The sequence below is a fragment of the Callospermophilus lateralis genome, chromosome 14 (genome assembly GCF_048772815.1).
Source record: "Callospermophilus lateralis isolate mCalLat2 chromosome 14, mCalLat2.hap1, whole genome shotgun sequence".
In the NCBI taxonomy this organism is placed as follows: domain Eukaryota; kingdom Metazoa; phylum Chordata; class Mammalia; order Rodentia; family Sciuridae; genus Callospermophilus; species Callospermophilus lateralis.
Window position 1 is genome coordinate 14,526,731 of NC_135318.1, and position 144,179 is coordinate 14,670,909.

Below are 144,179 nucleotides of genomic sequence, written 5' to 3' on the forward strand. Positions count from 1 at the left end.
ACAGTCTTTGGGGATAAAGATATAAACAATCCTTATAAAACAAAGAAGTGTGTATAATACTAGCTTGTTTACCAGCAGATGGAGGAAACAATGGATTCCACATGCAGGGACAAGGTTCCAAAAGGTTTCACAGATGAGGTCAGGGGCAGGGGTGGGTGGAAGCCATTAGCCCCTGATCTTGGATGAAAGCAGAGGTTTGGGTAGTATATTAACTTCCTGTGGCTGCTGTAACAAATTACTACAGATTTGGTGGTTTAAAATAACACACAGTTACTCTCTTACAGTTCTGGAAGCCAGAAGTCCAAAATTGGTCTCACTGGGCTGCAATTAAGATGTCAGCAGGCTGATGCTCCACCCTCAGCTCTAGGGGCGACTCCTGGCCTCTTCAGCCTCTGGCAGCTGCCAACATTCCCCAACTAGTGGCAGCGTCTCTGGTTCCCTCGGCTCTGTCTTCACGTTGCCTTCTCTGTGTGCCTCCTTCTCTTACATGAATAGAGGCTGCTGGGCTCCGTGGTGCAGCCCTGTAATCCCAGGGAATGGGAAGGCTGAGGTAGAGGGATCGCATGTTCAAGACTGGCCTGGGCAATTTAGCAAGACCAGGTCTCAAAATAAAAAGGGCTGGGGATGTGGCTCAGTGGTACCATACCCTTGAGTTCAATCCCCAGGAGGAGAACTGGTGGGCAAAAAACCCCCCAAAAACAAAAAACACCCAGGTGATTGCATTTAGGTCACACCCAAATAATCCAGGATAACTGTCCCATCTCAAAATGCTTAACGTAAACCAGGCACAGTGATTTGTAATCCCAGTGGCTTGGGAAACTGAGGCAGGAGAATCCCAGATTCAAGTTCAGTTTGGGCAATTAAAAATGAAATAAAATGTACAACCAGAGATATGAAAAATTGTGCTCTATATGTGTAATATGAGTTGTAATGCATTTTGTTGTCATATATAACAAATTGAAATTAAGAACAATTTGAAAAATGAAATAAAATAAGGGCTGGGGAATGTAGTTCAGTGGTAGGGTACCCTGGGGTCAATTTCCGGTAAAAATAACACACACATACGCGTGCGCGCGCGCACACACACACACACACACACACACACTTAATCACATCTGACAATTTTGTAAAAATACCCTTCTCCTCGCTCTTTTTACTTTCTTTCTCTTTTCTTTTTGTCCTATTTGGTAACACACACCCAGGTTATAGAATCATGATGTAGCTACCTTCTAAGGGCTGAGATGCAGTCTACCTTAGGCAGGTAGAGCAGGCATAGGCCATGCCTGCGGGTAACAGAGCAAAAGGTAGGCAGGAAAGCAAGGCACAGCTTCAGACCTGGAGGGAGTCTGCGGTGGCCTGGACCCAGGCTCAGGTTACCCGGCAAGAGCGGTGCTGCTGACACTAATGACCACTAACAGGCCATGCCCAGGCAAGAAGAGCCACTAACCTCTCCAGTGACGGAGAGACAGGCCCAGGTGGCATTTTGGAAAGATCCTCTGGCCACTGTGTAGAGCTCTGCAGGGTGGGAGACTGGAGGAGGGAGCTCAGGAAGACCAGAGGGACACAGGTGGTGGCAATGGAGTGGAGCAGGAGAGTCAGAATAAAGTAAAGGACGCTGTGCGTCTCGGAGGTGCTGGGCATCCTCTGTGTTTGCATCTGGCTTGTGCAACTGGCTAGCTCCAGAGGGGCCTAGCGAGCATGTGAAGAGGCCTCCAGGCTGATGCAGCGCTGGGTACTGAAGTCAGGCGGTGGACACCACCCAAGGCTCGTGACTCAGTCTAGGTTGCCTCAAGGAGTCGCTTTCGTTGGAGGCGTGGACGGAAACTCTCTGAAAGGTAGGTGTGCCAGGGCGGCCACACCCTCCCAGGTGCACCAGGCCCCGTCACCCTGAGCCACTTCCTGAGGTAAGGCCCCCACCCCCCACCAGGCCTCCCCACAAGGCTGAGGTGTCATCAGTGACGGGTGTGTGAGAGGCCCAGGGCTCCCTCTGACTCAGCACCCTGGTGGGAAGATGCCAGGGGAGGAGAGAGGGGTGCAGGGTATCTGTCCCGCCCACCCTCAGAGCTAGGGGTGAGCTTTACGAAGTCCCTGCATGTATGTAATTTCCTTTGGGTAAGTACAACTTCTTTGCAATTTAATTTGACCCTCTGAATAGGGGAAGGGTTAGTACCACCCTCAGAGATTTGAGGAGTGGGTGAGGCACACCTGTGGATGTTCCCTGCCTGCTAAGGATGTGGTAGCTGTGGGAGGTGGGGGGGGCGTGCATCTCAGCCACACTGCCCTTTCTCCCTGTGACCTTGAGCAAGTTCCTGAAGCATCTGAATGCATTCTGCATCATGCATGGAAATTGCTTTGCATTGTACCCCACATAAGGTGGGACCCTAGAAATAACAGAAGTGTTCTAAAGCCCGTCAGGGGTCGGGGGATACGAGGTGAGTTCTAAAAGGATTCCTGGGCTCACCAGCTGGATTGTATAAGTTCTAGTGGTTTTTTGGTGCATGTACCTGTTTGTAGCACAAGTGTGCACATCTTTACTTATACATCAGGTGTGCCTCACCTCCAGCCCCAGGATGCACATACAAATTTACGTAACAGATAAGTGACTGAGATCCTCCAACCTATGGTGACTGTATATTTCATTGATGAGACCTTATGGGGCAGAGGTTTCAAAATGACAACTCTCAAAGCTACATTTGTCCTATAGAAGTGTTTTGCCCTTACAGTGTTAAAAAAAACAGAAGGTGGCAGGGGGTATTTCCATATAGGAATTGCACATGAAAATCCAGACTTCTGCTAGTCATGGGGGTGCAGGCCTATAATTCCAGTTACTAAGAAGTTGAAGCAGAACATCACAAGATAAAGGTTTGTGAGACAATTTAAAGAGACCTTGTGGTTTGGGGATGTGGCTCAAGCAGTAGCGCGCTCGCCTGGCATGCGTGCGGCCTGGGTTCGATCCTCAGCACCACGTACAGAGATGTTGTGTCCGCCGAATACTAGAAAATAAATGTTAAAAAATTCTCTCTCTCTCTCACTCTTTCTTTAAAATAAATAAATAAATAAATAAAGAGACCTTGTCTCAAAATAAAATGTAAAAGGGGATGTAGCTCAGTGATAGAGTGCTTGCCTAGCATGTATGAGGCCCTGGGTTCAATCCCCAGTGCAAAAAAAAAAAAAAAAGAATCCAGACTTCTAACTTTGTCTGGCAGAATCAGGAGAACTAGCACACTGGGCCACATCTTGCCATGGCAAGGATGAGCTGAAGTCAGGAGTCATTAGCTCATCACTACTTCCGGGCCCCTCAGGGATGAGTCCCAGAGCCTGGAGCCACAGTTAAGTGTGCTGGCTCTGGCCGCCGACTGTCTGTCACACAACCTTGTTAGAGCTCAGTCTCTTCTTCTGTAAAATGGGCATAATAATATCACATGACTCACAGAGTTGTAATAGGAGTGGTCTGAGTCCATTTTTTTGCTACTATGACAGAATACCACAGGCTCAATAATTTATAAAGAACAGAAATGTATTTGGCTCATGGTTCTGGAGGCTGGAAAGTCCAAGATGGAGAGGCAACATCTAGTAAGCATCTTGCTGTGTCCTCCATATTAGAAGGCAAGAGGGGAGAGAGAGAAGAGAGGACCCAGCTTGTCCTTTTATAAAGAGATAAAAGACTTTATCCCATGCGTGAGTGCGGTGCCCCGATGACCTTAGCACCTACAAAGGTCGCACCTCCCAATGCCTTCACGCCATGGATCAAGTCTCCAGCATAAGAACCGTGGGGACACAGTCAAAGCACAGCCCGGGTGAACAGGATTGCATAGCAACAGTACTCAGTGTCTGCACTTAAGACGTATTCTATATTTCCATTCTATCTGAATTTATTATTATTTTATCGTGTTTATTTTTGCTCTTATATTGAAGGGTGCAAGGAACCTTCCTCAGCTGGCTCAGCTTGCCCTCCTCAGGTCTTCCTCTGTTGGCTGATAATCCCTGAAGACCACAGTGGGTGCTGGAAGTCTCTCCTGGGTCCTGATGTCTCCCCTTGGCTGGATGCTGACCACCAACGCACCCATGCTCGCAGGCCCGATGGGGAGCAGTGCCATCGCTGACACAGAGTTCTTATGGGCACCAGACTTGGTCATCTTCCCATCCTCCTTTTGGAACCCTGTGGCATGGAGTGTTGGTGAAGCTGGAAGGGAATTGCTTTGGGTGTGATGACTCAGCTGCAGGGATGCTGGACCAGGAGATAGTCTCTGCCCTCCACCTTCTATGTGAGACACGCTGCTTAGGCAGACAGAACATCACTCAAGATACTGGGCCCAATTGGTGCCAGCAATCAGGCCAGGTGAGTTCAGAGGGGGCCTTCAAGAAGTGGGGAGACTCCGATGACTTGTCCAGTAGAGCAGAGAAGGAAGGGCACTCTGGGCAGAGGGCACAGCATGCGCGGCACAGGGGAGGCTGGCAGCAGGCATGCTTCACTGGCCACCAGTTGTTGGACCCCTGCTGGGAAGGTGGCGTGAGCTGGGGTCACACAGGGCTGTAAAGGCCATCTCTGGGTAGTGACCACTCCCATAGGCAGTAGGGAGAAGGGCAGTGATGGTCTCCTGACTCAGCTGGGGTGGCCCCGCCACCTTCCACTCCTCCAGACAAACTCTCCTGTCTGGGGAGACAGGCCAGGGGGAGAGCCGGAGCCCCTGCAGAAAGGTCTCCTTATCTCCATCTCATTCATCCGCCCATTCACTCACTCAAAACTTTCTTTAGAAAATAGGCCCATTGTTTTAAGAACAAGATTACTATTTGCTTATCATAAATCCAAACAGTACCAAAGCATATAAAATAAAACTTGAAAGTTCCTTTCCCCCAAGTTCACTCCTCAGGATGACCACTGCTGTCAGGTTATTTGAGGCCTTCCAAATTGCTTTCTTCTTTTTTCTTTTCCTCTTCCTTTTCTTCTCCTTCTCCTTCCTCTTCCTCTCCTTCCTCCTCCTCCTTTTTTTTTTTTTTTTTTTTTTTTTTTGGGTACTGGGATTGAACCCAGAGATACTTAATCACTGAGCCACACCCCCAGCCTTTTTTTTTTTTTAATATGTATTTTTAGAGACAAGTCCTTTCTAAGTTGCTTAGGGCCTCACTAAGTTTCTGAGTCTGGCTCTGAATTTGCAATCCTCCTGCCTCAGCCTCCCGAGTCACTGGAATTACAGGCATATGCCACTGTGTCCTATTGGTGGGGGCTTATTTAGACTTTTTTCTATGCATTTATATATATCAATGGTACCAATGTGAATGTACTATTGTGTGTGTTTTAATGTCTTCTGCAATTTGTGTTTTTGACTTAGTAATATGTCTTAGAAACATCTGTCATCTATAAGCCAGAGCTAAATATGTTAATGGCTGCTTGGGAGTTTGGGCTATTTGGGCTGTTTCTTGATTTATTTAGCCTTTCCCTTCTGATGGAAGTCTCTGTGTGTGTGTGTGTGTGTGTGTGTGTGTGTGTGTGTGTGTATGTGTGTGTGTGAACTTTTTATTTCAATGCACCTAGGAATACACAAAAGTAGATGATATGATGATCCTCCATGTATCCAACACTCACATCAACAATTATTCATGGTCAACCTTATCTATATATAGTTTTTACTCTTCCCCATCATATTTTGGAGTGAATCCCCTTGACTGTATGGTTTTATCCATAAAATAGGTCACTAAGTATTATCTCATTAACAAGAATAAAATGCCCAGTAGGTGTTTAAATTTCCAGTTGCTTCATACTGTCACACTTTTAAAATTATAACCATCCACACATGGAAACCAGTTGACATTTTTCTTGTCTCTTAATCTGTAGTCTTTTTGAGTCTTTTTCCCCCCATGTAATTTATTTGCTGGACACAATGGGTTGTTTGTCCTGTACAGTTTTCCACGCCTTGGATCTTGCTGAGCGTATCTCTAACATGATCTAGCATGTTCCTTTTTCTCGGCATTTCCTGTATTAAATCTAGGCATGTGATCAATTCAACTTCATTTTTTTTTTTTTTTTTTTTTTTGTGGGAAGCACTGTTTCCTGGATGATTCCTGGTGTTTTTCTATCAGGAGGTACATGCCTCCATTATCCATTGATTTATTAAGGATTACAAACTAATGCTTTTATAATTATGCTATATTTTCAGTATCAACTTCATAGAAATCTAACTTCCTTTCACCTATTACTTAACCACTCAGTGATACAATTTGTATAGAAATGAGGATAAACATGATTCTTTTTCTTTATTCACTCATTTACAAAATAACAAACTGTCTTATTTGTATCTTCTAATGGTAACTAATCACTGTGGTTCCCCTCCCCCCTTTAAGTTTCATTCTGATCTCATGCCTTTAAACATATTTGATGTGTTTCATCCTCTGCAGTTATTATCCTTATGAATGCTGGGATTGTTTCATCTTGGGCCTCTGGGGGCATCCACAGGGTGGTTTTTACATGACCCAGGTCCTCTGAAAGCTTCCTTGCTTTCTGTAATGACCAGATGTTCATTACCCATCTTGTAGGTTTTCTACTCAAGATCTGCCATCAGCCATTTCTCCCAGACTATCTTTTAAATAGGAAATTGTTTATCAAGATCATAATCTGGTACTAGAGGCGCTAGTTGCTCCTGGCTTTGATTCTAGGCCTCTTCTGGGATGAAATCTCATATTTGGAGGATTTTGAACCTCCTCTTTTCTTACACGTGTATCTGCTTACTTACTCCCACACAGGGTGTCCAGTTGTTAATGACCCCCTAGGCCAGCTTCCCTGCCTCCTCCTTATATCCAGAATGGACCCAACCCTCCCAGCACTGCCGCCATCTTCCCACCCCTGCCCCATCATTTTAAAATGTTTTGGTATCAAAACAATGCTGCAAAACATTCTCATGTGAACTCCTGCCTACGGCATACAAAACGTTTTAGGGCAAAATAGACAGGTTGCATTGGAGGAGATTCTGAGAACTCTGCTAATGCTCTCTCAAAAGGCTGTGCTTTTAAATTGTTCCAAGTGCCTGTTCTGAGCCAGGTCCCGGAGGTGCACCATGACTCAAGCAGAGCCCTGCCTGGAAGGGCTCGTGGCTGAAAAGAGAGGTCACCAGGTGATGTAGGGGGATTCAGGAGGTGGGGCCCAACACTGGGGGAGGAGGGAGCTCAGGGAAGGTTTCTGGGAGGAACCAATATCCAGGTAGAAACCTGACTGCAGAGGAGCAACTGGCCAGGCAGAGGAGCAAGTGGGAAAGGATGTGCCAGGTGGACGAGGGTCAGCTCTCCAGGGCCCTTCAAGGGCCAGGACCATCCACTCATTGCTGAGTCACAGTGTCCCCCTAATGCTTAAGGCCAGGGAGAGTGGCACAGAAGAGAGTGAGATTGATACAAAGATGTCCCTGAATGGTAAAGGGTCTTCAATGCCAAGCTAAGGCATTGTCACCTGTGAATGTCACTGTAGCGGGCTGTTAGAGACAATGGCTGCTCATATTCAGTTGAGGAAGTCTGAACCAGGAGTGGGGTGGAGAGAGGGTAGGTGCTGGTGGGTGGTGTCAGGCACTCATACCGGGCAAGTGCCCACCAGGAACTTGGCCCTGTTTGAGGAGGGGTGCTCCACCCTTTCTCTCTTCCTTCCTTTCTTCCTTCCTTAATTAATAGGCTAATTTTTTAAAGAACACTTTTAAGTTTTTAGAAATATTGAACTGAAGGTACAGTGAGTGTCCCCTAACCTCTCCCCCAACACAGTTTCTCCTTTTTGGGGGGGATAGGATCTTGCTGTGTTGCCTGGACTGTTTGAGGGTATGGTCAAACTATGGCAGCTGCTATAAACAGTATATGTCATTTTTAAGTGGCTACAAATTTTCAGTTTATTTGGATGAATACCAAGAAGCAGAATTATGGGGTCACATGGTAAGATCCCCTTTTCATTTCATAATATGTGAATGCATTTGCATTGTAAAAGGTCCAACAGTGGAACTACGTATAACACGGAGAAACTGCCTTGGCCCCACCCCCAATCTCATACTGACCATATTTTACAAGGAAAATGTGTGACCTGGAAATATAAGTTACTTCCTTCAGGCTCCACACCAGGAAGATGTGGAACAACTACCCGCCTTCCAAGTCCTTGGAAGGGAGATTCAAAATGCTTACCTGACCACAGGTGTGTGGGGGGGACCAGGTGAGACAGAGGAAGTACATAGACAGGAAACCTCAGCTTTGGGGTTGCATTGACTTCTGGAAATAACACCTCACTCTGAGACATGTCTGTGGGTAAGGTCTGTGCTCTCGGCAGAGAGCACTGGATAGGAGATTCAGGTTTGAGGGGACCTTGCCTGGTGGCCTCAGGAGTGGAACCCCCAGGCAGAGGAGATGGAGGAGACACAGCTCAAGGGTATGCAGGACATAGGCTGAGTGCAGAGCTGAGCATATTGGGGACACAGGGAGAGGCTGAGGGCAGAGGGCTCAGGAGAGCCAGCCCTGGCCTAAAGTAACATCCTACCTGGGGCATGACTGTCCCACGATGGTGGTCCAGGCGCTGGTCAGTATATCTTTCCCACATGATCTAAGTCAATAAATTGAGAGGTGAAATGACCTATTTAAATGAAGCCTGTGGATGCCAGGCCAGTAAGTTTAAAATCCAGTTAGAATGGTGGTCAGTGGTCAGAGTTGGGGAGATGTAAAACAAGTCTCACTACAAAAATTCTCCTTTTTAACTTGTACCCTGTTGTTGGGATGAGTTAGGAGCCTGACCTGCTGTCACCTGTGGCTGAGAGGGATGCCTTTTAGTCTGACATCTCTCCAACGCAACCCAGGAATGCCGACCCCTCAGAAGACCCCGGGAGACATCAGGGAAAAGTAATAGCCTGAAAGGAGGGTGAGAGGTTTTTCCTCACTCCTCAAGCTGTGCTGGCCAGAACCCAGGCCTGACCCTGGGCCCCCATACCATGCAGGGAGGGCACTGACGAACGAATAGAGACAATGAAGGAATGGACTGAGAGGAGCCCGTCACTTATTAGGTGATAACGTACATTTGTCCTTTGACCAATAACTGGAAATTAAGGACAAGGTTTATCTCATCCAGACCACTCATTCATTCACTCACTCACTCAACAAATATTTATTAATATTTAGCCATGTCTTCACATGGCTTTCTGTGCATGTTTGTCTTTGTGTTCAAATTTCCTCTTATAAGAACATTAGTTGTATTGGATTTAAGGACCACCCTAATACAGTGTGATCTCACTACAAAAATCCTGCTTCCAAAGGGCTGGGCACTGTGGCACATGCATGCAATCCCAGTGGCTCCGGAGGCTGAGGCAGGAGGATCTTGAGTTCAAAGCCAGCCTCAGCAACAGTGAAGCTCTAAGCAACTCAGTGAGACCCTGTCTCTAAATAAAATATAAAATAGGGCTGGGGATGTGGCTCAGTGGTCAAGTGCCCCTGAGTTCAACCCCCGGTCCAAAAAAAAAAAAAAAATCCTACTTCTAAATAAGATATGATTTACAGGTTCAAAGTGAACATCAGTTGCAGGGCAGAGGCACCCAAAATTCAACCCAACACACCATGAATCACATTTACTATTATCATGAGAGGATACTATTATTCCTTCTTCACTCATTATTTGGAATACTTCTATAAAGAGAACTTATCAACTCTTTGGTTTCTTTGAGTTACAGTCTATACTAGAAAGTCTGGTCTAAATGTTTGCTCTTTTCCTTTTTTAATTATTTTTCAAGTAATTAATTGGTTCTCCAGCATCTCTAAAAATTATCCATTAAAACAAAAATCTTGATGAACTCATGGACTTTTGATGTGTTTCAATCTATTTGCAGTGATTATTTGGTGAGTATTAGTCTTAACAGTGGCCAAAAGTTCCTAGTTTTGGCCAGTGGTACTCCTTCAGTTTATATTCTGGGTTCTTTCGACATGACCCACAGAGTTCTTAATAGTTGAAATTTTCCAAAGTTGGATATACGAATATATCCTATTCCACTTGCTTTTCTAACAACATGTAATTGCCAACCCTCCATCCAGAGGTGCAGTCTATATTCCCTTCCCTTTTAGTGCACTTTAGTGACTCTCCCTACTGAGACTATGTGACTTTGGAGATTAAGCCAAAACAGGCAATTCAGTTTCTGCTTAGTCTTTGCCCCCTCCACCTATCTTGTTCCCTCCGCCTTTAGAACCTAGGTCCCATGAATTGGGAAACCCCAGGTTACATAGAGAGGCCATTCTGACTGACAGCTCTCACTTAAGTCCCACCTGATGGTCAACATCAAATACTGGACATATGATGGTGAGCTGTCAGATGATTCTAGCCACTTTGTGTGTGAGTGTATTCATTTGTTCCGATGGTCCTAGGGATTGAACCCAGGGACACTCTACCACTGAGCTACACCCCCCAGCTCTTTTTCTTTTGAGGCAGGATCTGGGTAAGTTGTCCAGGCTGGCTTTGAAAACTTGTCATCGTCCTGCTTTAGTTTCTCCAGTTGCTGGGATTACAGGTATGTGCCACGGCGCTTGGCTCTAGTAGTTTCTTGAGTTCACTTATCTTCATTTCTTCAGACTTCCTTGGCTAAACGTTTTTCTCTGAATAGCTTTTGGTCTGAATGCTTCAGGTTTTGATATATAAGACTCTCACTGTTATTAATTTTGAAATTATATTTATTCCAGATTAGATGAGTTCTTTAATTTATGAGTTATTAAGAAGGCTATTTTAAAAATTTCTAAGCTATTTTTCTAATTCATTCTAAAATATAGACTTTTCTAATAGATACAGTTCTCTCTCTAGAATATAGTTCGATCCCCTTAATTCTACTGTATTCTACTCAGTGATTTTGTTCTGTATGATTTCAGCTTTTTGGAATTTATTAGCCTTTTCATTATGGCCTAATAAATACACTGAAAAAACACTTGGAAGTTACATTGTTAGCAGCTGTAAGCAGTGAGTGGAGGAGTGGAACTAAAGGGTAGTGGAGGTAAGGGGAGGGTTTTTTGTACTTTGTGTGGTTTTGATTGAATTTTTTTTTTAACCATAAGAATTCATTCAAGCATAACACATTTTTTTTTTTTTTTTTTTTTTTTTTTTTAGTGCCGGGGATCAAGCCTAGGGCCTTATGTATGCTAGGCAAATGCTCTACCATTGAGTCACACCCCCAGCCCAGTGTAGACCATTGAGCAGAGCAGCTGATGAATCCCATAATGGCCCTTGATTGAGACAGACCACTTAAACCTGGCATTCTTGACTTTGGCTCTTTCTTTTGGGAGCATTTCCTAAGTACCTAACATCAGGGTTCAGGCAGAGAGAAAAACATCTAGTCTGGATTTCCAGAGGTTCAATCTGGCTGGAGAAACCCACGAAAACAAGGGATTGCAGTATTTAGCCATCAGAGAATCAACACATTTTACCTGAAGTCATGATCCCCTGTATCTGTCTAAAGAAGTCTCCAGGGACTTCCAGGGATGATCTAGAAGAGTGGGGCAAATTGGTTCATCAGAGAGAGAGAGGCAGTAGGGTTCCAGATTAGCAAATGAAGGCATAGACACACAGTTAAATTACAGGTACATTTTTTAGTATTACTATATCCCATGTAATATTGGGGAGATACTTATAATAATAATAAAATTAGTTGTCCACCTATGGCTTCGGGTGCCAATTAATCCAGGAAGGAAAGAGGAAGAGGAAAAGAGGGTTACGAAGATGGGTTCAGTTTGGGACATATTTGGGGAAGATGCAGTTGGAGATGCTGGATTTTTAAGACTTCAGGGTCTGGGTCCTAGGAAAGAGATTTGGGTTGGCTAAGGTATGACTCCTTGGATATAAGATGGAGTTGGGGCAGATTCTTTCCTTGTGCAGGGAGGTAGGGCATGTGTGTGTAATGCCCAGGAGTGATCGGCTACAAGTAATTAAAGGAAGAACACTTCTGGAGCTTGAGACTCCCCAAGGTGCAGGGTAACTCGACTTTGGGAAGGACCCCCAACCCGCAGTAGGACGGTGGGAGGGCAACGCACGCAGCTCAGGCCTGACCGGCAGGGGGCGCCTCCGCTCGGGTTGACTTGCCGAGTCAAGCCTGATGAGCAAGCCGAAATCCCAAGGGTTGAGGGTGTCTAAGGCGACTTGCGCCCGGCTGTGGGGGAGCGGGATTCTGGGTCACCTGGAGACAGCCCTTTCCTGACAGCTTGGACTTCCAGGTCCCTTCTTTGTTCTGCACCCTACCTGGAAAGGGAGTGGAATTGGCATATAAAGTCATCCAGGTGGCGACCCTCTCCCTCCTCAGATCTCAGGTACCCTCCACACCCCACTCGAAAACCCAGACCAGAACCGTTTTGAAAGGCGTGGAACAGAGCCGCTCTCAAACATCCCTTCCTTCTCCAGGAGGACCCCATCCCTGGTGTAGGAGAGGCCCAGCAGGTGCTTTTCAAGGCTTCCTCCCCTAAGAGGCCTGCACGGGTGATTCACAGTGCCAACTATTCTGTCATCCCCTTCTTCCAAATTCTGTTGCTTTGTCCACCCTGTTGGTGGGTTCTTTGCAGCACTGCACCCTTCACTCCCCTGCTCAAGAACCTGGGATGCCTCCCTATTGCCAACTACAGACTTGCTTATATTCCAGAACTTCATTCTGTTTCTTCTGCAGAGCTGCATGCTCTGGAGCTATACCAAAGCATCTAGAATACCACCTGACACAAAGTAGGTGCTCAATAAACCTACCCCAGCCTCCCAGTTGTCTCATCCTAGTTGATTTCTATAGCTCCACCTAGCTTTCACCCTGAGCTGCACTGCCTACAGAGAAGGCTAGGCCCTACCCCGATTTTCAGCAGCTTTCCAGTCACTGCTAGGGACCCAGGCCACTCCTGTAACATGTGTGAGCAAATCACCTCAAGCAGCCCTTGACTTGCCATAAGTCATTGATGGTTGGGCCCTAAGGAATTAGTAGGAATTGGTAGGCAACATTCTTTAATATCTTCTGACTCAGAAGGTGACACCTGTGATTTTTAAGTACATCTTCACTTTGTTCAGGCAGATGCTGAGAAGGAATGGTTTAGGCAGATCTTTCTCAATTCAGTGCTTTCTTTGCCTAGAAGTCAAATTAACATAACTTTTCTGAGCAGTGTTATTGTGGTTTACTTCAGGTGGATGGACACACACTGAAGGTTGTTCTTCACTTAGCTATAAACCTGTGGCTCAACTCTGCAAACACATTAATGAATCATCAGAGATAGCTCTTCACACTCAGGAAACCCTGATTTGAATGAAAGGCTTCCTTGGTGAACATAAAATTTATATTGCAATGTTAACCAAGGAACTGGAGAAACACCCTATGGAGGTACTCAAGTTTACTACCACACACCAGCATTGGGTTCCCCAGGGTCGAGTCCTCTCCAGCTCTGAGGTTCTGTACACAGCAGTCAGGCTCCAGGCTCTTCCTCAGCATGACAGAAAACGTCCTGACACAACTACCTAGGACACTAGGAAAGTGGACAGTTATCTTTCTTAGGTTGGTAAGCTAGGGTAGAAAGAAGGGGTAGCTAAGAATAAACCCCAATCAAGATAAAACTAAACTTGGGAAGAACCCAACTTGTATTTCCTCTGCCCCAGGTTCATGGGGAAAGGAAGCACATACCTGTGTGTAAAGGTATGGGATTTAATTTTCAAAATAGGCTTTAAGATACATCATTTCCCTAATTAGGAAACAGGCTCTGTTTCATCCTATGAAGAATGTAACTAATTATTGCATGCAATTATAGTTAGGTCCAATATATTAATCAAAAGATGGGATTAACACCACCAGAAGGATGTGACCCCAGAACACCATCTACTGGATAAAAATATTGTTTTAAGTCGGAATAAACTTGAATGGGCAATCTTAATTATAATTGAGATGCAGAGGGTTATTTTATCTAGAGAAAAACACAAGACCAGGTTTATTTCATACAATGTTATTCACACATTTTTCATTTTCTAATTTATACATAATATACAAAGAAGTGAAGATAACATTTCAAATGAACCAATAAGAGCCAGGACTTAGACAAACTGGTCCAGAAACAACCTATATCAAAAGGAGACACTCAAAAGAGTTGAGCCTAAGTGGTTCTGCCCAGTTAATTTCTTTATTTTGAAATGTCAGACTTTACTAAAATTCCATGCCAACATACTAAAAGGTAGAACAGGGAATTGGGGTGGGCAGCAAAAATGGCAGACCATAAAATTTCCACAAGAACAGGAACTTTTCTAGAATATACTTAAGTATTGGGAGGGTTGTTTCCCAATGTAACATTCTCTAGGACTTGGAAATTTTTAAAACTGCAGTGATAACTGCCTGTGCCAACAGAGTATGGTAAAGATAAAGGCAAACGAGGAATAACTGTATTAATACAGGAAAGTCAGTACCAATCTCCAACAAGGAAAGCTTTGATCCTGAGACCAGGGACTGAAAGTGAAAAGAAAGGTTTGACATAGGGTTGAGACTCTTGAGGCTGGAAAAACAAAATTAGGAAACGATGAAGACAGCAGCTTTTTAAGGGACTGAAGAATACTGATAACTATGAAAAGGACATGCTGATGAGCCAGTGTGACTGAGAAGGAACAGTGAATGACAATTGGTTGGATTTAATGGCCTCACCAAGGAATGTCGGGTTACAAAACTAGAATAACAACATCCAACATAAAAGGTATTCCTGGCACCCCAATGTTTATGCTATTATTTTAAGGTTCAAGATATGAATGGCTAAGTGATAAAATCTTTAAATTCAATAATATTGTGCTCAGAAGACTGCTTTTCTTCTGCAGACCTCTAGTAAAAAAAATCCTTTCCATGTTCAACTCATGACAGAGATAGCATGTTCATTTTAGTTTTCAGCATTAAACATAAATGGGTCAACATAAATGTTTATACAAAATACTGACTTCAACAAAATACAAAGCACTTTCTTTATCTTTCAGAAACTGAATATACAAAGCAAGTTTTTTTTCCAAAATATTTTCATAGGCAAAGGATTAAAAACGATTTTAATTATACACATATGGTCACAATTTTGCCTTAAAAAGATTGTTGGGAAATGTACATAAGGCCGCTTGTAAATGTACATCATGTTACTGTTATAATGTCTTATGTCCAGAGAAAAAAACGTTATCATACAGATTTGCTCTTACTTGGGAGTAGGCTATTCAAAAATACAGTACTCTTCTGTACAAAGAAAAAAATCACATCACATTTTAATAAGATGGAAAAAGCATTGGCCTCCTTGGTAAGCAAATATCTCAGTCCAATACTTTCTATTATGCACAATACCCTGACTTCAATTGAAAATGATCCAAATCCTAGCATGTCCATATTAACAGAGTCAACAACTATGTTATAAAACAAAATGTTTCTCACAATAATAAAAAGAAAGCTGGTTCATACATCTGAAACCATATAAAGATAAAAAATTTTTAAAAAATCACTCTCAATTTGGAGAAATAAATTTACATTATACAACACTATATTGCCAGGTCAAATAGGGCAGGGACATAAATGTACACTAAAATGCAAATGTTTCCCAAAGAGATAAAACAAATTCCATTTACAGCATGAAGGTTTACAAATGTACACCTGTACAACCAAGGAAAGAGTCACTACTAAATTAGCAAGGCTTTTATAATAAACATTGAAACAAGATTTGCTTTTAAAGTGTAAACTTACATCTATTACTACACACACAATGCATATATTTATAGGAAGCAAAAAAAGCTATCTGAATATGTAATCATGCTTAAATGTTGAGCTATCAAATTCACTTTTCAGTGGCCCCTTTTCACCTCTGTTTCCTACTTTCTGCATCTACTAGGAAAAAGCAAAATAAAGCTCAACATGTCCTCAACATGTAATTCTATAAGCAAAACAAAATACAAATTTCCACTCTTTCTCAATGCAAACCAAACTGAAAAGTTAATGTGAAACTTCTCATTTAGTGCACTTAACTGGATGGAAGTGTCACCATGATTTTTTTTTTTTTTTCCTGTTTCCTAACTCTTACAACAATTACATATGTAAGTATATACAATACTTCTGTACATTGCCAGAGACATTATAGGGCAGTATTTGTATTAAAAACCACATCAACCGTAAATAATGTTAAGTTCCTTTTATCTCAAATCATTTTATTCTTGTCTTACTTGCTGAGTTTTTATTTGCATGATAGTTTGTGAATTATCAAAATACAACTTAACTTTCTCTTTTTAAAATATTAATAATATTTATGCAGTTGATTGTTAAATCTGTTATAAAAGGCTTCACACGCAAAGGAAAAAAAAAATAAGGACTACTATATACATCTCTATAAACCTGTTGTGCTATGGGGTTGTAGACCTACCAGACTGCAAGCCAGTTTTTTAAAAGAATACTGTACTTTTTCCTTTAAAAACTATTTTTGTGACTTTACAAGGTAAAAATTTACAAAATATGTGACAACTTTTTTTTTTTTTTTTGATACAGTTACATCATATACAGGCATTCTGTGCTTTGCCAGCAATCCAATCTGATAGGTCTCCATTCAGGGCTGAATATAATTTATAATTCACCACCCCCACCCCCCAAATATACACAAGAACCTTAAAAAATTTACAAATGGATGAATAAAGTCAATAAATAGTTTTGCATTAAAAAAAATTGAAGATTCATAGTTGAGTTGTGTTTTGATAATTCACAAAAGAAATAATCTTCTCACATAGTTAAATCATCTTCTTTCTTTTTTCCTTTACAGCATTCCATTTGGTGGTCCTCCAATAGGCCCTAGATCTGGGCTATTTTTCAAATAATATTTTTCCAACTTGGCCAGTATATGCTTCCCATATGTGTATTTGCGCAAAGTAGTAATGTGAGGTCGAATCTGAAAAACAAAATATCTGCTTAGGAAATCTAAGTAATTTTAGGTTCTTAGTTGTTGTTGCTGTTCTTTAAAAAAAATTATATATATATATATATATAGTTGTAGTTGCACACATAATATCTTTATTTATTTGTTTTTATGTGGTGCTGAGGATTGAAACCCAGTGACTCGCATGTGGTAGGCGAGTGCTCTACCACCGAGCCACAACCTCAAATTTGGGTAATTCAGAGAAATAATCACAATTTATAATTTTAAATTCAAAGCAGTTCTGATCCATTCAATTTCTCCAAATATCTGCTCTCAAAATTGTTAAATGAATAAACAAACCACTACTTTTTAAAACGATGTCACATGCAAATAGAGAAATACACAATACAGTGGGAAAGTATCGTGAGGGAGTAATAACATACTTTAAAAACCCCATCTCTATCTTTCCTTCCAGATTGGCAAGGCTAAAAATAAATATAATACCTGGTTTAATGAGCATAGTATAGTAAAATAGACACTCTACTCACATACTATATAGGCAGACACATAACTTGCATGAGATTTTTTGAGTGCAACTTGGCAGTATCTATTAAAATGTAAAATGTTTACATGCTTTGACCCAATCACTCCATATCCAGAAATCTACAATACCCAAACATTTAATTATCCAAGTTTTTTATATAAATACTTATAATTTGAGTTTTTAAACATGATGTTGGCTTATAAAGCACCAATAAAAATTATGGAAAAAAGAGACAAAAATAAATACATACTTATAATAAATAATCTGAGTTTTTAAATACGATGTTGGCTCAATAAATTATGCAGCTGTTAAAAATAAGATCAAAAAGAAATGCAGGAAAAAGAAAAAAAAATCAAAATTTTATGTGTATAATTTTAAGCGGAAACACTGAAGTAAAAAAAACAGGAACTTTAGTACAAGTTAAAGGATAGTTTTTAAAAATCGGCACTATGATTAATAGTAATTAATTATTGTATATTAGCTACTAATTGATCCCCAAACACTTTTATGGCAGGAAGGGATCTAAAGCCTTTAAGTCCCAAGTTTTCAATTCCATGAACATAATAATCATTTCAATGTTATCACGGCAGTATGTTTGTTGCTCAATTAAGGTTTTTATAGGTGCTCTGCATCTGAGATAATGGAACAAAATGGGTTAAGAGATCATTTCCCCTCTATATGATGAAATCCAAAGAGGATATAAAATTTGCTTCTGTTTCCTAAAGAAATAAATTTAGAAAAAGTTCCAGAGCATTAAAATATTATTTCTTCTTCTTCTTTTTTTAAAAGTTAAGTTTTCCTATAGCCATTAACAATTTCTTAAACAGTCCTTAGATTCTAGGGAGAAAACAACCTCAGAAAGTATTAGGAGGTATTACTACATGAGGTGAAAAATCATATTAACCCAAAATTCTCTTTGAAAAAACTTGACCAGTTAGTGGGAAAACCTAATTACATTTTTAAAGATCAATGTTCAGTTCATGATTATGAACTAAATAAGAAAGGAGAGGAAAAGAATAATGTTAAACATAGGTAACAGCATTCATGTGGATTTTACTGAACAGTTTACCTTAAGAATTTAATAAAAAGCAAATCATCTGTGGAAGGTTATCCATGTTTTTTTTTTTCCCTCTCCAGTTATAGCACATACAAAGAAATTATACCTAGGCAAGTTTAAACATGTAGCCAAAGTCACACAAACTATGTATTACCTTGTGCATGATTATCTTTCTCTGAGCAGGTTCAGCCATGTCAATCATCTTCTGAACCACATAATTGGCATACTGATCCTTCATCATGGTGTATAAGGCACTGTGAGGACCATCGTTCTGGCAGCAAACTTCATCAATCAGTAAAGCTCTCTCAGCACGGGAGGCGTGAGTAACACACTTTTCTACCACATTGCTAGAAACACAACGACCTTGTTATTTTTTTTTTCTTTATAGACAGATGTCTATGACTTTTCAAAGAATTTGCTCCAACATATTAGAAAACAGAAGAGGCATTAAGATGGGGTTTTCTTGTTTTACAGTTACTTTAAAAACAGGAATTTGGGCTGGGCCATGTGGTGCACACCTATTTTAGGCTGAAGCAGGGCCACAAGCTCCAGGCCAGCCTGGGCAACACAGCAAGACCCTCCTAAAACAAAATAAAGTACAAACTAGCACACGTGAGGAAATGGGTTTGATCCTCAGCACCAAGTAAAAATAAGTAAATAAAATATAGGTATTGTCTCCATCTACAACTAAAAATATTTTTAAAAACATAAAAAAAAAAAAAAAAAAAAAAAAGGCTGAAAAGTAGCTCAGAGTAGAGCACTTGCCTGACATCATGAGGTCCTGGGTTTTATCCTGGACACCAAAATCCAAAACACCCCCCACCCCTTGCTACCATCAAGAAAATGGCACCATAGAATAACCCACCTTTTGACATTTGCAAATTTAATTATGGGTGCTAAAATTATAATCCAAAAAAGAAAACCACATTGATAATAAAGTCTGACTTTCAAAAACATGCACTGAATACATCTGCATTTTCTTACTGGTCTTGGGGATCAATTTCTAAATACAGATTCAAAAGTGGAATAAATGTGGATATAGTTATGTGTGTTTAAGAAGGGGAGAGAGAGAGAAAAAAAAAGAATGTTCTGTATGCAATTTTTCTCTTGCTATGTTGCCAAGGCTAGTTTCAAGCTTATGAGAGCTCTATCCACTGTCCTGTTCCAACATTCTGAGTAACTTTGTCTATAGGTATATGTCACTTTGTCTATAGGTATATAACTTTGTCTATAGGTATATGCCACCATGCCTGCCTTTATGTTCTTTCAAAAGTCACCAAGAGATGATCCTTCAATGATATATGCTTTATGCATTCCTGTTAAAAAAACTGAAATTAGAAAATATTACAATACCTGGCAAATTTGTGTTGACTCAGAGCTAACACCTTTCCTCTGATTTCAGAAACAATTTTGCTCTTGTCTTCAGGCCGACCATGTTCTAGTACATGCTGAATAACATAATTGCCATACTGATCCTACAGACAGATATTTAAAAATTATTTCCTATTAGCTGTTTCTTTAGAATAATTGTGATTCCTTAAAAAGATGTTAAACATTTGAACACAATAAATTCATTTTACTATTTAATAATAAATTATATTTCTTAAAAAAATTTTCCAAGAACATATATACACTTCAAATTTTTACAGAATTCATACCTGTACTAACTGCTCTGTATGTTGGTGAAGTTCTTCCAAGATGGGTAAGGTCTGTTCTGCAGTACAATGCTCTAGAATACGTTGAATTACTCTGCAGCCATAAGGATGGGTTGAAAGCACAAATACCTTAAAACCAAATAATTAAAAATTAAACTTCTGATATTTTTAAAAGGTAGACAGATTTCTGATTCATGTTTACTACAACCCCTACGATGACAGCAAAGACTGGGAGGTTGTGGGAGAGTACTGAATTTACAGATAAAGATATTCTGACTGAAAGGAACTTAACCAGAAGATTGAGGGTATTTGATATTGTTGAAGAATGGAGGAAGGGTAGTTTAGAGCTGAGTGTGTACCTTCTTTTTAAAACCATTGAGACTTCTCCTTAACTCCCTCTCCCCAGGAAATTTGGAAAACATTGTGCTTTATAATTTTAATAGTGATTATCTTAACTTCTTAAAATAATACTACCAAACTACTAAGTTTTTCAACTTGTGTGTGGGGGGGCAGCGAGAAACGCTATCTAATAACTACAAAAGAGGCAGAAATTAATGTACATCTACTGTCTTGTCTCTTTATTTTTATATGCACATGCTGGTATTATCTTGAGACTCAAGAAAAAAAATGTTAATATTCAAAATCTAAAATAATGCCCCACTAACAAATTAAAAGCCAAAAGCAATCTTACTTGTCCTTTGAAAGCATCAATGATGAACTGCAGTGACTGTGGCTGAACACATTCAATACATTTCTGTACAACGTGGTTTCCATTCTGATCTTTCACACATTTGAGTACATGACCATCTAGCTCCTTTACCATTTCACTCTGCAAAGATGATGCCATTTAAAATTAACTAATCAAACAACATAACAAAATTAGAAATACTTAGGTGAGTAAAACATTATACTCAAAAATATTTCCTGTTTGTAATTTTTTTAATATCTGAAAATTAAAAAATATTCCCAGAAGTATAATTAGAAGAAACCATTGAAACTGAGAATTATTAAAACATACTGGAGGACTGTAATGCTAATGATACATGTTGAAATATAACCTAATGATGCTGAATTTGCATGGTAGACAAACTACTATCTTCACTGTATACACCTTGCACTAATCTTTCTTAGCTGGTAAAAACACATTTTTAATGTGTTTTAGAATTCTAAAATTCTGTCCTACTTAGCCTCTCTGCAGTCCTCAAAAAGGAATTATTATTATTATTATTTGTGGTGGTACTGGAGATGAACCCAGGGACACTTTACATGGAGCTACATTCTCAGTCCTTTTTGAGACAGGTCTTGCCTTAGCAACTTATTGCCCAGGCTAGTCTTGAACTTTATATCCCCTTGTCTCATTCTCCCAAGTAACTGGGATTACAGGTGTGATCCACCAAACCTGACTTTCTTATATATTTTCAATGTTGGTATTTGTGTACACATACCCACACACACCCATTTATCCATATAATTTTTGATTCTAAAATTTATTTTTATTACATGACACAAAAATTATTTTCTAAACTTACTAACATTACCTTCTTTTTATTTATTTATTTATTTATTTTTTACATTGCCTTCTAAGGAAAAAATTTCCTTAACTATGTTTTCATTTTAATATAGAAATCATTTATACACAAAAGTGTTTGTAGCACTTAATGTCATAGTAAAAGTATGTTTAATCTCATATAAGAATCCCCCTCAGGGTCACTTCATAGGGTACACATGCATATATGTACAAATACACACATACTTAAAATTTTGTTACTGGTGCATCATAATTATACATAATAGTGGGATTCACTTACATATTCCTGTACATGCACATAACAATATAATTTGGTCAGTTTTGTCCCCCAGTACTCGCCTTTCACTTTCCTCCTCCTTTCATAGTACGTATTTTAAAATTCGGAGAATCAACATTTATCCTTATTCCCTACTTTCAATATTCTTGTCTATTTCAAATAATTTTTAAACATTATTTTCATGTTTACAATAAAAGTACCAGGAGTATGTGACTAGACTTGATTAACACTTATTTACATTTTCCACCCATTTCCTCATTTAATTTATATGTGTTTTCTTTAACATATCATGGGCTGGCACTGTAGTTTAGTGATAGAGTGTTTGCCTAGAACACGGAAGGCCCTGGGTTCAATCGTAAGTAGCAACTATGACAAGCAAAAAAACATGCGTCATTTAACATTATTCTAGTACATAGTAGGAACTCAAATACCTTCAATGAAAGATGAAAAGATATAGAAGAGAATGGATGGAGAGATCAAAGATTTGCTCTGTTACTTTTTAGAGAGTAAGGAGTTATTTTAGACTTATCAAAAAAAATTTAGTCTAATTTTAGAAATATCTAAAAATTGAATAAAATATTACAAAATTTTTTTCTTAACTTACAATTACCTGCTGGTCAGAAGAAATAGACTCTAATGCTTTTTGAATAACACGGCAGCCATACATCTGTAAGGCTAAAGGCAGAACATGACCACGAATACGAGTAGCCAAGGCTAGTTTTTGATCCAAACTTCCAAACTGACAGAAAAGAAAGTATCATTAATATAAAGTGAGCATATTAATTTATTTAACCTGAATAAGATGCTTTGAAATCTGCTCAATCTGTTTTTAAAATATACCTCCCTGTTTTTTATTAAGTTGCATTATCTACAATTTTCTTGTTACTATACATTAACTACTGTTTGAAGTCTTTATTAAAGTTAAGCATCTTCATTTCTAACAAACCCTCAACATCTTTAATACATGAACTTTGGAGCCATTCATTCAGACCACTAAAATATTCTTATCCAAGTAATTTTCAAATAGTATTCTGATACAATTGAAGAGAAAAACCTGTTAAGCTATTCTACAACAGATGTTTTAGGTAAATTACCAAACAGAACACACAAATTCAAATAAAGAATACAGTGGTTCACCTAAGACTTATTCCTAAGATTTTACAATCCTAGGAATTAACAAACTTTAAAGTAGGTCCACATGTATAAAATTTAAAAAACTAACACATACACACACATCTACACCCAGCCCATAAAGTACACCATTTTAATGTGTATAATTCAGTGGTATTAATTATACTCACTCTGTTGTACAACCATCATCAATCATTCTGTCCAAATCTTTTGAATATCTTCAAATGGAACTGCCTTACCCATTCAACAATAACTTTCCATATTTCCCTTTCCTCCCAGCCCTCATCTGCTTTATGTTCCTATGAATGTGCTTTTGTAGATTTTCATGTAGGTGGAACTCTATGTTTGTCCTTTTGTGTCTGGTTTATTTTTAGCTTAACGCTTTCAAGGTTCTTCCATGCTGTACCATGTACCAGAAGTTCATTCCTTTTTATGGATAAATAATATTCTGTTGTTTTGTATATAACATTTTGTTTATCCATTTATCTTGCTGATGGATAGTGGATCATTTCCTAACTTTGGGCTACTGTAAATAATGGTACAGCGAACACTACTGTTCAAGTTCCTGTTTTTAATTTATTGCATCATTTTATATTCCTATCAACAATGTATGAGTGTTACTTCTCTGTATTCTTACCCATACTTGATATTTTCCTTTCTTTTTAAAAAAATTATAGCCATTTTAGTAGGTATAAAGTAGCATCACGTTGTGGTTTTGATGGACATATCCCTAGTAATTAAGAATGTTTACGCATCTTTTCATGGGTTAATGGCTATTTGTATTTTCTGTGGAGAAATGTCTATTCAAGTCCTTTATTCATTTTTCAACTGGGTTGTCCTTTTTGTAGGACTTCTTTATATTATATTTAGATATAAAATCATTATTAAATATTTGACTTGCAAATATTATTGTATTAAAAAAGTGACTGTTATCTATGTTCAGAGCTTTTCTCAGCTTTAAGTATGTGGATTATAATTGAATACAAATATGTATGTAGGCTTACCTCAAAAAATTTCTGTATAACATAGTTGCCAAAAACATCTGTCATTAATTGATAGGCTGCTTGTAAAATTTCATTAAATACCATCTGTCGCTCAGCTGGAGTAGCTCTCTCTAACTTCTGCTGTATGAACCTAAGTTGGGAAAAATTTTAAACATCACGACAATGAATTGAAAATAAGCTCAGCAAAATCTATTTCTTGAGTATTATACTCCCCTCCAATCATTTTCAGAAATATCAACACACTTTATATGTATATAGCTAGCTTGTAACAAAATATAAATATTATGAAGTGTTTTTTTATAACATCTTAAAAAACTATTAGATTAATAACTTGAAATAATCTTTCTTTGTTTAGTTCTTTTATGATAACATCTATTTTAGAATATAAAGAAAACCTTAGAAATAAAATTCAAACACAAATGAATTACTAAGTTAGTCACTGTAGGTGAACCTTGTAACTGAAGAACTTTCAGTTATAGGGAGATAAAATTCGTATGCAACTATCTAAAATTACTTGTTTAAGGGCTGGGGCAGTGGCTCAGCAGCAGAATGTTTGCCTGGCATGCCTGAGGCACTGGGTTCAATCTTCAGCACCACATAAAAATAAAATAAAGGCATTCTGTCCATCTACAATTACAAAAAAATTAACAAAAAATGTTTAAAAAGTTCTTATAAAACAAAATAAAATTATTTGTTTAAAATTACAAGTTCATCATAAACTAAAAGATACAAAAAGAGAAAACTTCTCAAATTTAATGTTCAATTCCGTTTTTTGATATCTTCAGAATGTTACTCAACACATAATACTCAACATACTTGCATTTTAATGAGGTCACACTGAATACCAACTAATAAAGCAACATTCATGTGTAACTAAAAAGAACAAACAAAAAGCAACAAAAGTATTTAACTACATATATATTTTTATAGTTTATCCTAATGTGAAAAGAAAAAATATAATCCATGTTGGTTTTAAGAGCTCCCATTGTCAATGCAGGTTAGCTAAGCCAAGACAAGAAAAATTTATACTTTTATAAGATAGTAATTTTCAAAGCAAAAATAAAGCAGGAAGTATCACGAATTATAAATACCTACCTAGAACCATGCTGGTCTTGAGAAAACTCAACTATATGTCCAATCAAGTCTCTAAGTTGAAGGTTTGGGAAGCGGTTGTTTCTGAAATCTTCCAATAATCTACTGCGGCCAGAAGGCATAATATCAGACCTATTATACCGAAGCCGAGAAGGAGGAAAGAGCTGGCTGCTGGAGCTAAATAGACTGGAAGTGCTTGAAGCACTTCGATATTTTGCTTCTGCTCCAGGTGCCGCAGAGATATACCGTCCACTACCATTTGTCAGTCCTCCTACAACAAAGCAGCTGGTCAGCAGATATTTTTGACAAAGTTATTTCTCAAATAAAAGTTACTTTTGTAATTAGCTAGCAAACAGATTAAAATCTATTTGAAGTATTAACAGAATAACACTGAGTGTTAAGTCTGTACTCTTTGAGAAAACATTAAAAAATACATTGTCATATATACTTCTAGTAAAGACAAAACACCTTTTGTAAACTCAATGTTTGGAGTTTTTTTTAAAAAAAAGCCACACAATATTAAGTAATGATTCAAAGTTTACACAATTTTAAGAGATTATATTACATTTTAATTTAAATATACTCTCCATAAAATACTATTCTTTTGCAGACAAATAGTAGTAAAAAACAGCAGTTATTCCCAGAGCTTTAATCACTTATGATGAATAAAAAAGCTGGTAACTGATGTCCTAGTCAACATAAGAAAATTAAAAGGCAGTCAATAGAAACAAAAACAAATACAAGAAGGAAATTGTTTTTATTATAAACAATAAGTACTTGACAGTGTCCTTTTAAAAATGAAAATGCAAAGACCATTGCAAAATGCAGATTTTAGTAGTTCAGAAAAATCAAATCCACCATCACCTGTTATTATATACCAACTCTGTTTAGAGTAGAGCGATATAGTCAGTCAGTTGGAACCATGGGGAAAAGATGTTCCTAAGGACACACTGTCAGTGCAAAGCCATACAGAAACATTAAAGGCCAAAGGAATTATGAAGGTAGGGAGCAAATAGGAGTTTAAATTCTTGAGAACAAATAGGGTTAGAGCACTCTTATTTGACTCTCTGTTCTTACTGCCCTAGCTTTATTTTTTTCTACAGCATATTATACATTTGTTTATTAGAATCAACTCCTCCAATGTTAAGTGGTGTCAAATTACATTGATCAACAGGTTATATAACCTGGCACGTAGAACAATGTCTAACATATAGCAAGTGGGTGCAAAATATTTCCTGAATGACAACTAGAAGCATAAATATTTTATGTAGCATGGACTGCCTAAGGTTTCACTGTAGCATATCTTGTTTAAAATGTGTGTAATGAACAGTTCATCTTATACAACATCACTAATAACAAATTCTTGTTTTTTCTTTCTTCTACATGTTAGCCTCAGTAACCAGATGAAATATGCAACTAAGAGTTCAGTGTTTGAATATTATCAATTTTATTACTACTTCCGACTCTTCTAGTCCCCAATACTTGCTTACATAATTTCATGAAATGTTCATAACAATAAATAATAACTATCCCACCTGATCCTTTAACAATATATTAGCATGACATTTAAAAACCCTACTTTAATCTGGTCTTTATCACATCCCATGTCACCGGGTTTGCTCTAGCATCCTGGTCCTTTTTGTAGGGTAGAGTAGTTTACTTTCCAATGTTTTTACACACATCAATTTTATTTCTCTTTCAAAGGCTATTTTGAAGATATGGTAAAAAATCTACAGCATCCTGTTGAATATATCCTCAAATCAAGTTTTCAAATCTATTTCAAACCTATTTCTCATACAAATTTCCTTGTAATACACTATTTCTTTGTTGTATACTAACTGTTCACTTTCACCCCCCCCCAACCCCACTAGGTATTGAACTCAGAGGCACTTAACTGCCCGAGCCACTTCCTCAGCCCTTTTTGTACTTTTTTTAGAGACAAGGTCTCACTGGGTTGCTTAGGGCTTTGTTAAGTTGCTGAGGCTGCCTTTGAACTCACAATCCTCCTGCCTCAGCCTCCTGAGCCATTAGGATTACAGGTGTGTGCCTGGCATACCTTATTCTTTACTAAGATTTTCAATACCAAATTAAGAAATGCATACTTACCCCAGGAAATGACCAAACCAACTTTATTTGGTATCTTTCAAATATCTACCAGGAATGTCTCCCACATCTATATTTCTTTAATTCTGTTCTATCAGCTCCTAACACCTAACTCCTGATGTAATCTTTACAAGGCGATACTTTAATAAAGCTAAAGCTGCCTTGAGTTTTAAAAATCTTAGATTTTCAGGTCTAGAAAAATTAGCCTCAATTTTAAATTAAAAAAAAAATTATTTTACCCAGTAGGATACCTGCCTTATGTTAATTTTTACTCAGCATTTAAAACCCAATTTATAATATTCATTAAACATTTTAAATATGGTAGTTTAAGCATTGAAAAAAGATCATCTAAAGCCTTGGGGTTAAGGGACATTCTAACAAAACAATGGACTATACTCATGTTCTTCAAAAAAAGGGAAGGTATAAAAGACTAAAACAGTTCAAGATTGGAGAACCATGGAAAATAAATGTAATACAAAATCACTTAGGGATTTTGGTTGATTGGATAACAGGCTCCCAAATCAATCTCCCTCCCTCTCTCTCTTTATAACAGACATTGGTAATGCACTGGCAACACTGCATTAAAACTGGCTGATTTGATAGTAGTACTGTTCACATCAATCTCCAGACTGTGATAACTGTGGTTACAAGAAAGACTATCCTCATTTTCAGGAAATATATACTGATGAATTTATAAGTACAGAACTTTATGTCTGCATCTTCAAAGAATCAGAAAAATAAAATTTGTGTTTTGTGTGGAGGGGATAGGGAGATGATGATAAAATGAACGTGGTAACATGGTAACTTTTGGAGAATATGAATGAAGGATATCCTGGGATTTTTAAAACACAAGTTGTATACTTTTCCCATGATGCTGTAATTATCCCCAAATTAAAAACACACAAACCGGTCACCCATATTTATACTTCTGATGTTCGTAGTCTAAAAGAAGGTGATGTTCTGTACCAGATGTGCTAGAGGACTAACAGGTCCTTTCATCATTTAGTCTTTGCCACTACTTACTACTTCTTGATCACTATGTGAATAAGAGTGTACAGGACACAAAGAACAGTACTACAAAGATGAGATCACTAGGGTCCAAAAGTAACAAGACATGTAGCTAGTCAGCTAAGACTTTCAGGTGAGCACTCATCGCACAATAGTGTGCTGCCCCTCACATACCATTTACATAGGTATCTTTCAAGTTCACTCATGATAATTTGTTGATAGTAAACACTTTACATTTTTACTAGTAGAAATAATAAGACTTTACAAGTTTTTCATTAATTTGAGAAATCTACTGTTTTAGAATCTTTCCCTATTAAACACCAGAAGCCAAAAATATTTAAAAATATAGGGAAAAACATGGGAGAAAAGCAATGCAACAACTGGGAAACAAAAAGAATCTGATTAGCCTTTGTTTTGTAACCTCTTGGGATTGCAAAGGGAGGTCCTCAATCTGTGCGACAAATCATTATATTCTTTTTAACAACCAATTGATGATAAATAGGAAAACAGACTTCTGAGTCTTAGAATTACCTTTCTTAGTTAAAAAAAAATCTACCTGATGGCTATTCTGATAGAAGAATCTGAAGAACAACGAATTAGATCAAAATAATTTATTTAAAGGCTAATTTTACAACATGTTTTACTACTAATTTGAAATAAAAATGGCTATTCAAGTAGATTTGGAGTCCTGCACAAGGCACAACTCTATATAGGCCAAAAGGGAGAGTATGTTTCATAAAGCAAGGCTCTGGAATTCTTCATAAATAAAAAGATAATAATACAACATAACTAGTTTAGTTGCAATAAGAAAAGAATCAATGACACAAAATGGATAGCTGGGGAAAAAAACCCTAAAAGTAGTCTACTTTATGGCATTAACTTCATGCCTAGCCTGTAGAGGTCCAGTCCATTTAGTGCTTTTAGTTCAGTATTTTTTCTCTAATCAATTTTCAAAAGAAGTATTTGAAACATTTAAAGTAGACTTCAACAACCATGGATAATCTTTCTGCTACATCTGTCTGAATGTTGCTTGGTTTTAGTGGTAAAACTCAGAGGAGTGGGGGAAAAAAAGACTCCATAGCAGCATTTCTCAATATGCACACAAATGACTTTGGGATCATGGTAAGATATTTTTAAATACTCATAGTTTATAGTATAAAGTAGACCTTGGGCCGAAAGCATATAGTAATTTATTACTTTGTTGAGAAAGAAAAAACTATTACTTTGTTGTGAAAAAAGACCTATTTAGAGTATAATTCAATATACTCTCTGGACATTATATACATGGCCTTTTTATCCTTCTGTACATAATTGTTTTAAAGAGGCAGCTACCACTTACTTAATATTCTCTAAGACTGTGATAAACAAATTTGGAATAAAACGCTATACTGTGTTGTGTCCTCCAAAGTCATTTTAAAAAATGTTTAAGCCACTCAGTTGTGACAATTTGTTCTACAGTAAACTTCCAAGTTCTTCTACCTTCTATCCATTACCCAGTTGGCTAAGAGTTTGTTGGTGGACCAGAGGGCCAACTCCATAGTGTTGTTTTGTCCCTCCTCTCAAATATGTTTGTTTAAGTTCGAATCCCTTATACCTGTAAATATGATATTATTTGGAAACAAGGTCTTTGCAGGTGTTACCAAGTTAAAATGAGGTTATACTTGATTAGTATGGGTTCTATCCAATGACTGGTGTTCTTACAAAACAGAGACATAGAGAGAGAATACTATGTGCTAATGGAGGGGAAGTGATTTATCTACAAACCATAGAAAAGAGAATTGCCAGTAACCACCAAAAGCTGAAAAAAGGCAAGAAAAGATTTATTCTCCAGAGCCCTTTTAGAGCATGGTTATACCTATGCATTGATTTTAGATTTCTAGACTTCGGAATTGTGAAATAAATTTCTGCTGTTTGAAGCCACCCAATTATAGTAATTTGTCACAGTAGCCCTATAAAAGTGATACAAATGCCATTCTTTTTTCAATTAAAAAAAATCATGTATTTGCTTGAATACTTAATGTTAAGAATATTTATAATACAATAAAAATCCTTAAATGAAGATATTGAAGTCATTATGATTGATTAAAGTTAAAACAAAGACAGTATTTCTTTCCAGATTAATATACAAATGACTCAAGCGTATGGTTCCCCCCCATTTTTCAACACTCAAAAAAATTTTATGTATTGCATTTAAAGTATAAAATTATTTTTATGTTTCTCTAAACTGACAAGTATTGGTAATATTATTTTATGATGCTTTAAGGTAACACTGCTATACAAGAATGTCATTCTCCTAATAAACCTGAGACAAATGTATCTCCATTTTACATGTGTGACAACATACTTAAGCTGAATAACTCATTCAAGGAAGCATTATGTAGTAGACTGAAAATTGTTTACTTTTCTTTTTTGCAGTACTGGGGATTGAACCCAAGGGTTCTCCATCACTGAGCTAAAATTCCAGCCCTTTTCATTTTGAGACAGGTTCTTATTAAAGTCACCCAGGTTGGCCTTGAACATGTGTAATCCTCCTACCTCTGCCTCCCAAATAGCTGGGATTTCAGGCAGGCCCTATCATACCTGGACTACACTGACAATTTTTAAATGTCTGAATGATTCACTCTGCTGTATTTAATGAAAAATATTTAATGTCATATGCCACCCCTGGAAAATGCTTAGAGATGTATTCTAAATATTGTTACCTAGATATTTTCCACATAGAAACCAAAAATTTTTTTTTTTGTTTTTGGTACTGCAGATTGAACTTAGGTGTTTAACCACTGAGTTATATATAACCTTAGCCCTTTCTATTTACTTTTATTTTGAGAAGAGTCTCCTAAGTTGCTTAGGGCCTTGATAAATTGTTGAGGCTGGCCTCAAATTTGTGATCCTCCTGCCTCAGCCTCTTGAGTTGTAGGTAGTATAGGTATGCACCACTGGTCCGGTCAAGAAACCAAAATTTTATTCAGGGAAAGGCTGAGGGTACAGCCTTCAAAAAACAAAGTAATCCCTTTTCAAAGTATAATCTTTCATATCATTTTAATAGGCTACTATTAAAAGCATAAACATGTCATTAAGATATAATCTTAATGACAATATATAAGCAAACATAAGATATAAACTATAAACCAGAGTTCAAAATAAAAATCTATTGCTTCTATTCTTATTATGATTCTCTTCTAAAAGCAATTAAGAAACCTTACCTTACAGTCTCAAATAGTTGAACTTAAGCACAAAAACAAAGGTAAAGGGTGATTGTCATCACAGAAGATACTTAATATACTCTTCCCTCATTCATCAAAGATCATGTTTAACAGATCCAGTTTTAATATAAAAACAATATAGTCTTCAGTCTAGTACTATATCATTTCCATGAATAACTTTCCTTGCCAATTTCCATTATTCTGTCAAAAGGGGTAGAGTTTTTTTGTTTTTTTTTTTTAAACTTACTTTTTAGTTCTCGGCGGACACAACATCTTTGTATGTGGTGCTGAGGATCGAACCCGGGCCGCACGCATGCCAGGCGAGCGCGTTACCGCTTGAGCCACATCCCCAGCCCCAGGGGGAGAGTTTTCTATGGTTTTAAAAATTGTCTGGATTTTATAACTTTTGTGACTGATGAACATGAGAACACTTTAAAAACCTAACCTTCACCACTTGACAAAAGAGTAAGTACTGGGTAAGCTTCTACTAGCTGCCTAATATGGGCACATGGATAAAAGTTATTTCAGCATTTCAGACTCACTGGACTTTTCTTTGGTTAAAACACTGGGTAATAGTTAATAGACCATTAAATTTTATCTGTATTTTCTTTTAAATACTGCTACTGAGACTGCCTCTCCTGGTTGGGGAATAAGAAAATTGTAAAAGCTGGGAGTTTTCTCTTAAATCATGATTAATAAGGATTTCAGCCATTTTAATTAAAGTTCCCTTCATAAATTAGGACTACTGGGAAGAATAATTTAGATCCTAGACAAACACTGGCACATTTATTTCTTGATAGGGTTGTTATGATGGGAAGAGGATTGAACTGGTAAGATACTATGAAAACTCTTAAAAACCAAAACACACACACACACACACACACACACACACACACACAGTTCCACCACTGTCACAAAACGTCATTTTTGTAAGTGCAACAGTTCAATATCCCTAATAAAAAACCAGAAATCTGAAGTCCAAAACAGTGCCAAAATCATGCCACAAGTGGAAAATTTTTGAATTTCCACTTGGGACTGCATATGAAGGGTCTCAGTTAAAATGCAGACACTAAAAATAATATATAAAAGTATCGTCAAAAAGCATGCAAAAGGTACATAGGTTCCATACCCAAGATCTTTCACTATGTCTATGTAAATATGCTAAAATCTGAAAGAAAAAAAAAAATCAAGAATGTTATCTGAAGAATATGGTCTGACATACTTTGAGAGAAAGTATATTGATTGAGAACCAATAATCCATTAATGTAAAAACAAAAGTAGCCATTGTTTTTGATAAAAAAAATAGATGTTGTTAATAAAACAATGAAACAAAACCACCTGAATTCAACTACCTGAATATTCATTAAGATCTGACTACTCTTGAAGTTGCAGAGAAAGGTCTGGGACTTCTGGTTTCTAACCTGGCAGGAAAAATACATCTAGAACAATTCTAATGTAATTTAACTGGCAGTAAATTTGCTACAAAAACCATGAAAGACAATAATTTTGTGGAAAGAATTACTGATATTAAAGTATACTTTATATACTATACTGTAGCTGTTGCTTTTATATATGATACCAAATTACAAACTTTATACATAGAGTCTCAGTAATTATGAATAAAACTTGCTATTTAGATTCTATTTAACAATATTTAAAAAAAATCACAAAGGTCATCATCTTTAAGAAAAATTTGAAATCTGAAATCCAAAATAATTTAAAAATTATACTTAAAAAGTATTTTAAGACCTCTTTAAGGTTAAAAAAACATTTATTCTGGTTTAAGGGTTAATTATTAGCAAGTAAAAAAACAAGAAGATAACACACCATCATTCAAACTCACTTCTTGCATCAGGTCACAAGAGGTTAAATTATATTTTACTACAATGTTATAAAAAGTTCAGAAAGATTCTAAAATTAGGAAATAAGATTATTTTAATTCATTCAGACTGAAACAAAACCATCCTTCAAGAAACAGAAAGGCACCTGGAATAAGCAAGATTGGCCTGGGCTTACAATTTTTGTTTTGCCTCTCAATAATTTCATGATCATAATAAGCAAGTCACTTCCTTTAAGAATGAACTTTGTGTATGTATGTGATGGTTTGTAGTGAGAAATAGAAGTCAAGGTTCATTTCCTCTCATCTGGACACCAACTGCTCCAGCCCAACGTGCTTTTTAGACCACATTTTTCATATACACTGGAGTGGGACCTGGGTTACAAAACAGGTAATTAAATAAGTAGATCTATTTCTAGATCCTCTTTTTGTTCCTCTGGTCTATTTATCTATCCTTGAATCAATACCATATTCTTAGTTACCATAGTTTCACAGGCTTTGGTATTTGGCAATACTAACTTCCCTAAGTCGAACATTCAAGATTTTCTTGATTATTCTTGGTTTAGCTTTTCCATTTACATCTTTTAATTATTTTTGTTAAATGGTATTAGGGATTGAACCCTGGTGTGATCAAACTCTCAGCCACAATCCCTGCAATCCCCAGCCCATTAAATTTTTATTTTGAGACAGGGTCTTCGATAACTTGTCAAGGCTATTCTTGAGCTTGCATTCCTCCTGCCTTAGTCTCTGAAGTAGCTGGGATTACAGGCGTATGTTAGTTACAACGCCCAACTTCCACTTATATTTTTAAAAATCAGCTTGTTAGTTTTTTTTTTTAATATCTGAAAAAATTTTGAGGCAGAACTAAATATATATATATATATATAGAGAGAGACTAGAAGAAATCTGGAATCTTTATAACACTAGTCTTTAAACCCATATATATGGCGAGGCCTTCCATTTAAATCTTCTTAAAGTTTACAGTGTAAAGAATTTGCCCTTCTTCAGCTGGTTGTATTCCTAGGTACATCACAAAGAAACAATCTTATGTGAATATATTCTCTACAAATAAGATACAATTTTCAATGTCATCTCAGGACACATGCTGTTTTCATTTTAAAAAGTTACTTGCTGAGGCTACAAATCCCTTATGAAGCAAATCCACTTTTTTTTTTTTTTTTAAATGGAGTTACTTTTTGGTCCTGTGTTTGCTTGGTGTACATTAAGCACAGAGCAATGATATAAACTGGTCTGTGAATTGTTGGTAGACTAAAAAAAAACAAAAACAAAAAAACAAAACATCAGTTCTTAGAAGTCAAAAATTTTTAACGTAAACCTGTATGTAAGAATCACATTTTTGAAAAGACTCATATAATCAAATTTACAGTTTGTACCTAAGGTATTTGTTATAAAATGTAAAATTTTGCAAAACTTGATAAAAAATGGTAAATCACAAAGTTAAAATTTTCCATGTAAGATATAAAAGGAGGTTGCACTTTTTAAATTTTCTACCTTTCATCACATAAGCTATACCCTGTCCCTATTTAAAATATGCAGTGGTACACAGAGTTCATGTTAATGGAAGGCAGGAAGGAAGAAAGAAAAAACATTAGGGAGATGTTGGAGAACAAAGTCAGAGACTCATACAAAATACATGGGATTCTGAACTTTCAGGCTAAATAGCAAGTCAGACACTGGAGTCAAGTTGTATGTAAATTATGATTTTTTTTTCATTTGGTGTCTTTTCATGTGACAATCCTTTTTTTCCCCCCTGTATTATGAAAAGTGTACCTTTAGGTGGGCATTTCATTCCAACAAAATGCACAAAATCACTATGACAAGCAAAAGCTATTGCTACAATTACAAACTGTTCACTTCCTTTTGATATCTATATAAAAAAATATCCCCTCACCCTAAATGCCTAGGACTAGAAATGTTTCAGATTTCTGAGTTTTTATATTTTGGAATATTTGTATGGAATTTACTGTTTGATCATCCTATATCTGAAAACTTGAATGAAATACTCCAATATTAGAAAATTTTTGAGTGTCACTTCCGTGCTCAAAACATGACTCTGATGCCAAACCACAGGGTTAGTCCAAGTATTTACTTTATTTATTACTTTATTTATTTATTTTTAATTTGTGGTTACTGATGACAACATTCTTAGATATTGAACCACAGAGTCAGATAATGAGATTAAAGGGCAACAACAACAACAAAAAACCCACAAGGGTAAAAAGTAATCACTTTTAACCACTGCAGAAAACCAATCATCAAAAATTCCTCCATTCAAGTAATAATTCAATTTCTTCATAACATATTTCCTACTAATCAGTAAATAAATGATTGTTAGATCAAAGAATTGCAGTAGTGTTTTAATTTGTGGAAACCTATAAACAATATTCTGTTAAGATGTAGATGTGCCAATCCCTGAGCTGCCCATTTCAGATGAACAAATATTTGGACTCTAAAGGTGCTCGGATAAGAACTTTTACATAAATCTCTAGAATTAAATTAAAAAATAGACATAGTAGCTTAGCAATTATATATATACTTTAATAAATAAAAGAATAACTTAGGTTATAAGAAGACAAATGGTTTATGAAAGGCTGGTTAGAATATACTACTTGGGCTGGGGATGTGGCTCAAGCGGTAGCGCACTCGCCTGACCTGCGTGCGGCCCGGGTTCGATCCTCAGCGACACATACAAAGATGTTGTGCCCACCGATAACTAAAAAATAAATATTAAAATTCTCTCTCTCTACCTCTACCTCTCTCTCTCTTAAAAAAAAAAAAAAAAGAATATACTACTTATGTGCTTGGTAAAATTATTCAATTCCTTATAGAGTAGCATAATAGAAAAAGTGAAGATAATATCAGGAGCCAGAATTGCAAGCTACCCTCAATTTTGTCTGAGCAAGTCCCTTAGGATCTGATTTTTTAATCACATCACTGAGACAATCTATGTCCACAACTAGGATGAAATGAATACGAAGGTATTTCAGAAAACTACCATGTGCTCAGGAGTTATAGGAAATCTGACCTGAAGAACAACAGCATTTTCAGTGATAACTTCAAAATAATTTATATTGTTCTTTGCTTTCATTAACAAACATACAGAGAACAGAAAAACAGCACATGGCCTTATAACCAAGTTGGTCACAAGGCCAGCATTTTAACAAATAACAAAATTTTTTAACAGAAAAAGTGATACTAAGATTTAACATTCTATTTTTAATATAAAATATTCTGATTAGGATTAAAAACAGGTTACAAAATTTTCCAATCTATAGCAAATTTAAACACACTATTTACTGTATGTATAACATTATCTTCTGAACTGACAGTGACCTTTCAATAAATGAATCTCATTGAGTTCAAAACTCACATTACACTTTTATACATCTTTTTCTTAAGAAAAAAAGCCAGTTGAAAAATGTGTATAAGAAGAAAAAGCCAAAACCTAAGTTCAGAATGCTACTTTGTATCTAAAAAGTTCCATATCAATCTAATTACTATGAGAACAAAAATCAGGGCAAATCAGAAATCATCAATTACATAAAGAAGAAAAAGCTGGCTAGTTACAGATAGAATTTTTAAAAAATACTGGAAATACTCAATATTCTTCATAAAAAGTACAGATGTTCCTTGACTTATAATATGGTTACATCCCAACAAACCGATCATAAGCTGAAAATAAGTCCATAATGCATTTGAACACACAGAATATGCGAACACCTAGCTTAGCCTCACTCATGCTAAATGTACTCAGAACACTTACACTGGCCTACATTTGGGCAATATCAACTAACATAAAGCTGACTTCATAATAAAGTATTGAATATCTCATGTATATACTGAAAGCAAAAAACAGAATCGAAGTATAGGTAGGCATACTTTTATACCGCTAGAAGATGACTAATAAAACAACTTCAGGCAGAATATTTCTCAATCTCTTGTGTTCAATATAACACGAGAAGAAAACAATTCATTTAATGTTGAATGTTAAAACTAAAGCCCAGAATTTTACATTGCCTTGTGCATTTCAGGTTAAATCACTGAAGTTCTCCGTTTCTTTCTGCTTCTTTCCTGACCTCCAGTAACTTAAGTGCTGTTTTTTAAAAAGTAGTCAACATGGGAACCATTCAGAAGGGGCTCAAGTGGTCAAAGATGGTATAATTTTAGGATGTTTCTCAGAACACAATGGACTAAAACAATTTCCTCCAAAACTACTAATCTGTAGGTAACAATAAGGATAAAAACCCATGAGTCATCTTTAGAGACTGCCAGAACATCGACTATTATTCTGAAAGTTAGAAAATAAGGGAAAAGAATCAAACATTATCCTCAGTCCTGTATGAATTGTCTTTCAGGTTAAGCTCATAATTAATAAGAAAATTTTTTAATTTTTCAAAATTTGCAGATACTAAGCGCAAAAGAAATACAAAATTAAGAGTATAACCAATTTGCAAGCTCTGAAGAAATATTTAGGGAATGATCAGAAGTTGCTAAAATGATCAGAAAATTTGGCTGGCAATTTTACAATGGACACAAACGAATGTGTAAGAGAGAACGCACACAAAACCACATCTTGGCAAAATAAACCAACCAACCATGTTACCAAGTCTCTAGATCAAATCTCACTTACAGAAAATATAGACCGACAGGCACATGTTAAACACCACCAGTGGGAAGCAGTCATCAAACTCAAAAATGTGGGAAACTCAACAGGTCAAAGTTTTTAATTTTTTTCCCTAATAAATAAATGGAAAGAAAAAAAGGAGAAACAATTGCAGATTAAAAAAAAATCAAATAAATGTAATGTATATACTTTATTTGGACTCTGATGCAAACAAAACAACTGTAGAAAAAAATACATTTAAGTAAATTAGGAAAATCAGATAGTAAATTAGGAAAATCAGAGAGTTAATGAGAAATTAATTTTAAAAGGTATATATTTTTTAAAGTAGAAGACTAGAATTATTTTTTAATACTTCAATACATTAGAAAACAGGGTTGCCAAATGCTGAATGTTTTCTCTAATATAAGGAGGCTGATTAATAGTGGGGTTGAGAGAAGGAGCATGGGAGGAACTCTAGTTAGGGCAAAGGGGTGGGAGGGAAAGAGAGAAGGCATGGGGTAAAAAAGATGGTGGAGTGCAATATCATTACCCTAAGTACATGTATGAAGACACCAATGGTGTGAATATACTTTATGTATAACCACAGATATAAAATATTGTACTCTGTATGTGTAATATGAATTGTAATGCATTCTGTTGCCATATATAACAAATTAGAATTAAAAAAACAGGGTTGCAAATCTCAACAGAAATGTTCTAGGTTATTATAAAAAATTAACACTCAAAACTTATAAACTGAATAATTGTTCCTCAATCAAAAGTGACTACTAGTCTTCCCGTAAATAACATATGAAAATACCTACTCTTTGGGAAAAAATGAATCATCTATTTTGTAAAGTCAGACAGAATGTTGCTATTAGAAATTTCGATGAATTTCAAAAAACTGACAATCAAAGGGAGGACTGAGTTAAAAAAAAGTTTCATTATATACTTTGGGAATACAGATCTCAAGGCCTACTGATAATTATAATGATTATAATGTTCATCTCATAAGCACTAGAATTCCAATCAATTCTAATGAGACAGAGAACTTACCTATATTGTATGCATGTCATACATATGTAGGCTGAGTAAAATGATTTACAAAAATGAACGTGAATTCATTTCTAGTATAATTTAATGTCTCAGAATTTTTGAAGACTTGACTCAAAAAGAAATCCATTTCAAGGATATAAAATTTAAATATATATTTTTTAGATTAGGGAGTGTGGACGCCTTCTATCATGAACAGTATGAAAAGAAAAAATTTATGAAATCTGAATTATTTTTAAATTGACAAACTATTCTTTGTTAACAATATTGCCGGCTGTATTACAACTAAAGCAAAGGAAAATTAGGGGATTACAAAGGAAAATAAATAATACAGATAATTATTATTTGAATCAGAGCTGTATGTTTGAATACTGAATTTCAAGATGAAGGTAAGCTAAGGAGTTTAACTAGAATTCCTTTCTAGGCAAATAGTAGGCTAGATTCTTTAGAGAAAAGCAGAGAAGCACTTATCTAGATTCAGCTTGATCTAACGAGGTATCTAAAAAAATAATTTATATCCAATTTCCAAGCTCGCCATATAGAACAATGCCATTTACAGAGGCTCTGAAGCACAACACAAGCATTAACAGTCGAATGGGAATCTGATCTGAAACCTATCTATGAAAAGACGACAGGACATGACAAATATAATCTTAACAATAAAACACAAAACTAGTATGAAGATCTATTCTTAGATTTCCTGTGCTCCAAATTTTTGGTCCATTTTAAAGGCATGTATTATGGGATGAGTAGGAGTGTCTCAGTAGTAATAATAGGAGCAGAGACTGAGCAACTCCAGTGACTAAGAAGAACAGATGATAAGAACAAAGATCCAAAATTGGGAAAGCAGAACCATAGCCTAAAAAAAGGAAAAAAGGAAGGAAAAAAGCAAGGAAGAACCGAATGAACCTATCTCACTGTGCAATAACATAAATTTAAATGATGATTATGGTAACATATAACTTTATTATATGGACATTTATTGCATTAAGAGCTTAAGGAAAAAAAAGTTATACCCATATGATTGGGAGTGGTGGGTTCGACTGACTTTCTAACTTAAGATTCTATCTGCTTAAAACAGCAACATTATTTTTGAAACCATAAGCTAATTTAAATCTTTCCAAGCACATAAAACTCAGCAACAGAATCTTTCAGTTTCAGTTGAGGTAATTAGAGTTAAAAAAAAAAAAAAAAAAAGAATTCAAAATCTATTTTTTTTTCATGAGGGAGAGATTCATACAGAGGCGCTAATGACCAAAAACCCTTCAAAATACATTGTTATCTAGACAGATAAACACTTCCCAAAGAGGGATAAAAGGTAACCATAAACTTGATAATCTGGGAGTGGGGACAATTTAAAAATAGAAAGTTCTATATATTTCAGTTTCAGGGGTATAACAAGCCTAAACCATTTTTTTTTTCTTTAACATACTGAAAGTAAGAGAAGTACATGGCCCAGGTCCATCAACTTCTCTAACAAACAAACATACTAAAATCATATCCCTTGATGTAACTCTTTAGAAAAATGGTTGAGCATTTAAGGGACAAAGCAAAAACCACTGCACTAAACTAAATTATTTAAGTTCAATTTCTGTGTGAAGTAGATCAATTACTACTTTTCTTATGGTGTGCAAAACCTTTGATAGTGAAATTTCTCTTTCACTATCATGTAGAAACAACTCCTCAGATGCTCTAAAACACACAAATCAAAAGCACAGACAAGAAATAAAAAAAAAAAACCACACCATTGTACTCTGTAAAAGGAACATAAGATACAACAGGGGGTCTTTACCTTACTGTACATTAGACCCTCATTTTGGATTTTCAGGAAAGTAGAACTTTTTCAAAAGGCTAATATCTAAAAGCAAAAGCAATTTGGCATGTTTTATCCAACATCAAATATTTCACATATATTATAAACACACACACAAACACACATACATGTATACATACAAATAAAAAGGGTTTTGGTTTTTTTTTTACCTAAATGCAAACTGGATGAGGATCCATGTGATGAAAGTGATGGCGGTGGCGTAAGTGAATGTCCTGGAGTTTGGCTTGGCAGAGGCATGCCTATTGGACTTGGAGAGGAGGAAAATCCCAGACTATTGTAAAATGGTTGCCCTATGGGTGCTAGGCTGCTACTAGATCTTTTGTACAAGTCAGAGCTAGTAGATAGAGACTCTCTCCTTGTGGCACTACTACTTGCAGAACTGCCAACTGAAGAAGAAATAAAAAAAACCCTAATTACATACAGTGTTAACTGAATAAAACCTATCCCCAACTCTTGCTGGGCAATAACAGATGTGATCACAATAATTATTTTTAGAAACATTCTGGAAAAGATAATTACTGTGATAACGATATGCTAAGTTATTAATCATAAAAGGGTATAAATGCACCCCAATAAAGTAACCAAATACTTAACAGAGCAGTAATGTTTCATTATTTCACACATTCAGCACTGACATGTACGATTACTGTGCTTTAATACCCTGGTATGATTTATAAACCCTGAAATTGCAAGTTGTTTGCTTTAGGACACGCTAAAGAATAAACTCAAATAAGGTTTAACTTTTGGTATTATCCTAATCTATGGAACCTGGTTCTTACACTTTAACTCAATGCCAAGAAGAGATTATGCTAACAAAAGGAATATTAATACATTTCCTTCACCATTTACATTTGATTTGGCTGCTGTGTTCAAAACATAGCTCTTTATAAGCCCATATTGGCCCGAATATTAGTCAGTGTGTAATACAGATGGGAGCTAACTCCTGAGTACTGTTCATACTATACATTCTCCATATTCTTCAACAACTAATATTACAGTATATATATGAAACTGCTGAACACTCTCTTGGGAAATTAACAATTCTCATGACTGTCACCAAACCAAAGACATGCTTTCACTTCCAGGACTCATCATTCCTAAGGGTCTACCTAGTACTGGCCTCTTTGAGTCCCTTACTCAAAAAATTCTGCTTTTTTTCAAGTTTTTTCTTTTTTTAAAATGAAACACATTTATTGTATCTCATATTCCTCATTACATTACATGCCAAATTCTTTTACTTCTATTAGCCTAATTTTCTTCCTTTTTCCATTCCACCAAAAAAAAAAAAAAAAAAAAAGAAAGAAAGAAAAAAAAAAAAATCACAATAGAACCACAAATCACCCTACCACATAGGTGTTGGTAAGCTATGCACACTCAGAAGATCAACCCAAAATCTGACTGTTAATCAACATATATTTGGATAATCAATTTCTTTAGCAGGTATGTTTGAGGGCTGTTCCAAACTTCCAATTTTCAAGTCCTCTTTAGAGCCCATTATTTAAGTATACCTTCCTTCCTCTTTCTATGCACTCGCTTCTTTTAACTTAATGTCTTTTACATCTAAAGAATTTCTTATTATACTTCTTAACCTGACAAATAAGGTTCTGAAGGACAAGCTCTATATTCGGACCAATATGGCAATTCTTTTCAAGGAATTGTAAGTTTCTATTAAATCTTGGATTTCTAATCACAAGTCATATATGTCATACAGACTATGAATTAAAGAAAACAATTAGCCGAGCACATGATGGGTAAACCAAGTTTATAACATAGATAGGAACCAAAATTACATTGGTTTTGCCAAATTTAAAATTCTACAATGGACAAAGGAAAAAAACAAAACAAAACAAAAAAACAAAACCCAAAAGAACAACAACAAAAAACCAGGCTTGTGCTACCTACCATATTAAATATAATATAATGCTATTCAACCTTTTATATCAGCTAATGCAGTCTCTGCAAAACAGATCGTGCTTTAATATAGCTTTTCTGGAGTTGGTTTTGACAAAATCGGCAATGTATGATATATTAACTATGCTAATTTAAAAGGACACTGTCAAAGCAAATTTTCAAAAACATTTGTATTAAATACTATATTTTAAATTCCTATTTATTTCAAAAAATAATTTAACTGATGAGGAAAAAGACATCAGCTCTCTAATGAGAGCATCAGCATTATCATTCCTCTGGCAACTAACGAAAGAAACCAGTTTGACATGTGCAGTATTTCTTTCTTCCAGAAGGGAAAAGTCAAGCCAAGCATTCAAAAAATAATTTGAAAATTACTTTAAACATTAAAAAACTGGCTCTTCAGGTTTTATTATGTCTAATATCTGCAACTTCATTACATAAGAAACAAAATCTACCTAAAATATCTAAGGTTAGACAGATGATGGAAATTTTATCATTCATTAACTATGTATAAGATATTAAATTACAAACTTTTGATTATTAATAGTAATTTAAAAATAGGTCATAGGATGATGATTTAATTCCTATATTAGAATGGCTAAGCTTCCTGGCCTATTACAAACTTGGGAACACTGTTCAACAATATTTCATCATATAGGTAAAAAAAATGATTGTGTGTGTACATATGCACACAACCCTATTATATTTTAGCTTTCAAAAAATAAATTTACAATTGCTGCAATGTGAAATGGCAGTGGACTTATCATAAGGGGACATATGTGCAGCACTTAAATGAACTCTCAGAAAAAAATCCAAGAGAAAGGAGAAGACAATACACAGCATACTAAGTGACTGTTAGGGGTGGCAACTGCTCAAGCCCTCTTCAAACAAGATACAATGCATCTTTCGGGACCTGGACACTGGAACTGAGTAAGCAATGCTTACAAATAAGGAAGGCATGAAAGTTAAGTTTTTGGAAACGAGGCAACTGAAGGGGACGAAATATTCATGCCAAACAGTTCCAAAACATAGAGGAAAAAAGACTTAACAAATGAGAATATGGAAGAATTGAATAGGGGGACCTTCAAACCTATACCAGACCATCAGTGACATACTAATAAGAAAGGGAACACAGAGCTTTTAACAGCGCTTTACCCCCTGGACTATTTTGGTTCAACAAACTCAAGTTTAGGAAATAGTTATTTCCACAAAGTTTATTTATTTATTTATTTATTGAAGTTATATGTTCTTTCAGTTTTCATCAGAATATTTAGAATTCTTTGGGGAAAACACACCAATTGTGTTACAATGAGTCTTATAGGAATGTTCAAGCTGTACTGCTAAACTCCAAAAGGAACGAAAAAAGTAGAAAAATTAAAAGAACGAAGAGCCTCCAAGTTCACTGGATTTTCCCTCAGAAGTTCTTATGCCCATTCTTTAGAAAATTTTTTGTCAGGCCAAGTATGACCATATTTCCTTAATATGTTTTATTATTAGAGGGTAAGCATTCTGTACCTATAAGTTTACAGATGTTCTAGGCCACCTCTCCTGTAAATATGAAAGATAAAAGAGCTCAGAAGACACTTCCTCAAGCATCTGATGACTGACACTGTATTAGTTTGTCATTTTCCACACCAGAGAAGAATGTAAATTTGATGTGGTAGGAATATAGATAAGAAATAGATATTAAAGATTCTAGGACATGTGGTTGTAGCTCAGCAGTAGAGCGCTTGCCTAGCATAAGTGGGGCACTAGGTTCAATTCTCAGCACCACATAAAAATAAATAAAGGTATTTTAAAAAGGGGAGAGGAGCTTGGAATGTAGCCCAGAGGTAAAGTGCCCCTTTACCTGGGTTCAATCCTCAGTACAAAAAAAAAAAAAAAAAAAGAATTCTACGACATGATGTTACAGAAATAGAAAATCTTTGAAGGTCCAAATTTAATCTCTCTGCCTTGTGAAGGCTGTCAATTTTAAGGGTAAACTGTTTTTTCCTTATGTGAAGACATTTAAAATTATAATTTCTTGAGTGTTATTTAAAGCTAAAAGATAACAGTTTTAAATAAATAAATATTTAGTGACAAATGCTAACTTTTAATTTAAAATAAAGGTAAGTACACTGGTATTTGCTTGATTCTTTTCTTTTGCAGAAGTGGGGCATATATCCCTGAGCTACATCCCCATTCCTTTTGCAAAAATTTGAGACGGGGTCTCCCGAAGTTGCTGAGGCTGGCCTCCGTTTGTGATCCTTCTGCCTCAGTCTCCCAAGTAGCTGGGATTACAAATGTGTACCACCATGCCCAGCTCACTGTTAACTTTCTAGGGGCTTATTTAGAATGTTTCACTATATCAAATATATTTTAGGCATTATGCCAAATAAAGTAAACCACATGAATCTCAAGCATTTAGAAGGAATCATTTCATAAACACATAATTATTATTTTTATAACTCAAATTTTAAGATGGTAAAGTATTTCCTCAAACATTAACATTACATGGAGAATAAGGAAGAGTAATAATTAGCATGTAACACCATTTGAAACAAACCTTACTAAAATGAAAAATACAGTAATAAATTCTTAAAGCTGTGGGAAAAGGAAATGTATTATATTTGAATGACGGATGTGCTGCTAGAAATGAGCTAAACATTCATGGCATTTAAAAGCCGTGCAGCATTTTTCTTTTATAAAATCAAATCAATAATCAAATACTTTGTGTCCTTCCTATACTATATGCTATTATTGCTTATCTTAATATTAAAAACACAAATACCTCATGTCCACTTAGCAGAGCAAACTCAACTTACAAACTTACCTGATGAACCAAATCCACTGAGAGCTGAGCCTATAGCAGCACCCAAAGAACTACCACTTCCAAATCCAAGAGATGTACTTCCAGGTTGACCAGGTCCATGAGAAAACAAAGAACTGCTCTGGGAGCTATTAGTCAAAGAACTGCTCCCGTAAAATGAATTAGACTGCAGATTAGTGCTTGGCTGCTGCTGCTGCTGCTGCTGAGGTGGCTGTGTGCCAATTGGCCGAAACAGACCATTTGTACTGCCTGTAAGACTGTTTGCAGTTCCTCCAGCTGCTGCTGCTGCTGCTGCTGTAAAACAAATTTCCAAAAAACTACTTAGAAAATCATTCTTTATTTTAAAAAATCATATCTCAAACAACCAGAAAACGATTATCCTTCAAGATGTTAGTTATACTTACCAGCCTGTGCTGCTGCTGAACTAATTAAAACAGGTGTTGGAGCCATTAATCGAACTGGAGCTCCAAGGCCAGTTCTTGCTCCAGGGCCAACCACTAAGGCACCGGTCTGATCGTAATAGGCAGTTGGAGCTAGTACTTGATAACCTAGATAACATAAAGTAAATGTTTACTAATAAAAACACTTACTATAGAAAACATACATGTTTATTTTCCCCTGCATTTCTGTTTTTTGTCAACCACAACAGCTATTTTGTATTATCAGTATAAAACCCTTAAATACCTTCCATATGAAAAACAACACATTTAAGAAGGTATTACTAAAGAAAATTACTAGAATGTAATTAAACCTTTCTTCTCTAAATTTTTAAGAGCTACCTTCAGCAAAAATGCTTTTCACTTATGAACCACAAAAAATTATTTTCCTTATTACAGAAACTATAGGCTATCAAGGGTTGACAGTAGAAAAATATAACCATTTAGTCACTTGTGATAGCATAGGTAGGAAGAGTAGAGGAACACTATAAAAATGTTTATTATGAAATTTCAGAAAAGTTCTAAACTAAGTGCCTCACTGCGAACATTCCCTTAGATTTTCATTTGTAAGCATCTCTCCAAAAACCTAAAATACAAACTGACAAGATACATTAAAAATCGTAATTGTTAGCGGGCACAGTGGTGCACACCTGTAATCCCAGCAGCTTGGGAGGCTGAGGCAGGAGGATTGCAACTTCAAGCCAATCTCAGGAAAAAACGAGGCACTAAGCGACTCAGTGAGACCCTGCCTCTAAATAAAACACAAAATAGGGCTGGGGACATGGCTCAGTGGTTGAGTGCCCCAGAGTTCATATCCCCAGTACCCCCCCCCCATCATAAGTCTATATGTAAAGGTTCTCAACTGAAGTTTGAATAAAATCATACATGTATTAGTTCTGTTGTAGGCTTGAGCACAAGGCAGGTAACAATTCTCATTATTCAGAACTACAGGAGAGTCAATTTTACCTCTTAGCAGCCCTTCTCACAGAAATCCCTCCTCTGAACCCAAGATTATTCAAGTAACTATTTTGTAAGTACACTACAAGTAGAGCTCTAGAGGAGCTATAAATAATGATGGCTACTTTATGGGGAATAAAGCTTATTTCTCTCCTGGAATTCGGGTTGAAAAAGGGCGCCTTACACAGTAATAATAATTCACACATGTTTGACAACTATTTGTGAGAATGTATTGGCAATTTCTAATAAAAGTTTTCAAAAACAGAATATACTCAATTATACTCTAACACCAATTCTCAAATTTTATTTTGTGAACACTATGCTGAAGCAAGTCACTGTAAAATTATAGTTATAAGGCAGTATGAAAATGTATTCAAACACAGTGGGATAAATTCAATTCAATAATAATAAACTGTGCTGGGATAAACACTGCACTAAGGTTGACATTTTCATATGCATTTTAAGTAAATACAGCAATTCTGACCAAGTATAAAGCATCAGCACAATGCTAATAAAATATCCACATTACTAGTAATCTCACACTGTAGATGCCAATTGATAGTTTTAAGGGGTACATGTGTCCTAGTCCTAAATTCATGACATAAAGAAAATAACTTTTGTTCAAAAGTTTCATTGTTTATTAAATCCTAATTAAAAAATAAAAGTTAATCCATACGAACATTTGACTGCAAATACTCTACTGAAAAATTAAACAGCATATAAATTCCCAAACAAAGGAATTTGCCTGTAGTCCCTAAGACAGTTTATTTGACTTCCTCAATCTTTCTCAAACCCATTCATTCTCCTGATTGCCACTACCCTATACAACTAGATCTATGTGGTCTATTCATGCTCTTTTGCCCCAATTCTCCAGAGTGATCCCCCCCCCATATTTTTAATTGGTGCTTTAGAGTTGAAAATACAGTGGGATCTGATGTTACGTTATAACAATATAGTCTGGCCAATATCATTCCCTAGTACTTTCCCTCTTCTCCCTCTCCCTGTTCCCTTTCCTCTACTGATTTTCCTTCGATTTTCATGACACCCTGCCCCCACCTTTTTTCTTCCCTATCTAGCTTCCAAATGAGAGAAAATAATATGACCCTCGACCTTCTGAGTCTGGCTTATTTTGCTTAACACAATGTTCTACAGTTGCATCCATTTTCCTGCAAATGAAAATTTCATTTTTCTTTATGGCTGAATAAGACTCCATTGTGTACATATATCGGTAACATTTTCTTTATCCATTCATCTGTTGATTGTGGAGACCTAGGCTGACTCCATAGTTTGGCTACTGTGAACTGTGTGGCTATGATCATGAGTATACAAGTATCGCTATATAATGACTTTAATTTTTTAAGATCAATACCGAGGAGTGGTACAGCTGGGTCATATGATGGTCCATGCCTAGTTTTTTCAGGAACCTCCAGAGCAATCTTTATTTAATATCATACCCTGTTCAAAACCTTTCAATGGGTTTAAAATGAAAATCACAACTCTGAATCCAACTCACAATGCAATTTGTTGGTATGTTGGCCATTTTCTAGTTTCACTTTCATTCCATTTTACACTCTGGGAATAAGGAAGTTTCAAATTTCTCAAGGGCACCTTGGTTTCCTTTCACCACAGGGCTTCAGTGTATTGTTTCCTTCATAAGATGTTGTCTTTCCCTCTCCCATTCCCAACTTAGCTTAATTTATTGTTTATACATCCATTCACTTGCAAAATATTTATCAAGTAGCTACCAAATGCCAGGGAGTCTTCTGAGTATTGGGATATAGCAAGGAACAATAAAAAGAAATGTCTTTACACTTGATATTACTTTCTACCGCAAACAGACCAAAAAAAAAAAAAAAAAAAAAAAAAAGTCAAAAGAGTATGTTAAGTATTACAGAAAATCAGGGAGAGTGGAAACGAAGTACTGAGTAGTCACAGAAGTTCTGGGGGTAAAGAAGAATCTCTATAACAAAATTATTTATGAGGAAAAATTGGAGAAGAGAGAAAATAAGCCAGTATAGCTAAAACAGAGTGATAGAAGACAATTAATCAAAATAACTGATCAGGGGACAATATGAAATAGGAGAACCTGGACAGAAAGCTAATCCAAGTGAGAGATGTAATGGTGACCAGATTAGAGAAGAGGGAAGAGTTAGATTGTGAGACCCATCAGCTAGATATGAGACTAGACTTGCAGTGTTAGGAAAAAAGGAACAAACTGTTCTTCCTATGTTTGGCCTAAGTTTTAAAACAATGGAGTTGCTATTTACTATGCAGTGGATATGGGCAACACAAGGCATTTACCCAGTCTACATTTTTGTAATTTATTAATGAGATTCTGCCTAGTATCTTATGATTATTTAATCTTCTTGACACTAGTTACTTATGGCTTCTGTCATCCCACTGCCCCCTTACCCAAGTACTGAAGACTGAACCCAGCAGCTCCCTGTAAGATATAGCTCAGTCCACAACTGAACTATATCCCCAACCCTTCTTTTTTTGATGAGCTGTTCAGAAGCTTACAACTCTGAGTCTTTTGAAAGAAATAGTTTTGAGATAATTGATCCTTTTGATCGCATGTGTGCTATATCATTCACATCAGCATCTATCTTTATTATGCTCTTCCTTATGTTCTTTGGCTTTATTCTCTTTTTAGTTTTCTAATGGATACATAGTTCACTGATTTCTAGTCTGACATATGCTTTAAATCTAGACATTTCCCTTTTATGTAGTTTTAGTTGCACTCCACAAGTTTAAATTTTAATAATTTACTGTAATTCAGTTCAAAAGTTTCTAATTTCCATTGTATTATCCTTTTGTAACTGTGATTGTATGAGTGGTAAGGAAAGGGAAGAAGAGATCAAAGAGGGATAATACAGATGGCACAAACAATTAAGCAGAAAGATTAAATAGAAGACAATGATCAGAATGTGAAAGATAAATGCAAAAGATAGAAGGTAGAAGAGTTAAAAATAAGACTTAAAGAAATATCAATTTTCTCAAGTGAGCTCTTTTTAATAGCTTTATACTGTGTAGATGAATATGGAAAGCTGGAGATACTTCATGCAGAATGGAAATATAGAAGGCATTAAAGAAAGGCTTTGAGTTTGGGAATCATGTGAACAGCCCACAAGTTACTGAGACATACAAATACTAAATCTAGTAAGGTTTCTCATGATTTTTATATTCTTATTTCTAAAAAGGCTAAATGTGGTAGGCCAAAAGGTTAAGTAAAATAATTTACTGTAAAGACATATCCTACAAGTTTTACCAACTTTTATCACTACTCCAAAAAAGATAACAGTATTAAAAGAATGTTTTCTTCTAGAATTATCAACAGAGTTCACTGTGGAACAAAACAAAACAAAAATTAAAGCACAGGCTGAGAATATAGCTCAGTAGTAGAGCTTTTGTCCAGCATGAATGAAACACTGGGTTTGATCCTCACACTACCAAAAGAAAAGTCAACAATAAAGAGGTTTCTCATAGAATAGAAAGAATAAAAGTAAATATAAAAATAAATTCTAAGATTAAAGTTGATAAAATATAACAGAAATAATAAGTAAGTAAATAATAAATAAATAAATAAATACGAGAAGAAATGAGATTGGAGCTGGGGTTATGGCTCAGGGGTAGAGAGCTTGCCTAGCATGTGAGAGGCACTTGGTTCGATTCTCAGCACCATATGTATACAAATAAAGATCCATCAATAACTAATAAAAATTAAAAAAAAAAAAAAGAAATAAAGACTATCAGCTAGCTGAATACGAAGAAAAAAGAACAAAGACATTTATAAGAAATATAGGACCAGCATCAAGAACCTAGACTGATCAGTAATAGTTTACAGGCAGCAGCAAATATACATAGGACAGAAGCATGTTCTGAATTCCAGGATCCACTGAGAACCTAGTTAGACAGGAAGCTCTACTGTTCTCCATGATTCCCCTTCCTATGGGTAGTTAAAATCTAAGAAGAACCATAGTAGTCTTAGTTTTAATGAGCTTTCAAAAACTCCTGACTCACTTTTTTAAGCCCCGACTCCAGATGCCTATAATAATGTCAGCTTCACAGTCCATTTACCAATAGGTTGCTTGTGCCAAGGTTTCTAATCTACAATGTCTCCACAACAGAAGCTTCCCAGGAAGGAAATATGTACAGCTGTGGTAAAAGAATAAAATTCAAGAATGCCCCCTAGTCTACTATTATTGGTACTTCAGGGATAAAAGTATGAAACTATCTTTTATCCAGAGAACTAGACGAGATGTTAGACTCAGACCTTAGAATTAGAGAACAGAATAAATGCAAATTACTATATACATCCTTAAAATAACACATATAAATATGTGTCTGCATAAAAGAAACTTTTGATGTTATTAAAGATCTTTTCAAACACACTGAACACGTTTTCTAAATGATCTGAATAGAAAATGTCATATTCTTACAATTAATGGAAATTGGAATTCACATTTCATTAATAAGTAATCCCTAACACAGAAGTAACCACTCATATGTCAAAAGTGAAAATTAGCACACTTACTGATATTCAAATGTGGCCTTTAAATTTTACCTTTACAACTAAAAGGGTTGGAGATGTACCTTAATAATAGTGAATGAGCCCCTGACCTGTAGCAACTAAAAAACAAACAACCCCACCCCAAATAAAACAAGGAGTACAATCCCCAGGATTCCCCCCCCCCAAATAACCACAGTATAAACAAAACATCCTGATTATGCATTTTGGTCTAAAGAAAACATTTCCTTCCTCCACTATTACAGTAATCTTCTATCTATCTAGTTTCACCAAAAACAAATCAAAAACAAACTACTCTAATTGCCCTTTTAGAAAAGTTGTACAGTGGCAATAGACAGAAATTTTATACTGTGATTTTCTATACATTAGGTCTTCATAAGCATATTAGAGACAATGTTGCTATCAGATTATAAATAACAATAGTTTAAATGGGTATAAATAGGTTAAACATGATCAGACAATGTTGAAATTAGAAATATTAGTTGCAAACTTTTCAATATTGACTAATTAAATGACTATTCTCACAAGGTAGGAATGGCAAATAGGTTTTTGTCTTATATGCCAACTCTAACCAACTGGTTTTAATTTCTAAGCATTATACCAAAAATTCTGGGCTAGGTTCAGCTGAAAAGGTGCTGTGGTTCATGTTACAGAGAAAAAGAATTTGATATACATATCTGCTATTCAAGTCACTGAGTCTCATGACCTCAGTATTGATTTCAACTATTAGCAAGTGAGTTCTAAATAATCTTTTAGAAGGTAGGCAAGACTTCAAAGACACTTCTGATTTATTCACTCTTCAGGATGGACAGACCACAAATATAATTTTAAATCTATTCAAATATCTACAAATTCCAGCACCCTGCAAAAAACCAAAGAACTACAATTAACCAATTATATACCTGGCATGCCTGTAGCAAGACCCTGACCAAATGCCAAAGCTGGATTTGCAGCTGCTGCAAGTGATTCTGCTTGCTGCCCTTGCTGACCCTGATTGGGAGTAAGAGGACGCTGGCCTGCTCCAGCACGAAGAACCTATAAAGGACAGATGGCTTTCTTAAAAGCATTATCATATAGTAAAAATTTACCATAGACAATTATGTGAACACATTTCATACAATGAAATTTATATTTAGCATGAAAATTACACAATACTTCACATAAAAAATATCACTGGCTCTTGACAACTTTATCAATAAAGCAACATGGAGGTTCTAGAAGGTCTGAGGGTAAAAATTGTTTCTAATATCAATATTCTTAAAAAGGGGGGGGAGATATGAATATTTGAGATTTGAGATCGGGGAGGAATGAAAATGAATGAGTAAGACTAAAAAAATTAAAATTATTTTCTAAGATTGAAACTGAAACACAGGAAGCTTATAGGAAGAAACTCTGATGATCTGTTATGAGATTATGATACAGAGCAAAAAATTCAAATCAAGTTTTCAAAATTCACAAACACAAAACAAAACAAAAAACTAACAGCTGCTTTTTAAACATAAAACTTAAGTGAAAAAAACCACCAAGATAACATCAAAACAAAGTGAAAAGTTCTGGAGGCAGGTCAAGTTTTACAAAGTTGCTGCGCACAGCTGTTTTAGTGCTGATATACAAGCATGATGAGCTTAATCATAAAGTTCACAAACAATTCAGGACAGAGTAGATAAGTAGATTCACTATAAATTTACCACATTCGTCAGCAATACACACAGGTGTGTTAAGTAATGACAGGTTAAAAATAATGTATTAAATAATGTTGTGATATGATGTACAAGGACTAACCCAACAGAGCATCAATACAGTATTAAAATATAGTAAAGAAAATTCCGAATAAAAAATTAACAGTCAAGTAAGCAATGCCATTGTATTAAGTTGCTTCTTCGATATAAATATGATGAATGTTAACAGTCAGAATTGTGATATTTACCAAATAGTTTGTTTGCATTTATCTAAGAAAGGGGTTGATATAAAAAAACCTCATGATAAAAACTTTCTTTCTGTTTTAAGAAATTAAGGATGAGGCAGAAAGATAGCAATTTGAGGCCAGCCAGTGATACTTATTAGCAAAACTATCTCACAATAAAAAGGGATAGGAGGCGCTGGGGCTATAGCTCAGTGGCAAAGGGCTTGCTATTTACAAATAAAATAAAAGGCATTCATTCTGTCCATCTACAACTACAAAAGAAAAAAAAAAAGGGGCTAAGGATATAGTGGTAGAACATCCATGGGTTCAATCCCCAGTATGGGGGGGGGGGGGAGAATAATAATAATGTACCTAATAATCTAATTTTACATTGGAAACATACTAATATTTAAATTTGTAATTTAAATACTTGGATAAAAATGAAGGTGTAATTATTTTGATAGTAACATTACTGCATTTTTAAGTGATGAAACTTAAAAATTGCTAGATATTTTAATAACAAATAAAATATAACCAACTCTTTGAATTCATATAATACTAATCAGAAAAATATGCAATAAATAGTTGTATACCAACTATACGACAGCTACTATGTTTCACAGAGGAAAAAAGAGAGAGGAAAAAACACCTTTAACACCAAAAAATTCTCAGATATTATTTAATGAAGGAAGGCTTACCTGTTGCTGTCCAGGCTGAGCTTGTGAGGCTGCTTGCTGATTGGCTGTATTGTTTGCTGCAGCTGCAGCTTGTTGCTGAAATAAGTTGGCTGGATATACCCCCCATGGAACACCATAATACTGAGGTGGAACCACGGCTGGACCTAAACCCCATCCAAACAAAACAACAACAAAAAAACCCAACAACTAAATTTTATATTACCACTGGATTATAAAAGGGGACAGGTATAAGACTTAAGAGCAGAACATGTCCTTAGACTCTTCTACCCACTTACATGAGCTATATCCTTTCTCCTTTTTCTGATTCTATTAAGAAGCAAATATCATTCAGGTTCGGATTATTAAGAGAGGAAAGTATTCAAGAATGACAGCTATGGTTTTAATGGAGATATGTGAAGCACAGCTAAATACTACCAAAAAACTGATAGGACACTTAGTCCTATATTCAACATATACATCCTGCCAGTTATGGCCTGATACAGATATGATGAACACAGATAACACATTCAGGGAACATTGGACAACAAAACTTGTTAGAATGTCTTATGGTCAATTTGTTACTTCTCTGAAAAAGAATACTTTCTGATAACTGAAATGAATTACATTCCCGCCGGCCTTTTGCTTTTAAAAATATAACATAAAACTAGGGTATATTTGGGTACCAAGCTTGCTACAAAAGTATCTGAATTGCAAGCATTCAATTTAAAAATATTTTCATATTTGAAACAGAATTAGCCACAATTCTCACAAAGCAATAGAAAATTATGTGAAAACAAATAAGACACCCGTGTTTATGTGGTTAGAAAAATGAGACTAGTGAGTCAAGACAAGAACTAGATACAAGCTCAGAGAAAACCTAAGGTAAGAAAGCAAATTAGAAAATACAAAAGAAATTGTTCCTGTTCTATTCTACTTTGTTCAAGATATTTGATTTGTGAAGAGCAAATAGAATTATATGCACAATAAGATGAATTTTTTTGGCTTTTAAAGATATCATTAAAATGAATAAAATATCATGATTTCTAATTTACACAACACTCTAAAATTTTATTAGTCAAAATTTAGAACATTTGCTTTGTATATATTAAAAAGTCAAACTCTCAGTTTCCCTTTGTTATAGAAGAAAATGAAGCCAAATAGTACTGACCAAATAACTAAAATGAAAAATTATGTAAACTTAAATCAAAAAGTATTTCTAAAGAACACAACCTATAGCATGGAGTATTAAAACATTAAAAAAAAAAATCTTTTAAGTTTCAAAATCCTCAAACTCCTAAGAAAAAAAAGCACACATTGTAAAAACAATAGAGTCACATATCTACCTAGATCCTCACTCGCTAACATGGCCAGAAGCCACTTGTGGGTACTGAACGGTTTAAAGACAGAAAAGACCAACTAAGATGAGCTTTAAGAGTATAAACTTACACAGCATTTTGAAGACAGCATGAAAAAAAAATCTATTATTAAAAAATATTCCTTATATGCTCAATTATATCTCAGATCTATTGACCTAAATCAAATGTATTATTGAGATAAATTTCACCTATTCTATACTTTTACAGTGTGGTTACAAGAAAATTTTAAAGTTCCTTTTCTGGCTTACACTGCATTTCATTGTATAGCACTGCTGCCTGAGTCCAGAATGTGTAGTATGCCTATTCCCAAACTAAATGACCTCTTAAAGTTGTTGCTTTCAGTTCCATAAGTAAATGGTTCTCTGTATGGCATTATACCAGCACTTTATGTACTAACATCCAGTTAAACAACACTAGAAAAGCTCACATTATTGAGTTGCGTGATATATATTTCTACACCAAAAGTCACTGACTATGAGAAGTTAGTTTTAGTCTACTAGTTAAGTATCGAGCAAGATTTTGAAAAGTAGACTGTTCAACAGGCATGATAACAAATAAATAAATACCTGGTATAATATTAAAAACATCAGGTTGATAAATGATAATCACTTCAGAGATGATATCTTTGAAAGCCAAAAAAAAAAAAAAAGCCCCAGTCTCAAGTTTTGCAATACAGCCCATCAGCAGACTCACTCCAACATATTCTAAGGCCAACAGCAACCCATTCTTGCCTCTAAAAACAACATAAACCACGCCCAACTCATTTCTGTCTTTGTAGTCATTTTAACCTAAAACAAACATTTCCCAACAACCTTACATAAAATCAGCAAATAGCATTGCTCACTAAGACTGTGTCTTAGCACCTCACAACTCTTCCTCACTGAAATAAGCAACAAATACATTAGGGTGTGTGTGTGTGTGCGCGCGCGCGCGCACACTAAGGATTTAACCCAGGGCCCTTGTGCACGTGAGGCAAGTACTCTACCAATTGTATCCCCATCTTCAATACACTAGTTTTCATGTCAGGTTTTTAAAATTTTTTAAATTTTAATTTGTTATATATGACAACAGAATGCACTACAATTTACATTACGTATACAGCCCAATTTTTCATATGTCTGGTTGTACACAAAGTAGAGCCACATCCTTCGTGTCTTTATACATGTACTTAGGGTAATTAAATTATCTCTCACCATGCATAAAACTTAAGTGGAACAAGGACCTAGAAATTAAACCAGAGACACTGCCGTCTATTAGAAGAAAAAGTAGGCCCAAATCTCCATCATGTCTGATTAGGCCCCAAATTCCTTAATAAGACTTTTATAGCACAAGAATTAATAACAAGAATCAATGAATGGGATGGATTCAAACTAAAAAGCTTCTTCTCAGCAAAAGCAACAATCAGTGAGGTGAATAGAGAGCCTACTAACTGGGAACAAATTCTTATAACACGCATGTCAGATAGAGCACTAATCTCTAGAATAAAGAACTCAAAAATTTTAACACCAAAAATACAAATGACCCAATCAATAAATGGGCCAAGGAACTGAACAGACACTTCTCAGAAGATATATAATCAATCAATAAATTTATGTCAGATTTCAAGTGGTAATCTTGGGCTTTGAAAATTTTCAGGAAGTTCTTTTCAACTACATCCTACCTTTTCCCCTTCCTTCTGGTACTGGGAACTGAACCTAGAGAGGTGCTTTACCATCGAGCTATACCCCCAACCTTTAAAAAAGAGTTTTTTTTTAAATTTTAAGATAGGGTCTTGCCAAGTTGTTGGAATTACAGGTGTGCGCCACAGCGCCCAGCTCTGTCCGACACTTTTTCCCGGCTGGCTTGCACATTTTAACATTACTCAAGAAACATTAAGATCTATATTCTTTCAAGACTTCTAAAGATCTTATACTACCCCTGACTCGGATATTCACACTACACTTACCTCTAATACGTTACTTTCCATTGTCTCTGTAGGTATTAAAATGGAGATGCACAATCAACAATTTCTAAAATTAAAAAATGAAAATGCAAAACAACTACATAAAGGAAAGAAAAATTAAAGGGTTATTACTTAGGACTTTCCATGACATTACAATTGAATAAAAATAAACTCCCAGAGGGGCTGAAGCTGTGGCTCAGTGGTAGAGAGCTCGCCTAGCATGTGAGAGGCACTGGGTTCGATTCTCAGCACAGCATACAAATAAATGAATAAAAAAATAAAGGTCCATCAACATATATATATAAAAAATTAAAAACAAAAACAAAAAACTCCCTGAAAATTTCAATACATTCTGGATGTTTCAGTTTTTCTTAGGAATTGCAAATTGCCCAAACAGATAAAAATAAAGCTTAATCCAAAATTAAAACTAAATTCATAACAAACAACAAAGATGAACAATAAATTACCTGCTAATGTTGCTGCTGCAGCCAATCCTGCTGCAGTATATGGATCAGTCCCCGGAGGAGCAGCACTAATAATATATGGATTTGGCACAAATGCAGCTGGAGCAAGGCCTGCTGAGAACACACCAGCTACATTTAAAAGGAGGAGAAATAATGAATAAAAATGCAAAGTATATTTTCTTCATTAAGTAAAAACATTTCTATTCTGAATCTGGGAGGGGGAAGCAAAGCAGCATTATAACGGTTCAATTTTTTACTAAGTGACCCTGTGTTTGTAACAGTAACTGATTCTAAAGTTTTTTGTTTAAGATGCCGGTATACCTTCAGTTACCCTGTATGATTTTTTTGTGAGAATTAATTCCACTCCTTGGAATACCCAGGAGTACTACAAGTGTATGTTCACATTTTTTTTGTTTGTTTAAAACAAAGTGAACTTAAAAAGTCACTTTTTTTTAAACTCTTCTTTATTTCCCTACTAACTTGAGGACAAAGTCAAAACCACTTAGTATGATTCAGGAAGTTTGGCAGACTTCATTCTGGTTATAACCAGTTTTATTTCATTTTATTCTACAGCTAATTCATCCCATCAACCCTTTCCCAAATTTAATATCCCTCCTCTCTATGTCCATAGGATTTTCTATACTGTTTTCTAATTGGTAATTGACTTTTATTGATGAATAGAGTGCTTTGTCAGGACAGATCTAATCCTCCTTCCTTGTGTTGAATTCCTAAGCCACAGTATAGCTTACTAAAGACTGAATGAGAAACTACTACTGAACAGTAGTAGTTTTAGCTTTAAACACTTATTATGTCCTACTACCCTACAGAACTTTTAAATTCTTTGAAAATGTGTTGTCAGGGTTTCCTCTTCTGGAAAGTAACTGAGATAAGTGAATAGTGAATAAGAATGTATTTAAAGCTTAAGGAGATCAAGTTTGTTCAAGTTTAAAAGATAATGGAGGATTATAGGTATAAGTAGATGAATGTAAAAAAATTTTACCCAAAGGGGAAAAAAATGTAAAAAATGTCTTATCTAGGCCTTAAAAAAAAAAAATCAAGATTCTGAAACTACTTGAAAACCTTATTAGCTTTCAAAGTGTCTGACTATGATCCACAATACAAAATATATTTCAGATCAACTTATACATAGAGAATAATGCCACAAACAAGTCCAGCAGAAAAGATTTTACTGGGACTGAAGATGAGACTCAGTGGTAAAGTGCTTGCTCGCCTAGCACATGGAAGACCAAGGGTTCAATTCCCAACACCCACAAAAATCACCTTTTGCAATTCCAATAAACTCTATATTGTGCAGCTCTTAATTTATTACTTTCCACATTATCTGTTCGATTTTTTAAAAATATAGGCCACAACCCACAATAGTGATTTCATGTACAAGTACAAACAGCCATTTTCAAGATCTGTTTTATAAAGGAATTAAAAATTATAGTGTGGGCTCAGTAAAATCCCCTTCATTTGCTCAGTCATATTCTTAATCTCATCTGTCAGGAATTTCTTTATCATAAGAATAGAGAATTCTATATTAGTAAAAACTAATACTAAAAAAACTCTACAAGCTAGGCCATCCTTGATGGAAAAATATTCTATGGTTTACCATAAAAAACATTATTTTAAAACATTCAAATTACTATTGGAATCTATCAATTAGAAAATAATTGACTTATACCCTTCTCAATTTTTAATATTTGATGTTGTAGTCTGTAATATTTTAATATGCTTTTTCCACTTGCCAAATAATCATAGATCTTTAAATCATAGACCATATCTAGCTCATTTTTTTAATGGCCACAAAGTATTTATGCTACTGTATAGAAGAAACATAAATAGTCTACTACAAAAATACATTTTGATGGTTCATAATGTCTTACTATAATCAGTTTTTTTTTAAACTATGCGGGTCGCTATAGTATCATAGTCTTATGAAAATTCATTTAAATGGACAAAAACACATAAATTCTTAATCCATTTCCAGACTGTCCTCCAGGAAATTGTACCAATTTACATTTCTATTAGAGTATTGGAGGATGCCACTCACACTCTTGCCAGAATAAGACCAAAATAAACTTTTTAAACAATTTCCAACCTGATATGTAAAGTAAAACATTAAAATAAACAAAAGCAACCATTTTGTCTTAATTTGTGGTTCTGATTCTCAATAAAGCAAAATTTATCAATCTTTTTACTTTTTTCTCATTTAAATTTCCAATCCAAAAGGAATGAGGCTCAATTATCCTACCAAGCTATTTTCCAAATAAACATTCTTTATTTATTGATATGAAATGTCAGATTAAAATTCATGCCATCATGATACACTAAACACACAAACACCCACACCCACATATACACATACACACAAAATTAAAATTGTTTTTGTTCACTAAACTACTTGTATATTCCTAGGCTAATACCACATTGTTTTAATCACTGTAAATAACAATAAGCAAGTCCTGATCCTCAATTTTAGCTTTCCATTAATTTTCTAACACAAACATCAAATTTCTAAGTTTCAAACAAACAAACAAAAAATATCCTGTTGGAATTCTGACTAAGCATTCATTAAATGTACAACCAGAGATATGAAAAACTGTGCTCTATTTGTATAATATGAATTGAATTGCATTCTGCTGTCATATATAACAAATTAGAATAAATAAAAATAAGAGTCAATTTTGGGAGAAGTGACATTTTTACAATGATGATGCTGAGTTTTCCCCAAAAAGCCTGTGTCTCCATTTTTTCAAGAGTTCTAGAAAAGTTTGTAGTTTTCCTTATAAATGCCTTATGTATCTTTAGTTATTCCCTATTTCACTCTATAGCTTGTTATTTTCATATCCTTATTACTATGCAATGATTCAGTGTTCTGGAAGATTTTTAAAGTTTCACTTCCTAGTTCATTTTGTCTTAAATAATTTAACAGCCAGGTAGTTATGCAGTCTACATAGAACTATTTTTTTTCAATAGCTTTTACTTCCAAGATCCAGAAATGGTTCATTTTGCATCATTTTCTGATGTGAAGACCTCTAAGGATGTTTGACAGCTTAAGGCTTTTATTTTTTAATGTTCTGAATGTTTTCAAAGTTCTTTTTAAAACTTAAAGTCCCTTTATTTTTATACCTTTGAGTGTGAACTCTGTTACATGACTGTTGTAGCCGACCTTCCTTATTATTTTGTTTGAAACACTATCTTTTGTGAATTTTTCCTGCATTCACCTGTCCACATTTGGTATCAAAAGAGCCTCAACTACATCCTAGAAACTAACCTCCAAATCAAGCATTCTATTAATAGTTTGGGATTCCTAATTTATATAATTAGCATTACTCAAACTCTAATCCTGGTAGTTTATTTCTCTTGTAGGTATTCATAGGCTTTATTGCCAATTACTGCTATCAGTTTTCATTCAATGTCCTATGTTGTAAAAATTCCCAGTTGTCTACAAAACCTTATCTTTTTCTTTGAGCTCACAAGCAGATGAGCAGAGTGTCAATGTCTGTTTTTAAAAATATATTGCATCTATTATCACCTTTTGGCCCATTCTATGGGCTAAGTGCGCCTTGTTAATCCCTTAATTTTTTCCTTCTTTTATAAATTAGCTAAGAACAGTCTGAATATATTTAAATGGTTGAGGGAAAAAATCGCTAAAAGGAAAGTATATGAAATTCGAATTTTAGTGCCAATAAATGATACTCATTCATGAAACATTTATGGCCACTTTCATGCTACAATCACAATGTAGTAGTTGTGACTGAAATCATATTGCCTACAGAGCTAAAAATAGTTACCAACCCCTTACTATATGAAAAAGTTTTATCAACCCCCATCATAGCATAATCTTTACAGTTGCACAGACAAATGTGGCAGTTACTAGCCCATATAATCCCTGGGCATTTCAAGTGTAGTGTAACTTGAAATTAGCTCTAAGTAGGACAATGCATACCTGATTTCAAACACTTAATATGAAGAAAACAAAATTTCTCATTTATAAGTTTTCTACTGATTATTTTTTGAAATGATAATAGATATAATGGGTTAAAATAATCCATTAGTAACAAACAACTCATATTAATTTTATATATTTTTAGATTTTAAAATCTGACTACTAAATAACTTAAAACTACACATTATATTTCTATTGGATAATGCTAAATGAGCCATCAGACAGCTAAGACATGACTGAGCAAACTTTGATAAAATGTATTAATTTTTACAATCAGTCCTTTTTAACAGTGGAACTAAGATGTGGTGGTCATCTTAGATAAGTTATACTTTCTTAGAATAATTCTATCTCAGTCAGGTTTTCAAATTCATTTGAATTATCTACATGGTTTCAGAGTTCTTTTGCCACATCTTTGAAGGTCATGTAAGTCTAATATTAATGTATTACATGATTTAAAAAAATAGAATATTTCTAGAAATTCTTTTTATGAAGCAGTATGTTGATACAAAAACTTAAAAAAACAGCAAAAATAGAGACTAAAGTCACTTTAATAATGATGCAAAAGGGGCTGAGGATGTGGCTCAAGTGGTAATGTGCTCGCCTAGCATGCATGAAGCACTGGGTTCGATTCTCAGCAACACATAAAAATAAAATAAAAAGATATTGTGTCCACCTAAAACTAAAAAAAAAAATAAAACAAATGATGCAAAAATCTTAAATAAAATATTAGAAATTGAAAAAAAGTTAAAACAACAAATGAATGTATACAAGTCATTTTTATTTTAATGAAAGCATGATTTAATTTTAGAAAATACTATTCATTAAATCTAATATATGATATTCAAGATCTTTCATGCATGTTTAATGAATGACAGGAGATTATTTGATGGCAAAATAAAATATTAAGAATAAATATTTAAACTTATATGACAAACTTTAAAGCACTCATGTACAACACGAAAGCAGACCTGAATAATCAAATAAAGAGACATTATGCCCTGGATAAGAATACTTAATATAAGGATACTAATTTTCCATAAGTTAATTAAAAAACTAAATCTGATCTTCTATAAGTAGATAAGTTGATTCTGAAGTTGTTATGGGGGGAAAAAAAAACCCACAATGGTAAATTGGCAAATGATGAAAAAAAGTTTTAAGAATCCAAAGAGCAACATTAAAACACATCATAAAGCCTCAAGTAATATAAACTGTGTGTTGCATGAACATACAGCAATCAGTACATTTTTAACATTATGAGAAGAAAGGATTAAGTACACGGATAAAAGGAATTTAGGAAAAAAGACAAAAGAAAACAAGGCCCGGGTGGATGTTGCTATTAAAGGTCAACTACAAATGTGGACACCTTTGATTAAAAAGGAAAGTGAAATGTGGGACCTACAAAACCTTATTGCACTGATACAAAACAATAAGAAATTAAGGGAAGAGAACAAACTTAGCATTATTTACCCTTCCTCCCACAGATTCTGATAGAGTATTCACAAGTTCTTTAACTAGAAAATAACTGAAGTTTAGTTAAAGTCAGATAAAATAAATAAATATGGTTCCACAACATCTACACATGTAATAAAATGACTAAATTTTATACAGTACCAGTGTTACATTACTGGTTTTGATACTGTGCTGTAATTATAAGATGTAACCATTAAGGGAAACTAAACAAAGGAGTATGGGATCCTTTACATTCTCTTTGTAAATTCCCTGTGAATTTATAACTATTTTAAAATAAAAAGGAAAATCCCCTACTAGCAAGGTTTATATGCATTAACAAGATTTATATGTATTAATAAGCAGTAAAGATTTGTACTTGATGGGGGGATGGAGTAAGGAGAACAACAAAAAACCCAATATAAACAACATAATATGTGCCAAGCTTGAACTCTAGTAGGTTACAAATAAATAATTCACAAATCTAAAGGTCAGAGATCACATAACTTAATGAAAGAAAATATCTTGAGAAATTTTCTTGGAATTCCTATTTCTAAACAATTTTTAAAATGAACACGTTTACATGAAAGTGAATAAAAATAACCACACTCGAATGTCCAGACATTTAACTCTAGCCTTCACATGGGGAGTGGGGGTAGGGGGACAACACAACACTTAAGCACTGATAACTTTTATCAAGTTTGAGATCTTTATTTAACCAATGATGAAAATAATCAGAGTAGGGCTTGGGGATGCACACTGGCAATTCCACATACTTGGGAGTCTAAGGCAGGAAGATCACAAGTTTCAGGCCAGCATGGGTAATTCAGTGAGACCCTGACTCAAAATTTAAAAAAGCCAGGTACAGTGGTATCCACCTATAATTCCAGCAGCTCAAGAGGCTGTTAAGACAGGAGGATCACAAGTTCAAGGCCAGCATCAGCAACTTATTAAGGCTCTATGCAACTTAGTGAGACCCTGTCTCAAAATAAAATAAAAAGGGCTGGGATGTAGCTCAGTGGTAGAGCACCAGGGGTTCAATCCATGGTAATGCCAAACAAAAACAAACTAGAAATAATTCTTCCTCAAATCAATGCTCTTGCCATATAATCTATTACTGTTGATCTCAACAGGATGATGGGATGTTTCAAAAATAAACAAAATAGCACCAATTGTTAAATGGAAAAATAAAGAGCAACAGTCTAATAACTTTAAACAAGATTTTTCTACACTGTAGTCAAAAAAAAGCAATTTACAGACTCACCTATATGTGGCTGCTGAGCTGCTGCTAATGCATATTGCTGCTGTTGAGCTGCAGTTAACTGCTGAACTGTTAGTGCATTAGTTCTCTGAAAGAGCTATTAGGAAAAATAAATTTAATACAAATATTAATTTCAAAATATTTCACATCTAATTAGAATGCTGTGAATAAAATATTTTAAACACATATCAGAAGCACTCAAATGCAAGGACATTTTAATCAATAAAACATTAAATGTTCAAGAAACTCCACCATTCATATCAATGCCTCATACTACATTGGTTATACACCAGTATATAGATATAAGGACTTTCTTAAAGAAGGTGTATGATTTACCTGCTGTTGAGAATTGTACTCAAAGAGGCCTACAGTAGCTCCTGAAGAGTCCATGGGTACCTGGTTACCAGGATAGTCAAACTGTAAGGAATCCAGACCAACTTGTTCCATGGCATCCAGATTCTGAGTTTCAGGATTTGAAAATTCCTCAACAAGTGGCTTATTAGCTGTAGGATTAGGAAGAGGACCCAATCCTTCTGGGGGATTAGTATTGGGGCCGAGGCGCTCAACTACTTCAGTTGGAGAGGCTTGACGACTTCCAGGAGTACGACTGGGAAAAAAAAAAAAAAGAAGAAAAAGAAAAGCATTATGTGTAAATACAAGTCAAAAGGTAAAATGAGAAAGTATGAAAATAATAAAAAACAAAAAGTTATTAAATATGAAAGCAAATAAGGCATTCTGAGTCACTAATCATTTCATATCTCAGGTCCACTTCCTTATCCAGAAAAGATGATAAGGAATGATGATAAATAATGGACCTGGTGGTTCCAACTAACAACTAACATTCTACTCTCTCCCATTTTCCCCCTAATATAACTTGAGAGGTGACATGGTTTCAGCCGGGTATGGTGAGATTTTCTATAATCCCAGCTCTTTGGGAGGCTAAGGCAGGAGAATCACAAATTCAAGGTCAGCATGAGCAAGGTAGTAAGACCTTGTTTCAAAAAATAAAGAGGGCTAGGGATGTTAACTCAGTCATAAGAGCACCCCAAAGTTCTATTCCCACTGCCCGCCACCCAAAAAAAGATGACATGATTTTAGTAGTTTTTATATTATTAATAATCGCTCTCCTCAATTTCAATATTCTAATGACCAACTCAATTTTACTGGTAGGAAAAACTACATAGAATTACGATCTAGGCTAATATAATCTGAAACCTATGCCTCAAATCACAGACAAAATGAATGGTAGGTATGAAAATCAAACTATTATGCAGCAAATGTGGGAAAATTCAAAATCAAAACCCATCCATCATTCTGCTATCCTGCCCACCAGCATGTAATTTTGTAGTAACATCTTGCTTACTATTATTTAGAGGAGAAAAAAAAAATTGGCCATAGATCATTATGGTCTTCCTGACTTAAGAGGGTGAAACTTGCTAGACAACAGAAAATGAAACCAAACGAAGACCAAAAAGGCTGACTCTTGACTCTTTTAAATATGACTTTTGAGTAAATCATTTCATATCTCACGTCCATTTCTCTATCAAAAAAAGATGACGAGAAATGATGATAAATAATGGACCTGGTGGTTCCAAATAACAAGAATAAAAGAAACTGTTTATGAAAGTCCTCTATGACAGGTATCCAGAGACCATCTTTATCATACCAAATTGTTTCAGTCTAAATCACCAGAAAGAAATGTTAATGTATAACATGTATCAAAAATTAAGGCAGGGCACACAGTAGAACATGCCTATAATCCCACAGACTCAGAAGTCTGAGGCAGGAGGATTCCAAGTTCAAGATCAGACCCAGCAACTTATCAAGACACTGTCTCAAAAATTAAAAAAAAAAGACAAAACCAAAAAACTAAAAAACACCACTGGGGCTTTAGCTCAGTGTTGGAGGGCCCCCTGGGTCCAACCCTCATTATCCCCCTACAGACTCTTTTGCTGGGCATGGTGGTACACACCTGTTAACCCCAGCAACTCTGGAGGCTATGGCAGGAGGACTGAAAGTTCAAAGTCAATCTGAGTTTCAAAAAAGGGTTGGATATATAGCTCAATGCTAGAAAACTATGGGTTCAAACCCTATCATACAAAAATATTTTAAAATAAAAATACAAAACTTTCTCTACTATACTATGGCCTCTTTAATTTTCTCCAAGAAATTCAAGTTAGAAACAAATTAAACATCAGTTTCTTTGCAAAAACACTCTTCACAGTCTCAATTCTATTCTTACCTTTTTCTAATCCTCATTTATAGTCTGTATTTTCTTCATAAATATTTATAGAGAACCTTTTCACTTACAAAAAAGAACAGTTTACTGTTCTGAGAACCATGCATTCATGGTATGTTCAAACATAAATATAATTAAGTTAATGGCAATAAGTATTTTACCTGGCTTTTAATGTGAATTGTTATGTCCATCTAACTCTGTCCCTAAATTTAGATGCTCCACAATGATGTAAATATGATAGCATGCAGAGAGCAGTTTGCAAAGCCAATAGCCAACTATAAGAACTCTTCTCCAGATAGTTAACTGAATATACATTTTATTTAATAATCAGGCATTGTCCTTGCAATATTAGATAATTTTAAACTCCTTTGCTCTTTAGCCATATCCACTTGCATGGGAAAATTTCAAAGTTTCGTTTTTTCATTTGGACCATACCAGGAAAAAAAAAAAAAAAAAAAAAAAAAAGAAAGAAAGGATTTTGTTTAAAACCAGCCAATTAAAAAACAAAACAAAACAAGTTTCCTTGGGTCTTTCATTCATTTCAGTTCTACTATAGGAATGTGTACGCTGATATGTCACTTAACATACAGATTCATGACATGCTGACATAGTGATAGTGATGGCCACAGCTATTTTTTGAAACATTTTTTATATTGCCAAGTAATGATTAATATTGTATTTAAATTAATTAATGGTTTTAAACACATATCCAAAATAAAATTTGAATGCTTATAAATTTGGTATTAATATTTTAAGGGGAAAAGTAAAAACTTCCACACAAAATAACTCAAATACCAAAAGCAGAGGGCATTTAAAAAAAAAAAAAATCATTGTACTATCAGTGGTGCTCTTGCTATAGTTAGTGGTGTATTAACACTTCAATTATAAATGTTTAATCTGAAGGGTTTATAATTAACTGAATATTAAGTGCACACTGTTTACTAAAACTTAGGAAAAGAGCAAAATCAGAAAATGAAAAGGTTTTAAACAGCACAAAATTTTGCATTAAAGAGGTTTATAGGTTTTGGATGCTTTTTTGCACTCTGAACAGACAGAAACACTGCTGCTTTTAAGAAGCAATGTTATTCTGCTTTGGTAATTTAAGGTAATAAATGCAACCCACCGTGCACCTAAACTCTTTGTTATCTAGCATTCCATGGTTCACAAGATCTCAAAGGAACTGTTCATTTTCAGGTAAAGTCTTCAAAATATCTGATTACTATAGTGTAAAAGTATATGAAATCAGTATGAAGTAACAATTCCCTAAGATACACTGTCTAATTTAGTGTCAAAGGTTAAAGAAGTACTAAATGCCTAAAGACAACTACAGCTGGATATGGTGGCACATGCCTATAATATCCCAGCTAGTAGGGAAACTGAGGCAGGAGGATCACAAGTTCAAGGCCAATCTTGGCATATATGCTAAATCCTGTCTCAAAAGCAAAATTTTAAAAAGGGGTGGGAATGTAGTTCAGTGATAGAGCACTTGCCTAGCATTTGGCCCTGGGTTCAACCCTTAGTACCATGCACAAGAGAGAGAGAGAGAGAGAGAGAGAGAGAGAGAGAGAGAGAAACTAAAAAAGTGTTAAGAATTCTGAGTTTGAAGCTAACTTTTAAAAAAATATTTTTTAATATTGTAGATAGACATAACTTTATGTGTATATACACACATAAATATATATGCATATACATATATAATTTATATACATAAATATACATTATATATAAATGCAGTGTTGAGGATCAATCCCAGTGCCTCACATGTGCTAGGCAAGCACTCTACCACTGAGACACAACTCCAGCCCAGAGCTCACTAAATTCTAACAGAGGAAAAAGTTCAAATTTAGACTATATCAGCAGAAAATTAACAGCAGCTTCTGATACTAATCCTTCAATAGAATATACTGCTTTAGATCCTGTTTTGAAGATTTATTTTTAATTGTTCATAATCATTAACTATTTTTTCTTATGAAAAAATAAATGTCCAGATTAACACCAGGTACAAAGGAAATAAACAGAAGTTGGAAAAATGTCAAAATCAGTCACATCAACTAATTGTAATAATCCTTAAAAAGAGATAACCTTTTCTTCTCAAAAAAGTTAAAATCTTACTTAAAATCTTTGCAATCGGCATCCATTCCATTTGGCAAACCTCTGCCATTTATTTTAGAATCATCATCATCTCCTTGTTTAAGATCTCTGTTTTGGTCCTCCTCAAACGGAGAAGCCTTGCCTTTTTGATCTCCTTTCTCAGGTCCATCTGTTTCAGCATCTCTAGTGCCCTGAGGAAAAAGAATCTGTTTGATTCTGAATACTTAATAGAACACACAAAAAAAGGCACCATTTGGTGACCTAAAACTACACTATCGTGCATGTAAACAAGAGAAAGCATTGAAACTTATTTTAAGTTCATAGTCAACTATTTTAGCAAATGCAAAAAATTTGAGTACAACTAGTGATTTATAACAGAAGGGCTAAGGCAACCTTAACTATAGCGGTGCTAGAAAAGCAGTAACACCACAAACTAGATTAAAATATTTAATGCATAGGCAATATCATTAGTTACTTCCAGATCAAGAAATAAGTTTTAATTTGTGCAAAATGTTTTAAAATTAATGTGATTTTTGTAAAATGGTTAAGATTCATGAAGTAGACAAGTGAAGAAAACAAGGGTCCAAACAGCTATTAAAATTTCCTTTAACTTTAAGAAGGTAGGGAAAAAGAAACTAACTTAAAAAAAGTTTTTATTCAAAATACTTACAAAAGTTCCTTTCCTGAAACGAGAATCCAATTTATCAGCAGGAGAAGAACTTAGTACATATTCTACCATGCTCACTCCAAGGCCTCCACTTTCTGATCTCGGAGACAATATTGCATTTACTTCACTGTTTCCATGAAAACCCTGTCCAGATCTTCTCTGTACCATAATAGGCTGGGACATTGAATGATCTGTTTTGGAATAAAGATTAGAATTATATATTTGTACTTTCAAGTTAAACAAAACAGAGTTTCACAAGTATACTGAAGTAAGAAAAATCAGAACTTCATTTTATTTTGAAGATTATTATTATTATAATCTTGTAAACAGCTTTTCATTCTGTTAAGAGTCAGTGGCTGGGGCACATCTCTTGAAAATACCAATGAAAAGAACAATTTAGAAAGAAATAGGAAAAGCCTATAGAAAGAATATCAAACCAAAAAGGTTAATAGAAGAGGAAATATTAATCTGAAAGCAAAGTTGCTTATAAGCACTATGTCAAAAAGTTAATATTCTTTTGGTGAGTCCTATGAAATCAGTTTTTTGTTTGTTTGTTTTTAAGGGAAAAAAACAGAAAACACCTTCCAAACTGGCAGCATTTTCATAGTTCATACTGCTGTCACACTAGAAACATGAATGAGTTGGGAAAAACCAATAATACCACAGTATTTCCTTGGTGAAAAGGCTAAATACCACCTTAAGCTTTTATTTAAAAAACACCTCTTTTGACAGTCAGGGCTTGGGGAAGCCTATAATCCCAGCAGCTTGGGAGGCTGAGGCAGGAGAATCAAGAGTTCAAAGTCAGCCTCAGCAACAGCAGGCGCTAAAGCAACTCAGTAAGACCCTGTCTCTAAATAAAATACAAAATAGGGCTGGGGATGTGGCTCAGTGGTTGAGAGCCCCTGAGTTCAAGCTCAGATACCCCCAACTCACCCCCAAAATAAAAAAGACAAAAAATCTTTTCTAGCTGGGCGCAGGGGCAGATGAGTATAATCTCACTGATGCGAGGCAGAGGCAGGAGAATCACTAATTTGAGGCCAGTCCTAGCAACAAAACACTCCTCTTAGTCATTCCCTGGTAATTCTCAAAACAAAATTATTCACCTGATACAAATTCTATTTTTACATGTTTCTATGATGAAAGGAAAAATAATAAAAGCGGAATACAAATAAAATTAACACATGGGAGGCAACATTCAAATAGTTTTTGCTGAAATCTTTTGAAAGGAACCAGTAAGTTACTAGTTACTTCTGGTTCACGCACAAACAGGTACAATACTGGATGTTATGTCTTGCCCTTCAACTATCCAGGTTGAGCATCACTGTGGTATTAAATTTTCATTTCATTTAACTATAATTCATAACTTTGAATGATTGCTACTTTTGTTGAACTATATTAAAACATTTCTATTTCACTATATATATCCAGGAGAGATTAGCCATTATATCCTTTCATTCAAACATTCATCCACAATTTAAAATACTGATTTACTGCCCCTTGTACGCTAAGCATTATGCTACATTCGGAAAATTCAACAAACAAGATAATCTCTGTCCTCAAAGAGCACAGATTTAATAGAAAGCAATCATAATAGGATAAAAGTGCTTCAATAAAAATAATCCAGGATATTATGGCAATAGAAAAGATGGAGCTTTGATTCTTCCCAGTCTTTGAGTGAATCCCAAAGGAAGTTATATTTAAGCCAAATATGAAGGGTAAAGAGTTTAAAGTGTGGGGGAAAGTGAGAGCAATTCAGTTACAGAAATCCACTTTTCAAAGGCCTGAAAGTACCAGGAGAACACACTGAAACTGATAATCACAAGTATAATGATTTAGCTGATCTTATGGTTTGGATGTAAGGCATCCCCCAAAAGTTCACATGTGAGACAATGAAACAAATTTCAAAGGAGAAATGATTGGTCTACAACCTTAACCTAATCAGTAAATTACTCCCTGATGGGATTCACTGAGTGATAACTGGAGGCAGGTGGGTTGTGGTTATGGGGTTTATATTTTTATCTGGAAAGTGGAGACCTCTGCTTTCTGATCACCATGTGATCTGTTTCCCTTGCCACATTCTTCCACCATGATGTTCTACCTCACCTAGAGCCCCAAGGAATGGAGCCTGTGGTCTATGGATTGAAACCTCTATAACTATAAGCCTCCAAATAAACCTTTCCTCCTCTAAAGTTGTTCTGGTCGGGTTCTTTAGTTGCAGCAGAGAATCAGCTGAATAAAATAGCAAACAATGAGTATGGTATACGAGTAGGTCTCCTGCACCCATGGAAAATCTTAGAATGACAAATCCTTTAGAACAAGGAATGTATTATTCATATTTGTATGTGCTTGAAATCTAATAAATGTTTGTTTAGTAAATAAAATTCCATTCATTTCTAGCTTTCTCATGTTTTTTGGTAAAAGACTAATATTCATCATCAAAATTTTAATCTATGCAACTAAAACTTGGGAGAAGTGATAGAAGAACTGACTAAAGTGATAAATTTGGTACTTCTTCTATCTTCCATCCTGAAAAATAATCTTTCATTTCCATGTTCTGCTCAGGATGCTTTGCATGTGAATACTTTATGGGTCTAATATGTTTCTGTTCCCCAAACCTGGCATATTACCTGTTTGTTATCACTAAATTGAAAGAAAATTTCCAATATTTTAAGGAAATACCAGCCTAAATTAGCTATTACCAAAAGTTTTTGATCTATTTGATTGAAAATGAAATTAAAACTTCTTTTAGATCTCCCTAACCTTTGAGTTTTAGCTTTTAGGCAATAGTTTTATTGGGGAATTTGGTTTTTTATTACTTTGGGCATTTTGCATAGGCAAAGCAAGCTGCATTAAACTCAGCAATAAAAAGAGAAAACTTATTTGTAAAATTTATGTTAACAGTTCTGTCTGTACAACTCTCAAATTTTACTAATCAAAAACATTTCCAAAAAATAATGGTTTACAACTATGTTTTTCAATTTACCAATAAATACTGACACTCCTACAAGTTATATTCCTTACATGCCAGTTCCTTTTCTCCTTAAGAGTTTCTTAGATCAAACTGTCTCCTCATTCCTTTTGGAAATCAAAAACATTCATCTGCTCTTTTCTAGGAGCTTTATGTCACTAAGACAATTAACTTCCTTTCTGGATGTGGCCAATGTCTAATAAAGCTTAACTGAGCAACAACTAAATAAATCAGTCATTGGCATACAAGACCATTTAAAAGTAAAACTTCTTATGGTTCAACAAATAGGTCCTCTATTTTAGTGGTAACTCAGAATTTTATAATCAGAGTGAATTAAAAAAAACAAACCAACAAAAACCTTAAGAAGGCCTTAATGTGATAAACACATCTAATCAATTAACTGTACTAATCAAGTAAGTATGCCACAGACAAGGGTAAACTGCCACAAGAAAATAGAATTATAATGACTTACAAGATCCTATTTTTTTCTGAATACTATTTAGGGATAGGCAAGGTTTTAAAAAACAACAAAAAACACTGAGGTGGAGGGCTGTGGGGGAAAGGCAAGTGACACCCTAGGGCCAGGGCCAGGGCCAGGGCCAGGGCCAGGGCCAGGGCCAGGGCGGGGACTGGAAAAACACAAAACAAACATTGAGTTTATTCATAATTCTCATGCATACAACAATAACTTACGAGAAGTTCCCCATGCAGTCTCTCTCCATTCATCATCCCCAAGAAATATGCCTTTTTGTCCATCTTTTGTTGAATCATCAGGTTCCCAAAACTTTTTGGTAGGCAAAAGCTATTTGGGAGGAAAAATTTACATTTAAATTTTATTCTAATTACAAAGAATACAAAGGGAATAACAAACATATCACTAATAGAACACATTAGTTTTGGTGCTAATGAAAATGAGAATGTTTTCTAAATTTTCCATTAACAGTAAAATAACTCCCTGTTTATGTACTGGTTCTAATAATTCTGAATCTAAACAATAAATCAAAGTCCAATTCTGACTACTGTTTTTCAAACATTTTTCTTATGTGGTTTTCTTTATATGTAAATTTCTTCAAAATGCCTATTAAACTTCTTACTCAAAAAGAGATCATTAAAGAATGATTAACATTTTTCTTTTACTTTCAAAAACTGCCTTTGGACAACCTCTTATCCTACAACATCCAGGATAGAAAATATTTTTTCTTTCTTACTTCAGTCATTCAATGACAGTGAATTTCACAATTCTCACTAGCTCCTGAATACTATGAATCCACCAATTCCATATCAGAAAGCTATAGATGATAGAAAACACAGAAAAAAAAAACCCTACAGATACTTTTGAAATAACAATCTTAAGGTCCTATGCTAGATAGTCTACATGGTGACATACACACCATGTAAAAATTGAGTTGATAAACCATTCACTGATTAATCAAAATGTATAATTCCTAGGTATTCTTTAATATCCATTCAGGTCTTTCCTGATGCTCAGGAGACAGCCTTGGCATATCTGTTTGAATATACAATCTTTCTGAGACATACATTTGATATTTTAAATATGCATTCATAAATAAGACACTCTCAGCCCATAATTAGGTGCCCAGTCCTTCAGTGCTAATAATCAAACCTGTATATACTTCTAGTAAAATACATATCATACTAAATTACCTATGTGTGCTTCTTTAAGGGCATGCTCATCTCATCTTCAGAGCTCATAAACATATAGACTATGATAAAATATAACTAATACTTGAATTGAGGTCTGAGAGAGAATATACTGTGGGCGGGGAGTTGCTAGAGATTGAAGGTGGGAAGGCAAGGTAAGGAAAAAAAGCATAAATAAAATACAGTCAAGCACAAACAAAGGCAAAACTTTAGAAAATGTAACATGTGGAGAACAGCATATAAGAGAAACAGATGTTGGAAGGCCAAGACTTGATACTGGTAAAGCTAACCAGGTCAATTATGAGGACTCTTAGGAGACATGTTAAGTAAATTGGATGTTATACTTAAGTAACAAGAGAAATCAAGACAGGTTGGCAAGACAGCTGTTTTGAAAAACAACTCAAGTTGTAAGGAATAAGAGATAGAAGGGGAAAGACTGGAGACAAAGAGACCAGTTTAGGAAAATTACAATAGAGTCAAAGCAGCAAGAACTGAAATAGGGTACTACTAACAGAAAGAACTGAGAAAATAAAATGGATCTGAGAAGCATTCTAGACAGTCAAATTTGGAACTGAACATGGATAATGGGAAAAGGTGGATAAAAGGGATACAACCTTAGTAGTTGGATTAAAAAGATAATGATAGGTGTCACTGACTAAAATTAGGGGGGTGGAGGAGTTTGTGGTGGTGATGTTTGGAGTAGATCAGGAGAAGCAGCTCTGAAGATAGGGGGATAACATCAATTTAGGCTTGTTCCCATTTCACAGATCTTTTGCTAAATAAGCATATTTTTAAAGGAAACAAAATTCTGTTTTTTAAAATAGAAAAGTTTTTGCATCTAGGATCTTCTTGGCTATGAATAAGTATAGATATTTTACACAATCATCTATTCTTATCAAAGTTCACAGTAACTAAACTACAATAGCTCCATTCCTTCAATTAAAAAAAAACTTTAAAAGATTCACATAAATATTCAAACAAAATAAAAAGCTGATAATACTAATATTACAGCATCATTTGATATATTTAAATAAACATTTATTCATAGTAAAATCCAAATTAATCTCTTAAAAACATTGCATAAGCAAGTCATTTCAGAAGGATGAAAACTATCCCTGAAATAAAGAATTGTTTTACCCATACTTCATGAAGAAAAATATTTCAGTGTCAAAACAAGAATAACAAATAAGGAATCCAAAATAGGTATATAAAAAACAGAAAAATGGGGGAAAAATTCTGTTAACACTTACCAAGTGTGAATATTTTTGCAAAGCACTGTACTCTCTTGTTAACACAAGTTATTGTGCATAGGAAACAAATTTAGTAGTTAATACTTCTACCAAAGATCTAAACATTCTAGAACTTGCTTTCTGTGGCAATTTAGACAATGATTCAAATACTTTTCTAGAAACCACTATCTTCTGACCAGGAACAGGTTAAAATGGACTAAATCTAAGAGCAGGCAACAATTCAGAAAAAAAGATCAGTTAAAAAAAAAAAGTTTTTAGAGGTTAAACAATAAATTGATGTAAATTTGCCCCCAGAGATTTTTCTTTACTATAGTAGACATATAGAAAACAAGGCTTAAAATCCTTAAATATCTGTAAAATACATTATTCACTACCACTTTTTATTTATTCCCTAATTCACAGAAACTCTAAATTAAGGTAAGTATACTCAGTATTTCTTGTCAACCTGACCTATCCTTCATCTCAGATACGACTGAGTGTACATACAATGTTCTTTACTTTAAAAGTATTTATGGCTTGCCTTCCCCATTAAAAAACAAAAAAACAAAGAACACCCCAGCATATTGTCTCAAAAATAAAATTAAATCACATTCCCACACTAAAAAGAGAAAAAAATTCCCGCTCTAGCATTTACTGAATTACACTTATACATCAGAGTTCTCTAATATAAACAGTTACATAAAATCCTAAGACAGCCAAATAAAAATAATCCAAGGACTTAGAAGAATTTAAAACTAAATGCCCACATTATTGTTTTAAATTAAGTGCTCATATAACATCATCCAAACTAGGACACTTTTGAAAAAAGGGATGCTATTATAATAATTATATCGTAACAGATATGTAACTGGATTATCCTGGGCAAATCATGATGCAAGGTCTCTCTACTTAAAATACAAGTTCATAAAAGACAAAAACAGATGCTAAAACCCAAGTTGTACAGAGAACAAAAAACAGAAAGCAATTTCCTAAAACCTAAGAATGGTGCTTTTCTGGATTTCATTTTTTTATGGATATAATATTTTAATATTTTTAAATTTTTCAATTCATATCACTTCCCCATCGTCTCCATTTCTAATATCCCTTAATACTAACCAACTAACAACAAATATAGACATTTCCAAAGGAAAATAGCATTATAAATAGTCAAGACAGGCAGGAGTTCAAACTGCATTCAGGTATTATTATGTGGTGTGGCCTTGGGCCAGTTAATTATTCTTTCTGAACTTGTTTCCTTATCTCTAAAGGAAAGATAATAAGCTCTGGTCATAAAAGTTATAAAACTAGAATGAAATAACATAAGTAAACCACTTAACACAACCAACACATAGCAGTTACATAAATATTAGAAGCTTTTACAAACCTCAAAATAGAAATCTTTTAATATTATACATGAGACAATCACTCGTCTGCAACATTAAACTGGCTGATTATTTCAAAGAATTACATCATTCATTACAAAGATTTTGACTAAGAGCTGTATGCCTTCTTTTTTTCTTGAGTCAGTTTGACTATTCTAGGGGGAAGTTAAAACCCTATTATTTAGGAAAGACAGTTGCTATAGTTACATACTGCATAAGAAAAAGAGTCAAAAGTTACATTGATCAAGGTTATACATATAATTAGTAAATGGCAGCAATCGGATTGGAAACCCTGTACTGGAAACCCTGTATCTATTTAATTCTGAGGTCTTTCCCATTACAGTTACAGAGTTCTTTTCAATTTTATAGTCTAATTCATTGATATTTCTGAAAATTTCCACTAGTTAAAAATGAAAGCAGTTTAAGATACTGTGATATTCTTCCTGTTATCATGGACAAACTTTTAATATAGAATTATTGAGACAGGATTTATATAAACTATGATCAACTTTTTAAACACTATCCCTAAAAGCTATCCATAACTGCTCAAAGAGCATTTGAGAGATGTATGTGACTCATACAACACATTATTTCTATTTCTGCTTCAAAATAAGTCAATCTTACCCAAGCTCATAGCACTAGTGAAAGATCTGAGAAAAGAGAAGTTTCATTACTACCCTATCTAATGTTTTCCACTTTACCATACCTAGGATCTTCATGCAAAAATTTACTTTAAAAATTATTGTATCAGAAAAAGGAAAGAGCATTATTTATCGTACTAAGCTATGAAAATATTCTCAAAATTAAACATACTAATTCAATGATTTTAAAGTTAAATTCTGGATTCCCTAAAGAAATTTCAGGCAGGGTCCTTTTTTCCATTATGTAAAAAATAAACAAGTACCCAGCCTAATAGCCTCGAGATGACAATAGGAATGTGCCTCTGAAGTGCACTACGTATATTAACAATGCTGAATATCTCCTATGCATGCTTTGCTCTTTTTAATCCTTGTGACATAATGCAAATCAGCAGAACTTTAGACAAAATTTGCTATTAGGCTTTTAAAAAAGAAAGGGCAAGCATGAATAGATGAATACAAATCTGTTTCTATTTCTGGATGAACAACCAAGAGATCGTCCTTCTGATGATGACTTGTAAAGCTACTGTGATCTACAAAAAACAGTACATTTGAAATGAATCCTATATGTAGATGCAGTGCTCTGTACATTAGAAATTTACAACACTTAAAATATAATAAGCAAAACTTTATCATAAAAAGAATAGAACAATCCATTAAAAAAGGGATTTTGCATTACCATTATAAAAAAAAAAAAAAAAAAAAAAAACAAACAAGCAATTTTAGAAAACACAAGAGCCAGAAACTCAAGGCTGCTTTTATTTATTCCAATGAATGAATTCTGGGATAAAACAAAACCAAAAAACCTCACCTGTCAGGAAAGGAGAAGACTGGTGAGAGAGAGACAGGCAAAGAAGGAAATCCCAGAAGGTTCCCTGCTGCCTGTGAGATGAGGAAAGATAGAAAGTCTTGTGGGAGAAAACCCAGAGACAGAAATCTGAGGTTTCTTAGTTATCTTTTAGAGGTAACAACAGTAATTGGTAAACTATTATGAAAAAAATTCATAAAAACAGCTTATTTAAGAATACATTTTTACTGGCTAAAGGTCACAGATACACTGACTGGTTGCTATCCAACAGGTAGTAAAAGCAATCTACACCTAAGTGACTACACTTTTGTTCTGCATATCTAACATGTCCATTAATAAAGTCTGGATTTAAGTTTATATAACATACATTCAAACTAGCTCCTCTTTTTCTAAAACCTTTTTGCATCCCCAAATACTCTTTTAACTACCGTTTCTAATGATGACACGTTTTGGAATTATAAAGCTCTTTAGATTTATCAAATATTAGTTAGAAAGGGGGAAAAGAATCTATTTGTAAACACAAACAATATACAATTGGTAAGTAAAGTATAAGTATCAGAATTAATGTAGGAATGTGACTTTACTTGCTCTTAAGAAAGAACTTCAAGTCTGTCACAGACTAAAAGGCTGAAACACTGCTCAAACCTTCTTTTAAGATACATCATTCTATTTTTCTAAAGACCACAGAAACAAGTGGCAAAGAAAGAATGTAAGACCTTTCTGCCTCTTTTGTTTCCCACAATGTAAATAATGCCTAAGCAAGTCACTATGCTGCAGTGAAGGTATAGATTTTTTAAACAAACAAACAAACAAAAAAAAAAACTTATTTCCTCTTTCAAATTTATCTTAGGGCCCAGAATTTTACCTTGTGCACTGGACTAACAAATTTATTTTGGTAATACTTAAGCTTAAGCACCTTAACTCACCCTTAAATCAGTCCTCTGAAAATGACAAACTCTTTGGAAAACGCTGTTCTGAAGAAAGGGAGGGTTAGCTAGCTGCAGGGTGCCCTCTTGTGGCCCAAAGGAGTGACTGGACTCTTTTTCTGCATCTGAAGAGCACAGCATTGGATGGAGTGAGTCTCATGGCGGTCTCTAATCTACCAAAGTAAAATAATCTCCAGGTGCAAGCAGTTAATTACACATCTTAGGTCTGTTTACTGTTATTTTCTATTACCAAAGTCCACACTATGTTTGTATAGTATAGAACATGACAAAAATAAAGATGACCACAAGAGTTTCCATAATCAAAATGTTCTAAAATTTCATTAGGTGTTTGGAAAACTAAGTATTTTAGCTGACTTAAAATATGTAATGGTGAGGTTAAATTGATGCCTCAAAGAAAATCACAGATTAACAGGAATGATAAAATTAATTTTAAAATGTGGAGTACCTATTATGCTAGGCATTCAAAGATAGCAATTTACAGGAGAGACAAATATAAAACAAACTGTAACCAGTAATATAAAAAAAGTATTTATAAAGATCTAGGGAAAGTCAGATGAGAAAATAATTCATTCTACTACAGATAGCAACGGGACAATAGGTAAGTCTTTCCAGTAGAGTCCTGTCAAGAATTTAGAAGTTTATTAAGCAAACAGCTTTGGTGAACAAGAGAGATTTTGGGAAGGGAGAATAATGAACAATAAGCAAACACAGCATACATACATAAAACAGCAGAACAAGGATAAAGGAAGTTTTTCTTCTGAGTAAAGCTAATGATGTATGACTCATTACCAAAATATAATACATCTATCCAAGTGAATCAAATCACACTAAATAAATCACTGAAAATTACTTGCTATAGGTTTAAAAACAAAGCAGCTGAAAAATCACAACTACATAATTTCACACAACCAGAGATTTAAAATCATAAAATAAAACCCATATAGTTTAGAAAATATAACCACTATTTTTTCAAGATTACAGTTTAAAAAAAAATGAGTCTTAACAGCTCAAATAATTAAAATGAGGTATAAGTTCTTGGTATTAGTAAATATTTACCTCTCCCATTCCCCGAGATTCTAGTGCAAGAGCTTGAAAATCATGATTCATTTCATCCACAGATCAAACCTGTTGAATAACAAAACCAAAAATTAGAAAATTTTAAACAAAGTATAGTTGTTTTTACATTATATTGCTGCTATTACTAATATTAGCATGTGATGGGCAAGAACAGATTTCTCTGTGACAGGTTTTCCTAAATAGAGTACATGAGAGTAATCTACTTTAAAACTATGAGGTCAAGAGCTCTTGAATTATTCTGCATGCTAACAGAAAACTTTATTCTTGAGCAAGAGATGAAATCTGGGTGTGGTGAAGCACAACTATAATTCCAGCAGCGTGGGAGGCCACGGTAGGAGGATCCTAAATTCAAAGCCAGGCATAGCAATTTAGCAAGAACCGGTCTCAAAAAAAAGGGCGGGGGATATGTGTGGTTCAGTGGTTAAGCATCCCTGAGTTCAATCCCTGAAGAGATGGAAACAAAGAAAAAGCAACCTCAAACATTGAAATTGGTGTATTTTTATGTTTTCCTTTATATTATTATTTTGTATTACTTAATCCTTTTAAGATTTTTCAAAAATTCTCTGCTTTTTATTACTTGTACCAATATTAAAATTAGTGCACTCAATATTTAAGTAGCAAAATACACTCAATCAATAGATTGCTTTAAGTGTTGCTTTTAGATCTAATTCTAAAAGAAACATATAAATTATTATACGAGTAGTTGTAGTATGAGTACTACAACTTAAGAATAATTCTTTCCTGTTCTCTTCAAACTAAAGCCTCTTTCTGTATCTTTCCATTCCTGAGAGTCTGAAAGCACGCCTCCCTTCCATTAGTACTACTGTTCCTACTTTGTCTCTTATGACAATTATTCTTTTTAATTTCCTAGGTCTTCAGTTGCTTCTTATCAAACTCCTACTTGTCTCCTCACTCTTTAAATGCTACTGTTCCTCAGTATTCTGCTTAAGATACTCTCTTCTCTACCCTTTGAGAAATCTCATTTACCACCAATGCTTTGAGAGCTATCTACATGTTAGACCCCAACCATTTGTAATCTATCAAATCTCTCTTCTCTTCAAAATTTCTAATTATCTATTCTCCTTCCGTTCCCTAGATATCACAGGAAATTTTAACTTTATTATTCTTTCTTCCCACTTTTAATTATTTCCTTTCTTACACTTAATGTCCAATCATTTACCAAGTTCTGCTAAGTCAAACTCCTACCTCACTTAAATCTATCCATGAAGTAGATAACAAAACACGTAAAATTTTGACTGGCACCTAAGTATTCAAAAGTCAGCTATTAAAAAGAGCTTTCTTCTATTCATCATACAGTGTTGGAATAGTAAGATATAAACATACAAAACCATTTTTTTACCTTACACCTTAACATAAAAATTAATCAAAATGAATCACATGCCCAAATATAAAGCCTAAAATTACAAAACTTCTAAAACACACAAGAGAAAAAGCTGGGTGACATTATGTTTTGTAATGAATTTAGACCAATATCAAAAGCAAAGTCCATAAATAAAAAACCACATTGGACCATCATTAAAATTAAAACTACTATCTACAAAAGACACTGTTAAAATAAGAAGACAACATCCTAGAAGAAAAATATCTGCAAATTATATATCTAATAAAGGACTTATGTCTAGAACATACAAAGAAATTTTTAAAAAGAGGAAAGAACAGAATCAAAAAATTGACAAAAGATCAGAACTGATACAATAACAAAGTAGATATGTAGATAGAAAGTAAGCTACTCTTTTCTCATGAACTTGCTGGAAAAGCTCTTTAACAGATCTAACAAAGTAAACATTTCATTCATTCTTCCATTATTTAGTAAGCTTTCACCAAGCACTTTCAAGCAAGATCTTAGAGAAGAAAATGAACTCAAACAGGATCACTGTTTGCAAAGAGTTTATGTAGTTTCCTACATTGCCTGGTAATGATAAAGCAGCTTGCATCAGACCAAACTGTCTACTAACTATAAATTTTAGAAACAAAATAAAAACAAACCAATAGAAAGAAATGGAAAACAAGTACTAAAAAACAGAAAATGGAAGATAGTCTACACTTAAAACAAAGAATGGGTACTAAGGTTTTTTTATAGCTTTTTTTTTTTTTTTTTTTTTGGTGGTGGTGCTGGGGATTAAACCCAGGGCCTAATGCATGCAAGGCAAGCACTCTACCAACAGAGCTGTATCCCCAGCTCCAAGGTTTTGTTTGTTTTTTAATGTTTTGTTTTGTTTTGTTTTTGTCTGAGGCCAGGTCTGGGTATGGAGGTGGGCCCTGACTTAGCACAATTGGTTTTACCCATTCAGATGTTAAAGAAAGTGAATAGTAGAGAAAATGTGGGCTGTATTTGATTTTGTTAACCACCAGAAAAACTATATACAGATAAGGAGATAACTTGAACATCTCCATAGTTTTTTACTAGTACTGTCACTGTAATTTACTATCTGACTATTGATAAGAAAGGGTCAGTGAACTTGGACAAGGTTAAAAGATAAAACTTACAAGTAACTGGAATTCTAGAAAGAAAAGAGAATAAGAGAAACAAAACAAAACAAAACAAAAACCCTGAAAAAACAATGACCAGAAATTTCCCCTAAATTTTGTAAGAAGTAAATTTACAGATTCAAGAAACTCAGTGAATTTTGGCAAAATTAAAAAAAAAAAAAGGAAAGAAAAAAAATCGCACATGTATGCCTGTAAAAAGCAAAGAGAACAGAAAATCTTGAAAGCAGTCAGAGGAAAACAACATAATTACATAAAACGGATCAATAATTTGAGCGACAGCTAACTTCACACCAGAAACAATGGGGTCTAGATTATACAGAACAAAACTTTAGAGTGCAAAAAGAAAAAATTTCAAGTCCAGAATTTTCTATCTGGTGAAAATATTCTCCAAGAATAAAGACTGTGATAATCATGTGTCACTTAATGATGGGTATATGTTCTGAAAAAAAAAAAAATAAGTCGCTGAGTGATCTCATCATTGTGGGAAGATCACAGAATATACACAAACCTAAATGGTACAGCCTCCTACTCTTAGGCTACAAACCTGTACAGCATGTAAGTGTACTGAATAATGCAGCCAACTGTCATACCAATGGTAAGTATCTATGTATCAGACATACCAAAATATAATAAAAGTATGGTATCAAAGATAAAAAAAAAAGGATGCATCTATATAAGGTACTTAACTACAAAGAGAGCTTGTGGACTGAAAGATGCCGGGTAAGTGGTGAGTTGATGTGAAAGCCTAAAACATTACTTACAATACTGGAGACATTACAAACAAAATTAACTTGGGCTGCACTAAATGGCCTTTCCTTTCTTCAATAAGAAATTAAACTAAGCTTACTGTAACTAATAAAAGTTTCCTCTTTAAAATTTAGTTTAAAACAAAAATATTATACAGCTGTACAAAAATAATTTATGTCCTATTCTATAAGCTTTCTTCAGTTTTCCTTTCTCTTTTTAACATTTTAAACATTTGATTAAAAACTAAGACATACACACATTACCCTAGGATGATCAATACTGTTAGAGAAGAAAAAATAAAGCTTTGTTTTTAGTTGACTTTAAAAACCACTAATTTTGGAGGTCATGCAGCTGAGTAATATATTATTAGCCTCCCACTAACTTGGCCATAGATGACTGTAAATGACACCTCTGACTGGAGCAGCCTGAAAGGTTAAATCTGTTGCCTTTCGATACCTCCTCCCCAAAACAATTGACTGCAAAATTAGGTATTTCTTTGAAAAACTAAATAACACCAATCATAAAATTTACTTATCTGCAACTTTTCTGTAGATTTATAGAATTTAAAATACCTGGTGCTCTTTAGTTTTGTTTTTGTGGTACTGGGGATTGAACCCAAGGGCACTCTACTATTGAGCTACATACACACCCAAATCCATTTTTTTTTATTTTGAGACAGGGTGTAAATTGCAGAGACTGGCCTCAAAATTGGGATTTTTCCTCCTTCAACCTCCTGAGTCACTATGATTACAGGCATGAGCCATCAAGCTTAGCTGAGGATTTTCAGATTTTAGTATCAAAGTATGAGCCAAGAATTAGCTAATCTTATTTCTTAAATAAAATCATTTTAGTTGGTATGCAGGCGCACACCTATAATTCCAATAGCTCAGGAGGCTGAGACAGGAGGATCTAGAGTTTAAAGCTAGCCTCAGCAAAAGCAAGACACTAAGCAACTCAGTGAGACCCTGTCTATAAATAAAATACAACATAGGGCTGGGGATGCATCTCAGTGGTAGAGTGCCGTGAGTTCAATCCCCAGTATCCCCCTAAAAAGAAAAAAAAAAAAAAATCACTGTATATATAGTGCAACACTACATCGTGTGCCCAGAAATGAAAAGTTGTACTGTAATTGTGTACAATGAATCAAAATGCATTCTGTTATCATATATACCTAATTAAAATATATAAATTTTTAAAAAGAAAAAAAATCATCTTTAACTTTGCAGGACAATCATGTGTACTAAAATATTATAGGAACTGACCTAGGAGACAGAAACTGATCATTATCACAAGAATATTCTAGAAGAGAAAACAAGCCGCCCTGGATGACTTAGACCCTGTACAGTACTTGGCTTTCCTGCCCACTGCCCACCCCCCCGCCAAAAGCCCTTTGTGCCCCCAGAGTTCCCTAAGAAGGCCTTTATTGGTTATAACTTCCCATCTTTGGTTTGCTAGCTTTCTAAAAAGCCTTTTTTCTTGCCCCAACAACTTGTCATCAAGTCACTGGCCTTTTTCAAAGTGGTTAGTAAAAGAACCCAGGTTCAGTTACAATACCAGAGTCTTCCACCTCTTGCCCCATTGGTGTGTCGAAGGGGCAGTAACACTTGCAGAGTTGTTATCTCCTATGGTAAGAATGCTTTCTTCTAGACTAATTCTCAAATAGTGACTGTTGTTTTTCTTTGTTATAACTTCCTCATACCTCTCATCTTCACTTCTCTCAACAATTTTGCATATAGTATCATAGAAGATACATACATACCTAAAATAGCTTGTCTAGGGAAAAAATATACAGAATCCCTTTGGCCAACTGAAAACATAAATCTATTGTTCTGAAATTCTGACTCCTCCTTATACCTTTGGCAAAATCTGGAGGCCCGAATACTATTACAAATGTTAAACAGCAAGGTTTCTCAAAGGTACACCATTGGCACTGCAGAGAGATGAGTCTTTGTTGTGTTTGTGGTGACAATGGTGCTGACCTTTGCACAGTAGGATATTTGGCAGCATCCTTAGCTTCTACCCATTAGATGCCAATCACGCCTTTTCTCTAAGTAAGACAACCAAAAAAAAATGTCACTGCACTTAGCCATATGCTTTAGGGGTATGGTATAGTGGGAGGTAAATCATAGCTGGTTAAAAAAAAAAAATCACTGCCCTTCGGAATTAAACTTCCAGCATTTTTTCATAATATGACCTGTTCTATTTCTTATTCCCAGAACTCTTAACTTTTTTACTTACATTTTTCTCTTCCCTCCAATGAAGAAACACTTCAAAAATTCTTGAAAATATAATAAGCACCCATAGTTCTTTAATACTTAATCTTTGATTTTATGTTCTTGGAATATTTTTTCTCCCTTATGAGACAGTTTTTTTTCTTTCTCCCCATCCTGGTTCTTTTTAGTTATTCATGGCAGAATTCTGTTTGATATAATTATGTAAGCATGGAATCTTACTCTAAGACCCCATTTTTGTTGCTGTACATAACCATGAGATTCACTATTGTGTGTTCATTATGTACAAAGAAAAATTATTTTGGATTAATTCCACTGTCTTTCCTTTTCCTACCCCTCCCCTCCCTTACTTCCCCTTTGTCTAATCTACTGAATATCTATTCGTCCCTTCTCAAGGAGACATCATTGTATATGTGGCTGGTGGCTGACCAAAATGTCATTCCATATGCAGTGCATGACTGGATTGTGAAATATACAGTTTGAGCTTTTTGCTCTGGAAAACTATGATGGGATAAGTGACTGACTAGTAGCTGGATGCCCTTGGCCTCAGGACAGGGACTGGTGGCCAGGGGACCAACATGTGATTAGAGGGTTGGAACTTTCAGTCCTACATACTCCCACTTCTGGGGAACAGAGAGAGGTGCTGAAGGTTGAACTGTCCAATGGCCAATGAGTTAATGCTTACCCAACTGAGTACAATAAACTAAAATGATTGAATTCTGGAGGCTTCCAGATAACTGAATCTTTCAAGGTTCCTTATCCTATGCATCTGTTCCATCTGGTTCACCTGAATCCTTGGTAATATTCTTTATAACAGTTGGGTAATGAAGTATTTTCCACAATTATGTAAGCTGTTCAAGCAAACTGATAAAATCAAAGGAGAGGTTCAAGAAAACCTCTGATATATAGCTGGTTGGTCAGAAGTATATGTGACAACTTCCTTTTTGTGACTAGTATAAGAAGTGGGGGACATTCTTATGGAACTGAGCCATTACCTGTGGGATATGAAGCCATCATTTGGATATAGCATTCAAATTCAGGAGAACACATAGCTGGTAACTACTTAAGAATCCTCTGCAGAACTGATTGCTTTATGTATGGGGAAATGTCCCCCAAATATGTGGAGTCACAGATAATGTTCTGCATTGTATAGTAGGGGAAATTAAATGTGGTTTTTCCACTACAGCTTATACCTTGGTGTTAGAAGTGCAAGTACAACACTGGCTTACAGAAACACATGGTTTGGGAATAGAAAAAGTGAAAGGTTGAGGGGTGAGAAACTTTTGATTTCTAGGTGGCTCCATGTATGGAAGCAACAGCTATTCTGTGGTTACTAAAGGTTGAGTTACCAATGGAATTTAGAGATAGATCAAACTCCCAGGGAGCTGGCTCACTAGAAATGTAAGAAAATGCAAACTAACAGGATAAAAGCAAAAAAAAAAAAAAAATACAAAAATAGAAATATATATAATATATCTCCACAACAGCTAAAATTAAATTAAATGAAGTGCTGGGTCAGACCATGATGCTAGACCAACCTCAGATATCAATGAATCTGAGTTTCAGCCACTAATTCCAAAACTGTCTTTTATTCTATACCTAAGTACCACCAGTTTCCTGAGGAACAATTACTAAAATGAATTCTGAGTAATTAATTTAGGAGCAATAGTTTTTTTTTTAAATAAATATTTGTTTTTAAATGATGCACAACAGGAGAGCATATTAGGACTCACACAGGACCCAAAGCTCACTATGGCATAATCATAGATAGCTGGCTATATGTGATCCAGACATACAGGAGTGCCAAGCCAAAGTTAACCATCAGGGCTTGGTTTTTAACTTTTTCATTTATAAAATACATTTTTTTTTCTTATAATGAATGGGAATTTCAGATTTCATCTAAAGGGAGGTTATTTTATTATTTTTCAATGGCCAGGGTAGTTACAGGGAAATGACTTTAAAATTTTTAAATAAACACCTCTGCCTTCCCTACACAGCAGCTCTTAAGACTTTTCAGTTTAAAGTGTTACTATGTATTTCAATCATGAGGAAGAAAATGTGGGCAAGTCAGTAGGACAAGAATAAAACATTTTTTCAATTCTCCTATAATAATCTTCATATTGACAATAATAAAATTGAAAGGGGAAGGGAATCACACATTTGTTATTAAGTGGTATTCAAAAAAAATTTAATGAAATGTCAATCTTCTGTCTTTTAAGCTATAAATGTTGGTATCATTAAATGACAAAGTTAAAATTTGGACATGAATTTCATGACTTTACAAGTTGAATGACTGATCTTAGGGAGACAATTCTTCTAACAACCAATAGAACCTTTCTAGTAATTGGTTACACAATGTTGAATTAACCATTCATTAGAAGAAAATTTATTCAGGAGTTAAGAGTGTAAATTGTCTTCAACTTATTCTTGTGTCATTAAAGCTTGAAATTCACCAATATTATTTCTTTTAATGAACAACTAGAATTTACCATCATAGAAACTTTTCTATGATCAAGACCCAGCATAATCTGGAGGTAAATTTGAAGAGTTTTTTGAGATTCTAGATTGTTTCTTGACACAAGAAATGGCAATGTCTCATTTCATTCAGTCTAAACATTAGCTAATTTATCTAATTTAGCTCATTTATCTGGAAGATTATTACTGATTATGTAAGAAAAATAAAGCACCTCAAATAACCTGTTTAGGTCCTGTGATGGTTTGCATAGTTACTAAAGCATAATCCAAATGGTTTACAAATAACTTGTCAAGAACCAAGAATGTGCATTAATATTATCATATCACCGAGAAAACTGATCTTTCTGTCAAACTTTTCACCATATGCCTACTATAAAAATAAGCCAGGGGCTGTGGATGTGGCTCAAGCAGTAGCACGCTCGCCTGGCATGCGTGGGGCACTGCGTTCGATCCTCAGCACCACATAAAAAAATAAATAAATAAAGATGCTTGTCCACCAAAACTAAAATAAATAAATAAAATAAGCCGGGAAGTGGTGAAAGCATTTAAAGTCACAATAAAAGGTATTAAAATACATAACACTAATCATATTTTCCTCAGTCTTATATAATTAGTTATACTCAAGATAGAAATTAAACTCTGGAGTCAAAGGGACTTGCCTTCTAAATGGTTCAATATATAAAAAAACTCAAAATGAGCTCTTTATAAAATGTGAATTCAGATCATGAAACCAACTCATATCTGGATAATGACTATATTTAATAGACAATGTTTGCTTTAATAGAAAGACAATAAACAATGTTCTTCCTCAAATCTTTTGCACTGCTAAAGACATTTACTAAAACAAATGACTAAGTACAACTTCCCATTGGCACCACTTTTCAACTGATCCTCTATTCCTAGAGCCTACAGTTACTTTTTTTAGCAATTACAAAAACAACAAAATTACATAAAAACCTAACTGATGAATAAAAATGGAAGTAAACTAAGTGCTTATGCCATATTCCTGGCAGTTATCCTCCTTGGACACTTTTTAATAAACCTAACCATTGAGCATCAGTGGCATCTATTACTAAAATCCTAAAGAAAACTTTCTTCCCAGCATGTTAAATACTTGTCTGTAATCCCAGCTACTTAGGAGGCTGAAACAGGAGGATTGCAAGTTTGAGGCCAGCAACAGCAACTTAGCAAGACCCTGCCTCAAAAAGTAAAAATAAAAATGATTTAACATTCAAAGTTTCTACTCATTATCAACAGCTAGTAATTTGAGATTTTTCTGAGGACAAAAACTGAATCACACTTTCCTAGAGTCACTGAATACCTAGTCACTAATACCTAGCACTTAGTGCTACAATTTGGATATGGAAAATTCCCCCAAAGGCCCATGTGTTAAAGGCCTGATTCCCTAGCCCATGTGGGGTTTTTGGGAGTGATGAGACCTTTAAGGGGTGAAGCCTAATGTGAAGAATTTAGATCCCTGGGGGCATATCCTTGAAGTGTATTCTGGGACTCCCGTACCTTTTCTTCCTTTCTCTTTGCTTCTAGGCTGCCCTAAGGTGAACTTCCTGGCTTGCTATGAGGTGAGCAGCTTCCTCTGCCACACATTGGTACCAAGATGTACTACTGCCTTGCCATATACCCAAATGCAACAGGGCTAACTGACCATACTGAAACCTTTAAAACCATGAGCCAAAACAAAACTTTCCTTTAAGTTGATTATCTTGAGTATTGTGTTAGTTAACACAAAGTTAACTAACATTTAGTTGAAGAATAAAGGAAGAACCCCATCATCAGCTTTTACATTTTCTACTTATCTGTGTACTCCATGGGGAGAGCATATATGCTCATTTCACTAGCAAACCAAAAACACTACAGGGTTGGGGGGACAGTATTATTAGCTCAACTGTATTAAAGAAAAGTCAACTTTTATGTTTTGAACGCAATTTGGCATAAAAGTCAGTGTCGTCAACATACACATTCCTAGAAATCAGAAATCTCTTTCTATGACCAATTTTCTACTTTCTTTTTCCAGCCCAGAGGATTGTATTTTCATAAGTCTCCATTATTAGTAAGAAAACTTAGGTTTTTAAATACTCCTTTAATATGGAAAAATGCATACTCCTTTAAAATATGAATATAAATTTTAAAAATGGAAATAAAAATTTCACACAATGTTGAATATGGATGATATTCAGGGGTTCACTCTATTTTGTCCACTTCTAAATTTGAAAATTTTTACAGCAACAACAAAAGAAAACTACATGTGGCAGAAGTATCATGAAGAACATGTGAATGAAGTATTTACGCTGGGCCTTGAAGAATAGGTACATAATTCAGACAATATTCACTTTTTTATTTTAAATACAAAGCATGGATAACTTCAGCTTGCAGAGGAGACTACTCTCCTCCAGGTTAACTGGCTCAGGTCCACGCTGTTCTAAGAACTTAATTTCACTTATTTCTTCCTCAGTCATATTTCTGACTAGTATGTGAAATTTTCCCCTACAAACTGATTTCCAAATAAGTACAGACTTTTTTTTTTTATGAATTTGTAATCAGGCAATTCCCTCCCCCAAAACAAAATATATGGTGCACTCAATATTAAGCCAAAAGATCACACCAAATACTTTATTACCTAATTCTCATACTATACAGCAAAGTAGGTATTGTATTCCTACTTTACAAATACAGAAACTGTGGTTATTTCCCTACCCTAACAGTCAAAGCTACTAACATGGCAAAGGATTCAGTATTATCAAGACTCCAAAAGGCTCATGCTCTTTCCCATATCAAGCACAAACTGCCACAGGTGGTAAGAACTTTCTCCCTATTTCCCTTTAATTTACACTATACCAATCACCTGGATGGCTCTTTATTATTTATCTCTTTATATGCAAATCCCACAAATTCCTCAAAGTCTGGCTCAAATAGTTATGAGGAAGCAAAAAGAAGGATACTGAGAGTATTATTATTAGGATGGAGGAAAAACGATAAAATATTTCAGGAAGCTGAGCTTGACAGCCTAAGTGTGTAATCTCAGCTACAGGAAGGAGGATCCCAAGTTTAAGGTTAGCCTGGGCAATTTATTAAGACTGTCTTAAAAATAAAATTTAAAAAGGCTAGAGATGTAGCGCAGTAGTAGACTGCTTGACTTTCATGGATGAGGTCCTGGGTTCAATCCACAGTACCAAAGTAAAAAAAAAAAAAAAAAAAAAACTCACCTATCTAAAAACAGGATACAGCACGTACATATGTACACACATAAAAAATAATCAGAGTGATGTTTAAAGATTAACAGAGGTCACATCTGAGAATTAAGACATGATTGTTACATTTGACAGTGTTTTAATCTTAGTCTATTTCCCGCACACTACTTGTGTTCTTGAAAACACTTAAAATATATACCAAACACATTTACACAGTTTCCACTGCAATGTTAACTTGAAAATCAACGACCTCATAGGGTAGTTAGTAAAATGCTACATCTGAACACTAAAAACAAGTTTCTCTCAAAGGAATGTTACTACCATATGCAAACAAGACTATATTTTTCCTAACATAAATACTGCTGTACATATCATGTATCATGACTTATAAAGGACAGAAAAATCTCTCTTCAATAAATAAAGTATCACTTAAAAATATTCTCATTTAGTTTCATTTGTAAGTTTCTAGCAGTTTTAGAGGCAATATAAAAGAATTTACATGTATACTTAGTACCTATTACATCATAAATATCTCTAGCCATACCTTCATGACAATTGGGTTTTAACAAAGCAAAAACCGCACTGTAGATCTAAGTATTCTCCCACCACCTAATTTTAAGGAATAGTTACATTCTAATTAATTCTGCCTTTGTCTTTTGTTACACTCCTCAAACTGAAAATACGGAATCAAATGAATCATATATTTAAACTCAAATATATTTGACAGTATGCCATTATATATGTGATTCATATACTTCTGAAAATATTTTGGTATTGTTCTTTGAAGACACACCAGGAAGAGGCAAATTTTAAAAAAGTTGTCATTACTCCTAGTACGTATGACTATCACTGATGTGAATTTGGAAGATACCAATGGAGGCCAAAATACTCTCAGTTCTGCTGTTCTGTTTCACTTCTCACAGCAATGCACATAAGACAGGATTAATAACTAAAGAAAGGTAACCTTTGGTACCCAGAAAGTTTAAGCATCTGGGGTCAAATATACCACAGTAAATTTGGGCTGGATCAAAATTATGGCTTTCTTAGTACACAAGATGAGGACCTGTAATTGATTCTCAGAAAGCCAAATGCAGACATTTTGAAACTTTTCATGTGCCCCTCAAGAATTACAAACACTACAATTTTAAGATCACTCGTTCTCAAACCCTCACATTACATCAGAATCTAGATTGCTAGGCTTTTAAAAACCAGAGATGCCAGGTGCGGTGGTATATGCATGCCTGTAATTCCAGCAGCTCGGGAGGCTGAGACAGGAGGATCTTGAGTTCAAAGCAACCCTCAGCAATGGAGAGGTGCTATGCAACTCAGTGAGACCCTGTCTCTACACAAAATACAAAATAGGGCTGGGAATGGGGCTCAATGGTTGAGTGTCCATGAGCTCAATTCCTGGTACCAAAAAACAAAACAAAACAAAAAACCCTAGAGATGCTGAAATCCCACCTGCCCAAGGCACATGTATAAATTATTCTGGGTGGGGAGATAGGGAGGCACAGAAATTTTTTTAATCTGCTGGAGTGACTAAGGGATGTAACCTTTACATATCATTATATGGCTAAGGAAAATATACACAACGTTGCAGTTTTTCAACTAAAAAAAAAAAAAAAAAGTTGGTAATTTTCCTCATGGTATAAAAGAAACCAGAATCAAAAGATCTAGATTATAGTTCCAAGGCTGTCCCTGGCAGAAAGAACTGGGATTACTTAAACCCTCTGATCATATTTCCAGATTTGCAATCAGAAAAACCTCCCTCACAGGGTTACCAAAGACCAAGAGAAGTAATATATTGCTTCCTAAAGTATTAATGACTGACCACAATAGATGAACATTTTTTGTTTGTTTAAAATCAATATAAAATCTTTTGACCCAAAAGATTCTCTTCTGGGAGTTTACTTCACACAAACAGCAGTGTCAAAATAACAAAGTTGACTGTTATAAGAATATTTACTACACCACAGCTTACATGGTTTAAAAAACTAAACTCAACAACGGGAAAATGATTTAAAAACAATAAAAGGTCATGCACTAAAAATTATTACTAAAGTTATATGTACAAATACTCAGCCAGGTGCTCTGGCCCAGGCCAGTAATCTCAGGGCTTGGCAGGGAGGCTGAGGCAGAAGGATCACAAGTTCAAAGTCAGCCTCAGAACTTGGTGAGACCCCATCCCTAAATAAAATATTTTTAAAGGGGCACGGTTGGGTGGAGGGAAGAAGCTGTGGATGTGGCTAAGTGGTTAAGTGCCTCTGGGTTCAATCCCTGGTTTTAAAAAAAAAAAAAATTATATGTACTAACATTTTAAAAGTCCATGGTGTTAAGTAAAAATACCATGTTGGCTGATATATATAGAACCCCATTTTTATTCAGGAAAGGGAGGGGGACAATATATGACTCTTGTGGGAAATATGAATAAATACATAATTCAACTTTAGTAAAGGAGAAGACTGCTGGGTCTGTCTTTGTATTTCTTGTGTTGTAAGGCTCATTAATGTTAGGAAAAAAAACAACTTTTTTTTTTTTTGAAAAAGGTCCTATATCAACCACAGCTTAAATGCACTATAGTTTCTGAGCTTTATCACCTAAGAGTGATAGTAGAAATATTACGCTATTTTTAGTTCCTATTAGTACCAGGCTGAATGCTTAACAAGTGAAAACTTGTCTCATATGGCTATCTAGTCATTTGCAACTGTAACATATTATCAATTAAAACATAGAAACAGAAAAATAACTTAAGCAATGTTAATTAGGCTGTTTGAATGGATGGTCAGAGATAACTGGAAAAAAATAAAAACCACTTGAAGCAGCACACTCCACCCCCACCCTAGGGCAATGCTAGGGATCAAACCTAGGATAGTTCTGTGCTAGGTAAATGCTCTACACTGAGCTAAATCTCTAGCACTTTAATACATTTTTAAAAGGATGCTCTCTTTAGAATTTTTCAAAGCATGGTCTTTATTCACTAACTCTGTTTTGTTTTTTGTTGTTTTTTTTTTTTGGTACCAGGGAATTGAGCAGGGGAACTTAACCACTGAACCCCAACTCCAGCCCTTTTAAATTTTTTCGAGACAATACAAGTTGCTGGGGCTGGCTTTGAACTTGAGTTCCTCCTGCCTCAGCCTCCCAAGCAGCTGGGATTACAGATGTATGCCCCGGGACCAGCACCAACTAATTTTTCTGCAATCTGTACATGTGGTAAAAATAAGAATTCATGCCCTATTTGAACCAAATGTATGATATATGATATGTCAAGATCATTGTAATGTTTTTGAGAACCAATAAAAAAAAAATCAGTTTCCTGTCCAATACCTTTAGAATATGCTGTTTCCCTGAATCCCTAACCCTCTGGCAAGCTGAGCACATGCTCAACCTCCCAGTACTGTTAGTATCACAGTAAAGGTTCTAAGAAGGCCTCCAATTAACTTTTTTAACTTTAACCCAGTATCATCTTAACTCTTTATGTAAATACCAACACAAAAAAATAACTTAAGTAGTATTCCCAAAACAACTTACAGAAAAATGAATGTGACCTATAGTAAGTATTTCAACTTTCTTGTGTAGGCTAGGTAGAACAGCGATTCAATTTTTTGTCTATAAAATTCCTAACTTGTGACAGCTAAAGGCTTTAAAATGTTTACTATGACTTATGAATAGTCTAAGAAGTTATACAAATCTTTGAATTAAGAAGAACCTTTTTGATGATGAGTATAAATTAATGTTTTTGTTTTTTTAAACAATACTAGAGAGTGAACACAGGGCCTCACACATGCTAGGCAGATGCTCTGCCACTGAGCTATATGCCCACCCCTTTTTATTCTGAGACAGGGTCTTGCTAAATTGACCATGCTGGCCTCAAAGTCGGAATTCTCTTGCCAAGAATAGCTAGAATCACAGGCATGAGCCACTGCACTGAGCACAAATTTTTATTTTTAAAGTTCCTCACGTATTCAAAGACTAAGTCTTGAGTTTGTGATCATTTTTTATTTTTTTAAGTTATACATGGACACAATATCTATATTTTGTTTATTTATTTAATTATTTTTTAGTGTGGTGCTGAGGATCGAATCCAATGCCTCACTGGGCCACAACCCCAACCCAAGTTTGCAATCCTTTGTTTCCCAATAAATCAAACCAATTTTCTAAAGACACTTAAGTTTAAAAAAGGGAAAGTTGTTGCTTAGAAAACAAAAAGGACCGAGGATATAACTTGGTGGTAAAGCACTTGCCTAGTGCATGTAAGGTCCTGGGTTCAATTCCCAGTACCACAAAATACCAAACAACTAGACAGACTGGCTGAAAAAGAAACCAAATGAATCTAGGTTATTTTCAAGATTAAGTAGCAAACTACATATTCATATATTTTTTAAAGTTTCTGTGGTAGAAAGACTCTTCAGTATAATTTAAGTAAAATTTACTCTCTATTCATTTAAATGGAAAAATGTCAACAACTTACCTCATAAGAAATACACACAATAAAACAAAAACTAAATTCTTGTTTAAAATAACAAAGCAGATACTAAGTTGCTGAGGCTAGTTTTGAACTTGTGATCCTCTGCCTCACCTTCCTGAACTGCTGGAATGATAGGAGTGCACCACCTCATCTGGCACAAAGCAGATACTGAATAACAAAAGTAGTACATAAACTCTAAATTTACTATCTTACTTCTGATGATCCAAGACAAAAGAAGAAAAAAACAGTGTTATATACAACCTCATCCACAAAAAAGAAATGAGACCAATTCCCTAAAGGCAAATTTATTCCTAGCATTAAGCATTAAAACAAAATTTTTATATGGGATATTATAAAATACAGTTGTAAATAGAAAATACCTTCAACAACATTCCCATAACAGATACAAGGTTTCATAATTAACTATTCTTGGTCCCTCCAGAAAGTTATATACCTAATTCCCAACATAATCTAGAAATTCCATAGTTAATTATGTAATGAGTTAAAAGAGAATATGATCTAAATCTTTCTAAATTAAATCCTGATTTCCAAAGTCTTCAGGACTGTTCATATTAGATGAAGCCCTTCATTCTGATGGGCTCCTATCACTCTATACCTTTTGACAATTCTACTTATATATCTATACTTTAAACTCTTGTCAATTTCCCCCATCAAGATCACTTTTATATTTTAGTCTCTCTGGTTGAATACCATCTCATTCATCTTTTGGCTAAAGTAACTTCTCTATACTTTTTTAAAGATTCAGCTTTACCCCTTATCAAAAGCTTTTCCTGATCCAGCATTCTCTACCGAGGTAAGAACAGCACCTTTGGGGCTGGGGATGCCTGGCATGCGTGCAGCCCGGGTTCGATCCTCAGCACCACATACAAAACAAAGATGTTGTGTCCACCGAGAACTAAAAAATAAATATTAAAAAAGAAATTCTCTCTCTCTCACTCTCTCTTTAAAAAAAAAAAAAAAAGAGAGAGAGAACAGCACCTTTGTAACATCACCTCCATGGTAAATTGTTTCAAGGCTACTGTGTTTCAAACATATATTTTATCAAGCAGATGACAATGATTTTCTTTACCCCGTCTTTATTTACATTAAATCAAAACACCGATTTGTCACCTAATCCTCTTTTCCTTTCACATTTTATATTACTTTCTTTTTTTGTATTTGGAGATATAATGTGTAGATATAATGGTAGTATACTGCACTATAATTAAAAGCTTAATTCTTTCTCTACACTTCACTGTGAATTCCTCAAGGTCAAGGACCATATTATCACCAAACCCAAGGACAATTTGGCACAAGATAGGCAATCAGACTAACAAATATACTGAATGCTCTTCAAACAATACTCCATGAATATTTCCTCCGTAAGAATTATAATTTAAAAAATGGCCATGTATCTTTAGTGAGAGCTTACTCTAGTACTTCTATTTTTGCTGATGTAAAAATCATGTAATTTAGAAATTAAAAGAACTGGGCATGGAGGCCCACACCTATAATCCCAGTAACTTGGGAGGTTGAGGCCAGCCTTAGTAACTTAGCAAGGTCCTAAAGCAACCTAGGAATGTGGATTTGTGGATAAGTGCCCCTGGGTTCAATCCCTGGTACAAAAAAAAAAAAAAAAAGAAGATGAAAAAGAAACAGGTAAAACCTGGAGCCATCATCCCTCTCTTAATGTCAAAACTAAACTGGTTCATGTTGAATTGATGTTAAGATTTTTTGAGTTTTATTACAGAAAAATGCTTTCCATTTAATTACACAGACAGTTCTGGTAAAATACTATGGAGATATTCAAGTTATCTCCTTTTCTGTATATAGTTTCTCTGGTGGTTAACAAAATCCAAAACAGACCATATTTTCTCTACCTACAATTTGCTTCATTTGACTGCCTAGTAAAGGTCTCTACTGCTCATTTACTTTCTTTAACATTTAAATGGATAAAAAATTGTGTATAGTTAAAACAATCTCGTTGATCCCTAATAAGTCTTTCGAAATAATGCCTAAAATAAAAAATCAGATTAAAATCTAGAATTCGTATTCTTCAAATGTCTACCACTAAAATAGAAATCACAAAGATCTATTCTCAAACCAAGTCCTCTACATATTTATTGGTGTTTTCAGGAATGAATATATATATATACTCACACACAATCCTTCCTTTCTTTCCCATTCCACCACACATTGTAGATGTTGAGTGTTAACATTCTATTTTCCTAGATATTATTAACTAGATAGTTTTTAGTACCATTGTATAGCCAAGCCCACCAACTCTTTTTTCAAGGCTACCGTGTTTCAAATATATATTCTGTCAAGTAGATAATGATTTTCTCTACCCCCGTCTTATTTGCATTAAATCAAAACATTGACTTGTCAACTATTCCTCTTTTCCTTTATCATTTCATATTACTTTCTTTTTTGTATTTGGAGATATAATGTGTGCATATGTGGATGTTTCACGTCTTATGTCCTTCCAAGAATTTAAGTGAAAACCAGATATGTAACCTGAAAATCAGTAGGATTACAGTAGCTAAATATGCAGAGTGAAAATAATCCTCTTGCCAACATGCTTGAATGACCAATCATTTTAAATTCTTTAAAACACAGCAAAATATAAAAATGAATCCGCCAAGAATCAAAACTTTCCATTAAAAAAAAAAAAGGTCAATGAAAGACAAATGTTATCTACAATTCCACTAAGAATTAAAATCACTCTCTAGGCGATACTTGTTAATTATGCCAAATGTTAATTTTTCACTTATAAAGAAGTTTGATCTTTTGACTTATTGAAAGAGCAAAAAAATCACTTAAAAACTACTGTGTCTCTAAACATAATGCTATCTAAAACTCTTAAGAAAATTCATTTATCATACACCTTCCTCTAGTGCTTCATTTACTGTAAAAGCTTGAAAAATCTCTCTCCATAAATGCACTTTTCAACACACAAAGCACAAAGTTTTTAATGAAAACTGTTTTCTATCTATATACTGTCAGAAATAAAAATCACTATTAAAATATTAGCTTCTGAATAATAGGATTTGAGGAAAATTTTTTCTACCAAACCAGAATTCAGAACTGAGTAAAAGACAAAAAGACTGAGGGTAATGCAAGCATCTCCTTTACTCCAGATAGAGCCACAATGGAAGGCTTAAATTAGGTATACACCAAGTGGGTTTCCTAACATCATGTCCCCTAATTATTCTAATCCAGTCCTGAGTAGCACTGGACAACTACTGTACTCTCCTCTACAAAAAAGGGAGTCTATCCCTTGTGGCTACAGGAAGAGACAAAACAAAGTTTTCTGCAGGGGCAGGCTCCCAAAAAGAAAGGGAGGAAGGGCCTCAGTCATACTGGATCAGTTCACTCTTAAAAATTCACCAATGGAAGAATAAGAAGGAAAGATAATAGGAGGCAAGTCAGACTTGTTATGCCTTTTTATAAACAGCAAGAAACCTATTTAATAGGTCACAAATCAATTTTCCCAGATAGAAGTACAATTTTTATCTTCATCACACCTGTTAGCAAAATGGCCTCAAGCTGTGAATTCAAGTCAAACAAAGCCATGTGAGATTTGAATATTCAGATACTGTAGTTTATTATTTTTTAAAAAAAAATTTGTTTAACTTAGTTGTACTCATTAATTTCAATATGAAAAAATACAGAATATTTTCATATCCTCGAAACTCAACAAAATCTTTAAACCAACCTCCACTTAAAATTATGAAGACTTTGTCAGTGACTTCTTAATTTTAAAAAGGAGGCAGAGTTGAGATGTAGCTCAGTGGAGGAGCTCTGGCCCAGCATGTGCAAGGCCCTGTTTCCTTCTATTTCCAGCACAAGTAAAGCATAAAGGAGGCTGGCTGTCTGATCACAAAGATTGGCTCTGAATGTCACCACCTGGCCCAAATTTCTGCTCACAAATACTTTTGCTAACTTGGATAAGTGCATATTCAGGGAGATAAATTATCTTTAACCATCAGAAAGATTTGTAAACAAGTTTGGAAAATTTAAGAAAAACAAAATTCAAATATCAATATCTGTGTTGACTGAATTGTATACATTTGTAATGCCTAAGAAAATTCAGCCTTGTAAAAATCAATTTAAATGTATTTAATTTTTGGATTCTTTAAAAAGTTACTTTGAAATCTCACTGAACATTGAAACATTTAAGGGAATTGTGAACTCCAGACAAATTAAGGAGACTATGTTAAAACTAAACCACTAAAATTGTTAGGGGAATTAAATTTGTTAATGGCAAATCTACCTGGAAGTTAAAAATAGCTAGACTTATACAGGAACCCAATAATAAGAAAACTTAGAAGGAAAAAAAACCTGAACTTAGTCTATGAAGTTTCTGATATATAACTTTAATTTTAGTGTAACTTTTTTGGTGTATTAAATAACTGCCCTCAAAAACACCAAACCAAAAACAAAACTGGATACAGCTACACAACTCAATTTCATCAAATATTGGAATCTGAAAGACAGTCTTGACCCGAGGGAAATACCATCAATTATTTTATTTACTAATGAAGCAAATCGTTTTAAAAAGCAGAATGGATACTAAGTGAATAAAAACAAAAACTTACTAACCAATTAAAAATATTCATCATTCTATTTTTAACAGGATTCCTGGCCAGAATTTCTTCAACCATACACTAACACTCCTGGTCACATGGTGAAGAGTCACCTAAGCAAGGAACAAGCCCTGAAAATTCTAAGGGTAGTTCTTTATTATTAAAATTGCTTTCGTGACATACAATATCTTTACTGGTATTATATTTCTCTTAAGCATTTTCCTTAAAGTTTTTTAATCAAAAAAATTCCGCCACTAGTTTTCTTAAGTAATAAAGCTCAAAGTACCAAGTCTCGAGGTGATTTGTCTTATTGCACCTAACATGTCGGCGATTCATGCCCTTCCCCCAAAAGTTTAAACATTAGAATGTAAAGCTAAGAAAAGTGGGTTTTCTCCCGCTGTGTTCTCAGAAGTAACACCAACCTGCACGTGTGTGGCCATAACTTTTCACAATGGATTTCCCCCAAATTTGATCCCATTCAGACACAAAACTACTGCTCAAGTACCTGAAGCCGCTTACCTTGCCTTTGGTTTTGATTTACATATTTTTTCTGAGTATGGAAATCTGTTCCTCGAACAAAACAGAACATTCCTTACGAATGGCACCTAAACAACACGAACCCGAGTCACTGTTTCTTTCATACCCACATCGGTCTGCCCCAAGCTCCTCCTGGACGGCGGGGCCCTCGAGGATCCCCACACTTGTTTTCACGAACCCACTTCTTCCTCTTCACTTCCACCTCGCACGCTGCTCGCGATCCACCCAGCCTCCCCCCACTCTCCGAGCCCCGAGCGCCGGGGCGGGCGGCGGGCAGACTCGGGGTCTCCGGCCCCCGACGCGCGGGAGCCGAGCGAGAAGTGGTGGCGGCCCCGGGCCCGGCCGGCGGAGGCGGCGGGAGGGCCGCGCCGCGCACACCCCCTTCCGGATCCCCTCCCCCTGCATTGTGCGAGCGGGCCCAGGCCGCCGTCGGCACGGGCGCCCGCAGGCCCCGTCCGCCCTCCCGCCGGCGGTCTGCTCCCGCCGAGGCCGCCACACAAAGCCCGGAGCCAGCCCCCGCGGCGCCGAAGGACGAGCGAGGAAGCACGCGCGGGCTGACTTACAGGGCTGCTGCGGCCGCGCTGCCTCAGCCGGGAACACCGACCGTTGGGCACCGGCGGCGTCGCTCTTGGCCGTCCTCCCCCTCCTCCGCCTTCGGTGGCGGCAATGTCTTCTTTCTCCTCCTACCTCCCTCCCCCCCACCCCACCTCCTCCTTCTCCTCCCCCTCCTCCTCCTCCGAACCACCGAAGTACCGAGGGTGAGACACAGAGACTCACAACAACATGGCTGCCACCGCCGCCTCCCCTCCCCCCCGCCCACCGGGCGCGCGCAAGGCACTCCGGGAGAAAGGGGAGGGGGAGCACTCACCGAGGCGCGGCTCCTGTCTGAGGTCTGCGTCTCTTCTCCCGCGCTCCGGGCGCGGGCCGACGGCAGCTCTGCGCGTGCGCACGCTCACGCTCGCGCGCTCCCCCGCCCTCCACCTGCAGGCTCGCGGTTAAGTCTGGGCCTTGGCTACTTGCGCTTTCCTGTGCCCAGCCGCGACTCCCAGTGGGGGCACGCGGACGGCGCAGGCGTGGAGTTTCGGAACGCTGTGTTCCGCTGTCTGCCGGCGTGGGGCCTGGATTTCCGAATTCGCTCACCCTCAGATGCCTCCCCTGTAGTTCATTGTTCTCCCCCAACTGCCGTAGGTGTCGGCGCTCACGCCCCCAACTCGGGGTTACTGCGATTTCGCATTGGGGATGCTGGTTCCCACAAAAGCTGGACGTTAATATAAGGCTTTAGTTTTGACCCTTTACCTCTCCCTCCACCCAGATGTTGGAGATGCATGTGGGTTGAAAATTGCACCCGTGTAAGTGAACTCTGTAACTCTCCTGGTGGCTGCTCCCTGAGCAAGCGATCCAGCTCTGAACAAATTGTGGGCCCCATGTGTTTGACCAGTTTAAGTACAAAGGTAACAGAGGTCTCCAGCTTGTTCACTGGTTCTTACTTGAGCTGTATAGTCACCACAGATTGAATGCATTCTCCTTCCCAGTTTACGAGCTAGTTGGAGATTCCAAACCTGCCCTGGTGAGGCGTAGACCTTCTGGCTTAGAATCTGCAGAGAAGTGATTACTTAACGGTTTGGACCCAACTTGTGCTCACTCCTTGTCACAACTGTAGTGTGGGAGATCAGGGGCATGGGCACGCACGTATGGAACTTGTTCTCTACGGTTTGCACAGTTCCCGAGTCTGACATTCTGTACTTCATAAATATCCAGGGCCTTGTAATTACCTTGCTTAATGTACAGTTTTCACCAGGCAACTGTAAGCTCCACCAGGGCAAGCGCCATGTGCATTTTGTTCCATGTTATGTCCCCTAGTGCCGCTTAGATTTTTTTAATAAGAAATGACTGACATCAAAATCCATCTGTCTTCGTTTTGTGTTGCTTTAACAGAATGCCAGACTGACTAATTTGTAAAAAAAAAAAAAAAAATTCTCACAATTCTGAAGGCTAGGAAGTCCAATACTAAGTTGTTGCCATTTGACAAGGGCCTTCCAGCTGTGGCATCCTATGGTAGAATACCAAAGGCCAAGAGAAAATGGGAACTGAACTGCTTTTATAACAACCCGTTCTCTAGATAATACACACTCCCTTGATAATGCCATTAATCCTTTCATGAGGACAGGGCACTTATGACCTGATTACCTCTCATTAGGCCTTCCCCTCCCAACCCTGTAGCTTTGGGGATTAAGTTTCTAACACACGAAATTGGAGACCCATGCAAAGCATAACATCATCTCAAGTCTTCACCTCCAGCCTGAATTTCAGGCTTCTAGATGTTTCCATTTAACCATTTCCTCCTGTCACAAAACACATTAAGAACTAAAGTTACACCCATCCCTTAAACCCAACTCTTGCACTATCTTCACCTACTCATCCCCCAAATCACTCCTCAGAACCTGCCTTATTTCTTCCTCTTATTCCCCCACTCTCCACACAAATAACTTTGCCAAACCTTGCAGATTTTTACTTCCTAAATATTTCTATAGAGACAGTGTCTTCCTCAGTTTCTTTCCCAGGTCTGAATTTCTGTAGCAGGCCTGTAATTAGCCTTCCTGTCTCTGGTCTCACTCCCTCCAATCAGTTCTGCTCACTGCCATGTAAATATGCAAATCCATTTCATGGCACTATCTCCTTCAAGCATTTCATCTCCTAACATCTGCACTAACATTTCCCATGTGTGCTCTGTTCATTGTGATAGATGTTGTTTTAAGAAATGCCCCACAACCAGGCACAATGGCACACTATTGTAACCCTAGTGTCTCGGGAGACTGAGACCAGAGGATCACAAATTCAAAGCCAGCTTCTGCAGCTTAGCAAGACCCTATCAAGAGAAAAAATTAAAAGGGATAGGGGTGTAGCTCCATGATAGAGCACCCCTGAGTTCAATCCCCAATAATGGAAAAGAAAAAGCTGTCTTGTCATCAAATGAGTGTGGGAGGTTCTAGGACATATACATTTTGATTGCCTTCTTCCCTTTCCATTGGGCTGCTAAAGCAGAAGAGTCTACATACAGTTGTTTAGTATGGGTGGAAATACGTAGACCAATCAGAGGCTATCCCTCAGAATATGGAATTGGGACCAAGAGACCCCCAACATCACTTAGGAAGTCACTTGAATCTGGGATCTTTTAGACAAACTTGCCCCACCATATAAGTAGAGAACCTGTAGAGAAGAGTGGAATTGAGAGAGAATAATAGAGTCCTGATAGTGTTTCACTTCTACTTGTTCCTCTGCCTGATTGGCTGCCTCTGTAGTTGGAATCTGAAAACATGACTGGATCCTTATAACAAATTCTGCTTTTTTGCTAAAGCTTGATAAAGTGGGTTTCTGCTACAACCAAGAGTTCTAGCTGAAAGCCATTCTGTGCATCATAGTTATTATTTATTTGATGCTTAGAGCATGCAGGTACTTGTCATTTAATGCCGCCAGTATCCCTAAAAGCAAGGCTGGCTATAGGTATTTGTACAAGGCCTCAATTAGAAGGGTTCCTTCTATAATTGATTTAATGCTCTTGTCACATCCAAAAAGTCTTAATGGTTTTTGGAAAAGCAGCCCTTCATTTTCATTTTGCACTGAAATTTGATAATAGCCTGTTCTGCCAATGAAGTATTGTCTATTTGAGAAAAGGTTTCTTTACCGCAGGTAGACTCTTAGCACCTTTAAAATCAAAATAGGCCTTCTAAATATCCAAGTGAGGGACATAGTATGCAACTTCCCAATCAAATTTGACCCTAGAAGACTCCTTTTCAGAGAATCTCATGGTTTTGTTTTCTGTAGGACACAGATTAAAGCCAGCCCTTTATTGATCTGACTCTGCTTGTCCCTATCTCTGTAGCTCATGATTCCCTCTGCAGTTTTTTGCTTTTGTGCCTTCACATATGCTTTGCAATCTGCCATGCTCATTAAGCACTTCTGATTATAATTGGCTTCTCTTTAGATTTACCTACAAAGAAAGAATGTACTCCTCGGCTAATATTAATATCCTGTGTGCTTGGTAGTTAAGGTGGACATTGTAATTGACACCTCAACAGCCATTCTAATCACCTGGGAGCTTGTTAGAAATGGGAATCTTGGCCCCTTGCCAGACTCACTGAATCAGAATCTGCATTTTAACAAGATTCCTAGGCAATACCTATACACAATAAAGTTTGAGAAGCTTTAGTAAGCCAATTACAATAGTCCCGTCACGCTTGCTAGAAATCAGTTCTGTAATGGGTGTGCCATATCCATTTTGAATCACTGAGGCACAAAGAGGTGCCAACTTGGAGCCTCTGGGGAAAGAAAGCCCATCTTTCTCTCTCTCCTGGATGTAAACATGAACACATGTTGCCTCAGTTCCTGCTGACAGGCATCTTATGCAAGAGATATTAGGTTGTGGCTGAGGCAGAGACTACTAGTAACCTAAGTAGTTATTTGTTCTCTCTTTCTTCCTTACCACTAACTGGTCCTGATGCAGATCCTCCTTTGGGGTGGAGGAGCGACAGAATGGAGTATTCTGGCTTTCCAGTCATAAGCCTTACATCTTGGGAATGTGTCTCTGTGGCCTGTTGAGTCAAGTTATTCTCAGCCAGAGTTGCACATCTAAATCACCTGGGGAACATTTAAGATCTATCAATTCCGAGGCCCAACCCCCTGAGATTTTTGTTTAATGGGTCTGGGCTGAAGCCTAGACATTGGGATTTTTAAAAAGCTCTTCAGTGGTTATAATGTGTAGCCATAATTGAGAACCAGCAATTTAGACAGATCACATCCAAGAGCATAATGCCATTTGAATATTCCTGAAGCAAATGCCTCCTTCCCACTGAGACAGTTTGTGAAACTTCTTATAAACTCATTTTACAACTGTTATCTTTATAAAAACAATATAAATCCTTTATAAAAAGTTCCAGAAATACAGAAAAGTTCAAATTATCTCGATTTTACTATCACAGAAATTAAACTGTCCTTGTTTGGTGAATAGTGTTATTATACAAATACAGATAGAAAGATGGATAAAAAGATACATGAGGTGACATTAGTATTCATAGGCTTCTTCTGCAAATGCTATTTTAAAAATACAGTGTCAAATTTATTTTTACTCGAATTGAGCAAAAAAAAATATTGGAGAAACTGCTCAGATGCATGTTAGTTCACAGGAAAAAGTGATTCATAAAAGACTTTTCAACGATTAAACAAAATTATAAAAACCATTAGTAGGACAGAATACCTTCAAACTATATGTTTCAACATTGGTTAGTACTGAGTTCCCTGCCACTGAAGATAATTAAAACTCTCACTGTCTGCTACCTCTTTCTCAGACTTCTAAGTTTTCCTTATATGATTTTTTTTTTTTTTACTCTGTCAGGCTTTATATATTTATTTTTTATTTTATCCATCATTTCTTTAATGGTTTGCCTTAATTTCAATATTTACTGTATTTGCTCTTCACTGGTTCTTTATTTCTTACTTCATTTTGATTTGGTTATATGGATTTTATTACATATTAGTTAGCCTTTACCTCAACAATCATTTATTAGATCACAATTCTGTGGCTTGGTGAATTGGGCTGAATTCAACTGGGAAGTTCTGTGGATCTCTCCTTGCTCATTTACACAGTTACCATTGGCTAGTGGCTTGGCTGGGCTGGATGGTTGAGGTCTAACTATCTGTGAAGGTGCCTTACACATCCCCAGCCCCCACACCAGCAGATCAGCTTAGGCTTGTTTACATGGGAGCAGAAAGTGAGAATAGAAGTTGTAAGACCTAGGCTTGGAATTCATACAGTGTCCCTTTTGCCACGCCCAGCACGCTAGCTTCATACTAGAGGTTCTAAGCATAGAAGTTAACTAGTGAGATCAAAATAAACACACATAAACTCAAATTACCTTTTTCTTTGACCAGGTCTGAGACGGCTCTCCCTCTGGCTCCTGCCTGGAGCCACCTGGTGGGGCAGCGAGGTTACACAAGAGAGTATCAGGAGAGAGAAAGAGAGCACGTCAGAGGATGGCCTTTTATTGGGGAACAAAAAATTCAGGGAAAAATTCCATCCAATGAAGGTCGAGGGGGACAGCATTCCAAGGTCAGGGTCAGTGATTGGTCTCAGGATCAATGGTCAGTCACATCCCCACACGGATGGGCTTTCGCACCTAGAAAGGGTGGGGATTAGTTCTGACACAGTTTAGCCAGAATGCCTCACACCCAGTCAGGGAGGTGCCCAATCACGTGTGAGAATGGCTTCCCACACCTTTTGCTACAGCTTATTGGTCAAAACAAAGCATAAATCCAGCCCTGATTCAAAAAATAAAGAAACAGACTACTGTTTGATGGAAGAACTACAAAAAAAGTGTCCATGCAATTTTTCATGACAATCTCATACCCACTAACTTATTTCATGTTTGAAAATGCCTTCCTGTTTTATTGAAATAACAAATATTATTTGGTCTTGCTTTAAAAAAATTATCCTCAGAACTTAAACATTTTCTTATGAAAATGTTGAGGCTAGTTTGATTTTAACCTACGTAAGGTTTTTTCCTCTACTTAACCACAATGTGTCTCAATATTCATCATTCTCTAACAGATTTTCCTGGTGTTACAATATAACCCTTATATTTGAAAAAATAACATCATTTTAGGGAAATTTTCCAATAAAATATTTCCAAATATTATTTTCTTTGATCTTTGATAGACTGTCTACTTCAGGGACGACAGTTCTTCTTATTTGAAATATATTCATCCTCCACATAGATCATCATCTAATTGCTTTAGTATCTTTGCTTTTTTTCTTCTGAGATTACAATGATTAAATCAATCTTCTCTCCATGTTATTAATTAAGTTTGTGAATTAATAATGATTCATTGCCAAATTATGCAGTGGTGCAAACTCATAGTAATGTTTTGATTTTAGTGTTATCCTAGTCCTGTAGTCATCCTTTTCATCTCATTCTGAGGTTTTGTCAAGTCATTTGTACTGATTATTATTCTGTTGTGTCTTAGCTCCACACTTGGCAATGTTAAAGCTGGGATTCTGCAAACTACACTTTACCAGCTAGCTCCTTGTCAGTGGACAGCCATAGAGACATTGAAAGGAAGGGAAAAGGTCTCAGAATGACCTCCAAACAGCACATCACCCCCACTGCAGTAGCTGAGTACCATGTCTAACTTTTTTGCACACTCCTAGAACTATTTCATGGTACCCTCTCAGAAGGCTGAGCAGCAGCTGAGAAGTACCCCTCCTGAGAGTCTAGGACCAAATTCCATGAGCTGATTTTCTAAACCCCTGAGCAATCAGGAGCAACAAAATCACCCATTTTTTTTGGCAGTATATGTCCCAGCTGCATGGGGCTCCTCCTCCAAGTTTATAAATTCGGATACCATCCACCTCTTTCCTTTGTCCCCCCAACTCCTGCACTTTGTTTTTCTAGGAGTGGTAGCTCTTACTGCAGTTATCAACTCAGTTACTTCACTGACCCTTTTTGTTTTGTCAGTTCTTGAATGCCCATGTAACCAGTTCCTTGTGTTAAATGCTCTCTGTTAAAATTCTCAGTATGATTTCTGCTTTCTTGGTTGGATCTTAACTAATGCATAATCTTCTCCAACTTTTTCTATTGAAGTCATGTCTTCACATATAATATCATGTGAAGTCATGTTATTAAATTCGTTTCTACAATAAGCATTTACAGAAAATGTGACTTTTTGGTAAAATAGTTGCTCATACACCTTTATTATCAAATTTTCTGCATCTTTTGTTTGTTTAAATGAACCTATTTTAGATGACATTGCTAATGCTTATTTTTGAAACAGATTTATTGATATATATAATTGATATACCATATAATTTATCTATTTAACATGTACTAGTCAGTGGTTTTTAGTATGTCCACAGATAAATGCAACCATCATGAAATATTTTAGAATATTTTTTATCACTTCAAAAACAAATAATAGGGCTGGGTTTGTGGCTCAGTGGTAGAGTGTTCACCTAGCATGTGTGAGGCACAGGGTCTGATCCTCAGCATCTCATTAAAAAAAAATAATAAGCAAATATATTGTATCCATCTAAACTAAAAAATAAATCTAAAAAAGACAACAAATAATATACCTTTAGGCTATTGCTCCCCTATCTCCCCAACCCCCATTTCTAAGCAACCACTAATCTTTTTATCTATATAGATAATTTGCCTATTCCAGACATTTTATATAAATAGAATAATATAAAATGTGATATTATGTGACTGGCTTCTTTCACTTAACATAATCTTTTAAAGGTTTATCCATGTTGGAGGATGTATCAATACTTTATTCTTCTTATGGCCATATAATATTTCATCTCATGGCTATTACACATTTTGCTATTAATTCATCAATTAATGAACATTAGAGTTGTTTCTACCTTTTGCCTATTATAAATCATGCTGCCTTGACTGTTCATGTACAGGTTTTTGTGTGGCATGCCTTTGTTTTTATAGTCTGGTTTCTTTCAGATGCGGTTCTTTCTTTTGTGTGATATGTTCCTCCCACTCTGCTTAAGGTATGTTTGCTTAATGGAAGGGTCATTGTTTTTTGTTTTTATCTTGCTAATCAAAGTTAGCAGGAACAGACCTCACACACTTTCCTTTGAGCTAGTACAAGTGAAATCTTTTTGTTGGTTGTTTTGTTCATCTGGAGCCAGTGTATCTTCCCTTCAGAGCTAGAATTTGAGTCCTGAGTAAAGTATAGGTACAGCTACTTCTCTGAGTCCTGAGGAAACTGTGGTGGTGGTGAGGGGGGAGAGCTTACTCAGCACTAAGTTAAATTTTTGCTGGAGAACCTAGATTCTGGACCTAGATCTTAGTAGAGCTCTTCTGGAACATTGTTTGCCAAGGCCCAGTCCAGCAAGTCACAGGTCTATTTCATTTCCATGGGCTTCAGCATGTTCTGCCAATTAAGAGTACCCTTGAAGATGTCAATCTAGATTGACATCTGCTTTGCTTCTTGGTTTATCCCACCATAGCAATCTGGTATGTTAGAGTCCCATCTCAATACTAAAATAAAGCAAGTATGCTGAGCCAGGCAATGCTTAGCTGCCGTAAGTCTCCTTCTTCTTCCAAGACAAAGCCTGATTGCTTCAGGATTTGTATATCTGCGCCGTTTGGTTTATATCAACTTCTCATTTCCAAATTATGAGGAAATTTCTTAGTGTCTGTTGTCTGATGAACTTCTACAACACTGAATAATACCTTATTCTTCCTCAAGTGAAACTCCAGTCTAAAGTAGAGGATTTCTCCAAAGCTTTTATTTCCAATTTCCACATGTCTTTCTATCATTCTGATGGTATTCTAAGGAGCAACATGGTTTGTGTAGCCTTTAATTCCTTTGTTCGAAAGCCTACACCAAATAAAGATTTTTGCTGTGGGCCAAACATGGACTATCTGTTGTTCTTCCATGACATAATAAAACAATGGGGATCTGATACCTGTGTTGTGGTTCTAGGAACATTTTTTTCTAGCTTACAGAGGCTAGGGCTGTTATAATCCTCTATGTTCTGTTGACCCTGGAGGAGAAACCAATCAAATATTAGAGGGAAAGCCAGAGGCATTTCCTTGAGTACAAGCCTGCCTGGATAGGGTGGATTTTCCCAACTTGTTATGGTTTCTCAAGGGGGAAATCCTGGCTCTTCTTTACATTTGAGCATAGCAAAAAGCTTGACTTTTCTTGGCTTACAATAAAGATTGTAGATTTTAGACATGGAAATCTATGACCTTATCCAATGTCTCTAAGGCAAGAGCAAAAATTGACAGAGACCTTATCTCATACCCAACACTTCCTTAATTCCCAGAGCGCAACCTGCATACCATTGAGGTGATTCTCAGCTTGTGAAAAAGTGAGTCAGGGAATCAAGTTATGCTTTTAAGTTAAGAAATAAATCACCATTAACCCATGGTGTCAAGGAAAACTTACTTGTACCTTCTACTTTATAGATTGCTAGAAATGGACATTTTGGAAGTAGTTTGTGTTTTTTGTTTGTTTGTTTTGTTATTAAACTGGAGATAACATTCCTACAGGGAAAAAATATATAAAATACTGAAAACTTCCTGCTTCTGCAGCAGGCTTGGCTTCAGTGTTCATGATTGCCTTTTTCAGTGTTCATGATTGGCTTTTCTCAGTCAGCTCTTTCTTTCTTTCTCACCCCCCACCTCTTTCTTTCTTTCATGAGAACTGAATTCAGTGGCACTTTACCACTGAGCTATATTCCCAGCCCTTTTTTTTGGTTTGTTTATTTGAGACAAGGTCTTGCTAAGTTGTTGAGGTTGGTTTCGAATTTGTTCTCCTCCTACCTCAGCCTCCTGCGTTGCTGAAATTACAGGCATGTACCAACACCACACCGGCTTCAGTCCTTTTTCTTTTTTTTATTTTTAGTCAGGGTCTAAGTTGCTGAGGGACTTATAAGTTGCCTCAAACTTGCAAGCCTCCTGCCTGAGTTGCTGAGGGCAGAGGTGTGTACCAAATGCATCTGTCTATTAGTCAGTTTTCCATTACTATATTGAAATGCTTGAGTTTACTTAGCTTGTGGTTTCATAGGCTGCAAATCAAAACAGCACGGGTGCTTGGTGAGGAATCACATGACCATGTCACATCACAGTGGAATGCATCTTGGTGAGAGCATGTGCAAGAAGGAAAGATCACATGGCAAAACAGGAAGCCAGACAGTGGGGAGGGCCAGTCTTGCTCTTTTATAACAATCCTTTCATGGAAACCAACTCACTCCAGGAGACCAATATCAGTCCCTTGCAAAGTGGTGCCACCAATGGCCTAATTACCTTGCACTAAGCTCCACCTCGTAAAGGTTCTACGACCTCTCAACATAAGATCTTTTAGGAACTCACTCAAACCCTATCTAAACAATAGCTGAAGCAATTTAAGATATACCTTCTGCTGGATGTGATGGCACACGCCTGTAATCGCAGCTACTCAAGAGACTGAGGCAGGAGAATGGCAAGTTCAAAGTCAGCCTGGGCAACTTAGTGAGACACTGTTTCAAAATAAAATTTTAAGAAAAAACTGGAGATATAGCTCAGTGGTAGAGCTCTCATGTAGCCTGTGCAAGGCCCTGGGTTATATCCCCAGTTCCATGGGGAGGGGGCGGAGAGAAAAGATCTTCCTCCCATTGCCCAAGTCACAGAGAAGACTAAATCCAGAAAAAAACAGTATGTCGGGGAAGATAGAACTAACCCACTGTGTGGCCTTCTCAGATTGAAAGTAGAACTTTCATTTTATAGAGCATATTAGAGAGAAACCAAGCCTCTTTGGAATATAAATGTAAGCAAAAAGGAAGAATCCTTGACCATGGGAGCAATAGTTTGAAGCAAGAAATCAATATACCAGAGCAAATTCCACCATGTGGGACTATCTCAGTGTGGTGCCCACCACAGAGGACCTGGAAGAATCCTTAGGGAGAGGAAACCTGAGAGGAAATAACTATACCATTGGCTATACTACTTATGGATTTTCATCTCCTTCTGAGTGAGGAGAAACTGGATTAAACCCTCTGTATAGCATTTATAATTTAGTATCTATGAAATTTTAGAGTAAATCCATTATGGTTCTCATTCAGGGAGAGAATTCTTCATACACAAGTTTCCCAAAAAACCTCAAGGTTTTGCCATAGAAGATATTAAAGCTGAATTCTTACTGAATAATTCATGTCAAAAGCCTAGCACATACAGTGGTCAAAACAAGGTGAGTAATTGCCTTCAGGCTGCTATTTTACCAGGATTCTTCTGGGTGTGCTGTATGGTATTTGCACATACCAGTACACACCGAAGTAGCACCTCTGTGCATGCAACGCACTCATGTGCACTTGGACCCACATACCCACCATCAGCAGTATGGTCCTCACTGTGTCCACCAGAATGCATATTTGTAGTGTTACCAGCTTCAGTGAGCTAATGACCACTTTGCCTAGGTCCTTGTCATGTCATTTCCTCACTTCCTGATTTTCATCTTCTTTTCAAAAAAATACAAGATCCCAGGGTTGAAAGCATTTCCTCTCTTCAGCTTTGTTGTTCCTATTTTCTCAGATCTGAGTCATCCCTGGAGTCATCCTTGACTTTTGTCTTCCTCTAAAGCCTTGCATGCAATCCACCAGAAATTCCTGTTGGCTCTGCCTTTAAAATGTGTCCATTTCCCACTACCTCCACCATGACCACCTTAATCCAAGCCACCATCATCCCTGAGCTGGATTACTGTAAAGCCCCCATCTCACTGCTCCCAAACTCACCTAATTCTAGCTTAGTTCGTATACAACCAGTGTATCCCCTTTTATTTTTTTTATTAGATCTTTATGGCTGTACATGGTAGTTAGGTTCATCCCAACAAACTCAGACATGCATGGAAATCGATTTTAGTTCATGATCACCCCTTTTCCTTCCCATTCTCTCCCCACTCCTTCTGCTACTCTAGTAGACTTCCTTTTACTCATCTATTAATATGTATTTGATTGGTTCTTTCTCTCCTCCTTTTTTTATTTTACTGTAGCTTCCACATATGAGAGAAAACACTTAACCTTTGAGTTTCTCAGTTTGACTAATTTTACTTAGCATGATATTCTCTATCCATTTACCAGCAAATGCCATAATTTCATTCTTTTTAATGGCTGAGAAGAACTCCATTGTTCACACATACACACACACACACATACACACACACAAACACACACACAAACACACATACACACATACACACACACATACACACACAAAAACACACATATACACACACACATATCACAATTTCTTAATCCACTTACCTATTGACAGGCATCTGGGTGATTCCCTAATTTAGCTATTGTGAATTGTGCTGTTATAAACATTGATGTGGTTTTGTCACTATAGTATGCCTTTTTCGATCTTTGGGATATAGCTGGGTTCTATGGCATTTCCATCCCTAGTTTTTTGAGGAATCTCAAAACTGTTTTCCAGAGTGGTTGTAGTAGTCTTCAGTCCCACCAAGAATGTACAAGTATACCTTTCTCCCCACAACCTTGCCAGCATTTATTGTTGTTTGTATTCTTGATCATTACCGTTCTGACTGGAGTGAGATGAAATCTAGTTGTAGTTTTGGTTTGTATTTTCCTGACTCCTAGAGATCTTGAACATTTTTTTCATGTATTTATTGACCTTTTGTGTTTTTTTTTTCTGTTGAGAAGTTTCTGTTTAGTTCTTTTGCTCATTTATTGATTGGATTATTTGTGGTTCTTTGGTGCTAAGTTTTTTTGAGTTCTTTGTATATTCTGGATATTAATCTCTTCTCGGAGGAGCAGCTGGCCAAGAGTTTCTCCCATTCTGCAGGCTCTCTTGTCACCCTCTTAATCGTTTCCTTAGCTGTGCAGAAGTTTTTTAGTTTAATGGCATCCTACTTGCTGATTGTTGGCTTTATTTCATGTGCTTTGGGGTCTTGTTAAGGAAGTCAGTGCTACCACCTATATGATTAAGTGTTGATCCTATGTTTTCTTATAGTTGTAAATTTTCTGTTCTAAATCCTAAGTCTTTGATCCATTTTGATTTGAGGTTTTTGCGGGGTGAAAAGGGTCTAATTTCATTTTTCTACATGTAGCTATCCAATTTTCCCAGCACCATTTGTTAAAAAGAGCTGTCTTTTCTTCAAGATATATTTTTGGCAACTTGTCAAATATCAGATGGCTGTAGGTTTATAGGTTTGTCTCTGTGTCTTCTGTTCCATTGGTCTTCATGTCTATTTTGATGTCAATACCATGCTGTTTTTGTTACTACCACTCTGGGGTATAATTTTAGATAAGGTATTTTGTGCATTTAATTTTTAAATTCATGAATTGACTTTTTTTTTCACACTTGTCAACGTCTTTTTTATAGTAACTTTTCTTTGCATTTTTTTCTGATTTTTTTCTTTTTTCTAAAGGATTTTCTTTAACATTTTTATTTCATTTATTTATTTGTAGTACTGGGGACCAAACCCGGGGCTTCATATATGCTAGGCAAGCAATCTACCAATTGGGTACATCCCCAGCCCTATTTTTATTTTATTTTGAATTGACACAATAATTGTACACATTCATGGGGTTCAGTATAATATTTTAAATACATATCCAATATGTAAGGATCAAATCATGGTAATTAGCATACCTATCACCTCAGATATTTATCATTTCTTGGTTTTAAGAACATTCAAAACCCTTTCTTCTACCTCTTTTGAAATGTGGAGATAGATAGATAGATAGATAGATAGATAGATAGATAGATATCATTGCTAACTATATCCACTTCACAGTGCTATGGAACACTAGAATTTACTCTTCCTATCTGCAGGTAATTTTGTAACTGTCAACCAACCTCTCTTTAGGCCTTCCTTCCTTTCCCAGTGTCTGGTAAGCACTATTTTACTCTCTACTTCTATGAGATCAGCTCTCAGCTTTCACTTACGAATGAGAATGTGCATATTTTTCTTTCTGCGTCTGGCTTTTTCCAGTGTGTTCCTTTCATAAGATAAGTTGGGTCATGCCACTTCTCCACTCAAAACCCTTCATGTCACTTGGAACAAGTCCAAAATCTCTACCATGGCTTCATGATCTAGCTCCCTGTTACCTCTCAAATCTCTCTGACCTTCACTCAAGCCACATTGGACATGGTGCTGAGCCTCAAACATGCCAGATACGCTTGCTTCACGGTCTTTGTGATTTTAGTTCCTCTGCCTGGACCCATACACAGCTCGCTTCCTCACTTCAGGGTTCTGCTCGGATTCCCTATTAAGACCACCTTCTTCAAATGCTTTTCCTCAGATAGTACATCCACATTCAGATCCTCTCCAGCCATTTTCTACTTGCTTACTCTGATTTTTCCTCTTAGCACTTGTTATCACCTTAAAATGTTGTTTATTCATTTATTGTTGTCTCCCTGCACTACAATATAAGCTCCACAAGAGCAGGGACTTGGTTCTGTTCCCTGTGGCTCCCCAGCTCCTGGACAGCACTAGAGCAGAGGTTAAGGAGAATGAAGGATGAGCTTATCACAGGAAGGTGTCTATTCCTCCTGCCTAAGAGTCACAGGGGAAATAGCTTTGCCCACATTTCCTCAGAACCTGTGTGACACCATGCTTCAGAAGGCCTCTGCCCCTTGCATAGTGCTATCTGCTCTGCTTCTGTCTTCCCCACAGCCAGTAGCTGCCCCAGGATAGAGAGGCCGAGCTATGGCAGAGATGATGCCATGAAGCATTTAGGATGCTGTTTGGAGGAGTGCAAGTGCCATGAAATGAAGTCACCTAAACCAGTTTGATGAGAGTGAGGTCAGGATTATATCCAGACTGGAGATTCATGGGGAGTCCCAAATCTCACTCTATTTTCCTTCAGGGGAGTCAGAAGTTGTGGCAGGCGCAGAGAGTTCTTGCTGAGATACTGTAGGGAACTGGGTGCCTTCCCAATACACAAAGCACCTGTTTTCCATAAAAGCAGCTGTTGTGGGTGAGCAGGCTTTACTTCCAGAATCCTGCATTCATTCGACAGACATTTACTGAATGTGCACTATGTGTCAAGCACCATGTGAGGTCTTGGAGGGACTGTTCTAGGTATTGAAGTTTTCTGGGAATATGGGCCACAGGAGCCCAGGGAAGGGGCTCCTGGTCTACCACAAGAGTGATCACACACCTTAAGTTTTCAGACTTTCCTTTTGTCTCCCTGGGGGAGGCAGCTGCAGGCAGTGAGTATAGCTGTCTCTCCGCATACAGTGGAGAGCTGTGTTTCCTATGCCACTAAGACTACTGGTGACCCAAGGAGGCCTGTGCAGCCTCTGGAGGTTCTTTCCACTGCTCCTCATCATGGAGACCCCTCAGCCCCCTCCCCCAAATGCTGCAAACTCCCTGAAAGACTGATAGATATCTCTATGTCCTGTTATGCTGTGCTTTGGCCCCCAGAGCTCCACCTGCTAACATGCTGGAGCCTGTCCCTGGCAAGGGCTTGTGGCTTGCTGCGGCCAAGGAGAAGGGGACTGTGCCAAAAAGGAGTGCAGAAAATGGTGTGGGATATGTTACTTTTGGGCAGAGTATTTGGGGTGGGGGTGCCAGCCAGTTCTATGGTTGAGGAGATCTCCAGTACAGACATAAGAGGGCCAAACTATAAGCCAGCCTTGTTGAAAGCTTGGAATGGAACTCAAGACCTAACACTGGAGTCTAGGTGCTAATGCCCAGGGCCGGCTCTGACAGTGACAGAAGTGCCCCTGAGTGCCAAAGGCCTGGAGAGAGTGGGGGATCCACAGAATCTTCAAAGGGGCATGACAACTCTGAGGTCTTATGGGTTGGCCCAACCCATCCACCTTAGACATGGGCCATCTCAGACTTCCAATAGGATTTGAATGATGGTTGTTGAGTGATGGTTGTCTTCTCCCTGGGGACTGGAGAGTGTGGAGTCACCTGTAAACACTTGAGAGTGCATCTGAAACAGCTGGGTGAGGCTAAAACTGTCAAGAGCTGGCATGACCTCATTTCCAGAATTTGGCCTTTCCTGTCCACCTCATTTTGAGTTCTGGTTATGACCAGCCTAGTGGGGCAGGGATTGACCTCACCAGGAGAAAGAAGTGATGTCAGCATTGTTTCAGTTCGCCTCTAGGGGTGCTCCCAACACTGCTTCTCAGACTGAAAGGAGGAGTTTGTGCCTATTTTCAAAAGAAGATGCATCTTACAGACTTTCAGAGAAACCATTTCTAAATAAGAACACTGGGAGCTCTGAATGCAGGGTCTTCGTTTTTCAGGGCACAGTCCTAACAAGTACTTTGGAGAGAACCCAGACCTGTTGCAAGGCTGGCCAGACATTTGCAGTCTGGCTGCCAGGGCCGTAATTGAGCACCATTCTGAGTAGAGAAGCTGATGAATGACAAGGAAGAGTAAATCATGGGCCTCAAAATACCTGAAAGAGGAGCTACTGATCTGGGCTTTCATTTCAGAAGGAAGAAGGTGGGAGGTGGCTGAGGACTTCATTATTATTCAAAGTTAGGGTTTTTTGTTTTACCTTATTTGGCAATCACAGGTTGCTAAGGTCTGGGCATTTGGGTGATACAAGCAAGAATGCTCCTGTGCTGAAGTGGTAAAATATTTTGCAAAATCAGGGAAATTTCTTCCAGGAGTCCAGCATCTCTGGCGCCTCTGCTCAGCAGCTCTGGAAACTTGGGAAAAAGCATTCTTAGTACAGACTCTCATTTTCACTAGGTTATTGTCCTTAAAGGAAGAGGTAAGGTGCCCCTGGTTACAGGATCATGAATAAGGACATTGACAAAGAAGAGTAGGAGCAGGAGGGACATAGGATTCTGTCACATAGCTGACAGAATGGTATGTGAGCACTCAGGAAATAACCCTGGGATCTACCCCTCTTGCAATACTGGAGGGAAACTTTCAGGGCTCTGGAGTCTGAGGCAGGCAAGAATTGCAAATCTAACCTATGGGTGCAAATGTAACTTCTCCCACTTGGGTTTAACAATTGGGGGAGGTCAGTGTTAGGAATAGGTTAGGACAGTCACAGCCAGCAAGCCTCAATGTCCTTCCTCCTCCCAAACCAAGAAGGCTCTGAGGTTGGGCTGAGCCTCAGAGCACTGGCTCCTTCCCTTTGCCCCATATTTTCCTGGCAGTTCCCAACTCTCCAACCTTACTCTCTACCTGCATTTAAAGTGCCCAGGGTCTGCTGATCAATGGCGTCAGCCTAGCTCATATCTACATCTTCCTGTAGATGAATGGGTCATAGAAGAATTAAGAATTCTCAGACATCAGGTAATTTCCTTTTCCCATTGACTCCATTCTACCCCCCATTTCCCATCTTCTCTCCTCTCTCCTCATATTCCCCCCCCCATGTTACACCCCATATACTAACACGCCCTATAAGTGCTGATCTGAGTAGAACAAGCCCACATCATCTAGCTTCTATTTACTGGGCTTTTGTGGGGAAGATTTAGATAGGGGTGGATTATTGGGAAATTCTATTCCACTGGGATATTCACTGGCACTTCACCTATTCATAAAGCCACTTCACAACATGAACAACAAATAGCCAGCTAACAACTGGTCATTATTGTGCTCTAATAATGCCTATCTGGGACAGTTTCTTGTTTGCTTTGCCAACTCTAGACACCATGAGCTAAATCACAATTAGCAATTGGATTCATTTAACTTGCCTTTACAAGACCCTAGAGCCCTGAAAATTTGACTTACACAAATAATTTCATTTATATTGCATGAAAAAAAAATCTTTTCAGTTATTTGGGAGAGTTGAAAAATCACCAAAATACCTCACACAGTCTAACATTAGTCAATTAAACAATGATCACAAATTCTATACAGCTCCACTTTCCAATACAGTAGCCACTAGTCTTGCACCTAAATATATTAATTAAAATGAAGAAAAATTAAAAACACGATTTCTCAGTTGCTTGAACATCATTACAAATGCTCAAGAGCCACACATATCTAATGCTATTGTATTCGCACAGTTGCAGAACATTTTTAGTATCACAGGAAGTTTTATTGTATGTGGCTCTGTTTGGGGGTTTCCCTCTGGCATTTAATTCAGTCTCTTCACCTTAGGGAATTGGTGAAACCCTTATCTAGAGGTGATTAATGAAAACATGTCTGTTCTGGCCCTGTCTTCATCTTCCTGGTTTATAATCCTGATGCTTTCTTATCCGTGTCCCTCAGCCCATGCGTGCTATCAGGCTTAGAATGGTCACTTCTTGAAATCTTTGCTCATACACCCATTTATGAAGACTTCTGTTTTTCCATCTATGATTGCTTGGGATTTACATTTTCAGTACAGAATTCTCTTCTACTAGCTTTTTGTCCTTATCTTATTTCTGGGATCTGGTCTATGTAAGGGTCATAAAAGTCCTCTCCTTCAGGATAACTTGTATTCTTACAATTTGGGGTGGCATTTCTCCTACAGATAACATAGGAGATAGCATAGATTACTGCTATGGCTTAGGGAGTGAGTACTAGGAGTTTGTACTAAAACCTCTCTTTTTTTTGAAGCTTGGCTGTTATCCTGGGAATATGAGGCCCTACATTTTCACAAGTCTGAGTCAGTGAAGTGCCAGACAGAAAGTCAAGGGCCCCAGAGCCAGTGTCTTTAGAGTAGCCTGCTTGTCCTTTAGTTCAGACTGCCTTGGGCAGCTGTAGTTACTAGCTCTTACAGGTCCCGCAGAGCAACTGCCTCTGCTCAACTGATGGGGAACAGATAGACATAAGCTGTGGGAATATGAGGGTAAGGGAATAATTTCATAAACTGGGCTCTCATATGCTTTCACTTTTAGAAAGCAATTTGTCTGCATCCCTGCTTGGCTTAAATCGACAGGATATATTATATTCCTCAGCAAACTACCTTTTATCTGTAGGAGAAATGCAGACCCTAAATGCTAAGAATACAAGTTATCCTGAAGGGGAGGACTTTGTGACCCTTTACATAGACCAGATCCCAGAAGTAAGATAAGGATAATTTCCTTTAAACATAAAATCTGTAAGAACAGGTTCCAATTAGAACTACTCAGCATGGGCCAAAATGACGTAGAGTTGGTCTGGAGACTTGAAAGTCTGATGTTATCCTGCTGTCAGTCAAAAGTCAAGATGTGGACCTGGGTAGAATTCTCTGGAAACTTCCCTAGGACCCCCAATGAAATTGGAGGACAGGAGAGACATGTCATTTCTCTCCTCTCTAAAGGAACTACTCTTTTCCTTGAGTCTATACCCTTTCCCACTTTCCTATCCTTCTAACTCATGCCTGTTACTCTGAGTGACATGTCTGAAATCCTTTTGGCTTGATTGCAAGGGTAAAAGGGAGCCTCCATGCTGCTTCAACTTCCTGGAAAGTCTCTGCCTGGTAACACAACTAGAAACAGCTTCAGTTGAAGTCCCGGGATGGAGAGAATTAACAAGACATAGTGGTGTGGGGTCAAGGCAAGGGCTGGGTGATGGGGCACTATGGAGGAGTGAAATCAACCTGGAAAGTGTCTATTATGTCTCTCATCAGCTCTGGCGCCTTCATGTTATGTGTCATGCCTGGCATTGCTCTTGTCCACATGGACAGATGTGGGGCCAGCCTCAGGGTCTGGGCAGCCGTGTCAGGGCCTGTATGCTATGCTGAGTTAGCACACAACCTGGTTCCTCTCTGGGCGTGAGGAGGTGACCTACTTACACCTTACATTCCCCTGGCTCCTTGCCTGCCTTTCTTGTCACCTTCATGTTGGTCCTAATAACCAGCCAGCCATAACTGCTACCATGTCTCTGAGTTTCATTGAGTGTGCGCTGGCTCCCTTTAGCCTTCCTCCTTACTGCCCCAGGCTGTGGGCAGGCTCCAAGACTTCAGGCTGGACTGCCTCCCACACTGTGCTGAGACCATTCTCACACTGGTGGGGTTCTACCACCCTGTGCTGAGCTGTCCCAACATGTCCTCACTGGCTCAGGCTTCCACACCCCATGCCAGGCTGCCCTCCAGCAACGACACTCCCCTTACTCTACCTGGGCTCTGAAATCCCAGGATAGGTCACTCTTCACCTGAAACCCAAGCTCCAGCACCACTATTTTTTGGGGCGCAGCATCCCCCACTCCTCCCTAAACATGTGCCTTTTTGTGTTTGCGTGTGCCACCAAATGGCTTTTAGGCTGATCTGATTTGCAGGGAAAGGAAAAAGAAAGAGGACTAGAAAGAAAAAGGATTCCTTTATTTTTAACACCTACTAACTTTACTTGTATAATTATTGGCAGTGATTGTTTTCTGTCAGTGTGCCGTGGTACACATTATGTCGAATTGCCTTTAATTTCAGGACCATTTTCTTGCACTATTTGTTCACTTCTATTGTTTTGCTTTTCTTCGTTGGGGACTGCTCACATGCTTGTTGGATCTTCATTGTCTGTCTTCTGCATGTACTAATTTCTTTATAATTTATTTTAAAACTGAATTTCTAGGGTTGGGGATGTAGGTCAGTGGTAGAGCACTTGCCCAGTGTGCATGAGGCCCTGGGTTTAATCCTCAGCATGGCAAAATTTTTTTGTTTTATTTTATTTTATTGTCTAGCTCTGCCCCCCTCTACCCGGCCCCAGTGCTAGGGATGCTCCAGGGATTCGCAGGAGGTCTGCCTTTTCTTCCTTATTAGCATCTCGTAGAGCTAGAATATCTGTTAGTGGGGAACAAACCTGGGCTCTAGTAGACACTGACTGGAGTCACTCTCTGTTCTCACCCCTATTATTTTAAATTATCCTCTTCTTGACAGTGCCAAGATCTTATAAGTGGTGAGAGTTTCTAATTGTTTTATGACCATTTATAATTCCCAACCTATAATGTTCCAAGTGGAGCTCCATCTAGGCTCTCATATCTTTCACTTGTCCCAACTATACCTATACATCTCAGCTGGAATTTCTTAGAAATTCTTAGACATATACATTCCCTTTTTGGGGAGATGGGGTTTAAAGCTAGAGCAAGCAGAGCTATTAGAACAACTAAAACAACCAGAACAGCTAGATTAGACTTCTATGACCATCCACAGGCTCTAAAAATCCCTTCCCTACAAGAATCATCTAAAATTTATACTGAATGCTCAGTCCTTGCCCCTGATGCTGATCCAATAATAAGAACAAAGTTCTGGGGCTGGGGATGTAGCTCAAGCGGTAGCGCGCTCACCTGGCATGTGCTTGGCGCTGGGATCGATCCTCAGCACCACATAAAAAATAAAATAAAGATGTTATGTCTGCCGAAAACTAAAAAATAAACATTAAAAAAGGAAAAAAAATTTATTGATTTTCTAGCATATGAGAAAGGCAAGGACTCATGTCACAGAGGCTGCCATTCTAACTGTCGGGGGCAGAGGGAGGAACAGAGGGCTTTAAAAAGGGGGATGTCATCATTCTGCTGCAAGAATGAGGTCACAAAATTTTTTTATTTATTTCTTATATACATGACAATAATAGAGTGCATTATTTCATAATTATCCATTCACAGCACAATTTTTCGTAATTCTGTATTTAAAGTATGTTCACGCTAAATTATGCCATTATACATGAGCTGTCTCTCTCTGTTTTTTTTTGCATTACAATTCTTAATACACCTTTATACCACAATTTATCATATCTCTGTTTGTATATAAGGTATGTTGACATCAAATTCACAGAATACATGTATGAAGATGTGAATTTGGTGTCACAAAATTCTTTAGTCCGGGGAGAATCTGAGGCCTGGGACTCCAGTCACCTAGGTTGTTTTGACTTAGCACAGCAGGTTTCTGTGGACTCCCTGATGCCATAAAGACAATAAATACCACCAGCAAAAGATAACAGACACACCCAGCAAAAGCTTTTTCCTGCTGGTTGCAATTCTTACCTGGAAAGCATAACATAAGTGACCTGTGACCAGTCAACATCCTGTGCTATTCTTGCCTACCACTACAATGGTAACCACTGATTTGCTGGAATCTCCTTCCTGTTTTTTTTAAATCTACCCCACCCCCGACCGCCCCAGCCACCGTGCCTTATTCTGAGCGACTAGAACTCCTGTTTTCTCCCCAGGTGTCCATCCTCATTTTGTCTTGAGTGAACTCTTTGTTCTCACACCTGGTGTGCTTTGACTCGATTTTCAGGTTGGCACTGTATATATTGTTTACCGTATTTTTTTTTTTTTTTTGTAGATTTACATTATGTGGCTAAAAGAGTTCTCTCTTTAGTTCCTTTCCATTTTTATCATAATTAATACCAAATTCTAGCAAATACTTTTTTTCCTGAAGCTACAGGCATATTTTTCTCTCTTAATTTGTTAATATGGAAAATAGTTTGTTAATAGATTTTCTGAAACTTAGATAACTTTGCGTTGGTGAGATATAAACCCAATCTCTCATGATACATTTCAAAAATATGCTGTTGAATTCAATTTTTAATATTATGTTGAGAAATTAGGTTTCAATGTTCATAAATAGGTTGGGATTTTAATTTTTCTTTCTTGTTCTATTCTGTTTGGTGGTAGTATTCTAGCCTCATAAAATGATTTAGATGACAATTTCATTTTTTATTTTTTTCCAAAAATTTGTAAAATAGTGGAATTATCTATTTTTTTGAAATTTGGCAAAACTTTCATGTAAAATTTTTCTGGACCCGCTCTTCCTCCTCCTCCTCCTCCTCCTTCTCTTCCTCCTCCTCCTCCTCCTTCTTCTCCTCCTTTTTCTTCTTATTTTTTTTTCTTAAACCTACTTAAAGCTTTAGCTTCTGATTTAATTTATTTAATGATTATAATAGCATACAAGGAATTTTTGTTGTTGTTGTTTCAGGTTATTGAAAAAATATTCCATAGTGTTCTCTTGTTCTCCTTTTAAAAAGTTAATTTTAGTTGTACTTAATTGTTCAAAAATCAAAATATTTCAGATCCCAGTTCTACTCCTTTCATCCTCTTTCTTTCATCCCTTAGAAAACCAGTTTGGACTCACATAGTGTTTCTTTTTTCTTCTGGCATTTGTATTTCTTATTTATAACAGGAGAATATTTCGGACTTTTAATTCTTTTATACTTTCTTTAAAATTGTCTTATAACTTTGTTTTTCTCATGATCTTCATAATCCATTTAGATTTTTTTCCCCCAGTACTGGGGAGTGAATCCAAGGGTACTCTACCACTGAGTCATATCCCAGCATGCACCACACTGTACCCAGCATTTGGATTTTTTTTTTTTTTTTAACGGCACAAAGGTAAGAAAGCTGGCTGTTTCTACTGTGTCAATGTCGTATGCTGAATAATTTTCTGAGTTAAGATATAAATACATCTGACTGTCGAGCCTAGGTCATGTGCCCACACTCAAGCAGCAGGGAAGTCTGGGGACTTTTTTGGGTTTCTACAGTAGGATATAGGCTCTGCTTCATAAAGCAAAGGGCTCTTCAAATATCAAGAGCAGTTCAAATGCTGGGCAGCCAAAAATAATGACAGTGTCATTGTATAAGATATTTTGCTTTCCTTTTTCTCTTTTCTGAAAGGGACATTTTATTATCCTGTGTTTTCCTCCAACATTGTTTATTAGGTATTTTGGAGATGATGGGCTTTATGATTTATTGTATGGGTTGCTGTATGATGATGATGAACTATATCCTAAACTTTCTGAGAAGAATGGAGACCATTAGAGATCCTAGACTCAGCTGAATATAGCAGCTGGAACAATCCTTAGTTGTTTCCCTTTGGGAAATAGGATAAGTCTATCATTGAGCTTTGCCTGTAGAACAAATGACCTTAACAGGCAGTGGCTTTAGACAGTAATTGTTAACTAGTCAATGATTCAGTGGGTCAGCAGTTTGGGCTGGGTCCAGTAGGCAGTTCCCTGGTCCTAGCTGGGCTGGCTCAAGCCTCTGTGGCCTTGCTCCAGTGTCTGAGGCCTCCAGTCACTCGAATTTCTGGCTCCTGGCTCTTGGTGACCAGGGTAATTAATCACACGTCTCTCACTTTCTAGCCCATTCAAATAGCAGATATCAGGGCTCCAGGTGGAGCAAGATTCAATGTGCGGGCACTTTTTAAGTCTGCTTGCTCCGAATTTGCTACTGTCGCATAAACTGACATGGGACCAAACGCCAATCCAGCATGAGAGAGGCCAATGGCATGAGAGTTGAAAAAAAAAAAGGTTAAATCTCCAGGAATTTTGCAAGCTGGTTGGTAAGAAGCTAGTACCTTGACATTAGTTATGGCGAAAATATTTACACCAGAGAAACTGGCAAATGTGCTAAACTAGGGCTTTTTTGTTCTCTTTTCAGAGAACCAGTTTATCAGTATACTTAGGACTACCTGAGGACATGGATCCACCCACAAAGAGAAATTATTGCAGCTGTTTTGGAAATGATGCAAGAAAGTGAATGTGGTCTTCAATGCCTTCGAGAGTCACAGTTTTTAAGCAAAATCATGATTAGAATTGCACATATACATAAGATAGGTTGTGCATATATTGAACAGTCAAGGGATATATCATAGTGGTCATTCACTTTTTTTTTTTTTTAATTTTAAGCATCCTTTATTTTTTTTTTTTTCTATAGCAGGCCCTGCTTGAACAAAGCTAAGCCACTCCCATGACATAGTGATTTATCCAGGACAAAGCACAAAGCCAAGTTAATTCAACTGGAGTTTTCCTTCAGGATTGTTTTCAAAATGAAATTGGGAGAGGAAAGCCTCTGTCCCCCCTCTTACAAATAGTGATGTGAGCAAACAGCTGCCAGTCATAATTACCTTTTTGTGGAGCACAGCCAGCCTAAGAGAAAAGCTAAAAGAAATTTGCATTAAAGAAAGGAAGAGAATATTGAGGGAGAAGGAAAGGGAATGGCTCACCATGACCCTCCTTGCTACATGCCTACGATATTACTGTATATGTTGCACAAACAGGTGATTTGCTGAAGAGGTGATGGAGGAGAAGAGCAAAGAAGGGATGAGCACAGCTGTGCAGAGACCAGGATCAGGTTCATGGGGAGTGGAGTAAGGGGGACTGGCTACAGTGGTGCATACCTGTAATCCCAGCAACTAGAGAGGCTGAGACAGGAGGATCGCAAGTTTGAAGCCACATCAGCAACTAAGCAATTTAGACCCTGTTTCAACATAAAATATAAAGAGGGATAGGAATATAACTCAGTGGTAAAGTGCCCCTGGTTCAATCCCCAGTACCAAAACAAAGCAAAGGATAGTATCAGCAAGGTCTATGAAAGCACCAGAGCATCACCTCTAGACCTCCAAGGGAGAGGTACATACTGTGCAGATCTCCTTGGCTGAGAATTGTAAGCCTCTTTTCTACCCCCTCCTTTGTGTTCATTTGAGGTATGGTCACAGATAGTGGCAATGACGCTGAACAATTGAAGGAGAAAGAGACTTAATACAGGGAGGTAGTAGGTTACAAATGGTCACCAGGGGTGGAGGAGCTGACCAGAGGCTAAACTTCCACAAATGGCCCCTCCATCACACCTCCACAGAAGCAGCCTGCCAAGAAAGCCAGCACCCTGCCTCAGCTACAATGCCCATAAAAACACGCCTGTCTCTTTGCATCCAGAAGGTAGGTCCAGCTGCTGAGATTTCAGCTTCAGTATCTAAGGAAAAGACAAATGTCTCAACCTGGCTTGACAGCAGAAACGCCCGCAGCCACAGTAAGATGCACTCACTTCCTAACCTCATTCCTTTGGGCAATGATAGTTAACAGTTTCTTCTGTATCCTTCCAGAAAACTTCCAAGCCCCCACAAACATATAGCTCTGTGTGTGCATGTATGTGTATGTGTGTGCAGAACAAATGGGATCACACTATTGGTCTGGTTGCTGACTGACTTCAAGGACATCTGTTTGGATGCCTTTTCTAAGAGAAGAATCAAAGAATTCACTGTTTTTTGGTAGGAAGATCTCCCTAATCCCCAGTTTTAACATGCAACCAGGGTCCATGGGAGTAAATGTAAAATATTTGGCAATGACATTGGATAATGCAAAAGGCACACAACTTGTTGAGGATCCTTTGAAACCAAGTATTCTTTGTAAAGTTTGGATGTGTATATGCATATCTTTTTCCTTTAGAAGTACAAAGCTCCCATAGTTTATGAAGGCAAAAATGTATATTTCCTTTTTTTTTTTTTTTTTTTTTTGGTACCAGGGATTGAACTCAGGGTCACTCAACATTGAAGCCACATCCCAGCCCTATTTTATATTTTTATTTAGAGACAGGGTCTCACTGAGTTGCTTAGTGCCTTGCTTTTGCTGAAGCTGGCTTTGAACTTATGATCTTCCTGTCTCAGCCTCCTGAGCCGCTGGGATTACAGGCATGTGCCACTGTGCCCAGCTTATTCACCAATTTTTTTTTTTTTTTTTGCCTTTGATGATTCTTGAAAAATTCAAAAGGGAAGGATAGTTCACTGCTGCTGTGCCAGACACTGTAATATAGAGTTTTAGGATTTGCTTCTAATTATAATTATCATCTTTATTTATTCACATATATTTCATATCTACATATCATATGTTCACATATTATTTAATTATTTATGTATAACAAAAACTGTACAGTTATCCAAAAACTGTACAGTTATTTTTAAAAAGGAAGAATTTTATAGTTTTGTCTAAACATAACTTCAAAGCTTTCCAGAGCAAAAAATAAATACAATATTCTTTTAACAACAACAACAACAACATAAAATGAAAAAAAATCCCTCAAAAACTAGGGCAAAAAATCCTAAAGAGAAAAAAAAATTGAATCTAAGAGTAAATGGCATCCATAGGCCTGATTTCACACAAAGGATAATCAGATCAGTATATCAACTAGTCAGTGCCACCAAGTCAGACTCTGGAGTTAATGATAAAAGACAGAAAAGCCTAGATGGTGTAACAGGAACTGGGTGGAAAGACAATGAAGTGCCTCCAGTCTCATCTCACTTCCCACTGGGCCCTGAAATGGGCCAGGGAATGAAGTGACAATTGGCTAAATGAAATCGCTGAGAGTCCTGGGTTGGGGTCTTGGTTCCAGTGGCCCTGTTTGGGGCAGCTCCTTTGTTTTTTTCATCTGTGGTGCTCTGATCCTGGCACCACCCTGGGTGGTTCATCATCCACCCTCGGTGTAGCCTCTGCAGTGTGAACCTCAGACTAGGGCACAGGCCAGGGAGATCCTGCTAGGCTCTGCTGTCCTGAAGTTCTGATGTCAGCGTCCAGGTCTGGGACATGAGATCCCTGCCAGGAGTCTGGTGGAGCCTGGCTGGGCAGTATAGGAGCAGGTGAGGCATACAGCGAGGAGCTGCAAGGGCAGCTGGGCTCAGATAGTGCAGGACCCAGTGAGGCATTTGGGCTTGATTCTAAGGCAAGAGAATTTCATGGCAGCTGTGGAGAAGAAGCGGTGCTTTGGAAGGAGAATCTGGCTCTTGGTACTGAAAGAAAAGGAGGGATGAGGGCAGCCATGCAGGTGACCTGGACAGCAGCAGCAGATCTGAGGGGTCTAAGACTCAAGTGAGGGGGAAAGCTCAGTCTTCTCGGTTGTGGGTGAGGTGTCAGTGAGTCTAAGGCTACAAAACCTGTGACTAGGCATTGCAGATTGTGTTACTTGGGAAGAAGTCTCTGAGTATCTTAAAGGTTGACCTGTTGATTTTTACTTCTCTTAGGATCAATACCTGTATAAGGGAGGGGATGGAACTGAGCAGGATAGGGCAGATGGAGAAGATGAGCTGCAGTTCCAGCCTCAGAGGAGACCCTGGCTGACATTGGGGAGCTATAAAACTGGGATGACCCTACAGAGTCATGTCAGCTCTACAATGGTTGGATTTTTGTGCTCCCACATTGCTTGGTCCTTGGATGTGGACCTCTCTGTGAAGACAGAGAAGACCTAGGTGAGGTGGTTCTCTGTAGCTAAGGAATCTTAAAGATATGGACAGCTAAGGACATTGGGGAGCTATAAAACTGGGATGACCCTACAGAGTCATGTCAGCTCTACAATGGTTGGATTTTTGTGCTCCCACATTGCTTGGTCCTTGGATGTGGACCTCTCTGTGAAGACAGAGAAGACCTAGATGAGGTGGTTCTCTGTAGCTAAGGAATCTTAAAGATATGGACAGCTAAGGACTTCCTACTGGCAGTGATTTAGTAATTGGGGAATAAACTCCTCATTCCCAAGTGGGACCCTAGTGGCCCACCACAGTGTACACCACATCAAGGAAACATGGTGAGGCTCATGGAGAGTAGAAATGCCAGAAGGAAGACAGAACTCTGGAGAACATGCTGAGTTTGTGGGATAGGCACAGAAGGGTAATTGGAAGTATAGGCCTGAAGCTTTGGAGGGAGGTTAAGACAGAAAAACACATTTAGCAAAAAGAGGGGATGTCAAAGAAATCAATGTGATAGTTGGAGTCAGAGGAAGAGGACTCCTGAGTTGATCCATCTGGCAGCTGGTCCCCAGAAGGGCCTCCCAGAGGAGCCTTTGGAGAAGATGAGCAAAGAGCTGTGGGTTCAGGAATTCCCAGACTGGTGAGTGCTTGAGTGAGCAAGCCCTGGTCTCACTCTACTTGAAAGAACTCTCAGGCACTGACGTACACCTTGGGTGAAAATATTGACTGTGTGGTGAGAAAGAGGATGGCCCAGGGGGTGGGAATGCTCTTTCCAGGATGCCTCTCTCCCTTCTCCCTACTCCACCTCTCATGCTCTCCTCCATCTCCTCTGCCCTTTCTCTGAGGTGCTCTCCTACCCTCTTCTCTGTGCAGTTCTCTCTCCTGCCATCCCTCTGAGCCCACTAGAGGGCAGCATCTGCCAGTCCAGGTCCCAGGGTCCATCCATCCTCTGGGACTTGACCTGTGTCCTGCCCTCTGGTAGAGGAACAAGGCCAAGATGACCCACAGACTCCTGGGCTGCTCCTCTCTCAAGACTCAGTCCTGTCTGTGGGGGCCCCTTGAGGTGCGAAATGCTGTGTTTGGGACAGAGGGCAAGAGACACTTCTTGGTTCTGCCTTCTGAGGCAAAGACACTATGGCCAGACACTCTTGCCTGGACAGATGGAAACATGAGATCAGAGAAGTCCTGGGACCCAAACAAAAGACTGAGAATGAGCCATCATTTCCCTTGCTCTCTTGTGGGGCTGAGTCTTAAGGAATAGGGGACTGGGCCATTTGTGTCTCAGGGTGTTCTTGAAAGGATTTTTTTTTTTTTTAAATACCACTATTGCATTTGCAGGTAAATGGATGAAGTTGGAGAAGATAATGCTAAGTGAAGTTAGCCAAAAAGTCCAAAAAACCCCACAAATGCTGAATGTTTTCTCTGATATAAGGAGGCTGACTCATAGTGAGGTAGGGAGGGGGACCATAGGAGGAATAGACAAACTCTAGATAGGGCAGAGGGAAGGGAGGGGCAGGGGGCTGCAATGATGATGGAATGTGAAGGACATCATTATCCAAAGTACATGTACGAAGACATGAATTGCTGTGAACATACTTTATTTACAAACAGGGATATGAAAAATGGTGCTCTATGTGTGCAATAAGAATTGTAATGCATTCCGCTGTCATGTAGTTAAAAAATAAAATCAATTAAAAAATATATAAATAAATAAATAAATAAATAAATAAATAAATAAATACATACCTCTATTGTCTGGGACATTGAAAGCCCAATGTCAATCCCTGGCCTGCTCCATGTCCCCTCACTCTGGACTACTTGTCTGGACCACTTGGGTGTGATCTCCAGGGACTCCTGAAAGGCCCCTTGGATCAGAGGTAAGGGAAGCTGTGTCTGAGCAGCATGCGGGAATCAGCCCTGAAGGCACAGTCAGGCCAGGAGAAACTGAACTTTTCCAAGTGAGAGGAACAAAAATGGAAGGACCTGGTTGGGGAGGGGGTGTGCTGGGAGGAAGACCTAGACCAGCAGGTTGGAGACCCCACTTGTAGGCCCCAGCAGCAGGCCCTCTGTACCATCTCCCAACCTTGTGGTTTCACAGTGGGGGGCCAGCTCCTTTAGGTTCACAGAACAGCCCCCTCCCCCAGGTCAAGGAGGGCTGAAGGGGCTTAGGAGAAAGTCACTGGCTCTGACAGTGTCCAGTAGACCTCTAGATACTGGGACTCTTTGAGCTTCAGGACCCCAGTGGTCTCATTTCACTGGAAGTCATCAAGGTCACGTTGATGAGAAAGGTCCGGAGGCTTTGGGGATGTTTGGTTTTTCTGAGTTCTCCTTTGTTGTCTTCAAGTTTGTTTCCTTTTGGTTATTTTCTCCTTTTTTAAATTTACCCAAACAGATGAAACAGATGACAATTCCAGGAGCTGGCCTAATCTTCACCAAATTCTTCTATCTTCTTCTCAGAGTAGCACAAAAGGTGGAACGCTTGTCTGTGGAGAGCCTGCTAGTGTTGGGGAAATAACAGGGATTGTAAAGTAATGTCTTTGAGTCTTTTGTTAGCCCTACTTTTTGTATGTCCTCTGGTTCTCATTTCTAGGGACTCATCACAGACCTTCTCCCATAAAGAAGTAAGGATTTCAGCTGGGCGTGGTGGCACACGCCTGTAATCCCAGTGATTCAGAAGGCCAGCTTCAGCAACTTAGTGAGGCCCTAACTCAAAATAAAAAATAAAAGGAGCTGGGGATGTGGGGATGTAGGGATGTGGCTCAGTAGTTAAGCAAACAGGGATTCAATCCCTGGTACTAAAAAAAAAAAAAAAAAGAAAAGAAAAGAAAGAAAGTAAGGATTTCTTCAATCCGTAACAGCCCACTAGGGTTGCTACCTTACAGCAGAAGTGTGCATTATGTAAGAAGAGGTCCATACAAACAAGAGGGGGAAGCTGACCTCTCTGACCCAATAGAGTGGAGTGAGGATAACAGAGATGGGAACAATGAGAGGTCAAATACTTGTGTTTGGACTTCCCCTGCCCTACGCTAGTGGAGATGTTAAATCGGTACTAGATTGAGAGGAAAACTAAAAGCAGAGGAGCTTTTTACCTCGTTTCAGATGTAGGACTTTGGGAACAGACTGATGCACAGGCAAATTAAAAATTGTAATGGTCCCTGTGCATGTCTGTCTGGCATGGTTGTGTAGGAGCAGGGCCTGAGCTTGTGCTTCCTGGGTTCCCACATGCAGTGGGAAAGATCTAGATGTTCTCTAGGGTGTCCTTGGTAGCTGTGTGGAGAATCAGCGAGCTGCCATGGTAGAAGGCAGTGTGGTACCAGCACAGTGGGTAAGGGATGGCTAGTTTAAGCCTCAGGCCAGATGAATGTAGCTGAGAATCCTCAGGTCCTACACTAGTATTAATGAGGCAGGTGTCCCTCAGGGAGGGGAGAACCACTAGGACCTGCCTGAGCTAGACCAGGCTGAAAACTCTGCCAGTCAAAGACCATAGTGATGGGTGCCCTCCTGATACACAGTGAACAGGTGGATAAAGCTCATTGTTGCTACATCCATAGGACCCAGAGGCATAGCAATGTCCTTCATGCCTACTCCTACGGCCCTTCTCCCCCAGTGCTATGCAAATACCTAAGACCCTACTTGCATGCAGATACATTCTGGGGAGGAACAGGGAGGAGCATTTTGTGGTGTTCACTGTTGCTGTGTATAGAGTCACCACTCAACATAGCTGGAGTCCAAGGTGAGTCTGTGGCCTGGACCCAGCTCTTCCTATATTCAGTGTCATTACCAGTAAAGACGATGGAATTGGATCATGTCATTTCTAGAGTTAAACAAGAACTGTGTGTGTGTGGGGGGGTGGGCTCATGAGGGGGTACATGCATGCCTCATTTGGGCTAGGTTAATATTTAGGTAGTGTTAGATCAAGGGTTTACATTTGTGACCAGTATCTTCTATGTCCACAGCGCTGACTTTCTAGGCACGTGGTGGTGTTCATTATGCAGTGGTGGAAGACAAGGTCAACAGATGGGGTTCTTTAAAAGCTAGCAAATGCTGGGTCTGGTTTCCAAAAGAGGTCTCCCCCTTCTGCTCTCCCAGAAGAGCGGCATGTGATTGACAAGTGAGCTGACTCCCAGAGGAGCATAAGCAGTCCTGGGGCCTTGGGTTACTGGGGGGAGAACCACAAGAAGAGACTGGACTTCCTGCTACCCCGGTGAGGGGGAACAGAGGCGAGTTTCCCTTGAAGCTAAAGAATGCAGCATTTCAATTGTAATACAATGAATCCAAATGCATTCTACTGTCATATAAATAAAATTTTTAAAAAAGAAAGCAGCATTTGCACACATCCTCCAAAAAAGATCTTTCTTTTCATATGAAAGTAACTGAGATAAAATTTATATAACATTAAATTAACCATTTTAAGGTAAAGTTCAGTGTTTTTTTAAAATTCATAATGTTGTACGACCACTAGTACTATAAAATTCCAGAAGATTTTTATCATCCAAAAAAGAAACTCCATATCTATTAGTTACTCTCATCTTCGCTCTCCTCAGCCCTTGGCAACCACTCATCCATATTCTGTTTTTATTCATTTACCTATCCCAGACATTTTATATAAATGCAATATATAAATGCAATCATACAATATGTGGCCTTTTATGTCTGACTTCCTTCAATTAGCATAATGTTTTTAAATTTTATCCATTTAGTTACATAAATCAATACTTCATTCTTTTTATGGCTCAATAATATTCTGTTATTTGAATATATCACTTTTTTTTTTTTTTTTTTTTTTTTTTTAGTATTGAACCCAGGGATAGCTCTACAACTTAGCTATGTTCCCAGACCCTTTTCATTTTTTATTTTGAGGCAGGTTCTCACTAAGTTGCTGAGCTGGACTTGAATTTGTGATCCTACTGAGTTGCTGGGATTACAGGTGTGCCTGCTGGCTATACCACATTTTATTTATCTACTCATTTATTGGTCAATAGCCAAATTTTTGACTTATTTCCTTGTTGGGTTTTTTAAGAATAACACTACTGACAAGTTTAGTGGTGCTTATCTGTAATCCCAGCAACTTGGGAAGCCGAGAAGGAAGATCACAAGTTTGAGGCCAGCCTGGGTAATTTAGCAAGATAGCAAAATCCTGTCTTAAAAAAAAAATGTACTACTGTGAAAATTCATGTGAGAGTTTGTGTGAACTGTTTTCAATTCCCAAGAGTTAAATTACTGTGTGCTATAATTTCCTCCAAAAGTCCATACGTTGAAGGCATGGTCTCCCAGTATTACTGGAAGGTGGTAGAATCTTGAAGAGATGGAGCCTAGAAGGAGGAAGTTGGGTCACTGGGGGTGTGCCCTTGAAGAGGATATTGGAACCTGGCCCCTCCTTCTTGCTTTTGCTTTGTGGCTGCCATGGGGTACTAGCTTGCTCCACGGTGCTCTCTCACCATGATGTGCTGCTTTGCCATAGGCCTAAAAGCTATGGATCTGCCCAACCATGGAATGAAGCCTCCCAAAGTGTGAGCCAAAGCAATGTTTTCTCTTTTTAGTTGATTTATCTCAGATACTTGTTACAATAACAGAAAGCAAAATAACATCCTGGTTCATGGAGTAACTTTCTGTTTAAATTTTTGAGGAACTGATAAACTATTTTTCCACAGTGACTTTGCCACTTTACATTCCTACCAGCAGTGCATGAAGATTCAAATTTCTCCACATTCTTACTAACATTGTGATTTTGATTTGCTTTTCCTTAATGGCATATGATGTTGGGCATCTTTTCATGTGTTTGATGGTCATTTAAATATCTTGTTTGAAGAAATGTCTATTCTAATCTTATGCCCATTTTTAAAAATTAGGATTTTTTTATTCAGAGTTATTTATAGATCCGGAGTATTAGAACCTTCTCAGATACATGATTTGCAAAAATTATCTCTCATTTGTGTTGCCTTTTCACTTTCTTGCTGGTATCCTTTGATGCAGAAGTGTTTTAAATTTTGATAAACTCTAATTTATCTTTTTTTCTTTTGTTGCTTGAATGTGGTGGCATATTTAAGGAATCATCACCTAATCCAAGGCTATGAAGATTTACCAGAACCTTTCCCTCTAAGAATTTTATAATTTTAACTCACATTGGGGTCTTTGATCCATTCTAAGTTAATTTGTACATGATGTGAGATAGAATTTTTTCATATTCATCATTTCAGTTTTAGTCCATGTGCTGCTTAAAGTGAGCACTTGTTCATTCTTTCTTGTATAGATAGCCAGCGCTTCAGCACCATATGTTGAAAAAAGCTTCTCCATTGAATGACCTTTGATGAAAGTCAGTTGACCACAAACATATGGGTTTATTTCTGTACACTCAATTAGATTCCATTTTTCATGGGTTTTAGTAACGATTAAAGAGAGATTTCCTTTAACACCTGACACAAAAAACTCCCAGTGTTTGCACATGGACTCTGTGCATATGTTGGGGCACATCTTTACCATGCAATAGGCAGTCTACAACCCTGACTTAGCCTTCACTTTCTGTTTTCACAGAAACTGGAGGGAAGATCAAACAGAGGTGAATTTAGAAACTTCTCGGGTTTTTCCAAGTATGTACACACCCTGGTATGGATGTGGTCATATAGATTCTCAGAAATATGTCTGAGGTTTCCAAAACCCTTATTCCCCAAAAGGTCTCATTCCCCAGCTTTTCCTTCCAAGCACTTTGGTTAGCATATTGTTTGTCCTGTTATTAACTGCTGCCTGCTGCTTCCACCCTGGCCAAGTTCCAAGTTAGGTGACATAAAGGCAAGCCTTTGAGCTGATCTTCCAGAGATCTACCAGACAGTTAAATAACTAATTAGAACAAATAAAAACAATTAAAAAAACAACAGTTACAATTCTCTGAGCTCCCATCCTGCTTCCTCCAGGACAGTTTCTGATACTAGGAACTGAGGCTGTTATTTTACTGATGAGCGTGAGAGTAGGAGATGCCAGAATAAGTTAAAATGACACAAAGTTCCCTGTTTTTATCAGAATCCAGCTATTTTCCTAGTTTAGGTACTTTCCCGATTAGGCAAGCTTTTGCTCAGTTTTCAGAATTCTGAGAAAATCGTTGATTCTGACAGTTTTTTTTCCCTCATTGCTAGTTTGGTACAATGGTGCACACTTGTAACCCCGGTGACTTGGGAGACTGAGGCAGGAGGTTGCAAGTTTGAAGCCAGCCTAGGAAATGTAGTAAGACCTTGTCTCAAAATAAAATAAAAAGGGGATGGACTTTAGTCATATGCGTCTTTCAACACAGAGAATTTTTCAAATTAGAGAGAGAGAGACAAGTTGGAAGGAAGAAGGACTTGAGGAAGGACAGGGACTTGATCTAACAGTTGTTCCTTTGAAAATGGAAGATGTGGGTCATGAACCAATAAATATGGGTAGGCTCTAGAATCTGGGAATGGCCTCCAGGGGGCAGCCAGCAAGAAAGTGGAAATCTCAATCCTACAACTGCAAGAAAATGAACTTCTGCCCACAACGCCAATAAGGAAAGAAATGGGTTTTCCCAAGAACTTTCAAAAAGGAAGACACATATGATACCATGACTTTTAGCCCAGAGTTTGTGACCTATAAACACTGGGGTTTGTGACCTACAGAGCTGTTTAAGATAATAAATTTGTGTTGTTTAAACTAAAAAAAAGAAAAAGAAAAAAAAAAAAAAGAAAGAAGGAAAGAGAAAGGGAAAAAAGAAAGAAAGAGAAAGATTGAAAAAAATAAAAAGGGGCTAAGAATGTAACTCGGTGGTAGTGTTATGGGCCAGGCTACATGGCCAATGACTGAACAGACCCCATTTCACCCTGAGACTCCATGTCTTGTACGAAATGCTTCTCCCATGAGAAAACTCCACCTCTGCTATCCTGATCCTGCTTACAAATGCAAAGTGTTCTGTTCTTCTTATACAATGTAAAATTGTTCTCTTTTGGGTTCCTTTTTTTTTTTTTCCGACAATGTACCCTGTCAGAGAATGATTGTCTAGACATTAGTAACCATTCTTTAACTTGTACTCAAGTTGGGTTGTTTTGACCCACTTACCCTTCTGCTTATTATTTTAGATCCCATGATGTTTGTTTATGGATTTTTAATTTTTTTTTTAGTTGTAGATGGACACAATACCTTTATTTTATTTATTTATTTTTATGTGGTGCTGAGGATTGAACCCACTGCCTTACAAATTCCAAGTGAGCACTCTACCACTGAGCCACAACCCCAGGCCCCTGTTTATGGTTTTGAATCATAGCAATAGTCACTTACGATTAATGTGGTTTTGGACTATAAAGGTGTACTCTAGTCCTCAGATGGTGTCAAAGGGTATAGACTTGCAGCCTGCCCCTTGGCCCACCAGCTGGGTGAATAAAGATGGTTCTGTCTCCCATTTTTAAGATTGACTTGGTGATTGGGGCTGGGGTTGTGGCTCAGTGGCATATTGCTCACCTGGCATGTGTGAGGCCCTGAGTTGATCCTCAGCACCATATAAAAACAAATAAATAAAGTTATTGTGCCCAACTATAACTAAAAAAAAAATATTTAAAAAATCCTTTAAAAAAAGAGATTGACTTAGTGATTTATTGCAATCTCACCATAACATTTTGGAGGCCCCAGCGAGATGATCACCAGAGTCAAGGCTGTGACTCTCAGGCCCACAAGAGTCCCAGATCCTCTGACACAGAGTGAGGTACCCTCCCTCTCTAGTTGTGGGAGCTGTTTGCTTTGCGAGGGTCTTGACCTCCTGCGGTCACCATTTTGAGCCCACCTGTGAGAGAACATCTGATATGGCTCATGCCTGTAATTCCAATTTGGTGTGGCTCACGTCTGTAAAGCCACCAAGAGCTTTGAAGAAGGAAAATGTTAGGGTAAGATTGCAATAAATCACCAAGTCAATCTTAAAAAGCAGGAGATGGAACCATCTGTATTTACCAGCTGGTGGTCCAATTTCACCATCTTTGGGTTTAATTCCCAGGACCGCCCCCCCTTGCACACACACACACTCACACACACACACACACACATACACACACTTTGTTGTTTTTAGGGAGTGGCAGACTTTTGGGAGTTTCCTATTGTAGTGAATCTTGTATAAAGGAGGGCCCCCAAAAGGTAGGCACAGTGGCATACCACTATAATCCCAGTGATTCAGAAATCCTTACTTCCCAAGGATTCCTTGAGGTCAGAAGTTTGGGGGCACTCTGGGCTTCATAGGGAGGACCCATCTCTTAAAGTAAAGATTTACACGCTTCAGGTTCTATTCTTAGGTGAGGTTTAAGGGGACTCAGTCAGCTTTGAGTACTAAGAAAATGTGACCCTGTTATGTGATTCCACTTTGATCATCTCTGGAAATATGGGTACGTGAAGGTCCAGATTGAGATGACAAAGTATGTCACAAAGTTGGGGAGAGAAGACCTTCTCCATTTTTGCCTGGATCCAAGCCTGGTATTTTGAACCTTCCTCTTTAATTATACTGCATGACAAAATGAGTGATTACAATAATCTTTAGGAGCTGGGGGTGTAGATCAGTGGTAGAGTATATGCTTAGCATGCAGGAAGCCCTGGGTTCCATCCCCAAAACAACAATGAAAATCTTTACTATGTTCTCATAATGTTCTTTAGGCCACAGGTTCTTCTATACCTGTACAGTAAAGAATTTAACCTGAGGCTGGGGTTGTGGCTCAGCAGTACAGTGTTCACCTTGCATGTGTGAGAACATGGGTTTGATCCTCAGCATCACATAAAAATAAATAAGTGGAATAAAGGTATTGTGTTCAACTACAATAAATAAATAAATAAATAAATAAATAAATAAATAAATAAATAAATAAATGAAAAAGAATTTAACCTGGCCCAAAGAGAGGTCTGGAGCTTGCTTTCAGCTTCTGGAAGGTAATCTCTAAAGACATTGAAATATCATTCTTGACAGAAGTGTCTTTATTTGCCTGGGGATCTTGGGTCACCAAATAGCAATGATGTGATTTGGGATGAGGATCTGGGTCATAAAGTCCCTTCTTGGAGTCTGGAGACTGAGATTAGCCATGTGAGCAATCAACCATGCCTAATGACAGAAGCTCAACCTTAATAAAGACTCGGACACCCAGGCTCCTGGAACCTGGAAAATCATGTATGTGTTGTCACACATTGCTTCTGAGTGGATCACACTGACTCTTTGGGAGAGGACCTGTGGAAGATTTGTTTAGAACTCTCCTGGAATCTTCTCTATGTACTTCCTCCCTTGGGTAATTTTAACCCACATTCCCTAGGTGTAATAGGCCATAACCATGTGTATGAAAACTTTCAGTGGGTTCTGTAGGTCCTTTAGTAAGTCATGGAACTCAAGTATGGTCTTGGGTCACCTAAACTTGCAACTGGTATCAGAGGTGTGGGTAATCTTGTGGACTGTTCTCAAATTTTGCAATTGTCTAATTTCCACAACATCTGCCAACAACAGCCCTGGGAGAAGGAGAGTATTGAAATTTTAATGTCTTAGTTATATAATAGTAGGTTAAATCTCACCAGTGGATACTGCTAGGAAGGCTCTTTCTTACGCCTTCAGGACTCTCCCTCTCTCTCTCTTTTAATCTTCTTTCTTTCCAGTTTTTCTATCTGCTTTTCTCTCATCTACTTCTTTTTCCTCTTCTTCTTCCAGCTGAGCAGGAATATTGGGGGGGCTCCCTCTCCAGAGATTTTCCAGAGAAAATGGCTCCACATTTCCTGAGGACCTATATCCATAATCTTCACTGGAACAGAGGTAGGAGGTAGGGATGGACATCCCAGGAACTGTGGCAGTGACACCCCTTGCATCTGTGAAGAGCTTTAATAATTGTACATGTGCATGAGATCCAAGTAGTCCACGTGGCTGGCTTGAGCTGGACCGACCTGTTGGAAGACTGCAAGTATCTCTGTGCTACTTTGGATATCATATCTCTACTCTCACAGTGATGGTGAGTTCCAGTGGCCCCTCTATCACAATATTAGTAAATGGTCTATTTATTATTATTATTATTTTGGTACTGGGGATTGAACCAAGGGGTGCTTTACCACTGAGCTACATCCCTATCCCTTTTTAGATTTTATTTTGAAACAGGAACTTGCTAAATTGCTGAGGCTGGCCTCAAATTTGTGATCCCTCTGCCTCAGGCTCCTGAGTCACTGGGATTATAGGCATGTGCCACCACACCTGGTTTATTATCTAATATTTTAAAAATAAAAAGTTGATCCATACAATAGTTACATACTCTAACCTGAAAAGAACATTATTTTTAGATTAATAAATTTTAGTGTTAAAATATATAATTTAATATTATATATATATAAATAATATAAGTCCTCTAGTCTTCTAATCAACCCTCCCCCCACTAGATGCACTAATAAAACTCTTAGTAATGGCTAACTGAAGTACAGCTCACTAGGCATTTTATACAATTTTAGCTACTTCAAATGGGACATGTTATAATCCTTAGAGCAATTTCATGTGGTAGGAATTATTATTAATTGACAGGTGAGTAAGGTGGAGTTCAGAGATCTTGTCCAAGAACACACAACTGTGCGGTCCTAGACCCAGAATTTGAATTCAACCATCTCATCCCAGGACCTGTACCTTAAACATTTCTTCCCTTCTTGCTGGGGACAAGCTCTGTCCTGGACTATCTTGATCCTCTCCTTTGGCCATCTTGGTTCTTTTTTAAGGAAAGTTTCATGCAGTTTTCATTATAGGGTGTCTGCATTGGAAACCATGTTTCCTAATAAGTTGGTTGAGAAAACTGTCCTAAGAATGTCTTAGGCTCCTTGGGAGTTCATAACACACTTGAATCTAATGTATGAAATATGATATGTCAAGAGCTTTGTAATGTTTTGAACAACCAATAAAAAAAAAGGAAAAAAAAAGAAAAATAAATAAATAAATAGCATAACTGGCAAAAAAAAAAAAAAAAAAAAAAAAAGAAGAAGAATGTCTTAGGCTCCTGATGTGCACTGTTCAGCTGCTCTTGGGTACAGAGCAGTCCTCTGAGAGTGGTTCACCACGTATTGCTGTGGAACTGGAAACAGATTTCTTTTATGTCTTTTCCTTTTTGAAGTGCAAGGGATGGAACCCAGGCTCTTCCCCATGCTAGCTAGGCAAGTGCTCTACCACTGAGCTATACTCTCAGCCAGCAACAGAGGTTTCCATTAAAATCTCTCTTTCCTTGACTTCTTCTGCTCTGCTGGACTGTTTGGCAAGCAGCTCCTGCAGACTGCCTGTCTGGGGGTCCCAGTCAGACAGGTGCTGCCTGGATCAGCTCCTTCTAAACCACACCCTGGCTCTTTGAACGCTGGCTCAGATGCTCTCTAGTGCTATAATCATTAACTCCTTCAGGAAGCCTATAAATAAGTACCAGAGCCGTGGCCTCTCACCAACGTGAGTGCCTCTCATCACTACGGTGGTAGTGTCTGTTGAAGTTCTGAGATGGAGAGACGTAAGGAAAGAAATGGCAGTGTCCAGGAGGCAGGGCAAGAGTTGGGCAGTGGAGCACGGGGACTTATGCTGAGAAGGGAAATGGGTCTGTGGAGCGCTGTGTCCCTGGTTGCTGGCTGTATGATTGGCTCTGGCATCTTCATGTCTCCACAGGGAGTCTTGGTCTACACGGGCAGCCCTGGGGCCAGTCTTGTGATCTGGGCACTCTGTGGTCTCCTGGCAATGCTGGGTGCCCTGTGCTATGCTGAACTAAGTGCCCTGGTTCCTGAATCTGGGGGAGAATATGTCTACATCTTGCGGACATTTGGCTCCTTGCCAGCCTTCCTGGACGTCTATATATTTGTGCTGGTGGGCAGACCAGCCTCCATGGCTGCCATCTCTCTCAGTTTTGCTGAGTATGCTCTGGCTCCCTTTTACCCTGGCTGCCCCTCAGTTCCCCAGGCTGTAGTCAAGAGTGTGGCTGCCTCTTGCATTCTGCTGCTGATGCTGGTCGACTTCTGGAGCTCCTGGCTGGCCACCATGCTGACGAATGTATGCACAGCTGCCAAAGTGTTCTCATTGCTGGTCATTGTGGTGGGTGGGGTTGTGGTGCTAGTCCAGGGCCATGCCCGTACAGAATTCATTTTGTCTGCCTTCCACAACACAACGCAGCAGGCAGGGCGCATTGGCATGGCTTTCTACCAGGGGCTGTGGTCCTTTGAAGGCTGGAATAGCATCAACTATATGTTGGAGGAACTTAAGAATCCACAGGTGAGTCCATGTTGCCACTCTGTGGGTAAATCTCTGAATTGACAGCTCCAGCTATTTAAGTTCTGATTATTTAAATTTGGGGTGACCAAATTTACAAATAACCCAGCCAGAAATAAGGGTTTCCATCCTGACTTGTGAGACTTGAATGCTCAATTCACTGTCTAAATAACGACCTCTCAAGAAAGCAGAGAACTTTATGATACCCAGAGTCTCGTCTTCCTACCTGTGAGATAGGCATTATCACCCATTTTTCACATGGGAAAACTGAGATTTAGAGGGGACATTATTTTGACTTCAAATTGCTAGGAAGAGGTCATGCTTGATGGTCAATATTTCCTGAATTGTTCTTTCCAGCACATTGTAGCAGATAATTCATAGTAGCTGAAACCTGGGAAATACTACTGGCTATAGCATATTTGGGGACAAGAGAACAAGCCAGTTCTGCCTGCTCACACCACTCATAAACCTGGAACTGATTAGTCCTTCAGGGCACCTCAGGACTCAGAGCATTTGGATGTTTGGGTACTGTGGATGTTAAGTTTTTGTTCTACATCGATTTGCTGAGGATGTTATTTGTTTGGTTTCTTTTCCCTTGAAGGGGTTTTAAATTCTCACAGAATGAGAACTTCAAAGCCTTCGCGCTGGGTCCACTGGGCTGGCTCAGAGGCCACTGCAACTTTTTGAGTCTTGGCAAGGCTCTCTCGAGGGGAGTTTAGGAGAAGAAGATCTTGGAGACCTAAGTCTAAGGGCAGAGAGAGAGGGGCAGGGAGAGAAGGGGGGAGAGAGAGAGAGAGAGAGAGAGAGAGAGAGAGAGAGAGTGAGTATTGGGAAGACAGAGAAAAACTTTGGACTTAAGTTTTATTTTTGCATATAATTTCTTGTACTTCAGCTCTTTGCCTGTAAAATGAAGCCATTTTAGCTGTTTTGCCTCCTCAGATGGCTCTCAGGTATCAGTGGTGTCATGACCCGTGGAGAAAGCTTGGGCTCTGAGTGTCTTAAACAGCTGTACAGTTGTAGCTCTTAGGGGAACGGATAGCATGTGGTCAGGCTGGCTCTGAGATGGGCAGAGGGCTTCAGAACAGAGGCACTCATGGATTGACTCCTTCATATCACAACGACAGCAGCCTCTCTCTGAATCCAGGTCTTGGGCTCAGAGCTGAGCTGGGGAAATGGTACAGGGCCTAAGGATGGGTAAGACAAGCTCCCGTGCTTACAGTGGGGATTGGCAGAGTTTTCCCATAAAGAATCAGAAAGTTGAGATCTTAGACTCTGTGGGTCATACAGTTTCTGTCACAACTACTGAATCCTGTTGTGGTAGTATGGAAACAGCCACAGGTAAACAAAGGAATTTGGCTGTATTCAAACAAAACTTTATTAACAAAACCAGATGGCAGGCTGGATTGGGTCCATGGCCATAGTCTGCTGATTCCTGCTATATCAGAGCATTTCTTTCTTCTTCTTCTTCTTTTTTTTTTGTACCGAGGGCACTCGACCACTGAGCCACATCCTGAGCACTATTTTGTATTTTATTTAGAGACAGGGTCTCACTGAGTTGCTTAGTGCCTTGATGTTATTGAAGCTGGCTTTAAACTCACAATTCTGTCTCAGTCTCCAGAGCTGTTGGGATTACAGGTGTGTGCCTCCGCACCTGGCTCAGAACATTTTTGATGAACGTTTTTAAAAACAAAAATCTAAGCAGGTCTTCTGAA

At 37.1% G+C, this 144,179-nt stretch overlaps 2 protein-coding genes across 7 annotated transcripts in view; one reads left to right on the top strand and one right to left on the bottom strand.

Annotated features, from left to right (window-relative positions):
• Positions 1-13,863: 13,863 nt before the first annotated feature.
• Positions 13,864-101,590, bottom strand: Pum2 (pumilio RNA binding family member 2). 6 transcript variants are annotated; one of them, XM_076833897.2, is made up of 21 exons: positions 101,482-101,590; positions 80,137-80,205; positions 73,108-73,216; positions 69,450-69,637; positions 68,801-68,970; positions 64,786-65,056; positions 64,453-64,546; positions 57,791-57,916; positions 54,027-54,169; positions 52,328-52,460; positions 45,908-46,051; positions 45,507-45,797; positions 40,933-41,169; positions 25,125-25,392; positions 24,030-24,159; positions 22,505-22,633; positions 20,781-20,918; positions 20,093-20,218; positions 19,788-19,909; positions 18,589-18,781; positions 13,864-16,866 (listed from the first exon to the last, which is right to left on the bottom strand). In XM_076833897.2, the coding sequence occupies exons 2-21, from the start codon at positions 80,185-80,187 to the stop codon at positions 16,735-16,737; spliced, it is 3,195 nt and encodes a 1,064-aa protein (XP_076690012.1). In that variant the 5' UTR covers positions 80,188-80,205; positions 101,482-101,590; the 3' UTR covers positions 13,864-16,734. The 6 variants fall into 6 exon arrangements, with proteins under 6 accessions (XP_076690012.1, XP_076690010.1, XP_076690011.1 ...); XM_076833895.2 differs by having other exon boundaries at positions 22,499-22,633; XM_076833896.2 differs by lacking the exon at positions 101,482-101,590 and adding an exon at positions 100,901-101,131 and having other exon boundaries at positions 22,499-22,633.
• Positions 101,591-141,711: 40,121 nt separating this feature from the next.
• LOC143380739 (b(0,+)-type amino acid transporter 1-like) overlaps positions 141,712-144,179 on the top strand; it is a 7,658-nt gene continuing 5,190 nt past the window's right edge. The window contains exon 1 of the mRNA XM_076833927.1: positions 141,712-142,470. Coding sequence (XP_076690042.1) covers positions 141,712-142,470 — 759 coding nt within the window. The remainder of the gene's footprint in view (positions 142,471-144,179) is intronic.

Excerpts from the sequence above, each read along its gene's own strand:
- Pum2 (XM_076833895.2), bottom strand. The coding sequence starts at position 80,187 with ATGAATCATGATTTTCAAGCTCTTGCACTAGAATCTCGGGGAATGGGA. Across the intron at positions 41,170-45,506 it reads CAGTGGATTTGGTTCATCAG|TTGGCAGTTCTGCAAGTAGT; the intron begins GTAAGTTTGTAA and ends TTTCTTCTTCAG. Across the intron at positions 24,160-25,124 it reads CAAGACCAGCATGGTTCTAG|GTTCATACAGCAGAAGTTAG; the intron begins GTAGGTATTTAT and ends TTCCCAACTTAG.